The following is a 140,974-nucleotide window of genomic DNA, read 5'->3' as shown; positions in this document are numbered from 1 at the left end:
AGTTTTCAGCATAATGTGTGGATGGGCCTATGCTCACGTACAGTTCTGTATGAATTATTCACACATTATGTTCAATACATGCACAATAGTACACTTCCTACTGTGTCCTGCATTTGAGGGTGCCTGGACCCAAGTTAGGGATGTGCACAAAACCAGTTTTCCTGGTTCAGTTCTGAAGCGGATCCGAACCAGACCGGCTCGGTACCACACCCCCAGAACTGGGCACCCCAGCTCTGTTCAAATTCGGCTATGACGTAGCAGCAGCAATATCTGTCAGTGAGTGGAAGCAATTATACAGTGAGAAAGGAATCTGAATTTCCCCCAGCATTAATAAGGGGGATGGAAGCTTCATCAACTGAGTTTTGTCACCATAGAAACATACACTCACACAAAGTCTGAAAATAGCTTTGGAATGGCTACCAGAGCTTGGGACTAGGGTGTGTAATGGTTGCTACTGTTGCTAGAACAGAATGATCTGGAATTATTTCCAGCTCTGAAGTGATACAAGTCTGGGCCTGAACCATAGATGACAGACTCTCTGGGAGTCCTATGTCGGTGGCTTTAAACTCCATGGAGGAAAAGGCAGATTATAAACATAGCTCCCCTTCCTGGTTTTGTTTTAGTGGTATGCTCTAGAAAGAGACAGGGATTGGGCCAATATTTTCCCCACCATTTAATCCAAAGTTATGCATATTTTATTCTTCCACCTCAGGCCTGGTCCATTTGGGTGCCTATAGCAGGAAAACCAAATGACATATTTCTTTCTATAAAAATATATGTATTTTTCTGCCTTTTAATGGTGGTCAGAATCTGTCCCTGAGATGACTGCCTCGCTGTGCTTTATGGTAGGAACAAGCATTGCCTCTATACCAAGTTTTCATTTTCAGGGATAAGAGATCCAGACCTTTGAAGGAATCCATTAGGGACAGATCTGTTCCTCAAGCTCTCATTTAACAGCAATTGCAATGGGCATGCAGGGCAAACCCTTAGAGAATTCAGGCTTGTGCAGTCTCTGCTTGTTCCTCACTTGACATGCACTAATGATAAATGGCAGGCTGAGCACAAGACAGTAGCAAGAATCTGAGAAAAGGTGAGAGAGCAGAAACCGGAGGCAAATGGCTAGAGGCAGTTATACACCAAAAACAAGCCATGAAACTAAGATGCCTGCACCCACATTCTATAATCACTGGGCCAATTCAAACATAATGCCAAACTGTTGTTAACTAAGGTTAACCACTGAAGGTGAGAATCGTACCACAGATGATCCAGTAACTGCGGGTTTCATTACCCCCACCCACCCACAGGCTAGAGTAATCCCTCCCTCTTCCTGGTCCTCCCAAGCTCAATCCCAGGATTCACGGCCCTGCTTGAATTGCCAGACTATGGCCATGGCATCAGCGCATCACTCACCCAGCAACCATTGGCTACAATGCGAGTGGGGGCTTGTACATAGTGTTTATATTCACTCATATCTTCTCATCATCCAGGGGCCATCTCTGGCAGGGCAAAGACAAATTAACTCTTTCCTCCCACCATCACATGGCTCCACTCTAAGGCTGAAACTGTCTCCCGCTGTATAAAGCTGGAAACAGTGTTCAAAGCCTGCCCAAACCCCACCCCCCACCCCAATAGTGGTTAAAAAACAGAACCCAGATAAATATGAAGAATGCTTCATATGCCCTCGTTCCAGCAGGAAGGGGGGATCCAGTCTCCTACAGCACACCTGGGGTGGAGCCACCATTGAGCAGATGGGTTCAAAGAACCTGGGCCACTGCCTTTCAGGGGCCACGACTGGCACCCCAGACATGCCCCTTGCATCTGATGTCAGCACAGCCCCATTTGGGAATTAAACTGGCCAGCCCCATTTGGGAATTAAACTGGCCAGCCCTGGTGGCGCAGTGGTAAAACTGCCGCCCTGTAACCAGAAGGTTACAAGTTCAATCCTGACCAGGGGCTCAAGGTTGACTCAGCCTTCCATCCTTCCGAGGTCGGTAAAATGAGTACCCAGAATGTTGGGGGCAATATGCTAAAAATCATTGTAAACCGCTTAGAGAGCTCCGGCTATAGAGCGGTATATAAATGTAAGTGCTAAGTGCTATTCTGACGTCAGAGGTGAGGGGCATGGCTAAACACTCCCTGCACCTGATGTCAGATGCAGGGGGCGGAGCTAGGGGGCTGCAGTGGTGGACAAAACTGGGCCACCACTGGCCTCCCTCCACCCCTGACCACACCATTTCCAAACAGCCAGCCAGCCAGCCCTCCCTTAATCCCACAACCTCCCACTCCGCAGAACCTACCCAGGCTCTGCCCACCCACCCCCAATACATCCAATGTTTGTCCACACTCACCTAGGACCACCACCCCATCTTTAGGGAAAAGATTAAAGAATTGTTTAAAATTGCCTGCTTAGGAAAATAGGAAACTGCCATATACCGAGTCAGACCATTGGTCTATCTAGCTCAGTATTGTCTTCACAGACTGGCAGTGGCTTCTCCAAGGTTGCAGGCAGGAATCTCTCTCAGCTCTATCTTGGAGAAGCCAGGGAGGGAACTTGAAACCTTCTGCTCTTCCCAGAGCAGCTACATCCCCTGAGGGGAATATCTTGCAGTGCTCGCACATCAAGTCTCCCTTTCATATGCAACCAGGGCAGCCTGCTTAGCTATGGGGACAAGTCATGCTTGCTACCACATGACCAGCTCTCCTTTCCGCTTGCCCATTTCTTTTGTGGGTTGGTTGGGTGGTACGTCGCACACATGATGCCCTACCACACAACCCACTTTGGTGTCGCTAAGAGCTACCCATGGGGAACAATGGGGTATTTTGAGTTTCCCCATTGTTCCCTGTGGCCAGAACAAGCTGCACTCACAAAGTGCACACACAAGTTTTGCACTGCAATTGGCAGTGCAATTTGCAACCCTGCCTTGAAAATCACAGTAGAAGCATACAATAAAAGGGAATCTGTCCCTCCCAACACAGAACACACATTTCAAACGCAGCCCAAAAATGCCCCCAGAATCCACTGCCAGACACAGTGTCTGCACTGGAGTAACATCATTGGCACAAGTTGGTTTCTCATGCACAGTTATGACTCCTTATTTCCTAGCATTGCAAAAGCTGTCACAGCAGCACCCTTAGCAGCAAGTATAGCCAATAAGCTCAACTAGAGCAGCTTCCCCCTCCCTCCCCGCAGCCAATGGGGGCACAGTTGCCCATGACAACACTTGATTTGTATGATAACATGCCAACCAAGAAGCAAGGAGATTGCAAGCCATTCAGAAGCCAGTGCCAGAAAATCAATCAGCAAAGGAAAAACAGGCCTCTAAAATGGCACTTGAAACATTGAAATGTTTTAACTCAAAACAGAGTTGAAAACATTTCAATGTTTCAAGTGCCATTTTAGAGGCCTATTTTTCCTTTGCTGATTGATTTTCTGATTTTGATTTTGATTTTCTGATTTTTTGAGTTTCAACTCAAAACAGAGTTGAAAAGCTCGAAACAGGCCCTTTATTTAAAGGGTGTTTTGTTTCGAGCTCAAGACACTCGAAAAGGCCCATTTTGAGTAGAAACGTTTCAACATTGAAACATTTTGCACATCCCTACTAATAAGCAAGTTAGCCCTGTTTTCTGGCTTGGAAATTTATTTATGTTCACAATTATATCCTGCTCTTCCTCCAAGGAGCCCAGCATGGTTTTATCCTCATGACAACCCTGTGAGGTAGGTTAGGCTGAGAGATAAGTGACTGGCCAGAGCCACCCAGTGAGTTTCATGGCTGAAAGGGAATTTGAACTTGGGTCTCCTCAGTTCTAGTCCAACATTCACAACTACACTATGCTGGCGTTCCGGAAAAGCATCAGTATATTCAGTCAATGGAACCCAAAATATTGTCTATGATCAATTAAGATTCTGAATAATAGTTTAGAACAACAAATTTAGAATAACTAAATAGTGACTCATGACTGGTTCAGAAAACAGCTTCAATGAACCCTTTCCTTAAGGTCCACTATCCAAGAATGTTCCTAAGTTATTACATGTTTTATTGCAAAAATATTGCTTATGTAGAAATGAATTTATTAGCACTTTATGCCTACCATCCTGGGAGTAAGTGCCATTGTAATCAGCTGAACTTGCTTTCAGTAAACATGGATAGGCTCAGGTGCATTCTTCAAATTATTTGACAGTCTGTACTGTACGCACTCTCACTGAGACCACAGACAATCTGTATGCCTTCCAGATACAATAGGTGCCCAATTTTGAACAGAATTCATTTAGCATATTTGTAACATTGTTTGTGGATATGAATTTCAGCATAAATACCTTGACTAGACCTGCTCTACTGTCCTATCTTATAGGAACTCGATCCCTTTAAGGCAGTAAAAAAAGGTTCCATTAACATTCCAGGGTTTTGTGTGTGTTTACTCGGTCTTAAGGGAGTTGACCAATGAGGATATCATAAATTATCTGCCTTCAGCAAAATGAACAGCTGAAATGCATAGGATACCTGAGCATGCTTGTAAGGTTATTTATTCCTTGAAGCACATACGATACCAGCAATCACCTGCCATTCACTTCTATCAAGAAACTTCAGCTTTTAGCAAAAACAATGAGACATGACAAGGCACGCTATTGGGTAATGGCCATCTGGTGCTACCCCATCACACAAAGTGCCTTATTACACTGTTCAGTGATTTGTCACAAATAATATTTACAGAATTTTTGTTAGAAAGACCATCCTATTGCTGATGATAACAGAACCCAAAGAAGGCACATGTGCAAGAAATAACAGCATATGTAGCTGGATATATACTGGCAGTTTTCTTTGCAGCACACTAATATCTCTAATATCTCTAATTTCACACTAATATCCAGGAGCAGTCCCTGTAAATTCCATAGCCACTTATAAGAGTTGCTGGCACTCAGGACTCCAACACTAATACAACCACTTATGAGTCTTGCCCAGAAACCAATGAGCAGGAGCCTGCCCAAGTGAGTGTGTCCAAACAAGTGCAGTGGGTGTGGCCTCTGTGGCTTCATAAAGCTCCTCCGCCTGATATGAAGAGCAGTAGGTTGGAGTCTTTTGCAGGGAATGGTAGTGAGGAGATGATGCAGGCTCTGGCTAGCTTTCTCTGTAATATGAAGCCCCCTCAGCACTAGCCTCTCCGAAGCAATACTCCTAATTACAGGTGACCCCCTTAAATATTGGTCACATCTCTTCCATTTATGTAAGAGTTGAGGGGTCGGGGAAATAAACCCTCTCCTTTTTGCTTTCTGGTTTTATTGTTCAACAGAGCAGATTTTATTCTTATTTAGGATATGTATATACTGCTTTTCAACCAAAATAAATGATCAAAGTGGTATACATGGTAAGTGGAATGAGAAAACAGTCCCCTGTCTCAAAGGGGCTCGTAGTCTGAAAACAGCCGCAGCAGCTATGCTATGCTGGGTTGAAACAGGAACAGCTGCTGCTACTACTACTATGATGAATATTTATATACCACCTTTCAACCCAAGTTCTCAAACCAATTTACATAGAAAAATAAATAATACATAAATAAGATGCCTCCCACTGTCCTCAAAGGGCTCACAATCTAAAAAGAAACATAAGGTAGACACCAGCAACAGCCACTGGAGAAATGCTGTGCTGGGGTTGGATAGAGCCAGTTGCTCTCCCCCTGCTAAAGATAAGAGAATCAACAGCTGCTGCTCATCTTTTTACTGAAAGAGCCATCACTCTAAAAGGTGCCTCTTTAAAGAGGTCAGAATGAATCTCAGCCCAGCAAAGGCTAGCTTAAGGGATATGGGTGAAGTGTTGCTATGTCTCTGAGATTGCCAAACAAAAGGAGAATATAGGCAAACTCTCTTTCTACATTGCATTTTGAAAAATGCCACAGCAATCTTGTCAGTCCTCGGCCTTTCATGATGTGAGCTGGATAAGCCTTGCATACAGACATAGTGATTTAGCAAGGTGTTCTCATATCTAACAACAGGTTCACATGTATCATCTGCACATTACATTCGCATGTCTTTTTGAAGGATAGGAATAGCTCTTGAGAAATAGAACATGAGAAGCATCCCTTGGGAAGGTGACTCTCTGGTACTTAGCAGAGGGAGAGGGATAGTTCCTGTCCAGTCCCCACGTGGCATCCCTTTGGGGTCTGTCTGTTGCTGGGGTCTCCTTTGGCTTTTTGTGTTTTAGATAGTGAGCCCTTTTGAGACATGAAGCCCTTTTCTTCTATGTTCTGCTACATGAACTGCTTTTTAAAGAAAAGCTGATGTATGAGTATTTTAAATAAAATAATAATGACAGGGTGGCATTACACCAGGCCTGCTCAACATAGGCCCCCCAGCTGTTTTTGAACTACAACTCCCATAATCCCCAGCCACAGTGGCCAATAGCCAAGGATTATGAGAGTTGTAGGCCAACATCTGCAGGAGGGCCGAAGTTGAGCAGCCCTGCATTACACACATGAGTGCCGAAGACTGGAAGAAGAAGAGATCCCCTTCAATTCATAGCTTATCTAACATTCATTTGGGGAAGGACTGCAGCTCAGGGGAAGAGCATCTTCTTTGCATGTAGAAGGTCCCAAGTTCAATCCTGGGCATTTCCAGATATGACTGAGAAATACTCATCTGAAACTCATCTGAAACCCTAGAGCTGTTACTCAGTGGAGACAGTATTGAACTAGGTGGCCTGACTGATGTATTATCGAACAGGGGCGTAACTATAATAGGGCAAGGATGCCTCTCTGAGTACCAGTTGCAGGGGAGTAACGGCAGGAGAGAGGGCATGCCCTCAACTCCTTCCTGTGGCTTCCAGCGGCATCTGGTGGGCCACTGTGCGAAACAGGATGCTGGACTAGATGGGCCTTGGGCCTGATCCAGCAGGGCTGTTCTTATGTTCTTATGTTCCTAAGGGGACACAGTTGTCTGGGGGCCCACTGCCTTAGGGGCCCCCCAGAGGCAAGTCACATGACTGACTCACCTAGCCGAGCATCCGCCCGGGCTTCCTTCAGTTGTATTCATCCTCCGAAACTGATGTGAGTGTTAAGACCTGGAGCTACCAGAACAGCATGTGTTTCTCTAGTACCATTAAATTACTTGCTTCATCCACAATTCACAAAACCTTTTTAAAAATAATTTTGGATGATGTTCTATTGTGGCACAAATTTTACTATGCTTTTTGTTACCACTATTCAGCCTCATTTAAGATTTATTTACTTCATGAGCCGGGGGTGTGTGCGATTTTAAAATCTTGTCTCTGGGCCCTCTCCAACCTTACTACACCCCTGATATCGAAATATACACATAAAAAGAAATGGCAAGGGACATTCGAAGCCAATTGGGTGCAATCTTTGGTATCCTTAGCATCCCAGGCATGAAAATGTTTGCAGGGCTTAACAATGTCAGAACTCACTCTGCATAACTTAACTATGGGGTGGAGAGCTGGTCTTGTGGTAGCAAGCATGAATTGCTAAGCAGGGTCCAGCCTGGTTTGCATTTGAATGGGAGACTACATGTGTGAGCACCGTAAGATATTCCCCTCAGGGGATGGGACCACTCTGGGAAGAGCATCTACATGCTTGCATGGAGGAGGTTCCAAGTTCCCTCCCTGGTATCTACAAGATGGGGCTGAGATGCAATCTTAGAAAAGCCTGCAATCTTGGAAAAGCCACTGCCAGTCTGTGTAAACAACACTGAGCTAGGTGGACTAATGGTCTGACTCGGTAGAAGGCAGCTTCCTATGTTTCTAAGAAATCTGAAGAAATCTGTATTTTTCCAGTTCATGACAGGAGAAAGCCAAAGTGTGCATACCACCCTTCTTCTTTTTTTACCCCTTTACGTTTAGGAGAAGCTATCTTTCTAGAGGCAGCATGTTCTTGACTTGTGGGATCTGAATACTTCTTGGCTCCATTTTTGGTCCAAAGATCAGTTGGTTTTATAGTTTCACAGCCTCAGGAGTCAACAAAAAAGACACGTAGAAGAGGACAGTTTGCATTCTGTCTGCATACGCCTCTATTTCACAACATGTGTTCTGTGTTCATATTATGGTTCATCATTTTGAGAAATTATGACATGATGACAATGTGGCTCATTACTGAAGAACAGCTTGTCTATTTTGTCTATTGTGCTATGGTGAAAACTATTTAAATACAAACCTGATTAAGATGTGAAGCTGTAGGCTTGATATGCAGCAGGGGAAGCTGAACATTTACTTGCTGCATGCTGGTAAATTACCAATTTGTACCATTTTATTTTTAAAGGCACTGTGGTTTCATTGAGCCAGGGATGCTATGCTGTGTGCATCATTTCACTATAAAATCTGCACAAGATCACTTGCCAATAATTTGTTGTAATCTAACCTGAAATAAAACTGCATTAGGATATCATTCCTGAGTTTTAAATATATTAGGAAACTGAATACGTAAATGAATAGAGTTGCAACCAAGCTGCAAATCAAGGCTTTTGATGGCCAGGAATGCACATGATTTTTCAACTGAAATGGCTAATAATGAGAAATGTTCAAATGAGGCTTCACTTTGCTCCTAGAACTGGGATGTGAGAGTGAAATAAAAATACAGAGAAAGTTATTTAAAAGCCTTTACATTGTTACTTTTCAATGTTTTAATTAGGTAGGAAAGTGGTGACATTCCCTGCTCTGAATCAGTTCTCATAACAGTCCTTACGGCTGCTCAGGAGTACATGAGCTCTAGACTGAAGTTGGTGTGTTCTGTACAAAAAAAAACCCTGCACTATAATTTCAATATATAAAATAATTTTTATATTACACTGTTTTACATTTGTTGTGTTTTTAAACTTTATACACCACCTAGAGATGCATATAGCAGACGGTATAGAAATATAATAAATAAATAAATAAATGTATAAATATGAATGGCCCATAATACGATAGATTCCTTATATTTAACATATTTATTTTTAAATAAATATAATGGCTTTCAGTGGAACTTGTAAGCCATTACTACAATGTCTTGATGCACATGTCCTGAGTAATCAGGCTTAGTATTGTAACTTCGTATCTTATAGCACATGACTGATGGCAAAATATGCTCTTTCTTTGAATCAACACTTTCTATCAGAATCTTACAAAAGCTTACAGTATTGAAAAATTGACTGATAGTATTATATAAGTACAAATAAATTTTAATTGATTCTCCTTTTAAAAAAACAAAGATAGGTAAGAAGTTACTTTCTGTGTCATGAACAAGCAGGACATAATTTTTTTCTTGATATATGGTAATAATCAGAGTTATGGTATTTAATCAGTTGGTTTGGTAGATCACTCAACTAAAGCTTTAACTGATTAACTGGTGGACATCAATTTTAATTGGTGAGGGTAAATTTAAATTGGCCTGAGGCCTAATACAATGTGTTATTGTAATAGGGAATATAAAAAGCAAAATAGTAAAGATGACCTTTTAAAGTATTCTTTATCACATTTTAAGTTATCTTGTTTGTTCTTCAGTGTCTCAGATGCATACATATGATGACGTTAGGTAATATGAAAATGAATTGAAATGCAATGCATTAATTGCTGAATGGGCTGACAATCAATTTTGTAAATCAGTTGGCAGGCCTAAGAGACATGTTTCTTTTAAGAACTTAAATGCTACCTTACTCAATCTGATTCAAATTACAGTCCAGTTTGAGCAATTTCATTTCTGATCCTTTGACCAGGCAAATCCAAAACATATTCTTTTAGCAGCAGTACCAGTATCTTTATTATAGTCTCTGACCAGCATACATATTTTTATATTTCTTATATGTTTCATAGTATCTATAAAATTACTATGTTAAAGGACTTATTAAGAACAATACAGATACGAAATGAAAAGGAAGTGTTAGTTGTTAGATTATTGAACTTCTTTATATTAAAGAATTATACGATGTCAATGCAACCAACAAATGTGGAATAAGTAGACAATACTTATCTGTCATTCCTGTACTGATGCAATCAAGTGTATGACATCAGCAAACTATTTCAGTGCCTGTAAATTTCAGTGCAAACAGAAGTCAAGATGAATAGCAGGCAACCAGTTCAGGCAAGACAGAAAAATACCTAGAAACATTTCTGCTACTTTGATTTCATCCCAAGGCTCACAGAGACAAGATATGCACTTCTATAAGTTATCCTGCTAGGTGCATTCTCATTCTGAGAATGTTTCCAAAAAGCCCAAACTAACCCTTTCTTCACCAATATGGAGCAGACCAGAACTGATCGTGCTATGTGTTCTCATCAGTACACTGTTAACCATAAGTCAAAAGAGTGTTTGGGGTGGCAAAGAAAAACAGATGTATGTGAAGTTCCAATACATCAGGTTCAATTCTGGCATCTCCAGGTAGGGCTGAGAGCAACTGAGTGAGGGCTAAGAGTGAGTCCTGCCTAAAACCTTGGAGAGCTGTGGTCAGTCAATGTAGACAATAAGAAGCTAGATGGACCAATGGTCTGACTCTGTATAAGGCAGCTTCCCATGTTCCAAAATGTGATTTTAATCAATTCCTCAGTTTAAGGAAATTTTATGGGAGAAGAGCTGGTCTTGTGGTATGCGTTGTCCCCTTTGCTAAGCAGGGTCCTCCCTGGTTTGCATTTGACTGGGAGAGTACATGAGAGCACTGTAATATGTCCGCCTTAGGGAATGGGGCTGCTCTGGCAAAAGCATCTGAGGTTCAAGTTCCCTCTCTGTCATCTCCAAGATAGGGCTGAGAGAGACTCCAGCCCGCAACTTTGGAGAAGCCACTGCCAGTCTGTATAGACAATACTGAGCTTGATGGGCCAATTTGGTATAAAGCAGCTTCCTATGTCCCTATGTTTAAGAGCCATCTTGCCAGAAAGCTCCTTTGTCTTCTGTGCATGACTGACAGCACTGTGTGATGATGGTACAGAATATTGGTATCATTCCAGTAAATGCATGTACCCCAACAGGAACAGATTAGCAGACTCAGTTTCCAGCAGATTCCTCGCTTCATAGATATGGGGATGCCAGATAGGCTCCAAAATGGAAGAGTAACAGAAATATGGAGTTTCCAAAACCACTTAGTAGGAGCATACATATATTACACATATCCTTGTACTTGTCTGTCCATCTCTAGAGCAGATGCCTGGACAAACAGAAATAGCCCCAATACCTAGAGTTATTCTATTCCTTTCACATTTCCATTTTAGTTCCTTTGTTTACTTTCTTAATTTGGTGGAATTCTCTACTTCTAGACTGTCTATGGAAGATCTAGTGGGACATTGCAAGTCCCATATTATTTCCAGTGAAGATATGTGACCTAGTGATCTCTCCATTGCACCTGGAAATCTTTTCAATTCTTTTCTTTTCTTTTTTGCTGTGTGGTAAAAGATTTATTATTCCTAGAGGTTGGTAGATTTAGTAAATATGATGGTTATTAGTAAAAAGATACTTGACTTCAGACTATAATTAAATTCTGTGTTTCCAAGATCTCAGTATGATTGACAGATCTAATATTGTCTTATTAGGAAGCTAATGAATTTTAAAACAGAAGGCAACAGCTTTTTGTGTAAGCTTATTACACAGATGCATATTACTATGACAGAGCTGTAGACACACAGCTGACTTCTCTAGCTCATTGTTTGAGTGTGGTGTTTCTAAAAACAAGTTCAACTGCAATTTTAGCAGGGCTGTGGCACGTTCATTAATATAAGTGATAAATTCCTACATGGGTTCTGCGTTTTATGAGTACATGGCAGTAATGGCGTAATAAAGATTAATTACAGTAAGTTATGGTGCCTAAAATGTGTACCTTCAAGCTGTTAAATGTGTGAATGGAGATCCATTATGACAACAATGGGCATATTACTCTCAATAGGGATTATCAGTATTTGCCAGTTAGAAATGTGTGCCCATATAACTACGATAAAGGCACTAAAAGAAAATCTATTTTAAACCCTCGGTGAAATCAGATCTTGGATTAAAAAGGAACTCTGTGCCTTGATGTTACAGAAACTACCTTTGTGGGGCGTTAATATAGAATTCTTCTCATACTATATCATGGCACAGATCTTGCTTGAGTTTTTACATTTATGGAATAATGACTACAGCAGCTTCATGTAAAGAATGTTTTACCTCTGGAAATACTGAAGTGATAAACAAAAAAACATAAAGCAGAAAGTGTTCCCAATGACATGACTTTGACCCAATCACTTACAATATTTGAACCAAGAAAAAAACATTTATCAAATCCTTTTACAAATTATGCTGTTGCAATGTATCAAAACAATTTCCTGCAGCTTTATGATCAAACAGCATGGCAATCTATGAAAAGAATTATTTGAACCCTGATCTGTACGTCTAAAATACACACAATATAATGTAATCGGTCTAGTGTTTCGACATATCTGTTAATCGACCATAATAAAGGATCTATCTACCATATCAGCTAATAATCTGTTACTAGTGTTTAGGTTAGATTTACATGATCAGACTAGTATGCTGGATATGTGAGCTGTGTGAATCTAGATTGCACTCAGCATGTAGTGAAGTGATGACGGGATTGTTTAAGCTCAGGGATCAGTCTACATTTACAACACCACTGCAATGCTGTTGAAAGGGGGATGAACATAGGAACAAAGCTGCCTTCTACTGTCTGAGTCAGACCATTGGGCCATCTAGTTCAGCATTGTCTGTACTGACTGGCAGCAGCTTCTGCAGGTTTTCAGGGTCAGAGGCCTTTCTCAGCCCTGGAGATGTCAAGAAGATGTCACAGATTGAACCTGGGAAACTTCTGCATACAAAGCAGATGCTCTACCACTGAGGTAGTTTCTTGGAATGGAATTGGAGGCTAGGTAAAGAATGGTAAAGAAATTCCATGACTGGTTCCCCATACACTGACCCATTCAACCCATTTTCTCATGTGAATTGTCTATTACTGTGAATATTACTATTGCTATAAATAATTACATAGATCTGAAAGGGGATCCTGGAATGAAATCAGCACAAATAATTTGTAAATTGTGATAATCTTGTTATAGACTCTATATGATGCACTATTTACCGAAAATTAGTTGGGTTGTCAATTATTGGAGTGTTTTATTAGTCTGCCCTTTAATCTGCTCTGCAATTCTGCACTTCTCAACAATCTGCGATTCTCTTGTTCTTTGCTTTGGGATTTTACAATAATGTATCTTTATCTCAATGCAGTGATGATATGGACCACCAGTGGTGTGCAATATGCTTTCAGATCGTCTGTGAAACCACCACAGTGAAAGAGGTAGAGGTTCATTTAACATTTCTACCACCACTGAGTGCTCCACATGGATGTCTTAATGTCCTAGCAGTTGGATCACCTACAGTGCATTAAAGCTCTCCATGTGATGTGGGTGATCAATGTGGTGAGTGTAGAATCCAAGGGAAAGAGTTGTGCTATGCAAGGACAAGGCAGTGGAGTGGAATCAGGAATAGTAATAGTTTAAATGAAATAGATATTCTGTACAGAGAGGCAAGTGCAGACTGCTTTTCCAGGCTCTTGCTGCTGGCTGTTTGTTAGCCTCACCTCTACTCCAGGACTGTAAGACAAGTAACTAAAGCCCCATTCAAAAGCTGGCCTGGATCAAGGAATGGGTTAACCAAAAACACCACAGTGAGCTGCTCACACACATTCTGATCACTACATGGAGCAGATGCCACATCAAAGCCTGTCAGGTTACTTTAATGCTAAAATTGGCCTTGAATAGTGGTAGCTTGACTAACAAACATATTAGTTAGGGGGTGTGCATTTGTTTGAAGACAAATGCTAAAACGGGAGAGGCAGGACCCATTTTGTTCTTTGGAATTCAGCCAGAACTGAACACAACAGGCACAAATCAGTTCTGAGAGAGCAGCGATCCCTTTCCATATTCAGGTCGGCTTTATCCTGTCACTTGAGGTTCCTGCAGCCAGTCAGAGCACAGAGGAAGGGGAAAGAGAAAGAGAGCAGGGGAAAATTTTACAACGTAGACTCTTCAGTCTTGAACTCAAACATCGGCAAGGGGGAGGGATGTTCAGAAATGTAAAATGCAGAAGTGGCACCCACTCTGTTACTTCTGCCATCTGTTCACCGTGGTAAACGGGGAGAAGGATATGGCTGGAGATTTAAAATCCATGTATTTTCATTTTCATTTAGAATCATTTTAAGTCCTTCCAGCATTCGCTCTCTCTCCGAGTCTGGGGGTTTGCTCGACTACTTTCATTCCATTTTATTTTCATTCCCCAACTGACCCCACCCTGTTTTTCAGCACAATTGACCCCACCCTAATTGACCCTCTGCACTAGTGAGATTACAGTGCGGGAGGGCTTTTATATGGGCTTGCCTTGGCTTTAGCTGCAGCAATTTCTGTAGCTAATTTCTTAGAAATCAGAATTTCCCCTCTCTGCACCCAAGATTCTTCTATTTTGCCAGCATGTTGGCATTTCAAGTATCTCACCCAGGTTTCAAGCATCTCACCCAGATTGCTTAGCGCACCTGGATTTGCCCAGCTTTCAGCTTTCTTTTTTTTTAAAAAAAAGCTAAGCTCTAGCCCTTGTAGAAGCGGAGTTATGGAGCAAAACGTGCAGTCATTATTCTGCTCAACTGCTGGACTTGGATTAAAAGAGGGAAAGCACTGGATACTAGCTTGGAGGGTTTCACTTTTACTTGTACATTAATCCCCTGAGGAATGTTGCCTTGTTTGATATTAGCAGGGGATCTCTTTCGGGCAGTTGAGAGGATACCTTGCTTTTGATATGAATCACCACCTGCCTACCAGGCTGTGTATTGTAATGTTTAAGGACTTTCTTGGCTTTATGTTCAATGCATGCCTACTTAGAAGTAAGCACCATTGGTTTCAATCAGATCTTCTCTCAAATAAGTGTGTAACCTTAACTAAAAAGCTGTGCTTTTTGTTGTTGTTCTTGTTCTATTACTGCTGTTAATAGACCGGGTTCCCCCGCTCTCCTGGCTTGGACTCTATCGTGGACTCTGTCCAGATTCACATACGCGTGGAACCGAAGGAGGACTTGCATACATTGGCGATGCCTTGCAGCTCGCGACTAACTCAGATGGACACTTATTTTCTTATGGCTGTCTTGACCTGCATGTATGTATGTACGTATGTATGTAACCTCCCGCCTCGGGAACGTGATCTATAACATATCTGCATGCTAAACGAACCATGCCAGCACAGTGGCTGACCACGCCAGGAACTCCTGCTGACAAAACCCCTGGAGGACCCCCTGGACCTGGAGAAGACCCTCCGCCGTCAACGACCCACGCCCAGAGGCTGCAATTGGCAGAAGAAGACTGGCACGGCCCTGCCGGCCACACGCAAGGTGAGGCTGGGATTCGTCCCTCCCTTGGACCTTTTGGACATTCCTCTCACTGGACTCCTTTAACCGGACTCTACCCAAACCCGTAGGAACTTGCGTACAGTGCTATATTCTCTCTACCTTTGCAACCACACATTCGTTAGTACGCGGCCGTGTTTTATCGGGAAATTCTGTTCAGTATTGCTTTTGTAAACCATATGTTAAACATTATCTAATAAAAGTCAATCTGTCAAGGAAAATGGTCAGGCAAAGTTATCTTCCCCAACTATTGTTGGTATGTATCCAGAACAAATACAAATCAACTGGAAAGTGCAGCTGCTAATTTGCCTATGCAAAATTATTTTCAAGCCAATTTACATAATATGCAAATTAGGCACCCAGATTTGGAAAACCAGACTATGGCAACCCTACTGCCTTAGTGTGGCAGCCCAACAACCTATAGACCCGCAGCTTCCTGGTTACTACTTTACTGGTTTATTCCTGGTTGCCTGTACTGGATTTTAATTATATGTCTGTGTACCTTTTATGTCCTTATATTATGTGATATCCTTTTATTAGCTCTTATTATTTTAAGCGATGTCATGATTGTATATATTTACTTCTTTTAAAATCTTTTCTTACTTTATAAGCATGCAACGTGATCTAGGGTACTGCTACATGGTTTATTCCTATGCTTCTTATTGCAGCCGTAGTTAAATCATTTTATTCTAGTAGTAAAATGTAGCTCAGAGTCTATGTCTCTTATTACAGCCATAGCTAGATTTTTAGTGCTGTCTTATGCCTATATTTTCTATTTTAAATCATTTTATGCTAGTAATGTATTTTAGTGTCTTTTATATTTCTTATTGCATATTTTAAATTATCTTATTACAGTCAGTACTGTGTTTTATTGTGTAAAATCTGTTGCTACTTAGGTTTTTTAATGTACTTTATGCTGGTCTGTGACCGTAATAAAGATTGATTGCTTGACTGAATGTCCTCTAAAATGGGGGTCCTTGGTACTCTTGCTACTTGGGGAGGAGAGCGGATCTTGTGGGAGCGAGCATGGCATGTTCTCTTTGTTAGGGAATGGGGTCATAGCTCATTGGAGAAACATTTGCATGCTTGTATGCAGAAGGCGCAAGGTTCACTTCCTGGCATTTCTAGGTAGGGTTGGGAAAGGGCCCTCCCTGAAACCTCCCGTCATCCCCAGCCACAGTGGTCCATAGCCAGGGATTATGGGAGTTGTAGGTGAACAACTACAGGAGGGCTGAAGTTGAGCAACCCTGATGTAGACAATACTGATCTTGAAGAACCAATGCTCTGATGCAGTATAAAACAACTTCCTATGTTCTCATGTTCTTCTCTGTCTTAAGTTTGGCAGGCATGACTCCTTAGAATGATCCTTAGATGCCTGCAGACATCATATGAATTGGCTGGAAAACTGTGAAGTTATAGGTTGGAGAAGTAATTGATTTCCCTACTGAAATCAATGGGAATATTCAGCAAATGAAAGCAAGTGATTTTTGTGATGACACAAACACTATTTCCATTAATGTGATGACACAAAGGCAGACACAAACAGAGGCAGGATTCTTTTCATATATACATCTGGTTTCAGTGACACAGAGCCTCCATGAACAGCAACACCTACCCACCACTTACATGCATCCTTCTTTTGGTTGAAATGAACATGGCGCAACTGTACCGAAGCACAGAAAGAGCTCAGTTACAGTTTGGAAGCTTTTCAAAAGCCTCTTATGTAGCACACATGAAATAAGAACATATGATGTTCAACAAAGTCAAAATGAACCCAAACAACAGTCTTCAAAATAACAAACTTTAAGACTCGTTATTAGAACCATGTGCTGGGAATATGCTTTCCTAATACACAGGATACTGTATAATCATGGAACAATATATCTGAATGTCAGTGAAATAAGTCTCACAAGTGGAGTTCAATGCAGAAAATGTTCCATATAAAATAACTTTTAAAAGTCAACCCACTTTCATAAGATTATTTAGCCATACTAAAGTACTATTTTACATACCAGTTATGCACGCCCAAAAATTTAACATCTGAAGTCAAGCAATGTCCTTAACATTTCTCACAGGCCTGGATGACAAAGAAAAGGCCTATCTATGAAAAGCTGGACAGCAAAATATAACCCCCTTGCCACTTTAATGATGCCTTTGCTTCCACCAGGCTATATTTTAGATCAAATTATGAAGTATTTTTTTGAACTCATAAAACTCTCTTGAGCTCTATTTCCTGATAAAATCCATTAGCCTCTAAAGATATATCAGCTGGGGAGAAGCTTCTCTGGCAATGAGCTGTTGTTTCTGGCACATGAGTCAATATTTATAAGACAGAAAGCAGTTGCAGTATGCAAGTTAGCATCACAGATAAATCTTTGCAGCAGGTTATGGCAAGATTATGATACTACCCACAGGTTATATGATGGAAGGGTTGCCACCTCAGAGGTGTCCTAATGGCTCTCATTCATTGAACAGTGTGAGCCCAGTTAATGAGGTCACACTGATTCACATCTTGTCATTTTCCCTTTAGAGGCAATTTGACCAAAACAAAACCAGGAATATATAAAAAGAGATCCCAAACATAATATGTCTGGAAAGATGACGCTGTTGTGTAAAGCCAGTTTTAACAGTGGATTAATGAATGTCGATGCTTGGGTATCCACCATGAAGGGGTTATGATATTTAAAAGCATAATCATACCTAGGATGTGGGTAGTGCTTTCAAGCATTCAAAGCATTGCACATGTATTTCCTTGTTGTAAACCTTACAAGAACCTGTAAGGTAGGCATAGTCTTATTATTTGCCACATATTTCAACTGCAGGACTGAGGCTGTGGCTTGCCTAAGACCACCTTGTGAGTTCACAGTAGAGGCAAGATAGATTCAAACCAAAGAGTTGCTGATTCATAGCTCAGTTTGTATAGCTGGTGGAGCCTCAGTTTGTGATGGATAACAATGGGATAAAACAGAGAAAGTGATGGTCCCCATAGAGCAGGTCTGCTCAGTTTTAGCCCCCCAGCTGTTTTTGAACTTCAGCTCCCATAATCCCCAGCCACAATGGCCCTTAGCCAGGGATTATGGGAGTTGTAGGCCAACATCTGCAAGTGGGCCGAAGTTGAGAAGCCCTGCCATAGAGACTTATTTACACTTACTTGAGAGTAAGCCCCACTGAAATCAGTAGTATCTATCTATCTATCTATCTATCTATCTATCTATCTATCTATCTTTCTGTCATATTTTTATACCGCCTGATATGTACATCTCTAGGCAGTGTATCTACTTCTAAATAAATGCGCATTGGATTAGGTTGTATGGCTACAATCTATCCTAGAAATATTTACATATTAGCAACGCACACAGAATACTTCCAAGAGAATGTGCATAAAATCAAGCTGGCGGGTTGGGGACATTATAGATAAATAATATATAATTCCATTAAAAATAAAATCTTGACCCCCTGTTCAAACACATGAATAAAATGTCCCAAATACCTACATATTGACAAGATCCAAGTATCAATTCAAATCAGGTTTGTGGCTAATTCCAAGATGTCTCCAACCTATTATTCTACCTCCAAAGCCACAGTGCATCACAAAATATATATATATGCTGTTCTGGACAAAATTGCTAGGGATGTCAGCATGAATAGACAGATAACTAGTCGAATCCACATGGGAAGGGAAAAGCCAAAGGAAAGATGTATGTCCATTTTAATTTATCATCATGCATTAACTTGCTTATATACAAACTGAGACCAAGAGCATTTGTTTTAACCTAAGAGTAGAAACAAAAAGTTAACAAATGTGAATTTATTTACATTTGGGACAACCTACACTTGAGGGGGTTTTTTAAATAGAAAATGTTTTTAAAATTATGTACAGTTTGCTTGTCAAATAAGATGAGGTTCTGTCTTGTGGTGTTACTCAGCTGTGATCTTAGAATGTGTTCTCTGCCTCCTGTCAGACATATGATACTTTGTCCCATAATAGACCAAACTATCTCACAACCAGCTGAGCTCAGGGTCATTCCCAGGTCAGGCTGGTTAAAGATGGCTGTCAACTCGTTGCCAGAGTCACAAATGCACTTTAAATCACCTTTATCTCACTTAAAACCTTGATGCTTTCCAGTGATGACTATAGCCATAACCATAACATCGAGATGCAATTTAGGAGTGTGTTTTGTGGAACTACTGAAAACCTATCCTAGTGTATGTTTATGCAAAGTCCAGCACAGCTAATGTATACGTAAAACCATGATAATATAAGCCCCTCTATCATTAACAAAACACCAATAGTATTTGCAGTATTCCCCACCACCACCAAAAAAAACCACCCCTAATGGTTTCTAGCTATGTTACAAATGGTAAAGATGATTTTAAGAGGGAACAATGAGCAGAATCCATCTTTTTAAAGTGGAAAGCTAATTATTATTCAGACAAACATATGCAGTGAGAAGAGTAATGGCAACCAAAGACATTATAATGAGAGGACGGTGTCACCTAATGTTTTTATTGTGACAAATACTCTGTCTTTAGATCCATATGCCTAGCTTATCTAACTTCTCAATGTTTTTCACAAGTCTCAATGGTAGAAAGAAAGACAGAAAGACAGGCCTTACTTGAACATTTGCACAAGCTTTATTGCTCTGACCTGTCTTTCCTGTAAGCTACATTTGTTTTGACATGCACCTATCACATTTATATGGTCAAGGACCTTTAGACTAGTCACATTACAAAAAACAAAGCAAAGAAATGACTGCTTAGTAGGGATATGCACAAAAAGCTCTATGGAGGCCATGTGCGTGCCAGCGTTGCATGAGGGCACTGGGGGACAGCACCACTGGCACATGCTGATAGATGAGGGGAGCAACCCCACGCAGGGAGCACCATGATTACAGAAGTGGCAGTGTGTGGAGGAGGAGCAGGTATGGGCCTGCTCTCCTCCGTGTTAAAGGGGATGTGTAATCCCTTCATTTTAAAGCAATGTGCCACGATTTGGACTCCGAATCGCACTTTGTACACATCCCTACTGCTTAGCTCAGCCTTCTCCTCTCCACACACACATTGCACACACACTGCATTTTAGCTCTCATTTCCCCTTTATGGTTGCCAGGTCATAATGCTGGAGTTATATTAGAAGCCCCACAACTGGGGAAAATCCCATAGTCTAGAGTCTAAACCTAGCCCTATGCCCCCTTGGTCTCCAGACCTCCAGGCTTCCTTTGTTTATCTACTTTCTTCCTGCCACAATCTTCGTTTCCAGTTTTGCCCTAGTTCTACTTCTTCCTGACTCTTCCTCTTTTCCATGCCTCCACCACCCATTGGTTTCATCAAGTTCTTGATTTCCAGGCACTGCTTGCTTTTCTGGAGAGCTCCCCACCCCTTGGTTTTCCAGAAGAAGGAGGATTTATAACAAAAGTTCACAAACCAGTTTACATAGCAGAACTGAAAACTAAGGAAAATACTAAGAAAGTCATTCTTTGTTTCAAAGGGGCTCACAATCTAAAAACAAACACAATGAGGACACCTGCAATAGCTTCTGGAAAGACACAGAGGATTTAATGTTGGCACCACCACTAACTTTCACCACCCTGTAAATTGGGCCATCAGTCATTTACTGATGCATATCAAATAACCTCCTGCATCCTTGTGTATCATCACTTTACATTCTGATTTCGTACTGAGAGTCAGGGAACCATTTACAAATATAATGGAGAGCCATCACCCAGATAACATCCCTCCAATACTGCCATTCAGGCAAAACACAATAACTGACATATAAAACAAGGATGCACCAGTGCATTGAGAAAGCAGCCTAACGGAACTTCCCAGTTAACTGCACCAGTGCAGTGAGGAAATGGCAATTTTTGACACCCTTCTCTTTCCCTGGAAGCCCTCTGTGCTACCTGAAAATATGTCCCCATGGACTGTGCAATCCTCAGGGACATATTTTCAGGTGGCACAAGGGGGTTCCTGGGGAAGATGAGAATATCAAAAATTGCCATTTCCCCACTGTACCTGTGCAGTTAGTTGGGAAGTTCTGTTAGGAACTTGTGGGAAGTTCTGTTAGGAACATTGTGCTGCTCTCACAATGCACTGGTGCATCCTTGCTCTGCATGCCAGACAGTGTGAGATGTGACCATAACATGCATGCTGTGGTTCTTTAGAAGTTCTCCACTTGAAAATATTTCTGAAATATGTTTGCGATCCCAAAATCAATACCCAGGTGATCTGAAAAACTAGGGATTATGCAAGAATTTACCAGATTTCATAAAGGTTTGTGAGTTTCCCTGTCCCCTTCAGGAAAGCTTTCTGGCAGGCTAACCTGACACCCCAAAGTGTCACATGTTGTTGTCCTTCTCAGTTGTTAAATTAACATCACAAATCCAAGTTTGCATCTTAAACAAGAAGTTATTTACTAAGGAAAACAACAAGCAGTCAGAAGCACATTTGAAAATAAAGTACAAACACTACGGTTGAGTTCTGACATTATCAAATGTCTCTTCTGCAATAAGGAATCTCAGACACAAAAGAATAAGATTTGCTTTCGTGTTATCCCACTGGCTTCTGAGTCCATCCTCCTGATCCCTTTGCCTGTCAGCTCCTATTCCAGAATCACCATCTGTATGTCTGTGTCTTGACCTCTGCCAGCACAAGTGTGTCTCTAGGGTTTGTGCCCCAAACAGAAATCAAACCCTGTAATCTGTTAACATGCCTAGGAAGTGTTTCTTTTTTATACTGAACTCCCAAAAGATGCAGAGCATGTAGTCTCCTTGGAGACAAATCAAGGTGTCATGCCCTGAAGTGGGGGAAGGGTGGCAAAGAACTGTAGATCCATGTCCAGATCTATTAATTGCTTATTAGCTGGCCTTCCCTGAGGTACATGTATATTTACACAAAGAGACTTCCTAGTCACAGCTGGTTACAGCTAGTCACATAGCGATTCTGGTGTATGTAAACGTTCCAGACAACAATTCCTAATTTCTTCTTAGATTAGGTTGAAGGCTATAATGTCACCCAGTGCAATTCCAAGCTTTGAAGTAACCAGGAGCTTTGCCATTGACTACAGTGGGATGTGGACAGCATTTTTGAACCTTATGGAAAATAATGTATGGGTAGGATGCAATAATCCCATTTCTTATCAAAAGAGATGAGACATTGTTTAGCTTTTGTCAACAGCTGTGATGCTGGGCACATATACCTGAAAGTAAATTCCACTGACATCAAGTAAACATGCTTAGATTTGAGGGATCCGCTTTGTACATACATACTGATACAAAATGCATACACACTTATATACATACTTCCCAAATGTATATTTAGAAGCAGGGAGAGCTCAGGTCTCTACCACCCTCTCCATAACTCTGCAAATAACAATAATTACAGGCTTATCACTGGATACCCATTAGACAATCTTGCCAGAATATTATTTCTGTACACAAAAGCTCTGCAACTTACTGGCTGGAGGGCAAACCTTTGCCATTTCTCAGTGAAATATTAAAACGGCTGCACTTGGACATGAAGTTGATGGTCCTGAGATCACATCACAACCCCCTACCTGGCCCTGTCCTTTATCTCTGGCCATTCTGCCTGACAATTGTGATTCCTGTCTAAACCCCATCCTTCCAGACTTCTCACCAAGAATTTGTCATTGGGACTCAATAGGCTGCTGCTGCTCTTCATTGGCTTTGGTCCAGCTGTTGAGATCCATTTCCTGCTATCTACCTGACTCTTTCTTTGCCATGCGCCTTGCCTTTTGAGCATCAGAAGACTATGCACTTAGTTGCTCTCAGAAGGGAGGGTCTTGTCCATTGGCTATTGCAGAAAATGTGATTCTCCTAGAAAGCGACTGCCTAAGATCTTCTCATATTAAAGCCAACTCTGGTTAACAATCGGTATATATTGCTTGCTGATTGACATTGCATGCTTCAACTTGTGTAATAATGGATGTGTTTGTAGCTCACTCAAGCATGTACCCTTCCACAATATTAAATGTATGAGTTCCATCATTTCAAAACAATCTTTACTCATTCTTAAATAATTTTTGGAATCAAGGCAAATGTTGTTTAATGTTCCACAAGTAGCAAGAAGATACATGATACAGCAATCTTGCTAAAGCTAAGCAGGTTTGGTCTTGACCAGTGCTTTGGTGGGTAACCACCTGGAATACCTTTGTATGTGCAGGCCATCTTGAGTTCAGTGGAAGAAAGGTAGAATATAGATGTAATTAATAAGTGCACTAAGAAAATCTCAGTGGCTGACACCCAGAGCTGCATTCTGGGGGCTATTACTACTACTACTACTACTACTACTACTACTACTTATATACAACTTTTCAACAACAACAACAAGTTCTCAAAACCATTTTCATAGGAAAAAATACTAAAAAGCACAAGAAGAAGTTGTGTCCTGACAAGGAGAAGCTGTTCTTAACTCAGTCAGAATCTTTCTGAGCAACAGAGCATGAACACAGGGAAAGGAAGGGCAATTTTAGCTGATCTCCCCTGCCTATATAAGTGCTCTTTGTCTTTCAGAAATATGTCCCTGAGTTCTGCACAACTCTCAGAGACGTATTTCTGAAAGGCAAGGAGCACGTACAGAGACAGACAAGGTTGGCTAAACCCACTCTGCCTTAGAAAGACTCTGGCTGAGTTAAAAGCAGCCTGTCCTCCTTGTGAGGACAAAGCCTCTTGCCACATCCTTGGAACATGCTCTGCAAGTCAGCCACTGAATTTAGAAGCACATACATTGTGAAAATTCTCCTGTCTTATTTTTAATGTAAGTTTGTGATGCTTATTCTGTATAAATTACCTATACAAGCAACAAAATGTGTGATCACTAAGGCTATTTTCATTTCATTCATAGGCAGGTGATGCTGCATGTGGTTATTATTTTATAACTAGTATCGTTGCTCACATCCAAAGGTCTGTGTTCTATTAAGCCCTTTTAGTTTTTGCATCTTAAGTGTAGCACTATAAGCTAGGTTTGTGCAATTTAAGAATAAATACACATGAATTTTACATTGCTTCCAATGAAAAAGAGTCAAAAGTCATTTTAACTAGAGATTAGAGCAGTACTATATACATTTAAAAATATGGTGTCTTTTTAAAAAAAGACTACCCAGTTATGACTAATTCTCCCATTCAAGTACAATGTCCCCTTCCTGAACCCATAACTTAAGTAACAGACAGTGGGAGAGGGAGCAACGACAGTGTCAAATAATGGCTTAACAAGCTAGATTTCTTTCCTGTTTGATTTTATAGATTTGACCTTTTTCTCAAGAAATATTTTAAATGAACTTGCAGCATTTCTACACCTGGCTGGCAAGCAGCTGAAGAAGAACCTGGTCTCCTGTGTTTTCTCTGCTCTTAAATTCATGTCACCAGAGTTGGAAAACTGCTGAAGATGAGGGAAGATGAACTGTGTGAGGAGAGATGCATCTTCCTTTGGTCTTTGCTTGATGGGAGATGATGAAAAACATCTGGGGCTATGAAAATGTCCAGTCCAAGTCTCTGTTTACTGAACTCTGCAAATGCCAGCATCTGTCACCAAAGAACCAGAGAAGGGGGTTGCCCTCTCGAAAGACCCTGATGGCATGCCCAATACCTCTTCCCTAGAGTACACTGTTGGCTGAGGCAGTGGTGAAAGAAACAAAGAGAAGCTTATCCAGTTTGGGTAATGAGTTTATTAATCAAATAAGGAAATGGGATTGTGAGTGATCAAGCAAGATGCTTTGTGAAACTGCCAAGGTTGAAAAAGCCAAGCTTTGGGGGAAACTGAGATCTGTGCATGAATTATATGAGATGAGTTCCTACCTACCATTTCAAATGGCAATTGCTTACTCCAGCATTCATTTCACTACTAATGCCTTCCTTCTTTTCGGTTCAGGCTGACACTTTGGGGTGAACTGCTGACAGATTCCTCTCTTATAAGCCCATGACAAGAAAAGTAGTGGCCATTCTGGATTCTCTTGTGTTGAATATAGATGCATGATGCTATGGTGCAGGGAAACAATACCAATTATTTCAGCTCAATAGCTACACTTATTGTAACTATAGTAGTTACACTTTACTGGAACTGTCTGCATTGTTCAAAAATCAGCCCAGGGGTAAAGGTAAAGTGTGTCGTCAAGTCGATTTCAACTCCTGGTGCCACAGAGCCCTGTGGTTTTCTTTGGCAGAATACAGGAGGGGCTTACCATTGCCTCCTCCCATGCAGTATGAGACGATGCCTTTCAGCATCTTCCTATATTGCTGCTGCCCGATATGGTACCAGCAGGGATTCAAAATGAGAGCCAGCGTGGTGTAGTGGTTAGAGTGCTGGACTAGGACCGGGGAGACCCGAGTTCAAATCCCCATTCAGCTATAATACTAGCTGGGTGACTCTGGGCCAGTCACTTCTCTCTCAGCCTAGCCTACTTCACAGGGTTGTTGTGAAAGAGAAACTTAAGTATGGAGTACACCGCTCTGGGCCCCTTGGAGGAAGAGCAGGATATAAATGTAGTAATAATAATAATAATAATAAAATAATAATAATAATAATAATAATAATAATAATAATAATAATAATAATAAACCGGCAACCTTCTGCTTGTTAGTCAAGCATTTCCCCCTGCACCACTGAAGGTGAGGTCAGCCCAAGGGAACCAGTGATAATGCGACATGAGAACTTGCATGCAAACCATACAAAAGTGGATGCATTATCAAGCTGTAGGCCCAGGAGTGTATAACTGCCCTACAAATTCCCTTACTTTCTCCTCTCTATCCACCCCCCTTTACCTCCTTCTAAGTCTGTCTTTTTAAAATTGTCCTGCCTTTATTTGGCCAATGAAACTCCTGTTCATGTGTTCTGCCTCTGCACTCCAAGATCTCCATTTACTTTTCATAGGACCTCCTACATCTCTGATCTGAGACTTTGTAAAGAAATCGATTTAAACTGAGTGTCTCTGGTGTAACTGGTTTGCAAATGGCATCTGAAGTGCTTGCCCGCACTATGGAAATGGAAGAGAATAGGGAAATACTGGTTGGTATTTCCTCTCCATCTCTTCGTTCCTGATCATCTGAAGGACCAAGGAAAACCTAAGTGGCCAAGTGGAAACAGGTCTGTGGTTCGGCTTGAAACTTGGGTTTGAATTTCAACACTGCTGTGAACTCAATGTGTGGCCTTGAGCAAAGTGCCTTTCTTGGTTTCACATCTGTAAAATGGGAATAATGACAACATAGCTCATAAACTATTGTCATGGCCAACATTATACAGTTTTAAGACTACTACTGTAAGAAATGTTGCTTCTTCTTAAGAAAATGGTGTAGGGGCAGGGATGGGGAACCTTGGCACTCCTGCAGATGTTGGCCTACAATTCCCATAATCCCTAGCTATTGGCCTCTGTGGCTGGGGATTATGGAAGCTGTAGTCCAAAAACAGCTGGAGTGCCAAGGTTCCCCATCCCTGGGGGAAACAGCAAAATAAGATATAAGAAGACATACACCAGTATTAAAATCCAAGGGGGTTCTGCCATTGACTTCAATTGGGTGTCGATTGTAAACTGAAGTGGAGATATAAAATCAATTCCTTTGTTTTGGGGGATTGTAAAATGGATCCGTTTAAAAGATTTTCTCGGAGGGTGCTGGATTTGGGGGCGTTTCCTGTTTAATTCTAAGGCTGAATCAAAGCAACTGTTATGTTTGCAGAGATTAGGCTGCAGGGTACTTATCAACACAGATCAACATGCCGTCCTTTTTTATTCATTAGGATCAATAGACCGCACGGCTAGTCCAGCTGAGCGGCTTTAGCCGATGCTTTTGAGCGGGATTCAGTCTATGAGGCGATATTTTAGCTTTGACTTCAACAGAATGTAAGTTGCATCTTTGATGGCGTTGAAAGTAGCAGTAGTAAATTCATGCTGGTTTATCCACCGGTGCAGGTGAGACGAGAAAACACTGCACGCTGATGTAATGTGTGAACATCACGCACGTGTCTGTTTTACTGGATGTACTCATTGAACTGGGAATGGCAGCGGATTCCCAAAGAGTGCTCTGCACACCGGTTCCCAGTGAGCATAGTTTGAATCCCTGTGATTTCCTCTTAAACCTGCACTACTTGCATTGAACAATCTAACCATAAACTAGATTAAATGCTTGAATTCATGCTATTTAAAATAAGCAAGTAACACGCTACAGAACTTAGCTGGTGTGTGTGTGTGTGTGTGTGTGTGTGTGTGTGTGTGTGTGTGTGTGTGTTTTATTTGGGCAATATTTCGTTACCTCAGCCGCCTGTACTGTTTGTATTACTACCACCGCCAGAGGCGAGCCAACGCAAACACAATCTTTGAACATTTTATCTCCTCTTCTGCTGCATGGCATTTGAACGTCTTGTAGTGCTAAATACGAAAAGTGATCTGTGCCATGTTCTCAACATTCAGACAAGATCTGTGTGTGTATTCTTAAATCTTGTATGTCTCTGCAATAGCCCGAGAAACAAAAATCCAAATACTAATTCCTCCTCCGCTACACAACCACCGCCACCAACACGCTCTTTGTTTGTAAATGTCTTATTGGGGTGAGCAGTTAACATTTTTGTTAGAATGCCGGGGGAGGAAAGACAACGAGAGATTTCGTTATGTGCATAATCCTTGGAGGATTTATAATGAGGTCAGCAGACTGCCAATGCTGTTTGCAGTTGGGCTCATTCTGACAGAGTCACTCTTTTTAAAACCGGATCTCCATTTGTTTTGGTGCCTTCCTATCCTCACTTCGTGAACAGCCTGGACTTTACAGCGGCTCTAATTTTAGTTCAGAAGGTAGGTGGAAGAAGGACTCCACCTCCTCGAGTCAGCCTTGGGGGCTCTGCAGGCTGCTACAGAAACCCCCTTGCATTGGGGAATGACTGCGACCATTCTGCACCGAGGGTGTCTCCGGGTCCAACTTCTGACAAGCATCTAGCCGAATCTAGGAACTGCTGCCGGCTGGACCACACTGGGTCCGATCAATAAGGCGATTAAGGGGCGACATAAGAATTAAACCCGATTTCGTTCCAATGAATGAATTGCCACTGAAAACGAAGTGCGCTGCGAATCTCCGGATGCTTCTTGCAGAGGTCCCACAAGCAAAGCATTACAGCAGAGCACCGGCTCTCCTTCCTATCAGTTTTTCCCACCCCAGATGGAGCTGCTCTCTCCCCAGCCTCTAGCTTCCTTTTGAGTCCTGACTGCCCAGTTTTCTCCCTGTATATTGATCTAATATCTTCCAGACAGATAATTGCGATGCGTTTTGTTGGGCTGCCAATGCCTTTCAGGGCGGCTGTTTATTTCTAAGCATCTCCTAAAGATTCCTACAAGGATTGCCACCTTGAGCCTAAACACACTCCTTGGACTTCCCAGATCAAAAAGACGCAGATAAGGGATAGAGTCCGAGTATTTGCCTAGCGCTATGCCAGGGCAGTCTTGGTGTTTTTTTTCCAAAGGGAAAACACAAGTTGAAATCACCCCTAGATTCTCCTAAGCGCCAAAATAAGAGCAGAGATGCTCTAAATAAAAGGCAAATGCGAGTCTACACACACCCAAACACATTTCCCGCGGAGTCGCTAGTGCAAAGCTTACAACTTCTGGGATCAGTTAAAAACTAGCACTGGGCCACGCTGCCTTGGAGCACCGAAGCTTCAGACTTACGGGCATCCTAGCCTCCATCCTTTTTGGCAGAAGCTGTCCCATTGAATTCCTGAGCTTAAGACAGGGTTAGAGAGAACCTGGGAGAGTTTATGGTTCTCAGGTCATAAAACAAGGAATTTCGATCGTGAAAGGCAGCCAAGGAACATGCCTGGAGACCACTGGAATGCTGGAGGAGGGGTGGAAGTCAGGATGAGGGGAAGGTTACAGAGCCAGGGTTTGGGTATTTGGGGTTTTTTTAATCGGAAGGTAGGCTTTCATTCATCTACTGTTTAGTTATGGGTACCTACTTTATTTTTAATTTTAGGCAGATCGCTAGATTCCACCTCCTTTCAACTTCCTCCCCTGCAGCCTTTCCTCATATGCAGGCAGGATTTTAGCATTCCTGTTCTAGGTCTTCTCTAAGAGATTTGGCAAGAGAACCGGTTTATGGTTATTTTTGTAAGTGAAGAATATATATATATATATATATATATATATATATATATATATATATATATCTCCATCCTGTAGATTTCCCTGCAATAATCTTGAATGAGAGATGCAGGCTCTGAATTTATGACTGCGGTGAAATGTATTTACTCACATAGCAAGAGGGCTTAGAGGACATACTTAAGAATGTCATCTATCTGTCTGTCTGTCGATCTATCTCTCTCGCTCTCGCGCTCTCTGTTTTTCTGTCTGTCTATATCCCCGCGGACCCTGTAGTTCTGTCTGATTCCTTCACCGTTGGTGCATCTTTATTCAGAAAACCTTTATGTAAAACAAAAACAAAAATTAAGAAGGCTGATATCGCAAAAGAAAATGCAAACAAGCCGGGTTTATGGGTGGTAATTCCAGGTAACCAATATGCTAATAAACGATAGATTGTACCTCAAACATGATTTGCCCCTAGAAAAGGCTAATAAATTCCTATTAAGAATGCATTTATGCAGTGATTAGGTGAACTTTGACCTCTGGAGGTTTGTTGCAATTAGCCACAACGTGCTGCACCTTCAAATGTTCGGTTTTTGTGGGGTCTCGCAGTTCCTTTCCGCATAGTAGGTTTTTGTTTGTTTGTTTTTGGTGTGTGTGTTTTTTAGAATCGGGATCGTGTGCAAAACACACGCTGAGTAATTCACATACACATACAATTACGGAATTATGGGATTCTTTTCATGTATTCCCAGAGAAATGGTAAAGTGCTGATTGCATTGTTAGAACTTTATTGTCTAGACGCTCTTACTTAGAAGTAAGATGCATTGACGTGATAAGTGAGACTTCAAGGAACATCTGAACGGGGTCGGACACCAGTCTCTTTCAGCGCTTCTTTGCCTGAATGATGGTCTCAAGAGCCAATCCTCAACCCGGTTCATTGGAAGCCATAGAATCAAAGTTGCCTTGTTTCCATTTCAGTGCAAATGACGTGGCTTAAATCCAAGCCTTTCAGAACTAGGTTGTTGATCGGGCTTGATCCTAAAATACATTTACTTGAAAGGAAATGCCATTGTAACCAACAAGATTTCTTTTGCAGAAAACATATGAAGCGCCAGCGGCTTGTTCTTATTTAAATAAAAGGCTTTGTTGCAAATAATCTGTCTATCTTTTTTTCTTTTCTTTTCTTCAGCTCATGCACTGATTTTAACCATCCTTAAGGATGATGAATGACAGAACAAAGAAGTCTGGAGGAAGACATGGAGAAGAGGAAGCCATTTTTAAGGGTTACAAACAGTTTTAAGTAAAGGAACCAAACTTCATTAAAACAAAAGGCAAAAGGTTTAACTGGAAGAAGTGGTGTGTGTGTGCGTGTGTGTGTGTGTGTAAATAATTGTTGCCTCTAGGAGAGAGCTGAGATAAACCACTGGGACTCATTCTAAAGTGACCCATCACTGAATTCATTTCTGCTTGAACTTTCGGTGAACCTGAGATTAAACAGGGGTGAGCAGCTAAGCAGTTTGTTGTTAGCTGCCTTTTCAACAACCCTTTTCAGACTGAGTAAATATTGATCGCTTTCAATCTGATTGCCCCAGAGGAAAACACCGAGCATCTCAATGTAGCCTCCAAAAGTAAACTTTAAAGGTGAACATCAAAAATGGGTTTCAGGCTTGGAGGAAGAGGCTAAACTTCGCTTGACATTTGGCCGAGTTGAGAGTAATAAATACACCGTCGTAAAGAATCGGAATGGAAATCAGCCGTGCTAGCCACTTAAGGGTGGGTGGGTGATGCTGTGTTGTTGTTGTTGTTTTAATGACTATTATTCATATTCGTTTTCTCTCCTGGCTTCCCATTGGCACAATCCAGGGGAGGGGGCAATTTATCGCAAATGTGTTTGTCAATAAAGGGAGCATGATGCATTAATCGATTCATGAGTGTGATCAATCGATTGACTCATTCAACTGCAGAGATAAAAATGTAGATATTAGGAAGGAACCGGTCTCATTGAAACCGTAGTGTTCAAAATGCGATTGCAAATAGTTTTCGTACCTCTCTTCATCCAGGCAAGGTTGTTTTGTTGTTGTTTTTTGTTTGCTATAATCCTTATCTATCCTGGAAACAGAAGCAGTGGGTTGGTTTTCCCTAACAGTTATGCTAATCGATTAAAGCGTGAATCGACTAACAGCCGATTCTAGACCACTTTCCCGAAAGTAAACGGCATTGGAATGAAGACACTTCTCTTTAAAAATATGTTTCAGGTGGGGGTGCCCACAGCTTTCATTTAAGAACCAATTAATCAATAATCTCTAATTAAAAAATAAGAAAATAAGAAAAACCTAAGGAAGCAGATTCCATTTCCCTGAATAGGTAAGGTCCACCATTTCCTCCAATGCCTGCAGAGCTTAATTCGCTTCAGGGCTGTTCCACATAGGCCATAAATAAAGAGATGCATACACATTCCTGCTTTTCTATGGCCGGGAAAGAGGCTTCTACTGCCCCTCCCCTCCCACACGAACTGAGCAGTAAGCCCCTTTTGAACTCAGTGGGGCTTATTTCACAGTTAACATGCATCGTAGAATCAATCGGTGCCTTAGTTTGGAAGTACTGATGTAGGGAGTATTCCGGAACCCGTGCCTTCAGGAGTATAAGAAGTTAGGTATTTATCCCGGAATAACCTCTGCATAAATATTTTTACCCACCACGAGGTAGGCACTCTTGGATAATTCCTGCAAGGCTATGAAGCAAAGGTTGCCTCTGCTGGTGTTCCAGAGTCAGGTGGCAAAACAAAAATCTTTCTGAACGGGAAGAGGTCATATTAGGGCAGCCTCCTTTCCCCACATGCGGCCTCCTGTGACTGCTGGATGCAAGGCCTTTCCCCTTGGGTGATAGATTCCCCTTCCTGCTCCGGGACCGAGCCAAACCGGGGGCCGGAGGAGAAGCGAGCAGCGGTCAGATGACCCCGGGAGGTTTGGCTAGCGCAAGTTCTGCGAGAGATTCCAATCAGCCCCATTGGCATGCAGATGCCCCTGGGTTGACTTGAAAGTCTTGGCAGAAGGCCATCTGTTTGGCTTTGGGGCCTTACCCCAACCAACAAAAGGTAAAAGTCTCAGGCAGGCGGAGAGGAGCTGGCGGTGGGGGTGGAGAGGCTGAAATGAAAGCCAGGTCTCCTCCCGCTTTGAAGTCTCGGAGCAGCCAGGGGAACCCTTTGGAGACAGCCCTGCGCTATCGGAGAGGCCTCGCCTCCCCTCTTGATATGGCAGACGATGCGCCTGCAAAGCCAGGCTGGGCTGCTTTGACACCCTCCCTGGCGCAGGGAAGGCCGTGGACGCCGAGCCTCCAAGGAGCCTCCAGCACTTTATGAGCAGGCAGGCCCGATGTCGCGCAGAGAAGTCTGGTTGAAAAGAAGAAGAGTAATAATAATACGCAACTAGAGTGAAATGCCGAGGAAAACCTCACTGGTTTACATGTCTCAAGGCTAGAACATGTCTGTACACACTCGTGTGCGTTTGAGTGTGTGTGTATGTGTTGGAATAGATATATATAGTGAGTTAGTTCTCTTTGCTTCTGCAATTTTTTTTAAAGAGTTAACTTGTTTGCAAGGTTTTTCAGGAAGTACCTGAAATTCACCTGCCAGAACTTGTTTTCCAAACCAGGGGGAAACTGGCTGGGACTGTGAGAACACATTGGTTGCACACCTGGGATAGAAGACGTTCTCCAAACTGGGCGGGAATCAGAGTTGGGTAAACAAGGATTTCTCTCTCCCTCCCCCCCTCCCACACACAGAACTTTTACGGCGCCCCTGTGCCTTGAAGATGTCACTGGCGATTTAGAAGGGAGGGAGTGACGCTGGGTTTCTTGGACAGCTTTATACCCAGGGATAATGAAATGTGACTCTCTTAACTGGTGGCTTGTGATGTGAGGAAAGACCGACTGAAGACAGCTTCTGCTTTTGAAGAGGGCTCTCTTTACACATAGGTCAATATTCAGTTCGGGGTGAAAAGGTTAGCACTTGACCCAGGAAGTTCCCGCAAGGGTGCTTCAAAAATAGCTCTGGTTCTTCGCCCTCCTTCTCGAACAGCCGCGGATAAATAAGGATCTCCTTCCTCCTTCCACAGATTAATTGTCTTGCTTTCGGGGTTCTCAGCAGAGGTAGTTAAAGAGTGTAAAGGCTGTTAACAGAAAACCTGAGAGAAATATTTGAGTAGCCGATCAGAAATCCCTCCTTTGCAACTAAAGAGCCTTGAAATCGCAAATTCAGTCAGAGACTTCCCTTCCCCAAATATACCGACGCAGATAAGAACCTGAGATATGAATATATTTATTACAGAGATTTGTAGGACCCGTAAAATTCTGCTCTGGATTCCATCCTCTCTTGTACAGAATCGCAGAACCTTGAATGTATGATTGTACAGAAAAAATCAGAAAGCTACTGGATCACAAATGACAACTGATAGAACTCAGTGTTAAGTTAACTTAGTACAACAAAGCTTTGTGCATCATGCAAAGTTCCATACACGAATCACATAAAATATACATTCGTTTGGCCATTCAGCACATTCAGGAGTTTGGCTGAAAAGACATCAAGTCTAAGGGTAAATGTGAAAACAGGAAGAAGCTTGGTCTTTCCTTTTTTCCCTTTTTTTTCTTTTTAATGATATAATTGGGTGGGGAATAACCCAGCACAGGTTCGGAAGGGGAAGGGTTAAGAGGAGAGGTTAGACACTAAGCAAGGTTTAAAAAAAAAACCTAGTGCAATTTCGACTCTTTTTTTCCCTAGCTCGTTCAAAGAAATACTACTCCTAGTCTACGATCTTGAGGTATCTGATTGAGTTGAACAAGTGTTCCTTTGTGACATCCTCACTTTTTCGTTATAAAATCGAATCAAAGGTTTGAGAATGTATCCACCCTGTTGAAGCTCATAATCTATCTAAACATTTTCTAGAAAATCCGTAAAAAGATAAATCTCTTGGACCAAGTATTTACAACCAACAAACTCATACACTCAAGAAAACAGAGACATTAAATTAAAGGATGAACGCTTAAGAACTCGTGTAAACGCTTTCAGTAGTGCATCTCTTCGTGGATTTTTGTATGTTGCTTGCCTTTGCTTTGAGGTGGGGAAACCACCTACAGAAAAATCCTTAGCAGCTTTATTCTGCTCTATCAAAATCTTATGATTGTTACCACAAATAGTCTAGGGATTAGAGCAGGGAAATAAATTCTTGTCCTAAAACGAGGAAGAGGTTTGTTGAATGAAGGACGCTCCCAGTATGATAACAGAATCTATTAAGGCTGCGATCCTAAACCCTCTGGGCACAATCCAGTCAAAATCTGCCATAGCTAAATCCTATTTAAATCAACGGGGTTTACGTTAGTCGTGACTGCAATCCTATGCAAACTAACGTAAGCTCCATAGAAGACAGTAGGATCTACTTCCGAGTTTACGTGCATAAAATCGGGTTGAAAATCTCACTCCATTGCTTTCACTTGATTTAGGTGTGACGTTTGCCGGATTATGCCCACGGATCAGGAATTGGGACTGGCTTCAGGATCGAAGTTGGGTTTCTGTTCGCCATAGGCCGGTCAGCTGAGTGAGCGTGGGAAAATAAACTACCTGCATCCAAACTCTGTGTGTGTGGGGCGGGGGGGGCGGGGGGGATTCTGAGACCTTTTTTAAAATAAAAAAAATGCTGTTTAAGCACAATAAAATGACAGATTGTCCAGGTTGCGAAGAGGGGGCTGAAGAATGAGCAGCAGTATGCAGTTTAATTCGAGGTAGTCAGAGTTTCTGAGGTAGAGGAGGCTGGTGAAGGAGTACAGGGGGATGAACTGGACTTTTCTGAGGACTCCTCTCCTTTTTCTTCACTTCCTGTCGGGGTAGGAGGAGAAATGGGTAACAAACCCTCTTTCTCCCGCTTCTTCTGCTTCATCCTGCGGTTCTGGAACCAGATCTTGACTTGGGTCTCGTTCAGTTGCAGCGAAGCAGCGATCTCCACCCTGCGGGCCCTGGTGAGATATTTGTTGAAGTGGAATTCTTTCTCCAGCTCTGTCAGCTGTTTGGTGGTGAAGTTGGTTCGGACGGTGTTGGGCTGACCTACGTAACCATACTCTCCAGCTTTGCCTGCAACAGACACAAAACGCCCCCCAAACACATGAATCATTAACCCGAATGATTTAGAGGTGAGATGCATCAATGGGCAGGCACGCTCAGGTAACACCACAGAAGACAGACTCTGAATGTGAAAGGAACCTTATGGCCCAGCCCTAAGCATGTCTGTGCCGAAGGAAGACCGTTTTTCAATCCCTATGGACGTATTTCCAAGTGCTTACCATTAGTGTTGCGAGGTGCTAACCTGTCCTGAAAACAACAGCTAGTGTCAGTCAGAGGAACCTGTGGAGTAGTTGGTGAATGACCCCAGCAAAACACGAAGCGAGCATTAAGCAAGATTCTAGAACTACAACATGATTTTTCCAAGTTAAGATAACCGGTTGGCTTCTGGATCCAACGTACCTTTCTCCCTTGTACCTGGACAACCAATGGTGTCTGTAGGGTCCCCTACTTAATAGGAAGAAAGTTTCAGCTCTGAACTTTTCCAAGTGCATCGATGAGAGATCAGGCAGGTGACTCACCTGTTTTAGGAGGGTTTCTCTTCACTTTCATCCAGTCGAAAGTCTGGGCTGGAGGTGAGGTCTCCGAAGAAGGAGAGCTACAGGTTTCCGGGTGGCTTGAATGGAGAGGGGACAGGGGGTGGCTGTAATTGGGAAGATTTAAGTTCTGCTGCTCTTCTCCATAGGAGGGGTGGATATATTGAGCAGCGCTCACTGTGCCCCCTGAATAACTCTGGGGGTGCTGGACCATGGACGACGAGACGTTCCCAGAATAGAGAGCAGGAGCGCACTGGGGGTAGCCCCCATTAATCTCTGCCTCTTGGCTGAGTGGGTAGTGACTATAGCCCCCTGCGCTGAAGTTCTGCGCTCCATAGCCTGACCCACAGCTGGGGTGCGAGTAGGACATCCCCAGGTTGGGATGATGCTGGTAGGCACCAGTCTGGTGGTGGGGGTGGTGAGGGTGGGGGCTTATCTGGACCCCCCTGCCCACCAAGAAGCGATCGTCCCCGTTGCAGTTGTTGGCACTGACAGCGCAGGATTGGAAAGTGGTTGTAATCCCATGGTCGGGGTGGTGATGGTGGTGGTGATGGTGGTGGTGGTAGGCACGGGACGAGCAAGTGGCGGACTCGCCGTTGAGGATGGGCGGATAATCGAGGAAGGAATTCATCCTTGCCGTGTCCATCTATCACCGATTGACCGGCTCTTCGGAGTCCTGGGTGACCGTGCCAACTTTCTCACTTCCTCCATGGGGGCCAGAAGAAAAATGATATGAATGTACAGTGAGACGGCAGCCACGTGAGGGCGGCGACCAATGGCTGCTGCTCCTGCCAAAGTTGCCCTGTTCCTTCCTGGTGATGGATCACCCTTTCTGTGGCATTTAAATTCCGAGCGCTCCTCCATCAAGGTGACGCGCAGCCACCGCCACCTCCCTCCTTCCCCCCCCCCCTTCGCCTCCCCCTCCCCCGTCCCGTCAGTGCGTTGGGGTTTGAGAGCCGGGCCAGAGAGGCAGTGTGCGCCCAGGCGCTCAGCCTGAAGCAGCAGCAGGAGCAGCAGGCGCGGAGCAGCCGCCGGAGGGGGCTGCTCCTGCGTGGATGTACCCAGACGGGGACCTGGCTTAGCAGGTAAGCAACGGCCCGCGCCATCCCTAGCCGCTGGACGGCTCCTGCTGCTGTGACTTTCTTCAGGGCGATCGCCAGCCCAGAAAGGAAAAGGCGAGGCGATCGCTAGCCCAGCTGGAAGGCGATCGCCAGCCCAGAGGGAGTTGGAGAGCGCTTGCCTTTGCTGGGAGAACCAAAGGCGCTGCTATTGTATGCTTTGGCCTTCGGCTCTGCTCTCCGCTCTCCACCCACCCACCCCGGCCGCTGCCTGGTTCGGATTGGGAGTGGGGGTGCGGGTGGGGGTGTCAAGTTGCGAAGAGAGAAGGATTCGGTGCCTGGGGGTGGCAGGAGGGCAGCGGCTGAGCTCTGCCAGGCGCCGAAGCTCCACAGAGGCACTCGGCGTGCGTGCGACGCGGCAAGAGTTAAAGGCGTTTAGGCCAGCCTCCCGCGGCTATTTGCATGGAAATGAGGCGCTTTGCGAGGCAACGCCATTGTTGCTGCTGCTGCCGCTGCCGCTGCTGCAGGCAGGCAGGCAGGGTGGTTGTGGCTGACAATGCGCAGGGATGGCGAGCTAAACTCGCCAAGAGCCGGCGGAAGCTGCTGGAGCCAGCAGCGGCCTGGGCTGGACTAGAGATGGTTCTGCTTTCCGCAGCTTTGCGGGTGATCGGCTGCTGTTAGGTGCGCTTCGGAGAGGAAGCGTTTGCGGAGGCTGACAAGGAAGCTGTCTCGGGTGCTCTCTAGCGCCCTGCGCTGAGGCATCAGAGCGCCTGTGCGAGCTCTCGGGCTCTCCCGCCCCACCGCTCACTTTCTCGCCCCCGCTTCTCCGTCTCCCTCCCTGTGCTTCTCACGCTCAGCCTTTGCCCGGCTCTGCCCCCGCCCCACGCCCCGCAACGCATACACACAAACACACGGCTTGGAAACAGGAGATCGAGGGGGATGTTCTTCGGTTACACCAGAGGGGAGTGGGAGGAGACTAAGAAGAGGGGCGGGGGGGGCACAGCGCGCTTGCTTCCTTTCCTGGGTCACTAGGCTGCTGCGCAGCGCTCCTTGCAAGGGGACACAGGAGGGTGGGAAACCAATGGCCAGTGCTGGAAGCGGCCTTCTCTGGTCCTTGGGGAATTCGTTCTTCTCCCAATTCGTTCTTCTCTGGGGGTAAATCCCGATTCTGCTAAAGTCGAGGGGCGGGCGCCCACCTAATTTTCAGTAGGCTTCAAACTGGCCCAAAGGAAAATCAGGGTCTGCTTACAAACAAAACTCGGCGGAGGAGGCCGGGTCTTGGAGGCTTTGAAGAAAGGGGCTGAATCTCTTCAGAGTCTTGGCGAGCAGAGAGAATAAACTACACAGACATAGGCATAATTCGGGGGAAAGGCAAGAAAAGGGGATGTTAACTTTGCCTTCAGGAGGCCGGAAATAGTTTTCTTCTTTCTATTTTATCTTGCACAACTTTGTGGATACTTATGAGGCAGTTGCAATTAACCTATTTTTTGCCTTCTTTTTAAAATTATGAACATATATTCTAATTTTATTCACATACATGCTAATAAAAATAGAATATACATCCATGATAGGAAGATATCTCCTACCACTTGGTTCTCTATAAAACTATGACACAGATTTTTCACCATGCTACCTAGGATAAGGCTGTTTATTGATGTAGTTCATCTTTCTAGTTCCTCTGTTATTACCCAATATTCAAAGGCAGAATCTAGCCAAAGTTAAATCTGAAGATGTGCCATGCCATATAATTTAGGAAGAACGGCCCATGGAAATCTGTGAGCAGGGTCCCAGAGAGCTAATCCTGTGTTTAAAACCAATGGGACTTTCAAATACCTAACTCTGGCTGAGCCATGCCCCAAGAAACCTCTCCATTTTCTCTCCCCTTTAAAAAGTGAATTTTACATACTCTTCAGGTTAGTGAGAAAAGGAGAAAGCCATGTACTGCCATTCACCAAAGCCATTCACCAATGGTCAAATCCTCGTGGATTTTCATGATTCACATTTGCACCCACAGTCATGTGCAGACAGTCCTCTTCATATATACTCAGAAGCAAGCCCCTCTGTGCCCCTGGGCAGTGGGATTTACTGCCTAGTAAGTGTGATTAGGATTGTGCCCTCAGCACCCTCAGCACCAAAGCAGGATGACTTGGAAATAGACTTTACAACCAAGTTCCTCATGGATTAGGATGAGCAGTTGTTAAAGTGCTATTGTTTTTTGTGTTAAATCAAACAAAAATGTATATGGACTTACTATTTCTGTAGCACTATTTGAAATACATATGATGCTTGTGAATGACTGTGAAAACATACAAATCCTAGGAGTAGGCCTTGTTTCATGCAGAAACCTGAAAAGATGTAATTTAATTGGGCCCAAAGACTTGGCCGGTATCTATCTATCTATCTATCTATCTATTCATGCATTGTTTCCTTGAAAACCTTCTTTCTCCCATGTCTGCTGTTCCCTGCTCTCTCCAACATTTCTCTTTCCCCACCCCACCCCATTTCTCCGCATTGTTAGGAAGAAATCTTTCCCTTTTGTTAGACTGTCTCTGGCCCAATGCTTTGCATTCTGGGGCCAGCACGATTTCTCAGTTTACTAGAATGCGGTGGAGACAAATTGGGAGGGGGTGAGGGAAAGGGGAGAGGGCTTGCATGTCGGTGTGGAGAAGCTCCCAGAGTTTTGACCCAGCGCTGCTCTCTAAGCCCAGAAGAGCCCCACTGAAACCCAAAGCTCGAAAGGAGGCCTGTTCTTCCTTTTCCCATCCCCCACCTTTCAGCCCACATCCGCCTTTGTTGTATCTGTTCATCTTGGTTTTTTTCTGAAGGTGGTGAAGCCATTGTGTTGTTTTTCTCTCTCTGATGGGGCGATAAATTCGAGGGATTTCCCCCGATGCCTTTGAATTCCAAAAGTAATATTAGGATTTTTAAAAATTGATTTTGGGAATTGTGGTATATAATATGGGGGGGATCCACTTTCGGGGTGGGTGGGTTTGTTTGTAAGGCTCCTTTTGTCCTTTGAATTCGATGCTCCCCAAACCAGCACAGATGCTGCTGCCTCTCTGGTCTATAAAGGGAAACCTTCCCACATGCACGCCCTGAATGGAGTTGTGCAAAGAAAGAGCCAGCTTCCAGGCAGGCAAAGCAAAGGGGTGGCGGGGAGAAGGCCAGGGATTCCCTGCCGCACCTGAAGCTGAGCCAAGCTGTTGTTTTAGCAGAGCAATAAAAATGAATTATGACTAACCGCCTTCTCGCTTAATAGTTTTAGACGGGGATCCCCAGCCCGAGCAAATACGTAAGAGGGTTTTTATTTGTGCATGTGTGTTCCTGCAATTGATCTCTCTGATGACATTCTCATTCACAGAAAGCGCTTGATTTATGAGTTTAGGAAGAATTGCATCCAGTCCTTCCAGCCACGTAGCTCAGCGCCACCCCACTTATATGGGTTACAAAACAGGGAAGCAGACCCAAATAAACCCACTGAGAGGAAATCTATGCATGCAAACATCTTGGGGAACTCTGGAAGCGGGATTATCTTTATATCTCTATATATATGTATATATATCCAGACGCGTACACCTTATCTACTATCATCTGTTGGTCCATTGTATCACAAAAAACAATGCACGTTTTGCAACTGTGCAGAACAACACACAATTCAGATATTAATCTGAATCGAAATTGGATTACAAAACACACACATCCCCTATCAGCAGCACTTTTAGAAGAGCTTCTTGACTGTTGCTTTAACTGGGTCACTTGCCGCGGTCTACAGAAATGTACACTTCTTAACCCAGTTTCGGTTTATGCCGTTTTCGCAACATTTTTAAAAATTGTCTAAACCTAGGAGAAACCTCAGAATTTAAAACGGTATTTACTTGTATTGCACAGATAATAACCTTTCCCCCCCCCCCGATTTCCAATCTCTTCTAGGTTTTTATTCCCGGGACCTTCGGACAGCTGGGAAATCCATCAAAAGCCTACCTTTGTGGGCATTTAAGTGCTGGTTCCCCCTTCACCCCCCTCTTCAGAGATATGGTTCGCAAAAAGGAATCGCTAAAAGTCTTCAGTCACTGAAAAATACGCTTGCACAGTACATTTCCGGCTGTTTATGCCGCAGTCCTTTCTATAGGAGTCTCTATTTCCTCTTACAATACAGTATATTCAGCCTATAATAGAATATTCGTAAAAATGCAAAATGAAGTAAATATTCTCTATTATTTATATAATTTATAACCTTTGTGATTGCATAGACACCTCTTAACTTGTTTCCACATTTTTGGTCCTAATTTGTTCTGTGCATTAAAGGAAGGGGGATTTTTGTGTAAGGTATGGGAATATTTTATTATTATTATTATTATTGAATGTTGAGAACTTTGGAAATAAATTGATTGAAGCTGATTTCCCTCTAATAAATATACTTCTAACGAAAAAGGACAGAGATTGTGACCAAATTGTTTGGTTTTATTTCTGAATTTAGGCTAAGGGGGAAAGAAATAACTTCTGTTAAGCATCCAGAGAGAAAGAGCGAGAGGAGAGAAAAGAAAAGTGCTTGTAGCAAACAAGAATTTATTCTACCAAAAATACTTATGACAACGCATCCTAATGCAATACAAAAATAAAAAGAAAGTGAAGATACAATTCGATATGATCACTTTCTTACAGGCCTTATATATTGCTTTCATAGAAGGACCTAGAATGTGGCTGGGTTAAATTGAACACAACTAAAACGTCATAGGAAAACGGCAAAATGGCTCTCGAACATGTAAGAAGGAAATAATAAACAGAAATACTGACCAGGAAAAAGAGAGAAATTAAATCAAGTATTATTTTTTTCACCAAAGAAAGAAAGAAAGAAAGAAAACCCAAAAATGGGGGTGGGGTGGGGGGAAGAGGAAGAAAAGCATAACCCTTGGCGGAGGAAGATCTGTCATTTCTCAGTAATTCAGATGCTGCAAGTCAATTGTGGTGAGTGTATCTGTAAAAAAGTCAAAGCTGTCAGCTGAAATATCTACAGGACTGTCGAGGGATCCTGGCAAACTGGGGGAAACGGCATCGGAGAGCTGTAGGCAGGAATCAGCGGAGAAAACGCTGAAGTCCTGCAAAGAAGGGACCTCCAGGGCCTCAGGACTGTCATTGTTTAGGCCAGCTGCACAGTTCTGGGCCATTGTTGACAGGCAGTTGGGAACAGTGGGTGACTGATGCTGAAAATGTTTCAGATTTTTCTCATTGCTGGTTAAAGGCGAGACTGGGAAACTTTGGGACTCTCCATTGTGGATGTTCGGAGCCTGCTGCTGTGTTAGTGCATTCTGTTGAAAAGTGTAGCCTTCCCGTTCCAAAAGAGCGCCTGAGACATTGTTGAGGGCTTGCTCAAAGAGGGATTTCTCCTCCTCCTCTTCCTCCTCCTCTTCCTCCTCTTCTTCTTCTGCTTTCTCGGGGTCCTCTAAGCCTTTAAATTTCCCTTCACTGTTTTGATTCTCCTTACACTGGGTCTGTCTCTTGTGCTTCATCCTTCTGTTTTGAAACCAGACTTTGACTTGCCTCTCAGTCAGATCCAAGAGAGCAGCGATCTCCACCCTTCTTGGTCTACAGAGGTACTTGTTGAAATGAAATTCCTTTTCCAGCTCCAAAAGCTGCGTGTTGGTATAAGCAGTCCTCAGCCTTCTGGAGCCACCGTTCCCATTTTCGGGGATCTCAAGAGATTCTGCCCAAAGAAAACAACAACATCAAGCGTCATAAGAGATATCAAAGAGAGGGAATGCCTAGAAGCTTGAGATTTGGAACCTCCAAGCCTGATCGTGGGAAATGCCTTCTCTCTTTCTCTCTCTCTCTTGCTCTCTTCCTCTGTAAAGCATAAAAATCTCAACCGCAACAAAATGGCCGCCCTTGAATGCAGTAAATCCATTGTGTTGCACTTCTGGTGAGCTCGGGCTCTTGGACCCCTTTCCCCCTGAGCACTGGGAGCTGCTTCGCCTCCATCTCCCAAACCTGCCCATCCCCGAGAAAACTTTGATATTAGCCATACAACAATTTATAATTAATGCATCAGCTGCTTAGCTGAGCAAGAGCAATCTATCACTCTTCATTACTGTCAAATATCCCAACTCTAGGACAGCGAGACAAGGGGAGGTCACCTCCAACTCAAATAAATCATCCCACGCTAAGCAAGTTAGGGGGAAAGAAACTTTGCTTGAGGTGGGGTGGGGGGGAGAGAGAATGGGGGCCGGGGGCCGGTTTGTTTCTGATGGATCTGCCTGTGGATCCCACCAGGTTTTACTCCCTGGCTCTTCTTCGTCCAATAACCCAGAATTTAGTGCCTTAAGTTAGGACCGCAGGAGAGAGAGAAGTGTGTATGTGTGGGGGAAAGTGGGGCGAGGAGGGGGAGAGAGAGAAACAGGAGGAAAATACCCTAGAAGGCTGGCTGTGCAGCAAAGTCTTTCAACTGACCTTTGTGGCTCAGGCAAGCTGGTCCAGTGGCGGAGGCCGAAGCAGGCGGCAGGGCAGATTTCTTGGAGGCTTTTTTCTCTTTCATCCAGGGGTATTCCGGAGGCTGGAGGGCGCCGGCTGGCACGGGGCTGCCGCTGCTGCCATTGGGGCTGTGCTTGGGGCGGCTGCTGCTGCTGTGGCGAGGGTGGCTGCCTGGGTTCAGGCTGGGGATGGTCTGCTCAAAAGGAGGAGGAATCAGTGTCGAGTGTGAAAGCGTCGAGTTCTTGATTGATGAACTTTGAAATGTATCACCGACAGGGGGAAAAGATGTCAGGCACTCAGCGAGCGATGGCTGGCTATTGATAAAACCAATCTCTCGCTCAAATTCGAAATTCATGGCCTTCAACTCGCAGCCCCCTTGGAGAAAAAGTTCCCTCTTATTTAGCGCTTCTGGGAGGGGGGAGGGGGGGAGCAAGGCCCAGGGAGGGGAAAAAAAAGCGAGACAGAGAAAGAAAGAGGGAGAGAGAGAGAAAGGGGAAAAAAATATCATAGAAGATCGCTGGTGGGGTGTTTTTTTTCTAATTCACTGATTACAGCCGTATGGGGACCGTGCTACTATTAAACTATTGAATTCATGGAGACAAGGTTGAAATTGGACCGAATTGGCTGTCACATGATTGCCTCTGCCCAATGACAATTTGGGCTTTAATCAAAAGAAGCCACTGTCTGTTTGATTGATCCAAAAAAGTCGGGAAGGAACGCCTCATTGGGGGCCAGCAAGGCATTATTTACACTTTTTTAAAAGGGGAGAGAGGCTATCTCCTCCGCCGCGCTCTCTCCCCCTTTGCCTCCTCATCTGCGATGATATCTAGGGGTGAGTGTGTGTGTCTGGGGTTGCCCGGGCGCTTGTGTGCAGCTCCCGCCGCTCCTGCCGGCGCTGCTGCTTCCCTCGTCCTGTGGGCTCCTGCCCCGCTAGTCTCCTCCGCACACTCCTCTCGCATTGTTTGGGACTGTCAGGCAAGCGCTTTGCACCTCACAAATCATTTAAGCACCTCAATCTGACGCCTGGAGTCATTAACAAAGTAATCCATTCATCTTCAAAGTTTTGACACCAGGGGCCCCCACCACCTCAGCCACATCAGAAGTTGCACCCGGGCGGGGTGTCCTGCTTCTGCGATGTATTTATTTTTCATTTTATTCTATTACAACCCCCCCCCCCTTCAATTTTGCTCGCCTTCCACGAAAAACACACTTCCTGGTGTTTTTCCTCCTACTTGTAATCTGGCATCTTTCCGCAATCTCGCCCGCCCGCTCGCCCTTCAGTGGGTGTACAGTATGGAGAACAATTGGCCGCCGGTCCCTGCATCCCTCCATTGTGTAGAAGGAATTTCTCCAGCAGCTTTGCTCCTATGGGAAGAGTAACACAACGCTGGCTGGTGGGTCGCGACTTTCCCCTCTTGACAGAAGTGGACGGTCCAAGCAGAGATTGCCATTAGATCCCGGGGCTGTAAACAGGGGTTTCAAAAAGGGTGGGTGGGAGAGGAAATCACAAAATAAAATCCAGAGTATTTACTTTAAAACAACACTGTGTTTTTTGTTTCAATAGCCCCCCCCCCCCGTTAAAACTGAGTCGGGTGAGTATTTTCGATTCCAGTGAAATATGCCAAAAGTCAATGTCAATGTTTTGGTTTGGTCTTTTCTTAACGCGATGAACAAAACCAAATAACTGCAAATACTCTATCAGTGACCAACCGTACCTGCGATTTTTTTTTTGGTTGGTTAAAAAAACCCCGATTTTTCGTTTGTTTGTTTCGATTTATTCACTCAACAATGCCGACGATTTGGGCAGAATAGCTTTTCAGTCGTCCCCAATAAAAAAGGTAAGGGGACCAAAAACCAACCAGGAGCCGCGGAGGCGATCAGAAGACTCATAAGAATGCAATTGGAACAAGACAAAGATTTCCTCGACTCCAAAGCAAAAGCCAGACATGCGATTATTCTGGCAGGGAGGAATTTGAAAAAGGAAGTGGGGGAGGGAGGGAATTGAATAGCTCTATTTTTATATTTATATATTCCAATGAAGCCCCAAAGTGCATCCGCCACCTTGAGTCTATTTAGATTGCAGAAATGAATCATGCGACTGGCTTGCAAGTGGTTAAAATAATAAACTGGTCATTACATCTCCAGCTTGAGTGAAGCTGAGCAAAAAACCCCACCAAAAAACCCACTCTCTTTTTAGTTTTAAGCAAATAAACCCTCACAATATGGATGAAGAGTTGGAGAAGGCTGGGGGAGGGGCCCGGACAGTGTAATAATTTGTAGCATAAAAATGTAGCTCGGCGATTGTTATTTAATACTTCTTGAAGAGATTGGGGTTGCGAGGGGAGAGAAAGAGGACGCCTTACAAATATACATGCTGTTGGAGATGTAGGGGGTTTTAATTTTATTGCTTTTACTCCAAACAAAGCTCTGCTGAAGCCTCCGCGCGATCAATCTTCCCGGCCAAACGCTTTGACAGCTTCTGGCCCTTAAGAACACATTTAAAGCTTCTTGCTCGTTCCAAGATCAAATATGGCTGAGAAAAAGAAGAAAAAGAGCAAGAAACAGCAAGTAAACAAGGAAAAAGGAGGCTCCTTTGTCTTTCTAACCCCCCCAGCCCCCCAAGTCTGGATTTTATTAGGAATGAGACCTTTAGCTCTTTGGGTTGCCTTCAGGAAAGGTACCAACCTAGATTTTTATTGCCTTATATTTCTGCAGAATATTGGGGATGCAAGCAAAATGCGGTGGGGGGAGGGAGAAAGATCCCATTAGGTGGAAAGGGGAGCGGGGGAGGAGGCTGGGGCAGTTCGGTTCAGTAAAGCTTTGAGAGGCAAATGGGTGTGGGTGGGGTGGCCAGCATTTCTGTTGGGTAGCCTAATAGAAAAACCACCTGGAACAAAGCCTTTTCTATCTGGCTGGGGAAGAAAATCCATGGAAAAGCGAGGCGGGGGGAGGAATCCCATTCTGGGCTTCTCTAAAGGAGATCTAAACAGTATTCTATTTGGGGGATGCGGAGATAAATTCATAACACCCTTTTCACGTGTAAAAAAATACATGTGAATAAATATATTTCCTGCAGGGAGGGGAAGACATGCATCTGGGTCTTTGCAAGGAAACAGAGATGGGGGGACCGCTTTCTTCCCCTTCTCAGTTCTTTTCCAAGGAGGGTTTCTGCACCAAAACAAGCAGTTCTTGGCCATTGAGGTTACTGAGTGAGAGAAGGCATCCGCATTCTATTTCGTTATGAATAGAAAAATATCCGCTATAATCCACTCTCCCTTATACTTTTCTCCAAAAGCTACCTCCCGGAGTTTCAAATGGACTTTCCCCCCATCATAAGCTTACTTTAAATATTATTATATTTTTAAAGGTTCCGGGTAGCCTGAGTTTAGTCCGGAGATCGCAGCTGTGCAGCTGTATTACGGTACGTATAGAATGTAAAATAATGCAGAATAGGTGGATACTCATAGTTTTTGGAACTATGGAGAAAGATATTATTGGAAACTGAAATAAGGATGATGCTTGATCCGAGAAAAGGAGACGAGATTGATAATATTTCCAAAGGAGAAGCCAATATGGCGACATTTTTCTTGAGGCTAAAATAATAACAATATGGAGTATCTGCTTTAGATATATGAAGGCAGAATTGTATATACATACTTGGTGCAGACGTACTTAATTTTAAAACCAATCAAGATAACAGGTAAACTCCAAATCTTATAATTATGACTATTCTTTCGGTCTAGAAATAAACAAACGAGCCTGATTTTCAGTACAGGAATTCACCTTATTCGGCGACTTCGTTAGAGCAGCTCGCTGCCTGAGGTCCTTTGTCCCGGAATAATTTGCTAAGGATATACCAAATGCTATTTAGAAGTACGCACTATTTTCTAAAGGGGAAAAAATCACATTTTTCCTATTAAAAGCTTGGGTTCTCTTACCTCCCCTCCCCCACCTCGTCTAGAAGGAATGGGTGGGGGAGTGAGATCTGAAAGGAAATTAGATTAACAAAGGGTGCAAAATGATAAAATCTCTTCCATTTCTGAAACCGCAGATGAAAGGTAGACTGTGCATGGAAAAGACCGTAAGGAGCAACGATCACCCCGCTGGGCTGAGCAGATCTCTTTGCAAAAGCGCCTGATTTATGATGCCTGAATCTGTTTCTTCATTATTGCCATGATGAATTGAATTTTGCCTGTAAACAAATGCGTTTTGAATTCGTGCCATATCAAATATGAGTCTACATAAGCTTCATTTTATTCTTACTTCTCCTGGCCGTCATTTAACTTCGTCCTTCATAAACACAACGCGCACACACGCACACACACACACACATTTCCCATCACTCAGTATAAACAGTGACTGAATTGTCCGTTTTGTGCCGGAGAGGGAAAGTGTGGGAGTAGAAGCTCTCAATCGTTTCAAAGATCTCCAGTGCGGAGGCGAGAAGGACCTTCCCCATAGGAACGGCTGGCCTCTTCCCACAGAAGGGACCCCAACATGGCGAAAGGCAGAACAGCCTGCAAGCGAGATCCAGCTAAGCCTGCGGCCTCAAGAGAACATTCCCTTCGAAAAGCGACAGCACCTGAGCTTCATTTACAGACTCTGGCTCCAGCCATTAGCAACCCAGCATCTCCCTTCTCCACTTCCCCTTGGCTTAGCTACCGACATACACACGCACATATACACTCAAAAACCGACGTTGAACTACTGGCTGTGTTTATGGTGGGGGAGAATAAAACCTCCTGCAGATCTGAAATCTTCAGCTATGGACAAAAAGGTGGATCTTTTGTATCTTGGATATTTCCAATGTCCCAAGTCTCCCTCTGTTCGGGATGGACGGCTACTTAAACATTGGCAGGCAAGCCTAGTCAGAGAAACAGAGAAGATCTGAAGGTTGGATGTTGGAGATTTGTATATTTAAAGCTCAATGGGCTTGATCGTCAGAATTTATGTTTTTTCTCTCTCCCTCTCCCTTTTAAAATCAAATAATCGTGTCTTAAGAGTGAATTATTCAGAATAAAAACTTTATTTTTTTTTTCAGAATGTGAGCAGCAAGGAATGTATAACTTTCAAAACAAATCTAGTCTTTTGTTGTTGTTCAGGTTTCATCTTACATCTTACATTTTGTTTGATGTTTACAGACATCTATTTTTTGTTCCTATGGTGGCCTGTAAGTTCTTTTCCCGGATTATTGCATTTTCTTTTTAAATAAAGGAGTTCTAGTTCCCTTTTCAAATGATATTCCCTACGTATGCCATCTTAACATACAGCCAGGTAAATATCTCCTGAATATTTAAGGTACAGAAGTTTATTTTTTAATATCTTTATATATATATATAAATATGAACAGATGGGGATAAATAAAAAATTTTAAACACTTAGATTATTCAAAGTTTGCAAAAAAATATAAATAAATCTGAATGTTCACCAGCATACACACGTTGAAAGACATACACGTATTAATAATTTCGCCCAGGGACCCCTGATCAAGCGCCTTTGATTTCTTTCTCGCTAGTTAAAAGAAGTGCAATTAAAATAAAAATGCTTCCCCGGTGGGATCGATTCTGTACGAACAAATTCACATTTAAGAACTGCCTGTATAGAAAATTTGTTCATATACCCTGTTTTGATAAAAGAGACGAAGTTAGAGTAGAAAGCCTCTGTATACTCTCAAAGCGAGAACACAAGGCAAAGAGTTCAAGGAGATAAATATCCACTATTGAAACTAGAGAGCAATTCAAGCAACAAATATTGCTACGTCACATAAACTAGAAAACGCTTTTTACCCAAAGAAAACAAAACCAAAGCAAAATAGAGGAGTGGGGAGGGACGTAAAGTATTTTTCTTTTTTAAAAAAAGAAAAAAAAAAAGGCTGGGGGACTTATGATTCACGATATATTACAGATGGGTGAGTTTGGGCGCTTCCTGAATTCTTCCCTGAGAAGGATGGTGAGAAGTAAGATCTGTATATGTTGGGTGTGGATCACAAGGTCCATGGTGATGATTGTTGCCCATTGGCCCACTGTAGTCCATGTTGGTGGATGAAGGATGAGGGAGGTGAGTCAGACCAAAGATAGAAGGCCCAGAATTTGCCATGGTATCCACATAATTGCCCCCAACATAGACGGGGCTTCCCTGTATATGTGGATTGCCATAACCGTTGCCTTGAAGAGGATGAGGGTCATATTCAGGAGTCACTGCTGCAGTTCCGGTGTATCTCTTTTGAGGAGGGGGGCAGTTATTGAGAGGAGCCGGATATGACGTGGGGATGCCATAGGCATTCTGATGAGGTTTGCTGAAGGATGGAGGTGACTGGGGCTCATATGGAACGCTGTTTACTAAGGAGTGCATAGAGTTCAGATATCCTCCAGCAGCTGGAGGTACAGGACTTCTGCTGGGGGACTGTCCTCCTGAAGAGGTCATCATGCCTTTTCCCTTCTGATCCTTTTTGTATTTCATCCTGCGGTTCTGAAACCATATTTTGATCTGTCTTTCTGTGAGATTGAGCAAGTTAGCCATCTCTACCCTTCTTGGCCTGCAAAGGTATCTATTGAAGTGAAATTCCTTTTCCAGTTCTACCAGCTGGGCACTTGTATAAGCCGTGCGAGCTCTCTTAGAGGAAGCTTGCCCAGGGGGGCTTTTATCACCAGCACAACTCTCACCTATGCAAATCATACAAAGAAGAAAGTGAGTAAGGTGGCACAAGGACACACAACAGTCAGAAAGTGTCAATCATGCCTGCCATGCCATGCTATGAGCTCCAGTGCATTGCAAAGCCTAGTGGCAGAATGGCCTGTCCTACACATAAGGACTGTCTGCTGTTGCCCAAATATGCTCAAGCACTAACAATTCACTTACAACATGTTTGCAAGTTGTAGAGATCACTCTAGGACAAGAAATGCAGCCTTTCAAAACCCCTAGACAATCAGATGATGGGACAGAATACTACTACCAGAAAGCAATAGCAATAGCTATTACACAATAGCAAATATGGGTTACACATTGTCACTCCCCAGACCACCAAATCAAGAGTTGTTTGCTACATGAATTGGATGGCTCACAAGTAATTGAATGAAAGCCCAACTGAAGTCTGAATTATTTGTTACATATGAGTCTTGAGGGAGAAGAAAAGTTAAATCAACTGCAAAAGCCCCACTGACTTCAGCTGGGTCAGGCTGACTCACTTAGAACAGTCCAGAAGACTTCAAAAGGTATTTTCCACTAAGTACAAGTATCCATGTCAATGTACTGAAAATCAGGAACCCAGAGGCTCAGGCAAATATCAATTCTCTGTCCACATCTCTCCCCTACTTTGAGCTGCCAGCTCCACAAACCAGTCATTTAAACACTTTGGTCCCATTGAAGTGAATGGGACAAAATGTACTCACAGAGCCAGTCAATAGCTAGATAAAGCAGGCTGCTTGCCTCGAGTTGTCAGATTTTAGGGAAACATGAAAAAGCAGCAAATCCACCATTATTCAGCTTCTCCCACCCCCCCACCCCCACCCACCATGGAATGGGAGGAGCAGGAGTTGTATATTTTCCAAACTGTCTTAAGCCTTATTTGTGTGTACAGAGAAAGTCAAACACTGTTTTAGTCCCATTAAATGCAATAGGATTTAGGCCAAGATCCAAAGCTTATTGGATGGAAGGTTAATGGAAATCTATTAATTTGCTTCCAGCTTTAATATTAAGCTGTGTGTTTAAGCTCCATTGAGTTCTATGGGACTTAACCTTTTCTGACTGCACTCAATAATATAAAGCTGAAGTCCTAGGCATATTTATTAGTAAGTCACATTAAAAGGAGTAGGGTTTACTTCCAAGCAGACATGTTTAGGATTGGACTGCACAGGATTATGGATTGGAGCCAGGGTTCTAAATTATATAATATGAATGTAAATTAATAGGCAGTTTAGAGCACTGTATAATATGTTAAATAAGAAAGCATATCAGTGCTGATTTTCCACTGTTAACCTTAATAGAAATGCATTGAGGAAAACATTTTGCAAAATTTTAGAATCTATTTTCTCAGCACAAGATAAATGGAGAAAGTAAGTGATAAATAGAAGCCAAATGCCTGGGGAGACTGACGCTAATACTTTTCTCATCGATTTGGGTTTACTTATGTAATAGCACTGTTGATAAACACTATAATCCACCCATAATGTATTTATGGACCTGCCTGCAGAGTGCTAAAGAAATCTAAGCTTTGTTTACCACTCTTGTAAGGCTGCCAGTCTGTGAGCCAAAAATCAAAAGAGGTTATGAATATCAAACAAAGCATTGATCCTGGCTGCAGATAATGATGAGCTATTTTATTCTCGTTACACTTCAACAAGGGTAGGTCACTGTCTTATGCCTGTAATAGCACCGTGCAAAAAAAGAGGGGGGGGGTTGAAGTATACAGGTCTTGCCACTGGTTGAAGACAGGCTTAGACCTTTGCATCTTGACACGGTTTAATAGGAGGGGGGGAGGGGTGGGGAGGGAGGGGGGCTGGGTCAACGATGGAATGTTGAAGACTCAGAGATGTCTGTTACAGTCATCTCAGAGTCTGTAAAGAGAAGAGATTAGAAGCTAAGTAGCTTCACATTCTTTTATAAGAGTTTAACAGAAGTCACTTAAAGCAACCTGAACTACTCTCTGGAGATGGGCGTGTCTTGGTGTGGGTGTGTGTGTGTGTTTTTTAAGTGTATTTGAAATAAGATAATCCTTGTGATGTCAGGACACTTCGGGTTCAGTTTCCAAGTGAAATATCTGGGGGGAATTCAAAAATTTTCTTGCCACAATGAGACACCTAGGAGTCAAGGATCCAAAGATCTTCAGCTTAACTGGCTGGTGGATCAGGCTGCCCGTGTAAGTACATCCCTCATGACGTCGTGGCTAACCCTTTCCCCCCTTTCATACCTGAACTGGAGCCACTGTTTTTCTGCTTTGTGTTTTGTCGAGATTCTTTCATCCAAGGGAATATCTGTTTGGACATGGTGGGCGAGTTCATGATGGAGCTCTTGGTGGTGTTAGCTGGGGTGGGGTTGGCACTGGCATTTTGAGGTGGTGACACAGAGGGGGGCGGAGGGGGGGCCGGCGGCGGCGGAGGCGCCTGTTGAGCTGGAGGTTGTTGCTGCTGCGGTTGCTCTGCAAGGACCGGGGGCTGGAGGGACTGCCCGGTGATGGTCCTCATACAACTCTCGTTGATTTCATTGGCCTTGTGGTGGGACACAGTGTTGCTGCAGCCAGGGGACTGTAACGAGCAGGCAGGTCGATGGTACTCCGTTTCCACCAGCGCTGAAGAAGGAGGCGGAGGATATTGCTGCTGACTAGCATTGTAAGCGAAACCATTTGCTCCTTGGTAGGGATAGCCGCCATAGATCGCAGAGCTGTCGTAGTAGGTCGCCTTTTGCATTTCGTTGTTTCCCAATATTTATTTCACAAACTGACAGGGTCTTGACACCCTTAAAGAATAACATTGGCACCCCTCTGTCACGTGACGTTTCTCCTCCAATGGCCCCTCCTGGTAGACCTAGGGTGTAGGGAAAGCACAGGAGAGTGAAGAAATAGTACAAATCCATCTTACTTTCAATAGCTAAGTGACATGAAAGCCATAACAGAAAAAGTGGTCAGCAATATTTAGCAGCATGACTTGGCCCGGGGCGAAGAGAATTTCGATAGAAAAACTGCTCCGATTTACTGGCAGCCCAGAGTGGGTGGTTTACTGCTCCAGGAGAAGGGGTTTCTAGGATTTCCACACGCACGCACACCATCGCACTGAGAATGGTTTTATCATTCTCTACAAAAGGGATCTCAAAGGTTACTGGAACAGACGGCTATCAGAGAAGGGCAATGGAAAATGTCTATCTACGGTAGGAGGGAATCTTTTCCTCCGTACTTTTAACTACTGAGCAACTGGGAGATCTTTCCTCTTACACTTTAGACCAACAAAAAGAACGCGTCAACGCCCGATCAGAATTTGGAATACGATTTATTTTCAAGAAAATCAGTACATACCTAGATAACTTCCGCCATTACAGGCGACTCAAGAATTCTGGCACTCAATAGCCTCCTACTCATAAAAGATTTACTAGGCAAAGGGAATGTTTGATAAATGCCCCACATAAGGGCCCTCGTGTGATGAAGTTTCACAGCGACTAGGGAGATCCTCAGCTTTCGCTATTGAAGAACCAGCCAACTCCAGTACATAAATTAGCTTTAACTGCTGCGACTTTAGACAGAGACACAAATCTAGCTTCTGGGATCACACAGCCTGGACATGATGAAGCCAACTATCGCAATCTGGGGGATCTTCCAGCCAGTCTTCTTAGTTTGCTTTGCACCCTCGGGCCTAAGCCCTCTGCCCATTGTGCTCTGTGGGAACTGTAATACTTAATCGTGAGGGTATCAAATCCATGAGCACTTTCTAAATGTCCTTCTTCAAGATCCCTTCCCCCTGCGCTGTTTTCTCTCTCTCTCATGTAAGATACCCAAATTCTACCTGTTCAAACATGATGGATTGGGGGAAAGATACTCACCAGGAACCTGAAAAACCAGCGTTCATCTCCATGACCACGGCTTGAACTTTCCTACCAACTTAACGATAATAGGTTCTGTCTTTGAAACTGCTGTGTAATTTGATGTATGAGGGTCATTTGGCTGGAGAGAGGGGAATGGACACACAAAACCGCAGAATGCTCCAGCAACCCAGGCGAATCTTTCCTGTTCACTCAACAGTGTTTACCTGTCTGAACATAACCAGCTTGAGACGGGCTTCCATTCACAGAAATCTTATCTACAATCTAAGAACTTTTACAGGCCGGCCATACCCAGACATTAAACTCAGCCCTCCTCACCTCCAGTTAAATATCCCAGTCTTCTTCTTCTACAAAAATCCTTGTCTTACTCTTCTTAAAAAAAACGAGTTCTCTGTCAATATTTATTGCTTGAGGATTTTACAGGACATTACAGGACATCATAGGCACCTTCAAATTAATTGCATGTGTTTGCATTTCAATTCACACCAGTTTCTGAGGAAAGAAGGCAGATTATGGAAACAAATTAATTTAATTAGCCTCTTGCAGATGGCAGCTGCTTTTTGATTTTGATTTTTTTTAAAACAGTAATCAAGTCCTTTGGTAGTTTATTAGGACAACCAACTGGTCAGCATTCAAAAATGTCGGCTATCACTTTCTTCAGCTGCAGCGGTTAAGAAACTGCAAAGAGTCTAGTGGCACCCTAAAGACTAATATATTTATTGTAGTGTAGGTTTTAGTGGACCAAAATCCACATCAGGAGAAGCATTAAGTGTTATTTCCACACTTTACTTCCTCCACCTCCATACCAACAGTGTATAGGAACTGGATACTTGCTAACTGAGGATAACACTCATGCATTTGATGAAATGGACTGTAGTCCACAAAAACGTATACTCCAATAAATGCATTAGTCTTTAAGATGCCACAAGATTTCTCTTTGGATTTGCTGGAAAGGGCCAATAGGGTTCCCTCTCTAGAAGTTTAGGAAGTGTAACCTTCAAACTCGGACCCAGTTAGGTGGAAGCATTTGGACATAATGTAAACACTTCACTTTTAAAGCACTCCACTTTTAAAGTGAAGTGCTTGTATTCATTCTAAATGCTTCCACCTAACTGGGTCCAAGATTTAAAGCTACACTTTCTAGGTTTGAGTAGGTGGAGAATCCCATGTTTCTATCTGTTTTCCTCATCACTCTGCCTCATATCCGGGTCTTGAGAGGTTTCGCTTGTTGGTGTGTTTGGCCTGCTCATTCTCTTAAAACACAAATGACCAAAGTGACCAATATATAAAACTGAAAGGGTTTCTGTTAGTACCCTTCCTTTGGGGGCAGGTTCATACCTTTGCATGCGGTTCCAGGTTTTCTAGTGTGTTCTGGTGACTGTGGCCACCCCCCCCACCCCCCCAAAAAAACAACCCACTAACAAGAACTCAGGTAGAGAATAATCCTAAAAGGAGTTTCGCGAAGATAATTCCCTAGTAACATTGAAAAATTCCACACACCACTGTAAAGCCATTTTCAAACAATGAAATACAAAATGCAAAACAACTGCTGTGAAAGTCAGTGGCAACACTCCCACGGATGCACAAGACCTGGGAGCACACCCTACATTAAATTACACACCCAAAGGCAAAGGCTTCCTAAAGATAACTGGGTCATTGCAGACACAGCAGAGCTGGCAGGCGACAATAGGAGAAAGGAGGCACAGGAGAAGGAACAGGTATTGGCAAACTTAGGCCCTAAATAAGTTTGTCGAGGACTTGGCAGTCAAGCACAATCTTTCTTATGACGTTGGGTTGTTTTATCACAGAGTGGGATGTTGCCCAACCTATCTGAACCTGCGACTTACATTCAACTCAATGCAGTGTTTGTTTCCTTGCAAGTAAATCCCACAGTAGTCAATAGGACTTCCAGAGCAATCCTATGATTCTACTCAAGTCCTACTCTACTCAACACGGCTTACTCTTTACTATAGGGAGTCCATGTGCATAGGACTGAAGCCTTAGTCCGGAACAACGGTGCCTACATCAAAGTGCATAGCACAAGGGCTGAGGAAGGAGAACAGGTCGGGCCCGCCTTGCAAAGAATTGGTTTCTAATCCAGTTGTGTCTCTTGAGCAAAGGGAAGCTTGAGGGAAATTCTGCGACATTATGGAAAGCTCCCAATTTCTTCCCTCCCCCACCCTGTACAAAATTCCTCCCTCTGCTCCATCCGTAGGATCTTCAACTCAGGAAAAAGCAAAATATTTGGAGTGGAGCTGATTTAGTCGTTGTAGGAGCCAGTGGGGCCAAATGGGCCTCCAAATGTTCCAGATGGGTGGCTTGTGGGTCGCGCTGTAGGCTTGGCTGCAAACCCGGACTTCTTTCTTCTGGTGCCTTTGTTGTTTCCCCTTACCCCACCCTAAAGCCGTGATCCAGGCAGGCACCCCTCTCAGGCTCCCCACCCGCCCCCACCACTAGCCTCTGGCCCCAAGATCTGCTGCCAGAGAAAGGAAAGTTGAGGGGAGCGGGGCAATCGGCCTGAACTCGAAGTGTAAGGGTCTATCCGTCACTGCCTGGAAGGAAGCTCCAGCCTGTGAACTCTTCTTGAACCGAGATTTAAGTCTCTGGTCATAAATCACCAGGACATAAACTCCGCCATTCACTACTGATAGCAGCGTATTTGTGGCCTGCTTACCTTAACTTCTGACGACTGAGGCGGAAGCCAGCATCGCTCTTTGGACGCTCGGCGACAGTCGCTCGCTCCCAGCCCTGGGAGCAGGACTCTGCCCCTTCCACTGCCCCCCCCCGCCCGCCCCAGCCAAGTCCCCTCCGCTCCTCCGGGATGAGAACCAGCGCCGCTCAGCCCCTCCAGGACGGAGCCCCCGATCCAAGACGGGAGGAGCCCTGCCTCGATCAGGAGGAGGACACGCAAGGGGAGCTCTCTCCAGCTCGCCTCGGACAGACAGCCCCCCCTCCACCCCGACAGTCGCTCTTACCTCGCTCAAGCCCTTACCTCCACCTCCCCACCGCTCTGGCCAGCCGCGATGGGGGCCCCCGGCTACACGAGCGAGCTGTCCCCCAGCGAGGTTCCACGGGAGAAGGGGGGCTGGAAGCAAAGATGCTTCTTATGCAATCTTGCACGCCCAAGGGGGCGTCTGTTGGGGGAAAGGCAGCTGCCTCGGGAAGTCCGGGGCAGGCAGGCAGGCAGGCAGAGTGGGGGGTGGGGGCGATGAAATGGAGGGAAGGAGAAGAAAGAGGGAGTGAAAGAGTGAAGCGCCGGGGCGGCACTAAAGGCCAAGAAAATTATGCTAATGAAGGCAAAGGATGCTCACAAAGGGGTCACTCTCCCCAGACCCCGTTGTTGTCCATAATAATAATTATTATTATTACTATGATGGTCGCATTCGTATTGGTAAATGTGGACTAAACTGGACCTGGGACAGGGGTGAAATCTGGGAGTGCTGTACCATATAGAACTCCCCAAATAAAATAACTCCCCAAATAACCAGCCCTCCCCCCCAATAAAATAAACCAGGACCCATCTGCTCTTTCTGCCACCCAGACCAAGCTGGACAACACGTTCAAAGGACGGCTTCAAATAATGACATTTCGGGACGGTGAAGGGGTCCACGAAGGGACAGGCAACCATAGCCAAATGCCCATGTATGGACGCATCTACATACTGCCCTTCCCCTAGGCGTCCATTAACACGGACAGGCACATCTATACATAGTATACACACGTATCCATGTAGAAGACAAGCTACAAAGATTCGAATCGCAGGGGACCCTTGCCATTGAATTCAGTGGGATTTCGCTGCTAGAAAGAAGCACAAACTTCTGGAGTCCAGACCCACCTACGCCGAACTGCTTACAAATGGCACTAAGGCTGCTGCATCCCTAACCCTAAATGATCTAAACTGGAAGTAAATCCAATGGAAATCAAGGGGGAGGGCTGCTTGCGAGTCAAGTTGGTTAGGATCGAACTATGAGGATACAACCTCACTCAGACGTTAGCTGAAAGTTTCATTCAAAACAAACATTTTCCAACATTATCTAATAATAATTCTGAGGTGCATTTGGACTTTTTGGAAAATTGCTAGATTGTAGACCGGGTTGCCAGAGACCTACAAAGACACTCAAATTAACATGCACACTTTTTGTTTGTTTGTTTACACAGGTATACATCCATCACTAGGCATTATTAAATATACTCACGAAGATGTATGTAAAACGTGTGTGTGCATGCTGATGGGTGTGGATGTTTTGGCTGTGTGGATTTCAGTTCTCTCTCCTTTTCTCCCTCCTCCTCCTTTCTCCTTCTTTTCTTCCTTCTCCTGCCCATTTCTCTTCCTTCCTTCCCTCCCCACTCCTTTTTCACTCTCCCTCCATCCTCTGACCCCAACTGCGCCAGCTTCCAAGTAGCACTAGCGAGCGGAATGCTGCTCTGCTCCAAGAAAACTGGGCAACAGGGGCATGGCTTTAAAGCCACACAAAGGAGCCGCTTGGCGCGCAAGACATTCAAAAGAGTCTTAGAAGAATGCCTAGGTGTGAATTTGACAGGCCTTCGTTACCGAAGGTGTTAAAAATACAAAGCGCCCTCTTTAAACCGCAATGTCACCTCAACGCCAAAACAAAGCAAACGGGGGAAAGAGGGGATTTAAACGCAGACGCACACATACGGACGCACAAGTGCTCTAAGGCCAGGGTGGCCTCTTATGCATACCAATGGTTTTTGTCATTTATGGCTAGGCAAGATTTATGGCTTCATGCGCCCAAGCTGTAAACAGACCTCCACAACAGAAAACACTTGCTCCTCATAGCATATTGCGGTGGCTCAACATGAAAGGGGAAGCGGAGCGGCGTAGGAGGGGGATTGGGGGACCAAAATTCACTGGTAGGCATTTTACTACAAACGACCCTTGAAAGTTGCGATGGACGGAGAGGCCCCTTTTGTCAATAATCAACCCCACACTTTCTTCTGAAAACTGCTGATGTGACTTTCTCCCCACCACCTTTTTTTTTTTTTTTGCCACCAAAAATACAAAATCAAGATGCCGACTGAAAGACCCCGAAAAACAGCAATTTTTAAGAAAGAAAGAAAGAAAGAAAGAAAGAAAGAAAGAAAGAAAGAAAGAAAGAAAGAAAGAAAGCATTCTCCAGTGCAAACTTCGGACGAAGAATCCAGTTCAGCCGGCAAGTACTCCACAGCCACAATAACATGGGATCCCAGGCTGCGGCGATGAATTGCAGCTTTGGAAGGATTCTCAGATATTTTGTTATGAGTAATGTTCTGATACAGAAATATTTTCCCCTCCTAGACAAATAAGAGATGATTTTTAAAATTATTATTATTATTACTATTATTTTAAAGGGCATTGTTTAAATTAACTGGAATTAGGCCAGCGAGGTAATCTCTCCCCCTCCCCCCCCCAGCAGTTGATGTTACTGCTTCTGGAATATATATATATTCCAGATACACACACACACACACAGAGAGAGGAGTTTGTTTGTGTTCTTTGTTTGTGTTCTTTATTTGCCTGGGATTCCCTTTAAAAGAGGCTGAGTGTTGGATTTTTCATTTTCTGCCTCAGCATATAGGTGCGTTTGCGTGGCACTCTAGCCCTGCAAGAAGCCACAAGACTTGGATTTCAGCCACTGGATAGAAAGCGGCATAAATCCAAGAGTTCACTAGGTTAGATGTGGGAATTGCATATCCCGAGCAGAGTCGCCTCCCTCGGAAACCTCTTCCAGCCTGAGGAGGACTGGAAGGAAGGAAAGAAGAAACAAAACACACACACACACAAAACAAAAACAAGCTTCTGCGCCGTATTTTGAATCTGCAGTTGACCTTTGCAAACCCAAAATTTGGTTTCCGAGGGAGAGACCTTTAATAGGAGGTTCCCAGCTAATGATAAAAGGACTTCGGGAAGCATGGTGAAAGAAAACAAATCTATGATCGAAAACCTGGAAGATTCAGAACTCCGGGATGATTCGGGGCAGGTAGACAGTGGGAAGACCATCCAAATATTACATGGCAGATAAAGAAGGAGCGTGGCTGGTAAGAAGTCTTGATAGAAGACAAGCCCAAGACGTCTCACATTCTAAATCCCCACTTGGTTACTCGGAAGTAAGTACCACTTGCTTTTATGGCACTTACTTCCCTGTAAGTGTGCTTAGGGCTAGAGCCCTACAAGTCTACAGCCTTACAAAGAAACCTGCTTGGCCTCTATCACTTTTTATCTTATCAAACCCCATTTAATCGCCATTGACACTTCGTTTTGTATTTACTCAGCATATACTAAGGAATTACACGAATCTCTTTTCAGCTTGCAGCTCCTGTACACTGAAGTACTTTTGCTTTCAGGATCAGGGCTCTGTTATTTATGACTGTTTTAACTGGGTCAAAATGCCCCAGAACTGGGTCATAAATCATAAGAAACGATGACAAAGTAATTGAGGCGCAATTAAACCTTACGTTTTATTTATTCCCTCCCCCCCCCCAAGTCCATTTCGGCCTATTTGAAATGGGGAGGGCTCCTCTCAAAATCTGCTGTTTAAACTCTAAGGAGCCCTATTTAATAACAGATTTTTAAAATAAAATAATGAGTGTTTTGTTTTCCATTTACTTGGATTATATCGATTGGCAGATGCGGGGACTCAATTACTGCTGTTATTTTCATTTCTGCATTAGAATAATGTTTTAGAATTAGATAGAATTAGATATTTTAGGTAGGGAAAGTTTTGTTTCAAATAGTTTCGATCTTTTTCTTCCTAAGCCTGTCCCTTAACTGCATAATTGCAACTAGCCAGTAAATTTGGGAGAAGGGGGGGGGGATAGGCACAGCGGCAAGTAGGCGAGCCCGGCGGCCCCTCGCCCACTAGCGACATAAATCAAAAATCAGCACTCTGACCTTTCCCAATGCTGGGACTCAGTGGTGGATGTAATTTTATATAACATTTGTCCCCTTGTATAAAACAAGGACTGCTTTCTCTCCCCCCCCTTTTTCCCCTTTTCGTTATTTAGTGTGCAATTCCCTCCATAAAACTGAATGAATAGTAGGTTATAACTTGGTGAAAGGTTTAGGAAACCCTAGGAAAATTAAAACCTGGAGGGCGGGGGCGGGGAGAGATGATGCCCGCGCCCTTTCCTTTCCAGAGCCTTGCTCAGGCAAACAAACCCCCCAAGAATCTCATTGATTATTAGGGGGGCATGGATAAGATGCTTGTATTCCATTCTGAGACAGAATGTGGAAGTTTAGCAGGGTGAAGGCAGAGACGGTCTCGTTTCGGCACCGGAAATTGAGAAGATTCCAGGGGTGCAGGTAGCTGGCCCCCAGTAAACAAAGTACCACTAAGCATCATACATAAAATGGCAGCACAAGTGCATACTCATCGATTTGGAGGTCCAGAAAGAGAGAGAGAAAGAAAGAGAGAGAGAAAGAGAGAGAGAGAGAAAGAGAGAGAGAAAGAAAGAATCCAGCTCCGATTGCGTGACGTTTCTCGAAACACACTTGAATCAGCATCAGAGGTACATAATAAACACAAAAAGCCACAACAATGACCCTCCCCTCCTTGCCTCGGTTGGATTATAAAAAAGAACAGCGATCGGATAAGCACCAAGACGGAAAAGCTAGGCACCAGAACAGCACGCAGAAATCCAAAACCCTCCTAAGGAGAGGGGGGAAGAAGATATAGCTATTCTCTGATCTGTTGGATGCAAGACTCCCCCCACCTCCCAGCACAGGGAAACAAAGGGGGAAACGAGGCTTGACTGGTATCCATATACACCCTTAAGCCTTTTCTCCTGACCTTTGCCTCGCCCAGCAATGTCACACACATGAAATGAACAATCAACGGAAATACCTTAAAATAAAATCCATCCTTTTTAACGAAGCATTTCGTCCTAACAGCCCGGCAATAACCTTTCCATAAGGACCCAGCGCTGTAGCCCAACTGGAGGCTCTCCGAGCGAAGAGGGTGAGCGGGTGGGTTGGTTGCGAGAGAGGTGGGGGGGCTGAAGAATAGAAAGCAGTTCTTGCTCTGAACAGAAACTGGAAAAGCGTAATCACAGGCGAAGCCAGTCCGGGTCTCCACTCCAAATGCCACAATAATGCGCTGTATTATGTGCTCACGTGGTCATACGTCAACTTAAATCCTTTTATTTGAAACAGGGAATCACTGAAGGAACCAGGATTCGAAGCTAGAGCCTCTGGGTTTTTTGGGTGTTTTTTTCCCTCCCCCTTTTGTTAAAAAAAAGAAGAAGCTTTAATCAAATACTTCAAGAAGGCCAAAACCAAGCGATGGAGATTTTTTTTCCCCTTCTCCCACCCCTCGCATTAATATTTCTGTATACAACTTTCAGACGGAAGGTAAGAAGAATTACTTTCATATGATGCGATTACGCTGGCTAATCAACTGGCCTTTCGGAAGGAAAATTCTCCTGTGACCCTTTAAGGAAGAAGGGCACGCGGCGCTATCCGAGATGAACTTCTGCCTCCATTTCCATCACCCTTCCGAATTAGGAAGACCATCCACCATCCCACGGGCTCCTCTGTACTTCTATTGAACGGGCCTTGCTGAACACCCACATGTTACACCAGCGCAGTTGTAGGAACCCCAAAGACCTGTAATTACCTGACAAAGGCAAAAGGGGCCTCTGGTAGAGAGTGGTGGACTTCTGTCCTTGTTAACTCCCTAGAAGGAGGAGGAGGAGGAGGAAAGCGTCTGCCTGCTTTCTGGTGGATCTGAATTTTGCAAACTCTTTTGGGACCTTCTTGTTCAACCTGCGCTTACGCATTTCCTATGCAAGTACTTGAGTGATGTACAAAATTATAGGGTTCTGGAGCAATGAAATATTTAGGGGGAAAGAATGATCTAACTGTCCAGAGAGGGAGGATTTAAAAAAAGAAAGGTGAAGAAGAAAAGAGGGAAAAAAGCTCACACAAATCCCCTGAGTGAACCTAAGAAATAAATTAATCTCGAATCTGCATGCAGATCTAAAAGCTTCCCTTTCCTGGCTTTTCATTTCCACACCTACACCATGATTTAACAAAGTTCACTGGGGAGACAAGACAAACCCTTCATAGTCCTGTAGGCCCAGTTTGATTATTGTAGCCCAAATTTGCTTTCGCCTTCTACACCACACACTTCTCTCAGCTGTTTCCCCTCCCTCCCTACCAAGTTTTTAAGAATTTGCATGGTATTCTGCTTCTTTCATCACTTGCCTTAGACTTTTGGGGATCCATTTACAATGTGTGAGCAGATGAAACGTATCCTTCCTCCGCCTTATGGTCACATTAAGAGCCATCCTATTCTTTTGAGTGACTTTAAGAGGCTTTGACTTTAAGAGGCTGTTGGACTCTAACCGCAGCAGGAACAATCATTCGGATCCCAAACCTTGTTAAGTCGAAGTGCTTCCATAGTTGTCAGTAGGATTCACTTCTCTAATCCTAGAAACTTCAGCTACACTGCGACTACGCAGGGCCGGAGATAAAAACCAAAAATTACTGTCTTCAAAACATACCCTCACTTTTCCTTACATGCTTTGACACCCCCTCTCTTGCCTTTAACCGAAAGACTGCAGCCCAAATTCCACTAAAGTCAACGGCAAAAGGTCCCAAGCACATTTACTTGGAAGCAACTCTCTTGGATTTAAATCGCAAGTAAGCATGCATAGGATCCTAACTTCCATGGAGCCGAATTCTAACTCTATGATAGTAATTTGGAACATAAAGATCGCAACCTTCAAGCAACTTAGGCACAATGCCTGAAAAATAGCAAGTCTTGCTTAGAAAATAGCAGAATAGCCAGACACTGGTCCCTGACTGGTACCTATAAACAAATCCATTGACAGAAGTTAAACTGAAACAGGCAGCCTACTTCTACAAGAGGTGGATTCATGGGAATTTAAACCAACGTGTCTGCAGGCCAGTCAAAAGGGGCCCTCAGAAGTTTTTCACCAACAATGCAACTGAAATTAATGGATAATAGAGCAGATGTGGAAAGAAGCCCAGCAAATCTTCCCAGGTCTCACGTAAAACGTTATCGACTGCTTGGAGTCAAAAGCAGAAAGATGGCTTTAGCAAACAGAAACTACAAAAGCCATAAATCATAATCATAAGTCTGGTGTGCAATTTCAACTTACACGCCTTAACACTGTGAGTGTTAGCCCTTTTTTTAATATAAAGAAAGCCAGTTTTTCTATGAAGATCCTTATTAATATTAACGATCATAAGAATGTGGAAATTGCTGTTCTACCTAACTTCTGGTAGCTTGTGAGGGGTATGAATCAGGGTTTAAGAAAAGCAACTTCTTGATCGATTTATAGTGGACGGTTTCTTCAGGTTGTGGTTTAGAAGACTGGGGGATGAGTCCAGCTTGCCTAACTGGTCCTTTCAAAAAACAAAACAAAACAGTCCAACACAGCGGGTCTTATCTGGAACTCATTTGCATTGGTGAAGCATCAGGGGTTATGATTTCTGAAATGAAGCCCGCGTGAACGCGCGTGAAAGCAGCACCCTTTGATTCGCCTCGCCACCCATTTTGACTGCTTGGTGAAGATTCGTCATTACTTCGCTCTGTGTCTTCAAGGACCGGGAGATGGGAAAAGATTTGGAGCTGTGTGAGGGAGCCAAAAATGTTACATCCCAGGTAGAGCTTAGGGTTAGGTGCCCCCCACGCGCTCCCCGGGCTTTGTCGAAAGAGTCATGCTCCTCGGACTCCATGCTGAAGAAACATGGAACAGAGGAGAGACTGAGCTGCCAGGAAGGAAGGGACATGAAATAAGACAGCGCTGTTTTCTCCAAAACAAACAACAAAAAACGCTTTTAGGATCCGGGGGAAACAGAGTTGTGATGTGTGAGGAAACTGAGGCTGCAAAGCTTGAAGCCCGGTCTAACCCTTTTCAATGGGACTTTCTTTCAAGTAAGTATCCTGACGACAGCAGTCCACGAAGTAAGCTGGGCTTGCCTCCCAGTAAAAATGCTTGGGACATCAGTTACAAGTTAGATTGAAATCAAAGTTTGAAATCAAGTTAGAGTGAAATCAAAGAAATCAAACCTTTAAACAAGTTTGCGGTGCAACGCCTATTTACCAGACGCCTATTTAAAATGATCCTAAAGGAAACCTTAAAATATCACATGCATATTCTAGATATGCAAGGAAATGACCTTCTCTCCATACCTTACTGATGCCCGAAGTGTGAGAGAAGATCACCTGAGCTAGGAGTTGTGTCCTGAGGAAACATTTTGTGTTATATCTGAGTTTTTGTGGGGTCTCCCCAGTCCCCGTTCCAGGAGAAGGTTTAGTTTTCTTTAGTCTGTTGTTGGTGTATCCCACCCCCCGCCGAATTGTATCCTTTCAGGTTCAATAGGGAAGACTGCACTGCATTAGGAGTGTTCATCTAGACACCTATTATCCATAGCGTTTGTTCACATTTGATACATTCCTTCCAGAGAAATGGGAAGGAGGGTGGGTATTATGCAAAAAAAGGGGGGAGTAACATAGGATGGTTAAGTATGGTTAAGTGTTCAGTTAGGAAATTCTAAGGTGTTTTCTGGGATTATATTGCGCCTATATTTTAGACACTCTGGGAATATAAATCATTATTCCCCCCTCCAATGCTGATAATTTAAAATCAACGTTTTGTCTCGAAACGACCAAGCAAGGGCTTTTGAAGCGCTCTTTCAGAGGAAGGATTTCAGCAAGCTACTAAATCAACACAACAAGCTATTGTAGCCTTGTAATTTATCCCCGCTTTTAAAAGGTAGTAAACGAAACTAATTGTACTTCAGCCTCATAAAAGCAGGTAATTCTAGCAGGAAATTCAAATGACTCTACGTATCCTTTGGTCTTCTAACTTTAAAAAAACCCTCCATATGGTAAAGTTTCAAAGGCTTTATTTGATTATAAAGACTGAAATTAAAGGATGCAAGGCACAACCATTAAGCCCAAGCGTAGATGCCTTCATTGGAGTGAAGGGTCTACCTAAAGCTATGTTAAAACGCAGTGCATTGGAAGTATGCAAATATACCATTCCTGACATTTTCCAGCAACCATCGAGAACGCTCAAGCCAAGATTCTAAATTCTAAAGATGCTTGTATTTGCCAGATTCGAAAGGTAAACACGTAAACAAGAGGACCTTGGAGAGCAACTGAGAACAATACACCATCCAAAGCAGGAAGGGAAAACTTCTAACCACCAACCTGGCCTCTGTTTTATAGAAAACAAGTTCTCCTAAAAACTTGCCTAGCTTCTTTTGCTCTTTGTAACCCATCCCTATTTCAAACGGCTCTCAAAGAACTGCCCTTACTTCGGTTCTGTGTATTTCTTTGTCTGCCGAGACATGCATTCACCGACTAAGAAAGATGAATAGACGCAGTGCAGAAAATTCCAACCGGTTTAGCTATTTATCAAACCCAAATCTCACAGTAACCTCTATAACAAGCACAGTAAACCGAATCCTCATATCTGCAACATGAAACTATTTGAAACTATTCGACAACAGATTTCTTTTCTTTCTTCCTTTCTTTTTCTTTTTTAAACCCACAAGCTCTTACCTCCTCGAGTTTCCAACCACCGGGCAGAATTGTTTCCAGACTGTATGCTCCTTTAAACCGTATTTTCCGGTACACTGGAGTGCTGTAAACAAACAACAGGCAATAGCTAAGTAAGAAAGAGAAAGGGGAATCGGTATTAATTTAGAGACAAAACGAGGTCAGCTGATTACTTATTTTAACAAATCTTAGGTGGGCATATGATCATTAAAAGGGAGATGTTGATTCCTATAATAAAAATGGAACAATATTGCCTTTTTCAATCGTGTATGAAATTGAAATATAAGACCTCTTTCTAGGTAGAGGGCTCTGCTTCCTTCGCTTGGAATATATTATAATACTTCCTATATGAAATGTATGCTTTATATTCCTCTGGGAAACCTTTGTTTAGCATCATTTAATCAAGTAAAGGCATTAAATACAACTGGCGGTGTTCATCTCTGTTTAATGGCATAAGAATAGATCTCTAGTTTAAATGCAAGACACAGAACGGTCGAATCTGAATATGGGCCTGATCTGCCCCTCGCTGAACATTGGATGATCATGGTCTCCAACTGACTCAGAATCCGGCCAGCAACAACACTAACCAAAAACGTGGGAAAACAAGGAACCGGGCACATAACGGTTTTTTGTTAGTTTAGCATAAAGGGAATCTGAGGATAATGTTACCGACCTTCACAAAGCAATAATATTTTTATTCAAACATACTTATCATTTATACTAATAATGTACAGTCTACCCTCTCTCCCCCACCCTCTCTTTGTATTAACGTTTTTGTTGTCTTTTAAATAAAAACCCCATTCTGTTCTTCTCAATGTGGCTTAACTGCTAATAATTGCGAAGTGCTATTTCTTGGAATAATGTCGTCAGAAGCTTTAAAGGTCTACATTCCATCTTGGGAGAACTTTCCATGATGGAATCTGGTTTTGATAATTGGATCGTTCGGTAATTACTATCATAATTTTAAATTTGGTGCTAAACAGCCATCTAGCCAAAAAAAAAAAAAAAAAAGATATAATAATAGCTTACTAGGGTGTTTATTGCTGTCTCGCGTTAACAAGAGCTCTGACTTCAGAGGGCAAGAGCACTGAAGGTGCGGTGGGTTTTGCCAGAAAGCTACTGCTAAAGTAAGGAGTACTGAAGGCTATAATTTTTTTCCTTTTTCTTTTGTCCCTTATTTCTGCCACTTCACAGTTCCAGGGAACTCCTTCGGTGCTTAACGCTCAAGCGCCTCACTGTCCTCCATAAACAACCAAAGCAGTTTCCCAACTGCAATACAATCGCCCGTAATTGTCTTGATTGTGTTGACTCCCCGTTCATTTATTTATTGTTAAATCAGCATCGCACCATTCAATAACTTTTGCCGGTGTGTTGGGGAGCGATTAAGCCACACGCCAGGATATTTTATACTGCCAGAGTTCTTGGGGAGGGGGAAGAGACTCCTTGCCATGGTAAGAGTTGCTAGCTAGTCACAGAGCATTTAACAAAGCGTCATGACATTTTTTGTTTAAATGTTATCCCAAAGTCGAATATAAATTGCCTTGGTTTAACTTGGTCCTAAATCGCTCCACTTAATGATGACTAGAGCGAAATTTTCTTCCTTCTCCCCCTCCTTGCTCACAATGCAAGCGGCTGGCTCTCCGGTTTCTTTTTTGGCCCTGGTCGAAGAGTCGGTGATTTATAGACGCCTGGCAAACTGGGGAAGGGGGGGGAGAAAGGGGGGGGAACCAACGGGGCTCCCGCACTGTGTGGTAGGCAACCTTCCACAGTGTGAATTAGGATTCGGCCGTTATCAAATAGCTTCGCCTCGGTTTTGGCTTAATCACCAAAAGGGCTTAATGTGACCGCAAGGCAGCTTGCAACAAAGACTGAACCTTTCGTAAATCTTCCACTGGCTCAGGCAAACGCTCCCAACAAAGCAAGCGCAAACAAGGCAAGGCAATCAAGGCACACGACTGGTCTGTGTATACTTACCAACCTCATCTCTCCCTATTGCTTGCTTAAGACGTTTAAGGACTCTTGCAAAGATAAATCAGGTAGGTTGCCTTTTTGGGGTTTGGGGAAAGTCAAAGAGGAAGTTCCCTTTCACTTCGGAAAGAATCACTCCTACTAGTGAGAACTGACGGCCCCCGATCCATTCCTGAAGATCCACATTAATTATTTAATGAGTCACGTGACACGAGCACCCCCACCCCACCCCCCGATTAAAATTTCAATATCTACCCGAGAACAGACGCAACACCTTTATCTACTCTGGCAGTGCTCTTCTATTGCTTATTTAGGCCTCATAATCTCGGCGGTTTTTGACAGCTTTTCAGTTTCTGGGGAGATCGTTTGGACATTAATAACCAGGGCTTGTCAGTCCTTAGCAGAACGAAGCAGTCAAGCCGCCGAATCAGTCACTTGAATTCGAATTTTTATTGTCAGTGGCAGCAGGTTGGGCTGGCGTGCGTAATTGGAACTCATGCCTTTCATCACAACCAACACACCTGATAGCAGCCGTGGTAATAGGAATATCATATAGGCTTGCGCTTCAGTAGTGGCCAAGAAGTGTTCCATAATCCCACTTTATCAGTATGTCTCTGAACCCTTCTTGATTCTACCTAAATCAGCGGGCTCATTGCTATCCATCTCACACTCTTCCCCAAATTCAGGAAGTGTGGCAAGTCCCACCGAATAAGACTGAAGTGTTTAGGAGAACACCCATTGGTTTCCATTGGATTTCAACACGCATAACCTTGACTTGCTCTTAAATTGACACGTGGGATTAAAGAAAAAAATTATATCGGATACAGGCAACTGTGCCAAGGTGATCAGAGTGCAGAGATGTTCTTGTATGGAGTAGTAGTATAGAGTTCAGAAACCCTGGTGACCTAATCCCTTCTCACTTCTCGATGGGATTAGAGATGGTCGTCTACAGCAGATCTTCAAAATTACATTGTGGTCAGGGAAGGGTGAGAACCGGAACTTTACAAGGAATCCTGTGTTCACACCTACTCCTACATCCAAATATAGCCATATCTCAACCATCTAGGAACTTTATCCGCTGAAGGGCTAAAATTTCCATATCAGATGTCATCGCTTTTTATTCTAAGGGAAACGTAGGGGAAAGGGCATTCTTAAGGCAAACCCCGAACTTGCCAGTTCGAACTTGGCGAGGCAGGGGAGTAAGGAGGTGTGCTTCTTCTCCGCACAGGATAAATGGCATAGATAACCTCACAATTCTTGTTTATTGGTCTTCTTCAGGTAGGTTCAGGCTAAGGTTGCTGGCTCACCGATCTCTTTTGTATATTTATGTACCGAACAAACTAAGCAAATTAGGCTACTTTCCCTTTAAAGGGGGGTATTAACCCAAGCCAGAGGTCCATAGCCTCGAAAGGCATTGAAGGAGCGGACAGGATTGCAGGAGTCAGTAGAAATTTTGCCGGAGATGGCAAAGATATGGCCGAGGTTTGAAAATATGGGCCCCAAAGAGAGCCCAGGGCTGGAAGGGGGGGGGAGCGGGATTCAGATGCAAAACCTGACAACCAGGTCCCATTTCTGTGGGTTTCCACAGAAATGACCTCCATTTCTGTTTACAGAGCAGGATAAATGATGCCTGCCCTCAGCAAAAGACACCCAATATGAAATATTGGGGAAACCTGTCCAGCTGCAGAGTCCTTGCTACAGAGCCAGATGGCCAGCAATCCACGCTTCTGGAACCCACGTGGTAATCAAATTGCCAAGAGCTGGAGTCTTGTGAGGTGGATTCCACAGACAGCAACGCCCCCGCCTTTAAAAAAAGCCTCTACATGCATGCCACAAACTGGAGTGGAAAGAAAACCGCAGAGATTTCCACCACAGGTTCTCCCACGACCCATGCTTGCTTGTGGTGGGACCACTAGGGCTTATGCAGGGCAGTTTCAAGGATGAGGATGCGGGTTTCAGAAAAGATTTTGGAAACTTCCATCTTCAAAATGCAGGCCTAGTTTCCTTTGTTATAGAAAGGGGGGTATGAGGGAAGAAGGAAGTGTGGGGTGAGAGGGGGGTGAGAGCCACCTCTAAGCTTTTGAGGAGTTCCTTCTTCATTTTACAGAACCCCTCCCCCTGCCAAGCCTAACAGCGTATATTTCGGCCTCAAAAGTGTTTTTCCTCTACCCACCCCCGCAAAAAACAAAAAGAACAATGTTAAGTGAGGATTTGCTCCTCAAACCCTGAGGTGGGAGTGTGTGTGCGTGTGTGGGGGGGCATTTTTAGGTCCGCGGGCCAGATTAGAAAGAATACTGTCTTTAAAGGTCAAGGGTTTGATGGGTCAGTCTGCTTCTCTTAGAAAAACAATTAATGGGATAGAAAATTTGTCCTTTCGGTGAACTCTTCTGGATGCCCTACACAGGCAGCACAATAGTAGGGTTTAAACTCTACCGTGTAGTTTTCGAGCCTAGGGATTGTACCGACCAAGCCAGAAACACACAAACGCTAACACATCACAGCTAACCATACTGTAGCATTCTAAGAGAAAAGGGGGGGAAATTAAATTAAATTAAAATTACCTTGAAAGATGACAAGTTGCCATGTGTATTTTTCAATCCGTGCTCGATTCTCCACCCAGAAAGTATACATTTTCATGGCACAGCCAAGAGACTGTGTCTTTATACATGAACACATTTTCCCCAGGAATATCCTTCGAGTCTTCTCAGACCTTTTCCAAGGGAATGCCTTTCAGAATCGCTGTTGAATTACAAAGAAGTATTTATTGTAGGAGGTGATTAATGATTCCTAGTAAAATTGCTATTTTCAGCGTGATTTCATTTCATTGTGGGGGTGTTTTTTGGGGTTTTGTTTTTTTTTACAATGGGAAGAGGGGAAGAACATGGAGGTTATGCGGAAAACTGTGGAAGGTCCTTAATGTTATGCTTAAATAGTTGATTTAACATCTCGACTACTCCTGTTAATTTTGGAGTTTCAGGAAATTAGCAGGAGAAGAATCTTCACGCCAAACCAAACAAAGGGTTTAGACAAAGAGATCTAGTTAGAAGGGAGGGGGATGAGGCTATTTCGTTGTCCAACCTATTCTCTTCTTTTTTAAAAAGAATATTTTTTTATTTATTTAATGATCCAGGCAGGATATTAATACAAGGATTTTAATAAATAAAAGCACATGAAAGGAAAACCCCCAGTATTGTTCAGCCTGGTACTCTCTTCCAGAGATATAGTTAGATCTCATTTTTACTGCAAGTGTTGCAATGGTAATGGTGCATCTTTTTCCCAATCCAATGGAAATTGTGCTAGTTTTGAAACCTTTGGGCAGTTGATTACAGGCCTGCCTACAAGGCACTATGCTGAATTAAATAATGTATTTCAAATCCCCAGGATAAGCAGACATCAGACAATTTTTTTCAGAGATTCAGAGTTAGCCCACCCCAACTAACTCCAAATAAAAAAATAAGATCTAAGGATAACTACCCTTTAACTTTGGGGAATTGATCTGTCCTGTTGCATGGTTTGGATAAGCAATTCAGAGGACCCAAGACAAGGCCATCTTCCAGATCCACAGAATTTCTAATATGGCTTTAAACCATGTTTCCTTTCTCACCTGGAAAGGAAACATCCCATTGCAGTTGGGCTTTGAAAAGTTGCCGCCACTATCAAATGAACAAAGAAATCAAGACAGGCCACTGAAGCTGCAATATGATTATCAACAACCACAACAGCCACAAGGACCACTCCAATCTATTGGACTCATTGGATGATCTCTATTCCTGTTTGCACAGAATGGTAAATAGCTATGTGTGCAGGTAGTGTAGACAGAGGGCAAACCACACCACCAAGGATTCCAAAACCACCTTCTGGTTATGCACAAAGGGCCATATCCTGCTGAAGCAGCAATTAAGGATCAGCATCTCCTCAAGAAAATGTAGAAATATGGTCAGGCAGATCCAACACATTTAAACCTAACTACTTGATAACAGCCAGCTTTGCCCATTAATATGGCTCACACCTAATTTAATTTATTGGGACTATCTCCTACCAGTTGGGATTAGGGCATTAGGCTACAGTCCAGTGGCCCGCACTATTGGCATCTGTGAATTCCTTGCACCTGATGTGGTTAGGGTTGGGAAAGTAATACATAATGAGACTAATTCAGTTGTAATCCTAGTCCCAGAGCTTTACTGGAGTATGGACTGGACTGTGTGTGTACACACTTGAGATTACACCCAAGGGAATCTGCATTCTGCACCTCTCCACAACTTAAAGACAGCAATATGATATCAACAAAGCCAAACTTTAGGCAACTGTACGCTTTTGATGGTGTGTCTGTGCCTTTAATTTTATTTTTGTACAGAGTATTCTTTATTACCAGCACTGGACATTATATACATCACACATTCACAAATGTGTACACATAGAATTCACAAATTCTACAGGACTTTGACTGTGGTATAAGATATGAAGACAGAAACAGTCTTTATAGCAATACTGGTGCACTTTTCTTTCTTTCCTTTTTAAATAAATGCAGGGGGGCACATAGTGGGGAGATTTAACATTTCACAAATACAGGGGGGACTACACTTTTTAAAAGTTGAATTTCTCTTGGTACGTAGAAGACACCTTCTCTCAGTCCGTAAGGGCATGGGGCATGTGGTCAGTGAGTTGTTTTGCCCCTTGCCCCATAAGTTTCAAAAGACTTCCATGGAATTAGCTTGCTTCACTTCTCTGTACTTTAGAGTCCACGAACATCCCACGAAACAACACAGTCCTATGGCTTGACACACGTCTCACAAGGTCACTTATCAACATGTTTGACTTCTGAAAGCATATTTACAAAAGGTCCTTCTGAGGTACAGGAGCCATCCACAACTTTTTAATGTTGGAAGCCGAGGGTATTTCCATAAATAAGGGGGAAAAACAAACACGCAAACATGATGGACACGAAAACATATTTACAAAAGGTAAATACTTGGTCCAGTTTTGGTTTTAAAAACAGGTACCTTGTGGCTGGGCACTACCTCCTGTTTTGTGTTTGCCCCTTAATAAAGTTGCTTGGTCCCCATGGCAAAGAAAAAGAGGCAAGAGTAGGTGTGATGGGGGGCGGGTCACACCCTTCGTAGGTCGGGCCATCATAGTGCTGTCGAGTTTGGGGTCGCCCTACCCCGTTGCTGCTGCTGCGCAGGGTGATGTTGTGGGGGTGCTTTGGCTTGCTGAGTAAGACTGGAGGGGTTAGAGGAGCGCATCTTAGTATTGGGCAGTTTATGATCTTTCTTCCATTTCATCCGCCTGTTCTGAAACCAGATCTTGACCTGGCGCTCGGAGAGGCAGAGCGTGTGCGCGATCTCTATGCGTCGCCTCCTGGTCAGGTAGCGATTAAAATGAAACTCCTTCTCCAGCTCGAGGACTTGCTGTCTAGTGTAGGCTGTTCGAGACCTTTTGGGCTCCCCTCCATTGTAATTGGGGTTGACTGATTACACACACACAGGCACATGCACGCACAAAAGGAGAAGGAGAAGGAGAAGAAGGCAATGGAACATCATCATTATTATATAATAACTTGACACTTGGCTTAGATAAGATACAGAACTGGAAGAAAATGGTTCACAGGCTCTTGACAATAGGAGACAATTGGGGACCAATAAAAAATGGTGATGGGCATTTGGGTTAAGAAAAGCTTCAAAGACACATGGCCCAGAGACACTGCCAGGGCAATTAAATTTATGGGGGCTATAATTACTGCCCTAACAGTTTGGCTTCTCGTAAATCTCCTGATAAAGGGCCCCACATACAAAAGATTTCCCACGTTTTGTGGATTCCCCTCCCCCCCTTTTTAAATTAGGAAATGCACCATCACACACACACACACACACACACACACACACACACACACACACTACCGGAGTCCACCCTAGCCCAGTTTACCCCCCTCGCCATGCACACTCCATCCCTGCTTACTTTACAGAAGGTCAACTCACCAGTGTTCACGTGGATCTTCTTCATCCAGGGGTAGACCACCGGCTCCTTTCCTTTGAGACCAGACAGGCTCTTGTCCTGCAAGAGGCGACACCCTGGGCTCCCCCCAGTTCCTGCCACTGGAGCTGCTTCGCAATGGCGCTGCGGAGGCTGGTGGTGCTGTGGGACGTGGCCTTGGAGTAGGGGTTGGGGCTGGACATGGTGGCCTTTCCGTGCAGGAGCAGAAGGAGGCTGAGGAGGAGGAGGAGGAGGTGGTGGTGGTGGTGGTGGTGGCAGAGGTGGAGGAGGAGGTGGCGGCGGCGAGGCTCCTGGAGGTGGCTTTTCCTGGCCCGGAGTAGCGCTGATGCTGCTATAGCTATAAGGCGACTCGGGGTAGTGGGGTGGCTGCGCGGGGTACAGCGCCTCAGGCGGAGGAGGTGGCGGTGGAGGAGGCGGCGGCGGCGGCTGGTATCCCGGTTCTCTGCTCGGCCGCGGGTAGTAATCGGGGAGAGGCTGGCCCGGGTGAGCCTGGTGCTGCTGCTGGCGCAGGTGCTGCTGCTGTTGCTGCTGCTGCTGCTGGGGGTGGTGGGGGTGGGGGTGGTGCTGGGGGTGATGATGGTGGTGGTGGTGGTAGTTGTTCACGCCGCTGCCGCCGCCGCCGCCGTGCTGCGAATATTCCTCGCAAGGAGGGAATTTGGGCTCGATGTAGTTGGAGTTTATCAAAAACGAACTCATGGTCATTAATTTGTGAAGTGCAAAAATACTAATTTTTCTCGCGTTGTCGTTTTTCTGGGCTCGACGAGGCCCCTCCCCTCCTCCCCCTCCCTCCTTCCTTCCTTCCCTCCCTCCTCCCTCCCCCTCCTCTTGCTGCTGTTGTCAAGCGCCTGCTGCCAAAGTTTGGGCCTCCCCTCCCCCCCTCCACAATTCCACCCCAGAGCGCGAAACACGCGCGCGCAAACACACACACACACACACACCCCGATGCCACCCCCACCACCTGACCGGCAGGGCCAATTGCTACGCGGTTGGCAGAGCCCGGATCAGGAAATGAAAAGCTGGTGGATGCTGGAAGAGGAGCCCAGGACAGTCTCTGCCTGCCTCTCCCCTTGTAGGGAGTGAGAGGTCTCGGCCGAGCAGAGGCAAGGATTGTTCAGGCGGAGGAGATGCCAGGTTCCTCCCAGTGCATTCCAGTGGCCGTCAAAACCAAACAAAACCAAAGTTACAGCAAAGAGCGACCCAACCTAAGCAAGGGGAGAGGTGGTGGAAGACGCTCCTCAGAGCAGGGGTGTGATTTCCCCTGCACTGCCCTGCTACTCCTTTGACCTTGTTCCCGCCACCACCCTTGATCACTGAGATCACACTACTTAGTTACCTTTTAAACACCGGACCGGTCCCTGCTCGAAGCAGTATGAAGGCTGCTGGCTCCAACCCAACAATGATAGGTGGGGTATAAATCTTAGCCCTGATAGTGATATTTAGAAGGGAATGTGGTTGTTTTTTGGGATTAATGAATCCTGAATCACAGGGCTGTGATTTCTACACGCACGGCCCGAATGTGTGTGTGTGTGCGTGCGCGCGCGCGCGTGCGCAGCCTTTGACTAACTCAAATCACTTTCTCAGGAGCTGGCTTCTAGGAAGTACAGAGTGTAAACAAGGCGAAAGAGGACTGGGATGTATGCATCTGAAATAGAGCAATCATGTAAGGCTGGTTCCGTAGTTTCCTTTCTCCTCCGACTTTATTTATTTATTTTTTGGGCGGGGGTGGGGGACCAGTGTGTATTTCTGAACAGTGGCGGAGAATGCGGGATATATCATCTGAATTTCGGAGTATTAATGAATGATAGGGCGGTGGCAGTTCAATCAATGAGATCATTCGATCCTATGAAACACGAACTACCTAATTGCAACCGGCTATTTGTTTCTCGCTGATAAGTCCTTGGGGCTTTTGAATGCAGCTCTTTTACGATAATTTAATTATTTTAAAACCCACCATCCCGTGGCCAGTTCGGAAGGGAGGTGTCATGTCATTAGATGGGACTGCCGATGTAAAAATGAAGTAAAACAGGCATGGATTTTTAATAAATAAATGAACAAACAAATAAACCCTTGCAGTAGATTAGAGAGGGAGCTAAGAGTAATACCAAGAATGAGGTCATCTGCATTCCTGAGCAAATCAAGAAATAAACAATCCGTCTAGATTCCCAAGAACAATATTTTCCTTCGAGGGAAGATGATTTTACATACTTTGGATTTTAGCTTTCTTTCTTTCTTTAAGAGGAAAAGAATACATGGCTTTCTTTCAAGTACCGTAAATACCGCAGTGGGGTGACGTGAATAATCTCTTCGATTTGCGTTGGAAATTGATCTGTAAGCAGGACAGGAAGGGGGGAAAGGCGAGTGTCTGACCTAGAGTAATTGAGATCCGAAGGGTGTTTTAACCTCCGGATCTCAAACCCTGCCCTCCCCACACACACACCCAAATTATTAATTCAAAGATCTGGAGCTTCTACTGAACTTCCGCCTTCTATTTTAATGTTTCAGCCTTCTCCAGTCTTATCCATTAGAAGCGGGGGAAGCGAAAAGAAAAAGAACTAGGAATGCAAACCCAGAACCCTCAAAATCGATAAAATGGTCTCCTTTCTCCCTCCTCCAACATACCAATATATATTTTAAATGTATATATGGTAAGAACGCTCATCTCCAACATGCTTATTTCACCTCACATGTGGAGCCTTGTTTGGTATGGGTGGGTGGCAATGTATATCTGCATAACAATTGCATCCCTATTAAAGATCATGTAACCAATGGCCCTTTTGTGTTCCTGTGTTCCTCACATTTCATATTTTTATGCCCACTTCCCTTGTTGCATTTCCGTTGTTTCACACTGTGCGTTTTCCTAAAACTGCTTACAGTCCTGCATAATCCAAACAAGTGTTACCCTGTTAGTAAGAATCGGACATTTTTCCGTACTCAGAATAGGAAGAGCCCATTTTTCTTACACGTCTCCCCTGAACTGTCTGTTAAAAGCTTCCTCCGATCCACCATATTTGTGGAAGCAAAGATTATGACACTTGCGACTACAGGCAGGCCATAAAACACTAGGAGGCAACAGGGGAGGGAACCAACAGGAGCCAACAAGAAGCTTTTTAAGCCGATTGTATGTGATTTTTTTCTGCGGGACTAAAAACCGGCTTCAGTCTTACTTTACGGGTTAAATGGGTGGCGGATGAGAACGCAAGTTGCGCTCTCTCTCTCCCTCGCACCGACCTCCTCCCCGCCTCCCCCAGTATTTTTTGCCATTGCAAACAGCAGCATTCACAGATGTTGAGTTTAAAAGGTGAAAATAAAGGCATAGGTCTTCGCACAGATATGCTCGCCCTGACATGGACAGCGCATTTACCCAGTAAGATGTGCCTACGGTATAAACTGTATCCATTTCCCTGGAGATAAAGGATGCGCTTGGCTCTGATGACGGTAGTAAATATAAGAAAATGATGCTCTTTCAGAACCCCAGGTTTAAAAAACAAAACCAAAATACAAGGAAAGCAGGTACCTTCTTTTTGTCTGCTGAGTATTACCTTCGGAGAACGTCCCAGGGGCCGTTTAATATGGACTATATCCTGATTACAACCCAAACAGAGCCATGCCTGCTTCCCTGGACTGCTTTCCACTGGGTGTCTCCTTTGCTCAGTTCAACAAAAATGATTACGATTCTGGTCTACGGCTGTAAATCTCCAAGGTGACCTAAGTTGCTCAGCTGCAGCAGCAGCCGGTTTTTCTTGGGATTCTCTCGGCTGCAGAGATGGGCCTGTTCCTTGTCTTTGCGGTTTACATCTCATATCTCATAAACAAGAAGAGCCCAGCCAAGACCACCAAGTGTTATCTCGCATGCTGCCCTTTCCACGTCCCCGCTCTCCTCCTCCTCCGGAGATTTATGGCTCCGCTGTGCAAACCCGGACGAAACCTACACTGAACCCTGAAACCTGGCCTCGCCAACCTTCAGGGTCTCTCTCTCTCTCGCACACGTCACTCTCTCTCTTTTCGGGGGTGGGGTGGGGGGAATTTCAGGAATCACACACCATCACCAATGAGCAAAAGGTTAGTAACTCGACCTTGTCAGAGAAGGGACTGAGGAATTCACCAAAATGGAAATGGAAAGAAAGATAGGTTGATTTCATAAGGTCCAGTCTCAGAAAGAGTTAAACTGCAAGATTATATCTCTCTTTACTGCTAACTTCTCTGTGAAAAAACTAAATACATTTGCAACTAAATGAGTAAGTTGGGGAAACTACAGATATAGATATAGATATAGATATAGATATAGATATAGATATAGATATAGATATAGATATAGATATAGATATAGATGTGTGTGTGTGTGAGAGAGAGAGAGAGAGAGAGAGAGAGAGAGAGAGAGAGAGAGAGAGAGAGAGAGAGTAAGTATTTATGTGGTGTGTGTGTGCCTGGGACTATATAATCTGTATATTACGTTGTAAATTTATATCTACTAAATATAATTAAACTTTTCAACTTGCCCACGCGCCTGGGAGACAGAGAGGGAGAGAGAAGCCGGTGGGGTGGGGAGAGGAGATGGGAGGGAAGAGAGACACCCGGCAGTCTGGCTTGAATTTGGTTGGAAGCATTTTGAATATATTTAACCCCGCTTTCCCTCTTGAATGCAACCCTGCCCCAAGTTTCAAAGTGACCGAAAAGTGACACCGGGTGCATTTTGTTTCTTATTAATCTTACACATTGACAGTCTTTGTTAAATAACAAGGCGTGCCCTTCACCAAGCGACATTTTCATATTTGTTAGACGCGCTGACCTGAAGTTCACCTCGGCCTTGGACTTAGGCTTTCCTCGAGGTCTTTAGCAGTGTCTTTTTAAAGATAGCGGGGGTGTGGGAGGCGGAGGGGGGGTGGTCTTTACTCAGGTCACTTTCTGGTAAAGTGGAGAAGAAATCTTACCGGGTTGTGGGAGAAAATGTCAACGTTATTAAAATGTAGTGACCATATTTTTCTTTGGCTTTCTTGATATCAGAAAATGCCCCGGGAGCACGAGTTCCTATGGAGCCCAGCCTTACACCGTTGGTTGACATAGGGGATGGTCACTGTCCCCTTCTCCTAGTTGTTGACTTTTTCATAAGGTTCTGACTGCCTAGGTACTGCATCTATTCTGGCAACCGATCCTGGTTGCCAGAGACAGTTGCCGAAGAAGAAATTGGAGTTAGAGGAGTGAAAGGGATGATGCGTTGGTTGGCTATGTTATGTTACACCAAGCACCACCAGTGCCTGTGTTAGGTTAGGAACTAGGTTATATCATATGCGAAGGCAGGGTAACAAAAGCTCAGTGTGCTGTTTTTATATTTGAAAAATGAAAGCAGGAGAAGGCAATACTTGAAACTCCTCTGGACATAAGCAGTTCCTTGAAAACCATTTTCCCCAGCAACCCCCCCCCCCAAATTCCACCTTGAATGAATGAAAATGAATTAGCACAAGCAGTCATTGGTTAATAGGCAGAGGCCAGATCACTACCTTCTACAGAAATCTAATTCTAAACATCCAAGTTTTCCAGTCAGAGAGAGTGAAAGAAGTATTGTCTTTTGTAGTCCCCTTATATTTCTATGTGTATAGCATGTGTCCTTAGTTAAACATTCCGCCTTGAAATTTTACTCTTCATATAATAAATTTTCCAAATAGGCAATGTAATATTTCAAGTGGGGAAACATTAATTTTTGACCAATAGAGGCAAGACACATTTTCCACAGAATAAGACGGTTGAAAATATGCATTGCCTCTTTTGAGTGGTGTCTCCTACTCCTCTCGCCACTGTGTGGATATATTTACATTCCGTTTCCAATGAGGATGTTGAAAGGAGACCTGGATATTCTAAAAGGGCGTTCCATTGATGGGAAAACAAAACAGATTGCAAATGTTTTTTCCAGCAGTCCAGAATACCTGACAACGTCTGCCCAATAAACATCATTTCCATTCAAACAGGAAAAGGTTTTCTATGTATTTGTCAATGCAATTATTGAGACAGCTTTTTAAAAGGAGTTTTCTTTCCTTCCCTCACATTTTATTATCTGTGTATTTTGACTCAAGCAACCCATTTGCTTACATCACACCATTCACTGGATCTCTCTGTGAAAGAGTCTAATTTTTTTTTAGAAGTAAAACACATAACTGTGGTTCTCTGTCTACTTCACGACTATAGCACAATTATAAAGAGAATCCCTTTCAGGAACTTGGAAATTAACCTGGTAAAATTAGAGTGCATTGAAACAAATACATTCCTATCTCCTAGAGAGCCATAGTTGCCCAAATGTGAGAACACTCGTTGTTTTGCTTTCTTTTAAAAAAAGAAATAATGCTCCACTGAGAATAAAAATACAGCTGCAAAGAAGTCACATTCTGAAACTTAGCTCTCCTCTTCCTTATCGCATGTAATCTTCAATTATTGCCTGCAGTATGACTTGCCCTGAATCTTGGCTGAGCGGTCATTTCTGAGGTTCCACTCGAAACACACCACTGGACTCCAGCTGTCTGTTTTCGCTTATATCTTCTATACCTGCGATATTCAAAAGTGGCACGGGCATAGCGGGTCTATCCATTTACACAGATTTTTTTTACAAACGAGTGGGCAGCCTTCTGCTCCCCAATGGGGGGAGTTAAGAATGCAACTCACGGAGGGCGAGATTCAGCTCTATTAAAATCAATAGATTTCTCCCCCCCCCCCATTGACCCTGGTAAGAAGCGCATTGCAAATTTAAAACATGTCGGTGTTGTGTACGCGTGTTTATAAGGGGAGAGGCTTGCTGACAACACCCGTGTTCACCTGATGCATCTGCCAGCCAACAATATTCAGAGGGGGAAATGTGGTTGATAATTCAAGATGAAATACAACGTGTATTACTCTTTGAAAAGAGGAATTTTCTATCCTTCCCTCGGTAATTGAGGTCATTCAACCGCTAGGGTTCACCTGGAGTCCATACTGTGATACACGCCTAACTCAAAGCTATTTTATCTTTTGTGTTGATAGTCAAGATCTTGGCTATAACATTGACATCAAACTCTGTCTGGGCGCATGACGAAGAGTGGTGCAAAACGTAAACTTTTGACCCTCAACTTTTTGACCCGGAGTTGTTACGCCCTAACCACAAAGATATACAAAAGCGACGCAGTTTCTTTCTCCTTCAAGAAGGCTCGCTCTCTTGTTTGTTTCCATGGCCTTGGTGTTTCCCGTTTAGCTTCTCTAAGTTTTTTTTTTTTAAGGCATAGATTTTAAAAAGAAAAGAAAAGCTAACCTCACTTTGCAAAACTCAGCCATCCGCGTTGGAGAAACTAGATTGAATTTAAAGGAGTCATGTGGTTTCCGTAGCAGGTGGGTAAGTTCTGGATGTGAAAGTGGGGACAGCAGTTTGGGAATGTCGAGAGTTTAGTCCTTTCTCCGTGATTTTGTTTAAATATAAAAAATAAAGCAACAGATCGAATAGGTTTGCGAAGCCTTGCCTAGGGAGAAGCGAGTTGACTGTGAACTTGGTCTAAAGCGAGCTCTGCTGGTGAGTTGTAGAGTGTGCAGATTTATCTTAGTTTCTGCATTTACTTAACCTGGCAATGAACTGCAAGGGCTGTCATTTATTATCCAGAGACAGACTTCACCTCGAGCAAGGACTCTTTCACAAAATGGCAATAATTACCCAATAACCTTCATAACAAATATTATTATTATTGAAAAGCCAGTTCGGAAGGCGGAGGGAGGGAACAGAATCCTGATGCTACCCCAAAAGGGACCCGTTTGCAAAAATGCTGTGCCTTTTCTCTGTAATCATATTACACTGTTTGCATCCATGTAAGCAACAAAGACATCTCTGTGATGCTAGAGAAAGTTTGCTTTGTTTTCTAAAGGAAGGGACAGAGATCCCAGTAAGGCGATCAGAATGTTAGAGAACCGGAAAACAAAGAGAAGAGTCTCCAAAAACAAGCATAGTGTGACCAGAGTTAATAAAAACCCAAAGGTTTTTTAGAAAAGCAGCTTTATAAGTGAAACCGAGAGAGACGATCTAGGAGTAGGGAGGTGTTTATTTCCTAGATATAAACTATAAAAATATGATGCAGTCTTATGGAAGGCTAAACTTCCATAGGTAAGGTAGAGCGCACTTGCAATTTCACCCTTTTAGAGAGAAGGGACTTAACTCTTCTACATAATGGAACTAATAATTTTCCCGTGATGCTTTGTAAGGATGGGCACACACAAACCTACCTATCATGTGACTTTCAAAAGCCATCTTACACTTTAAACAAAGTGAAGCGCTCCAACTTCCTTGCTATATACACAAACGCTTTACTGAGCCTAGCATAGGTTTGGTGCCTACATCTGGGCCACTGAAGTATTTCTAAAATTCAGAAGATCACTGGCAATGATTTAAGTAAAATAAACCATACACATGTCAGATAAAGAAAGATAAGAACAGTCTCTCTCACCAGAGGAACAGATATGCTTACTCTCTCCAACTGCTTTTAAAATGCAGGTCTTTACAGTCCGGCGCAATCTGCCTTGTTGTTTTTCAGGTGTATTATTTAATATCTTGTTTCTATATGAAGTTAACTTTTATACTAAATTAGACATAGGTGTGTATTTTTTTTTAATTACAGTTTTACAATTTCATTTGTCTGTCTCTTTCAAATATATATCAGCGTTTGGCTGGGACTTGCTTTAGTATGTAGGAGAGTACTCCTAGATGTAGCTATTTACCTGGGCTTATTAGTGACATTGTCACAAAGCTATATATGTTTATGCATCTGTTTGTGTTTAAGCATCTATCTAACCATTCAGTCATCTAGGAATAGGTGGGTGGATGGCTGGCTGGGTGGATGATAAGACTAGGAATTTAGGCTGAGAAATTATGTTTCCCAATCGCAAAATCAGCAAAAGCCAGGATGCCCACATCTGATCTTTAAGAGCATGTATTTGGAAGTAAACCCAATTGATTTCAGTAGAGCTTCCTTCCACATAGGTGTGGCAGTAGGGGTCTTTAAATCTGTTGCTTCCAAAACAATCAAACTGCATCAATTTAATCTAACTGCAAGTGGGTTTAGTTTGTTTTTCATGAGGAAATGGACGTTAAGATTAAATCTATCTCCCTGGAAATATGTAGATTTACATCTTGATCTTAATGGTATTTTACTTGGATCTTATCCCACTGGATTTTAGGACACTTCCAACTATGTTGTTTAGGAGCCCAGCTATAATCTCAAAGAATTATACAAGTATTAAACCAGGTATTTCCCTTTAATTGAGTTGTGGAGTAGTATGTCAGATTTAAACAGTTGTTTTGCTTTAATATTACATACCTTCTGTTAAAATCTTTTTTCTTAAGAAAAGTACTGTGCAGTCCTGGTCAAATTGCTTGTAGATGCTTCCTACTCTGACTTTCAGAAACATATATTTCTACTCACTCTTTTCAAACATGTATACACCTATAGTTAATTGATGGAACTGTGAGAAAGTAGGTACCATTAAAAAGACAGATTTTTTTTAAAGAAGATTTTAATTCTTTAGAATAAGTTTCTACCACATAGGTTGCACCTAATGTCTAGTTAACTTTAAAATGCATTTCCAGTCCTGTTTATTATACGGCCTTTCCTTCAGTATTCAGAAATGATCTAAAAACCCATAAAATTTGTAAATCAGTAAGTTCACATATTAAGAAATGCCATTGAAACGCTACAAGTTTCTGAATCTTCAAAAGTATTTTTAAAAAGCTCCCTATGCATGCATAAAAGGGGTGTCTTTATCAGAGTATCTCCTTCCAAACAGAAAATTTAAGCCTCCATTATATTGTCAGACATTAAATTATGTTATGGAAATGTGAGGGGGGTTGATACAAATCCAGTTAAAAGAATCAAAACTCTGTAATCAGAAATAGCACTGTATAAAGTAGGAAGCGGTTTAGTAGAAACAATACGTGGACAAACAACCAAATTCGAAGGAAGAGTTTGGGGCAACGCCATAAAAATAATCCAGTATTTAATGGGTCACTAGTAATATTACAAATCAGATAGATAGATAGATAGATAGATAGATAGATAGATAGATAGATAGATAGATAGATAGATATTTCTTTTTCAAAAGCACTGAATCGGATCTTGCCAGTCCTTATTCACCTGCATAGATTTACGTTACTATAGACTCCAAATACATTATTCGCCTGAGGAAAGCTGGTGTGAGTATGGATTTCCCGGATCTGATTCTGGTGAAAAAGAAAGAAAGAAAGAAAGAAAGAAAGAAAGAGGGAGGAAGCCCAGTGGAAAACATGGGATGCTCTTTCACGCTCTCTTTCAACCCTGGAAATTCAAAGACTTAAAGTTAAATCCGGCCATAAAGTTTATTGCTGAGTAATCACACTCTAGTGAGAAGAGTCTACTTAAATAAAAAGAATGTGGAGATAAACAGGCAGCTGGGGCCTACCCGGCAATTGCTAGCCAGTAAAAAAATAAAAGATATCTATATAAATGAGGTTATTTACAATCGCCTATAAAACTAGACTGTCTTTCATAATTTCAAGCACTCTGATGGCGTGGAGAAGCTCCTTTTAAAGAGTTACAACCAATTTGTTCCCTCAAAGGGGAAAAAAAAGAAAACAGCGGAAATACAGACAGAGGTGATGGGGAATCTGCTGCAATTGTGTATGCTCTATAGGTGATTAAAGACTCTGTAGGTACACGCAGGTAGGAAAACAGAGAAGTCCACAAGAATCGTAAACAGAGAAGTCCACAAGAATCGTTAACATTTAAAGTCATACTAGGGGTAACCTCTTTGTTCTTACAGGCAAAAAGTTTACTCATTTGGAAGATCATTACTAGATAAATTGCCCCCAGTAAAATCAGGATACACAGTAGCCTGAACTAGGCTTCTTTTTGAAAATCGCCTGCGTACCCTGTTCCTTAGTAAACAAAATCATTGGAAACTGGAAAATCCGTGGAGCAAAGGAAGTCATTAGAATTTGCCGTAGTCAAAGTAATTAAACTTAGGCCTCAAAATCCATCTCTGCCAAAGTCGCTTATTGTGGCTTACTTGTATTTGACTGATAAAATAGCAAGTTAACTGATGAACGTTTAGAATTAAAGAGTAGTTGGTGGGGGGGAGTATTTCCCCCCTCCCTCTAAACTTGCGTCTTCAAGAGATTTCTCTACCCTTTAGAATCTACTGTGATAAGTCCAGAAAAGGGCTTAGGCAACGACAGTCAAGTTCTTCACTGTATAAATAAGCTTAAGCAACGTGTGCACAAAACTTACCTTAGCTTGCAAGGAGCCATTTTTTCATAAGAGTATTTGAGAACTTGGGGAATGGATACTTCTGTACCTAAACCTGACAATTTGAATGACCGGGAGGCACACGTAGCCTGCAAAAGAGTCAAATGAAGTCCAGCGTCAGTGTGATTATATGTTATGTGGTATATAATGTTGGATGACAACTCCCCAAAACCATAAAACTTACTTTAATGGCACCACGTGACTTTTTATAGCCAGTGAGCCGATCTGTCTGTGCTATGGATGATTTTACGATCTAATTCATAGACAAAACCCTATTCATTTGGCACCCAAATGTCATATAGCCGGAACTGGGGCTTATAAAGTTTACTGTTTTATAACTTTTAAGGGAAGACATCAGTGTAACCCGTCAGTAAATGTGCAAATCTTTAGTTGCTCTTAGAAGCTCAGAAGAGTTAACCATTCAAGCCCTGGTGCGGTAAGTAACGTTACATTTCTAGCAAAACTAACTGTAACAAACAAATAACATAAAATAATCCCGTAATAATAATAACCCTCTCCCAAATCTTTTAAGGGGGAAAGATGGGAAAGATGGATCTATTATTTAAGTTTCCGTTGGATGCTGTTTATAGACTCAAGAGTCTTTACAGTAATTGTCCCGCATGCTTATATTTCTTTAGTTACAAGGACAAATCTATAGAGAGAGAAGCAGGTTCTAGCCATTACAGTCACCAACAGAGCTGACGTTTGGGTTTGGGTCCACTTCCCCAAGAAAGAGAACTGGTTCTTGGTCTGTAATGTAACTTTCCATCTAAAGAGGAATTTAGTCATTTGGATTAATGTTGGACATTTGCACTTGTATGGTTTACATTAGGAATACTTTCTTCTCCAACTTTGTTGTGGTCAGAGAGATAAAGCTAAGAAAGCGATATAGTTCTTTTAGGTCACAAACCAGATCTCCCGCCAAAAAAAAAAAATGTGGGGAAAGAAAGGGAAAAAACTTACAATAGAAAGTTTATTTTTCCAGTCAGGTATTTTTTAAAAAAACATTTTTTTAAAAAGCCGGTCACATTTTTTTTTTTTTTTTTGATCAAACAGCCAGACTTCGACTCTATTTGTAACTTTGTTCACCAAAAAAAGAAAAAAGAAAGAAAGGAAAAAATACTATACGTTACTGAAGCTGCGCTTAGTAAAAGCCACTTCTAAGAGTTCGTGCAAAGAGTCATATACAAAGGCACAGCAAGGACATACTGTCTGGAATCACAGTTTTCGTCACAGATTCACTATTCACTACACGTTAGGACACGTTCAGTTGTATTTCATCATTTCACCTCTACAACAGCCATTAATGACACAGGAATTAGGTAGTATTGGATTGGAAATCTTGGCCACAGCTTGGAGCTATACAGACATTGACACGTTTGAACATACATGCACAGTTAAGCACAGCGAGTGCAACACACAGAAAACATTGGGACGACAATAGGATCGTGGGGGAGAGAGAGGGAGGGAGGAAAGGAAGCAAGCAAGGAGATCTCTCTCCTTTACTTTTGTGTGTAGGCTTTTTCTTCTTCTCCTTTTTACAGTTACTTCAAGTAACACGACTGGCTCCATATAAATAAGTTAAAACATCTACATTTCCCCACCCCCACCCCCCCAAGACAAAGCCATTCAAGACAAAGAAATGCACGGGAAGCAGATCTACTGGTAACACGCGAGAGAGAGGCTCAATTAAACAGGCTCATGATTAAAAGATGATGGGAGGCTTCTTCAGCTGAAGCCTCCCAGAGAAGTTGGAGGAAGTCAACGCAAAAGAGAGAGACAGAGAGAGAGAGAGACTACTGACATTCCACGCAGGGTCAGCTCATATAATACTGCTCAGTACTTGGTTTGTTTTGTTGTGTTTTCGGGGAGGAGGAGGAGGAAGAGGAGGAAGAGGAAGCAGTAGCAGCAAAACGGGGGTCTCTCCTAAGGGCGGAAGGCTCCTCCTGCGGCTGCCATGCTCATGCTCTTCAGCTTGTTATCCTTTTTCCATTTCATGCGCCTATTTTGGAACCAGATCTTGATTTGTCTCTCTGAGAGGCAAAGAGCATGTGCTATTTCAATCCTCCTCCTGCGGGTCAGGTATCTGTTGAAGTGAAACTCTTTCTCCAGCTCCAGGGTCTGGTAGCGCGTGTAAGCAGTCCGAGCCCTTTTCCCTTCGGGCCCCCCTATGTTGTCTGGAACAGAAAAGGGAAGCGGTTTAGACTTGGGCAGCAGAGATCTGTCCCCTTGCTGGTCTCCAGCCTCAGGAGCACTTCCTTGCCCACTCCCTCCTCTCCCACTTCCTTGTCTGGCTTGCCTTGTTTGTTTGTGTGCATTGTTGGGGAGACGCGCTCAACAAGTGCCTCCTCTTCTTCCTCCATCCACCCATCCCCCTTCCCTCTTCTTACAGAATATCCTCCAGCAAAGCCTCCCCTTGGACATTCTGCTGCAGCTACTCGCAGGGAAGCTCAAGCCACAGGGCATTTGCCGATCTCCTGCACCCCGATCCTGCCTAGATCCTGACTTGCCCAGTGAGTCTCCCCACTGGCTCACAGGGTGTGCTTCACAACAGGGCGCTTAGAAACGTGGTCTTAAGTCTGGACTCGGACTAGAGTAGGTTGCAAAGGGAAACGAACCTCGAAGGTCTGTTCTGAGTTAAAAGCACACTTGATTCGTGAACCAGCCCCCCCCCCCGTGATTGCAGTGGGAATGAATTCCAAGTCAATGCACCGAGAACTGCAGGACCCCATTGTCCCCCCCTCCCGCCCCCAACAGTCTCTTAAGTTTTCCCTCGACTTCCTTCCCTCTCAGTGAAATCTTGTCCTCAACCCGCCCCCCCCCCGCCCCTAGTCCCAACACGCACACACTCTATTTGCTCAACTTCTTTTTTGATATAATTAGTAACGGTGTTTTTCACTGGACGGTCCTCGTCATAAATTACAGAGGCTGACACATGCACTATTCAAGATCTGTCGCTCTCTCCCCACCATTTCAATTCCACCTCACAGTTCTGGAGACTTGGAGGAGTTTCGCAGAAGAGGCTGCCCTCACCCTATCCCGCTCTCCAGGGGTATTTCCCCCTTGCCTTCTACAGCAAAGCCCTTTCCAGGAGAGACTACATGAACACACACACACACACACCCAAGGAAAAGTCACATTTCTGATTACCCCCCATTTTCTGTCTTGCACCCAATCTCTAGGACTCGAGTTTTCTCTCCCTTCTCTCTCTCTCTCTAGAGCTAGTTCTGACTCTGATCCGCGGGCATGCTTTTTACCATGGCTTATGTGCAGTTTTCTCATCCAGGGGTAGATCTGGGGCTGGGGAGGCTGCTGGGCTGGGCTTTGGTCGTTCTGCTGGGAGTTCGCCTGCTCGCTGCTGGCTGGAGTGTCATCTTCCGCGCCAGGCGATGTGCTTAGCCCTTCTCTGCCTAGGTGGGGGTTGTTGCCAGTGCTGGTGCTGGCGCTGCTGGCGCTGCTGCTGCTGCTGGAAGTGGACGAGGAGCTGGTCGAGTTGGCGGTGGAGTTTTTCACGCCGCCGCCGTGATGAGCGTCGCCGCTGACAGCAGCAGGCGAGGTGGCCACGGCGGCGCAGGGCAGAGGGTCAGGCGGCGGAGAGCAAGCCGACGCCGTGGCGGCCGCAGCCCGGCTGGCGTACCTGGCCTCGGGGGCGGCGGAGGTGCTGTTGGAGGGGTAGCTGCCGGCGCGAGCCCGCTCGGGGGCCCCCCCTGCCGCAAAGTGGCTGGAAGTCGAGCGGCCAACGCTGAGGTCCATGCCATTGTAGCCGTAGCCGCCGTACCTGCCGGAATGCATGCTCGCGGATTCCCTGAATTGCTCGCTCACGGCACTAGGATCTCCATAATTATGTAACGGGTAGTCCGGGCCATTTGGATAGCGACCGCAAAATGAGTTTACAAAATAAGAGCTCATTTGTTTTTTGATCGGGGGGCTTGATTTGTGGCTCTTTGCTTCGTTTTTTGGTGCGTCTATAGCACCCTTGCACAATTTATGATGAATTATGGAAATGACTGGGACATGTACTTGGTTCCCTCCTACGTAGGCACCCAAATATGGGGTACGACTTCATATCACGTGCTTTTGTTGTCCAGTCGTAAATCCTGCCTGATGACCTCTAGAGGTAAACTCGTGCACTAAATGGGGGAGTTGGGTGGATGCTGGAGGGCTGGGGCGCGTGCCCGGCGCGCGAGCCCGTTGCCAGCTCCCGACTGTCAGTCGGCCTCGTGCGCCACCCTCTGGAGACAAGCTAGATCTTCACCCTGCTCAGCCAGGGGCTGCAGCAGGGCTGGGGTCGAATCGAGGTTACAGCCCATTATAGCAAAATTATGGCATCTCTCTCACAGTTCCATTAGTATGTACCAATTGCTTAAGGGCTATCGGCTTCAGATCACAAAACCAGCAAGAATGCAAAAGCAGAGAGAAAATATATTCACCCCTTATTTCCAATAATATTTCTCTTTAATCTTTCATCCTTCCCTCCACCCTAATCTCTATTCAGGTAGACATTCTAAAATCAAAGCAAAAATGATTTTAGGTTCCTTTTGGGGGGAAAGGTTAATGATTATTTAAACCAATGGGGAGGGGTTCCCAAAGAATAAATCCCAACATTTTATTTTAGCAACAATTACTGTCGCGTACTTTCGAGTGTATGGAGCAGAAGGGAAGAAATTGGAAAGAGGACATCGATCGGTGCCGATCTCAAACAGCAAATTTCCTTTCAATTGAAATGTCGTGTAGCACCTCTTTTAAATTGGGTGGAAAAAATACAATGCAATTTTATGAACGGCAGAATTGCATCTTCCCCCTCCACACCCTTGTTTTTTTTGCATAAATATGATGTGGTGATCTTTTTGGCACGAAGCTTTGCACCACTTCGCTTTTTAAAATATTCAGAGCCCTCGGCCAAGTGGTGCACCTTTCACAGTATTTTTTTTTTTTTAAAAGACTGATATTTCCACATACACATATGGATAGTGGATACAAAGCACCCCTGACTGTATATGCGAAGATACATTTTCACTGTGCTATAGTGGAAGCATGCTTTCTTCTTCCCTCTCCACCCCACAATCTATATAAAATCATAGCTTTTAAAAGCATTCTTCTTGCTAGTGTTGTTTAGGAACTTAATACAATACAGAAAGGGAAGCAGGACACCCCTGACTCAGTATTCTAAAGCCCTTCGTAGTCCTCTTTTTAACTCAGTCGAGAGCACTCAGAAGTCAAAGCCTCCCTCGATCGCCCAGAAACAACGTGTTTTGAAAGTTCTAACAGGAACCCTAGAAAAATCTGCCTGCCTGGAGATAGCCTCTTCTCCAATTTTCATAGTTGTCTATACAGTATTTTGACCTTTTCGAAGTGCAGGGGTTTTTATCCTTCAAAACAACAACAACAAAAAACTCCTCTTCGAAAACTACCTTGCCAATCATCGACATTTTAAGGTTTTTAACTTTTGTCTGTCCGGTTTTGTATTTGTTTTTGTTTCAACCCTATTACGCTTCACTACTGAAGTCTCTTCGCCCCCCCCCCGTACCCCACCCCACCCCCCAAATCCCTTCTTTGTCCTAATTATAAATGCGAGTCATACGTAGAAGGAGACACGTTTTGCTTGATCCATAACATTTTCCTGCCCTAAAGTTACCATGACGGGGAACATTGAAACAAGCCCCGTTGAAATCAACGGGTCTTCGTTCCAAATAGATGTGTTCAAGTCTGAGGTGAAAGGGAGTAGAACAATGAGGAACCATCTCTCCCGGGTTTAGCAGCAAAGACATAAATAAGCCTGTACATCTCTGACCATTCTAGAATATGGAGGTTTCCGTTTGAACAAGCGACTGGCTTTTGCTTCCTCCTGGAAAACATGCCATTAAAATTACAGCCAGAGAAACTACACTTCCATTTAAAATAAGAAAAAGGTCCTGGTGATATCTGAAGCCATTTAAACCTCCTAATCTATCCTTTGGAGACCTGACCAGGTATACACTACACACCTCTACATTCAATAATTCTATCGATAAAGAAATTCACAGTTAATTGCAAATATATATATGTATATATATATAAATATGTATATATTTTAATCAAGCCTTTGAGAATCGTCAGCATTTTTTAAAAAATGAGAGGATTTTTATGGAAGCGGGAGACATATACTGGGGCTGTGGGGCGGGGGAGAGATTTTAGAGCGATTAAGGAAAGGACTGGTAACTTTCTCTAGCATGATTTTACTCCCCTGGCTTTTCCTCTGTGTCTTCGCTGGGCTGTGTAGAATTGATCAGTTTGCTTTCCTTTTTCCACTTCATCCGCCTGTTTTGAAACCAAATCTTAATCTGTCGTTCAGTAAGGCAGAGGGCATTTGCAATCTCAATCCGTCGCCTTCTGGTTAGGTATCTGTTATAATGGAATTCCTTCTCTAACTCTAAGGTCTGGTATCTGGTGTAGGTTTGCCTGCCCCTTCTCCCATGCGCTCCATATACTGTACCTGTGGAAGTAAAGAGAAGATGATCTCAGAGGAGCAGGCCCTGAGGAGGAGTTCAGTGAAGCAAGGCTCAAGAAACAGTCTGGAGCTTTGCTCGCTATTTCCACCCCACTACCCGCTTTATATGGAATGCAATAGAAGAAACGCTCATTCGCATCTCATGTTTCCGGGATTTAATATTCCTAAATTATTTTCAACGTAGGATTTGATAAGAGATCCTTGCCAACCCAATGCATGCAAGAACGGGAAGCTAAATTCCATCTAGGGTTCAACACATGAAACCCCTCATAGCCCAGAAATAGGCATACACATACAACTCATGGTGTGTGAGGAGTGGACATGAGTGCTGCATGTTATACATATTTCTTTCTATGGCATCCACAAAACATAGTGTGGATCCAGCCGCAGTTAACAACTTTGAAGTCCTATTGTTTTCAAACTGATAAATAGGCATGCTCATCTGCTTAAGTAACTCCCATTACAATCAATGAGATTTAAAAGCTCAACTTTAGCTAGATCCTGCAGTTGTCACAATTCCTCTAACTATAGCAAAGAGACACCCAGATCGCAAACACATTTGTTTTCAAGACTCATTGATTTAAGTAAAATCTGCTTCCAAATAAGAATTTTTAGAGTTGTAGGCTTGAAATGAAGAACTATTCTGGGGCTGGTGGGGAAATCCTAGCATGTGTCCTGAAAATAAGATGTTTTGTCTTTAAATGTTATGATGGATACTGTGTAATGCAAAGAAAGAAAGAGAGACTACTTTGGGGGGTGGGGGGCTGACAGAAACACTGTCTCTGGTGTTTGTTTTGAAGTTATTCTGTCTCCTTCAGCCTCAACATTAAACTTTCTCTTTAAAGAGGACAATGAAATTCTTATCCATTGAAGTGGGTGAGAGTTTGACCAGTGATCAAGTTTATCTTCCTCCCCACCCGATGATTTGTGCGAGAGGACATATTTCTGGAAAACGTGCATTAAATAGCTAATACACACACACACACTAATGAATGGGTGAGGGGAGGGGGAAGAGAGCATCTGTCTTACAAATATATGGGGTAGTCAGTACAGAGGGCATATTCCTTTGCATCAGTCTTGGACCCTCAGTGAAGGTGGAGATTCTTTATGTATTATTATTATTATTATTATTAGTAGTAGTAGTAATAGTATTGCTAATACTACTAATACTACTACCATCAGTTTAATAACACCCTGCACTGGGAAACAAAAAAAATTCCTTTCAGTTGAACTTGCTTCCAGGTGAGTTGGTTGGGACTGCACTGCAGCCTACATCTGCTGGCCCATACTGGAAGCGATTTTTAGAAATGCATTCTTCTTCAAGGTAGCCCAGATGTCAGGCTGAAGAGGAATCTAGGAAGTGTCTCAGGTTACCCACTGGCTTGCAGGTGCCTCTCCACAGACAGCCTGAATCAGATCCGTTCCAAAAGAGGTCTTCCTCCCAGAGGAGTCCCGCTCCCCCCACCCTCAACTTCACCCACATCCCCCATACCACCCCCCCACCCCTCGTGTCTTGGTGGCATCCCAAAGACTTACCAGCACACGAGTTCATCCTTTGCATCCAGGGATAAACAGGGCTGGTGTACTTCCGGTCGCTGCCTTCCTCATTCAGGATTTTGGCTGACCCGCTCTCGGGTTTGTACTGCTGGTCAGAAGCAAAGCAGGGTACATAGTCCCCAGGGTGGCCGGCCCTCTGCTTGCCACTGCCGGAGGGCGAGGAGGCGCCGCCCAGGTCCTTGTCTGAGTAGAAGCAGGAGGCGCCATAGTCATAAGATGCCCGGTTGCAGGCGATGACCGTGTTGGTGGACTGTTGGTAGAAGCAAGGTGAGGAGTAGGTCTTCTCCTGCAGGCTGCCGGCCCCATACGAGGCTGGGAAATGCCTCAGAGCCTCGTAGCCAGCCGGGTAGAGGGGGATCTGCCCGAGGAAAGACTCTTGCCCATTAGGCAAGCTCCCCGGGAAGGTGGGATTCACAAAATAGGAACTCATTGACGCTCCCCAGATCCTGGACCGTGATTTGTTGTGTATTAGTACATCTGGCTATAACTATTAGTAGTCATCCAAGTGGTTTGTTTCTGGATGGCCGAGCGCCAAAAGCGACAGCAGCAAATAGCACCAGCTGACGCCTGGGCGACCAATGAGAGAGCGGCGGAGGGCCTGCTCCCCTGGGACCCACCGCCACCGAGCCAGGAAAGTTACAAACAACACTCCCCTCCCACCCCCGCCGCCACCGCCGGAGCCCAGCAGACGGATGGCAAATCGCAAGCAGCCGCCTTCCACTGTACCAAAAGGGAGGGGGCGGCGGTCGGAACAGGGGATCTGCTGGGGAGGAATTAGAAGTGTGTGTGTGTGTGTAAGAGCGAGAGAAGGGAGGGGTGTTACTGTATAAATGAATAAATCGAGAGGGTGACCCCGGGGTCTGAGGACACCCAGGGCACGACGCACCTGGCAGCTGGAGGCAAGGAGGCACCTCGCCAAAATTAGGGCGTACAGACTGAAGGCATGTCAGTGAGCTCCCAGGAAACTCCCTCCTTCATCTTCCTGTCCCTCCTCCCGCAATGGAAGCAAAGCAGCCGGTTGATTGATGTGTTAACTACGCAGTTTTAAGGGGGTGGGATTGGAAATTTTTAAACCGAAAACAGGAGGTGTGTTGATTTTCGGATTCATTTTTTTAAAAGAGCACAATTAATTTCAGCCCACCTCGGGTGTTTTTCAAAGGGAATAAACTATTACTTAAGAGGTTCTCCAAAAATTCCCCTTCAGAATCTAATAAGCGACTATATTTACCCTAGTTTATTTTGCATAGCAATTAAAACAGCGACACTTTTCTGCAGACCCCCTCGGTGGCTAAGGAAAGGGATCTTGTTCTTGTCTGTTAAGGGGGCAGATAATTTAAAAGGGGGCAGATAATTTAAAAGGAGATCAGGAACCGGACAGGAAATGGTGGTTTCCAGATTGTTGTTACTGTTCGTTTGTTGGCAATGGCTATTTTCAAAGGGATCCTCTCCAAAGCAGCTGAGGGAGCTCTCAGCTGCTTTGAAGCCACTAAGGTATTCTACCAAAAGCAAACATATTTCTGTTGGGGGCTTCCGCCCCTCTCTCAAACCCGGCAAATAATAAAATTGTTGCTTCTGTTTGTTGTTTGAATCTGGCAGGGCAAAAAATGTGGAATCTTCAAAAATCCTATGAAGGCCTGTAGAGATTGCTTACTTTGGCCACAGTTTCTTCTAATTATTTTATTAAATCTGGTTGTTTTTAAACTTTAGACTGGCAAACATCTTATGGTTGCATTTTTCCTATGTGGTGATTATTTCAGACTAATGGAAATCAGATTCTTAATCTAGGACTGGAATTACAGAAGTGTTAATGATACAGCCAGTTAATCCTGCTGTCTTTCAATCTTACTTCTAAAAGAAGAACCCGGAATTTGTTCTTCGGTGCCAATTGTTTACATAGTTTAGGGAAGTGTGAAAACTCTAGTTTTATGTGTTCGACTTTTAAAATGGATTCTGTAATAACTGGTCCTCAATTGACTTGAAACCCGTGAGGTTTGTTGCTCTTGTAAATTGATTTGTTTCATTTCCGGAGTCCGATTAGGGTATCTATAAAACAGCAGTAAGTTAAAACGTTTTCCCCACCCTGCAATTGTGTGCATTGTTTGTGTCCTTAACTGGAGTTCCACAGGGTACTCTCGATTACCTCCAATAATGTCCCCCCGCAAAGGATTTCCCAGTCTTTCCCCGCTGAAAAGTAACCTATAAATGCAATAGACAGCATAGAAAACAAATGCATAGACGTTTTTAAAAAACACAAAAAATCCCCACACAGAACCGTGACTGGAAACAAAAAATAATAATTGCCTTTGACGATATTACAGTGCAATAAATAAATAAATACATACATAAATCTGTTTTATATAAACATCAGCATAAGTAGAATCGAAAAAGGGAAGGGAAGTCCCTAAGTTGAAATACCGGTAACATTTCTTCATCGTATACACTTTTAGAAAAAGTTGCTAGAGTCCAATAGTTTTCATGAGTAAAACGTCACCCTGAGGTCATCCCATGTAAATAGGAGAATTTCTTAAACAAGTACATAAGAGAAAAGTGACAGCAGATTCAGCACTGTCAGCAAGGAGTCCCGTTGGATTCTGTTATTAATGGATCGTGTTAATCAGTGGCAAAATACATCAGAATAATCAATGAAAACATCTCAGTAAGAAAGAAAAGTATCTTTGTGCTCACCAGGTCTGCGACCACGTTATCCAGCAAAATGCAATACAAAATATCTTGGCTGCAATCCAGTGAATGAGTAACATGAAGGTGAACTCTTACAGGAAAGCTTTTGTCAACTAGAGGTTCCGAAACCCACATCTGCTCAACAGAAGCTTTGCCAAGCCATGTATCTTCTCAAATGAAGCCAGACAAACTCTCTGACACACATTCCTGACTGAAGCAAGGTAAACAGCCCGCGTGGTTCCCTTCTAAAACAAAACACCCGAAGCTCGGAAGCTCTTGAAGCAGCAACTTCCATGTACTGGGGGGAAAGAGTGACTACCACTTTAACAATACGAGGGTCGCCCCCCACCTCCGCCGCTCTCATTCAATCGAAGCCATAAGTCAAACAAAGTTAGACTACAGGTGCGGGGGGCAGTTACACACTCTTAATCTTAAAAGCTCCCTTCTCCTGATGTATAAATCCACTTACAAATCCTTCTCATATTCAGAGATGTAACCGAAAACAACTTTGAGCTAATAGCCACTAATCCAAACAGATCTCGCCATCTCAGCCATTGTTTAGATTGAACGTGTATTACTAGCCCCCACTGGCAGCCTCCGCGCGTCCCCCGTTCACCGTGCCAGAAACACATTTAATAACCTATTGCAAGGGAGTCTGCCTTCCCTGCCCCGACACCATTCTTTGCATTTCTGGCGAAGGTCTAGCTTGAATGGGAGAAGGCCACTAAAGGCCGATTTTTTTAATCGCAGGAATTTTTTTAAATATTGTTGCCAATCGTAAGCAGCCCGCTGTTTCTTTTACAGGCGGTTGGCTCCGGCCCTCTCACCGCCTTGTACTTCCTTTGGCCACAATGTGGCAGCACTGAGCACACTCCTCTGGGCGATAAATAATCCGACATTCACTGCAGCTGCAGTCAAGCAGATACTGCAATGCAATACACACGTAATTCTTTATCAGTTCGGAGTAGCGGAGAAAAACCTCTTCTTTTGGAGCATTCAAGACAATCGCTGCTCATCTTTAACAACTGCATTGCATTTTTGGAGACAGGAATATTTCAAGATAGTACAAGCAAATAGGTTTCTCTTAGAAAACGGATTACAAAATGCGACACAAAATGGGTGAACAGCACGTTATGGCTCCTACGAAAATCTTTCCCCACCTATTATAACGTTTAAGATCATGCTCTCATGTCATTCACGTTCTAATTTTTTTAAGCTACGTTTTGAGAATCTGGAATATGCTTTTTGCCTGTAAACCTCGAATCACTAATGAATAAACAAACAGCATACCTAGACTTTTTCCATAATATTATCCAGGCTCCAAATTGTATACGTGAAATAATCTTATACAAAATAAAAATAAACAGTGCATAATATATCCTTGGATATTAGTTGAATTAATTTCCAGTAAAAATCTAAAATATTTATTTAAATCGATAGTATTATAGACCCATTTTTTAAAAGTAACAACAAACACAAATAGAACGCAGAAGATAGAAGGGGTGCGCGCGGTTATATACACCTTATAAGCATTCCCATTAGCTGATTCTAAGAACGCAGCATTTCATTAGAAGGTTTCTAAAATCCATCATGTCTTTAAAAGACAGCCTGTTATTATACAAGTGGAGTATAGTACTGCTAAAACGACATGGGTATCGCCCTTGCCTTTTTACATGCCCTCAGAAAAGTCCACTTAGCTAAGGATTCCATTATTACGAACTGCTCCTTTGGCTGAGATAGATATGTATGTAGTGTGTGTGTATGTGTGTGTGTATGTGTGTGTATATATAAATATACAGACACACACACACACACACACACACACACACACACTTATCTGTATGTATATATGTGTGTATACCCACACATACAGATAAGTTAATTTTCCAGGCTGTATAGTAAAAGGAGGTTTGCTTGTTCGTGCTCCTGTTCTCTGCATTTCTCACCTTCAGGTTCTGGCTCGCAGAAGCCCCTGCTACTTTGACAGCTGTCGCTTTGGCTGCACCGCAGACGAATCGCCCTCCTTTTGGTGCCAGAAGAAGCAGGAAATTAGCCAGGTTGCGAGTTGAAAATCTGCCACTCCAGCGCTTTGAATCCAATATGCCACACCTTCCGGCGGAGGAACTGGAAATTGCCATCCAAGACCGGTGTTCTAGGCGGCTGCCTATGCCGAACCTCCATCCACTCGGCTCCCTATTGACTTACAAAGGACAAATGAAAACCGGGGGGTGCGGGGGAACTGAAAAGCCAGAGAGATCCGAAGCAGGACAGAGCTGAGCAAAAGAATGCAGCTCTATTCTCGCCAGGGAAATTATAAAAAAGTTCATGTTCACGGTTACCATCCACATGACCGTCAGCGACCAATGGAGAAACCGAGCCACTCATAAAGTTGTATTGCAAAGTTGTAAATTTTCATAAACAACAACGGATTTATGGCCTTTTCCTCATCACTAAGAAAGAGGCAGGACTTAGAGAGGCGCCATTTTACCGGAGAGGCAGCCCTAGATTTTTAAAGGACCCACAGATTGGATTATTTTTATTGTATTAAAATTGTGCGAAATGCATTCGGCAGCCCAACACAGACTCCGTAGGTACTGCACACGTTAAGACCTTTATTCAACTTGCACTTTAAAGCATCACTGTCTATAGTTTCATTCTCAAATCATTCAATTTCGCTTCCCCTCCCCTTTAATAATGAGTGGTAGGGAACATATTGAGATATATTCTGTGTTTGGGAGGATTATGCATGCAATTATGCACCTTTTTGTTAATTCACCATTCTGAGGGAGACTACCCCACACCCCACACTTAAGCCTGCCCGAACTCCAACATCAGATTCTAGAAATTTCATATTAGCGCTTGCCCGCTCCTCGAAATGCGGATTTCCGCCCATGCCGGGGAAGCACCTTTTAAAAACACTTAAATGTTGCTTGCGTTTTGAAGGGCGAGTTAAACCCACAATCTTATCCACGTTGACACTGGAGTAAATCTCACTGAACAAACGGGGACTATTTTGGATTCAGTTTCCATGGGATCTGCCGCAAGTATGATTTCTAATAAATCAGGTAGAGCAAAATATAATGTCTTTATCACTTTCATCTTGCGTGGGAGAATCTCCCCTTGGAATCAATGGGATTTAGACCTATGCACACCGTTGGAGACTGCTAGGTGTCTATCAGCCCATCATTTACGCTCAGATCCTTGCCGCATTACTCCAAAGGAGATCGTACTGATCGCTCTAGATCTTTACTTCTAAGTCGTAGCACCTGCATATTGCAGAGGAATGTTATGTATTGACACCAAAGCTTTGTATTTGTGTGTGTGTGCGTGTGTGCCCCCACATACCCTAATAAAGAAAGATGATTCATTGTCAACAAGCATTTTTATTTCTGTGTAACATAAAACACATTGAATGTGGGCGATACATAAAAGCACTTCCGAAGATAATTCACACACACTTCCCACCTCCATTCCCAGATTTTTTTTAACACGGAATACCTCAATGTTCACAATGAACACACTGAAAAACACATTGTAACATACAATTTATGAATAAAGTTTAGTCCAAACTCTCAAGGCTAATTTTTTTATATAGATTTTTTAAACATTGCATCATGCTACAAAGTTACCCAATTAAGTACAGACTTCCCAGCTTATGATATAGCATCTTATAAATGAGTTCCAAAACAATAGAAACGGCCAAAGTTGTGTTCCAATATACAAGATTTGTTCTCTGTTCACGCGGTTTGGTATCTAACACATTTACGTATCAGGACTATGGGAAGAAAGGTGTTTGAGAAGTAGATACATGACCGAGACTTAAATTCACTTCTTAAAGGTTTTTTGAAATTATTTTTCAGTTGCATCAAGAGGAATGAATTACATAGAAATTACAACGAAACATCTACTCGGCCATCGAGAGCGCAGTACAAAAAAGAAGAGATGAAACCGCTTTGTACAATCCTGGCGAGGAGTTAACCTCTTTAAATTCGAACTAGCGAAGACTTAAGAAGAAAGCTTATATTGCAGCATATGGTTTTCACGTAATAATGGCCTGGGAATAAATATATTATTATTATTATTATTTCAAAAAAACCAAACCCTTTAAATTATACTCGACAATATATCGGCACCAAATTCTATAGCAGAGCGATGAAGGCATGTTGTTGTTTTTTAAGCCTTCTTTTCTACGCGACAGGTCCTATAGCAAAGTCACACTGGCATGGTTATCCTTCCTGTTTAGTTAATAAAATACAGTATAGTTTTGAAGATAGGTAGGCGGAGCTAGATCATAGGTAGTTTTGAAAATAGGTAGTACAAATCACTGCTCTTGAGTGTAGTGGTTTCCATCCCCCCCTCAGGATTTCTCCCCCCCCCAAGGTAATTAAAACAAAAAACCCAACAATTGGAAGTACATAGATTTTCAGTATAAATTAGGTAGTTTGAATGAGAACCTAATGCACGTATGCCTTAGGAGGGACTGATTGGGACCAATACAGTCAGGTAGTTTGGAAGTTAACTTATCTGGGGCTTCTTCTACCCCCACATGTGCAGGCAACGATTTTCCCCCCCTTTCAGTCACAAACAACAGTGAAAATTAAAACAACAATAATAAGGTAACAAACACAAGAAGAGGCTTGGGCGACCCAAACCAAGCTGGTCCGGGTGGTCTATAGTGACAAGTCACTCCTAGTTTTCACAGAGCGTGACCTGGGATGTTCTGGGGATGCAGGTGGAGAACTCAAGAGATCACTGCCCCCCACCCCAGCCCACGAGTGAAAATGGTCATTAGGAGGGCCTTGTATTTATGATGAGGATGGTTTCAGGAGCGCGTTTACAACTGTCACGTGCATACACACTAGGCGAGCTGGCTGGGGCAAGGGAGCGCGGCCGGGCTCACTCCGCGGCTTCCTCCTCCTCCTCTTCCTCCTCCTCCTCCTCTTCCACTTTCTCCACAGAGGCTGCTGCTGAGGTGCTGTCGTTGGCGGCCGCGTTGGTGCCGGCGGCGGGGCTTTCTTCTTTATGCTCTTTCTTCCATTTCATGCGTCGGTTCTGAAACCAGATCTTGATCTGCCTCTCGGTCAGGCACAGGGCGTGGGCGATCTCTATCCTCCGCCGGCGGGTCAGATAGCGGTTGAAGTGGAACTCTTTCTCCAGTTCCAGGGTCTGGTAGCGGGTGTAGGTCTGGCGCCCTCGCTTCCGATCGGGACCTGAATGGGGGCGGGAGAGAGGGAGAGGAGCCGCCAAAGTTAGAGGGCCAGGAATAAGAGGCGCTCCCGGGCGCTCTGTTTGCAGACGGCCAGCGAAGGGCGGGGGGGGGGGGGTCGAGTCTGTCGCTGCCCCCGAATGCCTAACAAAGGGCATTCCTGCCAGACAGAACACACAGCTCAGAGGGGCACTTCACAGCCCCGTCTAAAACACGTCTCCTCCTCAGAAGTCAGTCGCATTGACTGCCGTGCCAGGCTCGTTTCCTGCTCCTTAGGTTTAAAACTGCAGCCTGAATTTGTGTCAAACTCCCTCAAGCAAAGGCATTGGAGGTTGGAACGCGGGGTGGGGGGGGAATCTTTGCTCTCAACCCACTATTTTTTATTTGTGGCAGAGGGAGCGGAAAGGTGCCTGAGGAGGAACTGGGGAAGCTGCAGCCCCACACATTCCAGACTCCCTGGGAACCCAGGGCTCGGTTTAAAAAAGCCCGCCTTCTCCTCTTGTCCCAGACAATAAATGGGATATGCAGGTTCCCATCGCTCATTTTCTGCCTCTGCATAACTGACCCAAGCTTTCTGGGGGGAAACAAGCACATACGCACACAAATAAAGGGAAATCGCACGTTTTCACCCCGTCGAAGTTTGATAAAAAGCTGCTGGGTATGGGTCTCTCCCCCTCCACACACACACTTTCCAGAACCGCTCTGCACATTTCCTCTCTTCCCCCGCCGGCCAAACACCTCTTCCCCTTCCCACCCAGGATCACTTTCCTGCCACTACGCGAGAGGAGGAGTGAGTGAGGACCCCCTTCCCCATGTGGCCCTGTCCGGGCACCTCCGCCTCCCTCCCCCATGTCGACCCGACCAAAAATCCACCCAGCGCTCCAATCCCATAGCGAAGTGGAGTTAAATAAATTTACGAGGCTAGCACCCATTAATTGGGCAATAAAAAGTTTTATGAGACTCATTTACATACAATGCCACGGGCTTTCTGCGCAATGGCGCCTCTGCTCTAATTAAAAGCAGAGAGGCAAGCGCACTCTTTGGGTGCAAGTTTGCACATGGCTCCTCTTGCTCGCCTGCCTGCGATCGCTGGAAGTTCGCCGCCCCCCCCCCCCCGCCCTGGGCTTCCCCCCTTCCCCATACCTGAAGACCTCATCCAGGGGTATATCCGGAAATTACTCTCAGCCTGGCTGTGCAGGTTGTTTTCCTCCGCTTTCTCACAGCTGGCTTTGGTTAAGTCACTGCAGAGGACGGGAATGTTCTGATCAAAAGAGGAACAATGCAGGTTGTAGGCATCTGAGCCCAGGCTGTATCCGGAAGAGAACGGGCTTTGATATATGGTACTGTTCACATTGTACAAGCCAGGCATGGAGGAGGTGAACGCGCTAGCGCCCGGTCCATAGCCGCTTCTCGGGGAGTTGGTAGCAAAGGAGCAAGACGTAGGCTCTGCATTTTGGAAAAGAGAAGCAGCCCCCGTCGTATATTTGCTAAAAAGAGCGTTCACATAATACGAAGAACTCATAATTTTGACCTGTGATTTGTTGTCCGGTAGGCTTCGGTGTCGGTTTTACGAGGTAGCGTGATATATGATAACATTACACCCCCAGATTTACACCAAACCCCATTTTCTTTTGGACTGAGCTGTCTCCACCACGTGACCAGTCATATGACCCCGTCCGCCAATCTCCTCCTGCATCACAGGTGGTATAGATCAGGGAGGCTCACAAGCGCCTATAATGGAAGGGGAAGAGGATCAAATCTATGGCTAGCACATTCAAAGGCAAGGGAGGCTTCTTTGCTGGGAAGGGCTGTCCCGCGGCCGAGGGTTTGGGAGACCGTCCGCCTAAAGCGCCGCCAGCCACCCAAACCGAGAGGGAGGATTTCAATATTAGGAAACTTCAGCTCATTGCCTTGAAAGATAAAGCGCTCTCTCTTTCCTTTCCTTTCCTTTCCTTTCCTTCTTCTCTCTCTCTCCCTCCCTCCTTCCCTCCCTCCCTCCCTCTCTTTTTTCTGCTCTCTCTCTCTTTTTTAAAAGAAGGGGGGAAATCGCTTCTGTTCTGCTCCTCTCTTTTCTTCTCCCATCCAGTTGTGTTTTCTGTCCGTTTCAGAACAAACCACCATCCCAATTCTGTGTCTCCTCCAACGTCTGAGCCTATTTTGCGCGGCTTGCTGGTTGTCCCGTTTCTTCCCTCAGCCTTTCGGCTCTTCCATATTCTGAAACAAGGGGGTGAGGGGCGGGGGGCGGGATGAAGGGTGGAAGAGAAATTGCCATAACACACACACACAATGGCAAAAAAACAAAATCACTCATACATATACTCCTCCAGCAAACCAAAACCATGGGATGTCTCTGTGTATGTGTGTGTGTGTGTGTTTCGGCAGGAAAGGAAACAGTGAAATATTTATATGAGACGTTTCTTAATTTGTTAACAGATTTATTGAGATATTGACGTAATGTACTCAGCTAATCGCTTTGGGCGAGATGAATGAAGATTTAGCAAAGAAATGCCTTTTCACTCCCCGCCCTCTTTTGCAAACTGTTTTGCCTCCAAAGTGGGGTGGGGGGCTGAGGATGACTAACATTCTCCAAGCAGACCTAGAGGTCTCTTTCAACTCTTCTCATATAGCAGCTCAAAAGCCTGTGTCTGATTTTGCCTCTTTGCCCAATCCAGATCAAGGCATTCTTTAAATTGTTATTAGCAGAAAGGTAAAGCCTCTAGTCGCGGATCTGTCCTGTCCAATGGCACGATAGTTTCGTCCTATCACCATGACGACCCTCAATATTTTTTAACATAGGCGTAAGGGGGAAGTAATCATAAACTGACTTTCAGCACCTTTCAATATCGGTAGATCCTGGACTGAGGGATGAGCGCCCGGATCCATTTTGGATCATTGCTTCGCCAGCCCGCCTCCCACTAAGACATACCTCCATGTTCGATGCTGATGGCGTTGGCATATTCCCCCCAGCCTGGATCGCGGATAAGTCTCCGTGAATTCTAAACGCGCTGCCTCCACCCAGCAATAAGACTGCTTGCTCCCCATTGAGGATGTTGCGCCGGACCCCTTCCTTTAAACGGATCGTAAAACGCGTTTCCTTCCCTCAGACAGGGAGTTTTGGTAAAGACAGCTTTTACTGCCCTGCTATATTGCACATCATAAACTGGAAGGGAGGACAATGGGATTGCCCCGGAAATTCTCCCTTTAAATTATAGAGTTTGCTATCCTGTGTGTACAAAGAAGTTCCCACCAGTTAAAATTGGGCCTGACAGATATTTCGCACGGATCCTTGAGAGGGTGCATGTTGGGTCAGTGGGCTCCCTGCGGCCCCACTGCAAAGCCTCTGGAGCCTGGCCCCCTTGGGAATAAATAAATCTGATAAGCGGATGGAAGTCGGTTCCTTGACTCGGGCCGGGCAGCGCCTCGGGCCAGCCACACCGTCGTGCTTTCCCCCGGTACTAGTCGGGAACAAACAACCTGGTTATGTCGACAGACGCTTCCTGGCTCGACTCTCCGCAAGACTGGTCCGCTCGCAAAGATGGCTGTCAAAAGCCAAGGAAGAAGGGAAAGAAGTGTGTGGGGGGAGGTCTAATCCCTCCCCCGCAACATCCCAAACAACCCTTAAAATTTTTTTTTAAAAAAATCTCCGGGGAGAAATAAGATGGCCTGAGAAGTGGAAGGAAGGCCAAGCAAACCTGCAAGAGGACGGAGATCAAAGAGCCTGGATTAGACAGCATTAGACCAATAAATTGGCCCTCTGGTGACAACATAGCCAGCGACAAGAAAAAGCAGCAGCAACCAGAACCAGCAGTCTAGACTTGGGTATTGATAAGACAAGACAGAATTTTACAGATGAGTCTTTAAGGGCACCCGGAGAAGTGAGACCGGCTTTTAGGCCGAGGTCTCCCTCTCTGGTTCCTTCCTGCAAGATCCAGCAGCACGTCGGTTATAGAACCTATTTGTTTACCAGTTCTGATGGGAAGCCATAGAGGAGTTTTCTTTTTAGGATCATGTTTTCCTAAAGTCACCTCTTGGGGCCCTTAGGAAGATTTCACAAGAAGGTCCCATTGCCTGCACCAAAGAGAACTCGGGCATTGTATAAGAAGACGCCCGTCTAATCTTCCATAAACGAATTTCCCTCCGCACTGAGCTCGGAAAGACGTCAAGCTTTCCGGTTCCATAATCAAATAGACCCTTTCCATTTTCTGCCTTTTTGACAAAGGTACATGGATGCGGAAATTTTCAGCTGTTGGCTGTGTAGAGACGCTTTATTCGCTTCTTTCTATCAAAATAACCATAATTTGGAACTGAAATCCATTTTTAAAACTCTAACCTGGGACTGGGAGATGAACGTTCCTTTTCTACTTTCTAAGTAAATCTTGACTTGTAAAGAGGGGGGGAAACAAATAAATCGTACGAACAATTTCTAAGCAATGGAGTGATTCTGCTCACGGTGTGTTGAGCTATCCAGCAAGATTATTCTGTAATTGGAACTCGGTTCTTACTATGGTGTTTTAGGGTTTTTCCTTCTGCTTAGTTTGCCTTCGACTATTCAATTCAATACTCTACACATTACTTACCTTGAAGGTATTTGCACTTCAATGTGGGCGAATTGACTGGGGCTCACATATCAACCCTTATTAAAAGCATACACTCGATAGCAAGAATTACATTAAAATTCTATTATGAGAGGTAATCTGATCACATAAATTCCATTTTCCACTAGGGATATATGTAACATTTATATACATCCCCATCCGTTTAAGAAAAATGTTATTGGATGGAGGTCCCCTTCCTCCTGGATTTTTTATTATAGAATTAAAGTTTAATACCTTTAACCATTACATATTAGCTTCGATAGGTCGAACATCCATTTGATTACTAAAAATTCTGTTTGGTGAAAAGATGTAATTCTTAAAAGTATTATTTTTCTCGACTCCTTAATTTTCACACATTTGCAGCCTTTTGAAGACTTGTTTCTGACCAATATTAGTTCAGTGCATCCTCCTTCGGGGTGTGTGTTATGTTGATTGTGTCACATTGCAATGAACGGAGCTAACAAAGCCAAAAGGAAGCGGTCCTAATTTTTGATCAGAGAAATCGTAAATAAAGGACAGGAAGAGTTACAGAATGAATTTGTACAGACGTCTTAATCCTGTGGTGTATCAGACTGTTAGCATCTGCATAATCTAATTAAAACGGGTCCCACAGAGTCGAAATTACTTAGAAAGCAAGCGGAGCCTTTAACTGCAGCAAAGACATCTGCTGAAGGATTTCAGAGGCCGGTAAATAATCTTCAAATTAAAGTTTCCAGCCTTTCCACTCCATCGTAGAGAGCCTCAGGTATGGCACTGTACAAAGAGAGATTCCTGCACAATAATGTGGCTAAAAACTGAAGAAGATCGCATGTAGGGATTCATAGATTCAAAAAGAGGATACCTTTCTCAGGGCCAACCAATGTACAGAATCCTCCCATCTGGGAAGCTCAACTACACTGCTTAGTCATAATAAAGTGATCGTGAATTTTTAAATAAATTGTAAACACGACTACCTGTTTGTGATTCTTACAGAGACGATTTCTTAACAATTCTGCAACCCTTAAATAATCGTTCCAAGCATTCTCCTAGGACGCATAGATGGCACGCTATGAAACTGCTCATGTGACCTCAGTAAGAGGAAGAAAGGCTTTTCTTTTTCTTACTTAGCTGCAAATGGGTTAATATAAATGTTTATTTTGTAAGTGAATGTGCTTATATGATATTTACATATATATGCATTCAGGTATGCATATCAGTTAGTCAATGGAATGAAAAATATGTGACTTAAACCAAATCTATTTGTATTTCATTATAGCTTGAAATGCTAGAGAAAAATCTCAGTAGTTTTGCTTGTATTAGCAAGCAATTGTTTTTAAATGTATGACACACACCTATGATCTTTTATATTGACCCATTCCTGACTAAGAAAATTAGTGCTGCTATTATTGAGGTCAAATTTAATATAATATATTAAGTATCTTCACATATTATATGCAGATATATACATATTTATATTGACACATTGTATGGGCACACACACACACAGAGAAACTTGAAGTTGCCAATAAATAATACATCACTTTTTGCTAAGTAATGACAGAAACAAAGAAAGATACAAACTGTGAGCTTTATTGTTCCAGTTGTTAAATTTAAGGTTAACTGTATGGCTTATTTGAGCATTAAGGTATTCACTTCAATGATGGGGCGCTCATATATCAGTGCTCTTGTTCTTTGTTAAAATCAGATCAGTAGTTTCGAATCAGCATATGCTCCTAGAAAGTCGACATTTTAGGAGCTTTCCATTGGCTTTATGGCCGATTCGTTCTCCTTTGCATGGAACAACACTGCCATCTGCTGATCAATCCTGGTAATTGCAACCCATAAAATAGGAACAGGAAACTCTCAAGATATCAAGCCACTGCAAATGCTTCTATAATCTGCCTCGCCATGGAGTAGCAATTATAGAAAAGGTTCCAGAAGCAAATTCATTAAAGATAAATGTTCTCCTTCCAGGCAACATTTCAGAGGAAAGGGGCTAATAAAAACGAGCTATTTCCGCACACCCGCTTTATCTAAAACAGCCAGACAAAACAAATGAAAGGGCTTTTGTAGAAAATCTTAATTGTGGCTGGACAGTTGTAAACTCATTAAGGAGCGAATTCCAGACAGTTTGCAGACCTGCCATTTATTACGCACTTCTAATGCTGATTCTTTGAAGTTCCCACTGTCTGCAGCAACAGAGGGCGTCCCAACATCCCAAACCGCTGGAACAGGCATCAATTAGAGCCTTTTTTTTTTCCCTTTTCCTGGGACACGAACTGCTCTGCTCTTTGCTAATTAAACACATTTTACCAAATATTCCTTTCCTTTAAAAAAAAAAAAATTAAGAAGGGGCACCAAAAAGAACAAAGAAAAAAAGAAGTCTCATTCCATTCCTCCCTGGACATTCGAACTTTTTTTTTACCAAGTTTTAAATAGTGAACGTTCCTGTCTTTCACCCTGCAGCATTTTACACCCCATAAACGGTTACAGCCCTCATTTTCTTTTATTGCACTGTATGGCTCTGAGTTTTTCTAACAGAATCTTCAGCCGACTTGTTCGCTGGAAGTGTGCGGGGCTTGTTTTTTGCTTTTAAAGTCAGCCAAGGCATTAAGTCTACACCGCTGCAAAAGAGCTCTGTTTTGACTTCTGAAGAATTCTGCTCGGCTTGGTCTTGTTTTGGCCTGAACAGGAAGAAGTCTGCCAGAAGCAGGACTCACTGCCAGCTCAGTCGAATTCTTTGCATCAGCTTAAAATTAAATCAAACCTTCCACCCCAAACAAATGGTTAATAATAGAAATATTCCTCAAACTCCCTATTTCTTTTAAGAAAGGTTAGTTGTTACCCATTTTCTAAGTTTAGTCTAATTATGTATACCGTACTAAAATAAGAATAGAAATAATGTGAACAGTATGATGCCCAAGGCTGTTTGATAGCATCCATCTTTAGTTGTATTAAGGTAGTTTATAAAGGTTTATGTTGCTGGCAAGAAGACACTGGAATCAAAGAAAGCAACTGGAAGGCTTTTACAGTGGGGATGCTTTCTATATGAAGGATTACATTTCATACCGATGGGTTTTCTCTATGTATTTTTCTCCTCTGGAAGCCTATTTGGTTTCATAGGAGAGGTGAACATTAAACGAGCTAGCTAAATTTCTTGTTGTAAACCACCCAGAGAAGTGAGTTTGGGGCCGTATAGGAAAATGTTAAATAAATAAATAAATAAATAAATGGCTTTCTTTTTACAAGATCTTCAATATTTGGGCCTGGCGGTTTAAAAACCTTTGCTTGGGGCGGGGGTCCATGTGAGCATTTTAAATAACTTTGAGGACACAGAATATATAACCCTCTATAGTTTGTTTGGAATATTGACAACTGTATCATTATTGGTCTGTAACATCCTTTATGTTAGGCGAAGGAAGCCAGCCCTACTATCTGGTATAAGAGTCCACTCATATATCCCTCATGACATTGCTTGGAAGTAATCCTCATTAAAATAAATGGGGCTTTTGAGTAGCTATCTGAATCTGGGTTAGGATCATGAATGCTCTCCATGGTGAATGCCATATCTGGGCAGGGTTTGGTGGAACTGAGCCCTCTTAATAATCTTAAAACAGCACAAAATATTAAAGAATCAATATATATTTTATTTAGCAAAAAGTTAAATATCATTTTGGACACAACTATTTGGTCAGTAGGCCATGAGGTAACTCTTGCAAAATATACAGTGTAGCGTCTGCATAAACATAACTTCCAGGACGTTTTATTTTTTAATAATCGATACAAATCTACAAAACCAAAGGTAGATTTTTTTAGAGAGTATAATTTATTATCAATAAAATTAAACTTCATTACAATAAGAATCAAATTATTTGATTAAAATTAAAACGTAAACCATAGGTAGTTACCTTTTTCACATATAGGTATAGCTCCGATATCTGAAAACTGCTCACGGGTGCAAAAACAATATTCAAGCTAGCCTGATTATTAAGGTTTTCTTCTTCTTCTTTAATATATAGATTATATATATATATATACAACTGACGAAGACTGTACTATATATATAGATAGATAGATCAAGTGTGCATACTAAAATTACTTGCTTCAAAGGAATTGGGGGGTCCATGAGTCGTTTCCTAACCCAGAACATTTTTTAAAAAAATTATTTTTAAAAGTTGGGAAAGAGAGAGAAAGAGAAAGAGTGTGTGAGAGAGTGGGAGGAGAGAAAGAGAGAGAGAGAGAGAGATTTCTCCCGGTACAGTCCAAGGTTCACTGTCTAAAGATACAGAAAAAAGACTCCTCACACTACAGAGCTATACTCTATGCAATTTTTTATAATAAACAACCTGAGTTCAAATTGAATCCTAGCTTACACAATCACATCTGGTACAGCACCCAAGCACAAAAATCGAGTCACAAATATAATTACCACAATAAAACACAGTGTTCAAGTATTAGAGCAGACCTCTCTCTGCCGCGCAAAGACGAGCAAATAAAATTAACTACTTCGACTAACCTATACAGTCCGTAAAGAGTTGTGCATTAAAAAGGTAGTTTCTTTCTTTCTTTCTTTCTTTCTTTCTTTCTTTCTTTTTCTTTCAGGACAGGTAGATTTAGGCAAGCCAACACATCAACTTTGCACGCTAATGCCCCTCCTTGTCTTCCCTATGATTAGAAAATCGAAAACCAGGGTACCTCCTGACTAGCACCGGCGCAGAGCCATCTCCCTGCACGCTGGCGAGGTACATTCAAGAGCTGACTTGGCAAGGACAAACCAAATGCACAAGGCCTGGACAGAGTCTCGCGGTGTGATGGGGGACTGGGTTGCATGGCGTTTGGGGGGGGGTTGAAAACATGGGGGACCTGGGCCCGAGCATCATTCGTCCTTCGCTCGGTCCTTGTTGATTTTCTTCATTTTCATCCTCCGGTTCTGAAACCAGATTTTCACTTGTCTCTCTGTTAAATTCAGGAGCCTGGCCACTTCATACCGTCGGTCCCTGGTGAGATACATGTTGAACAAAAACTCCTTCTCCAGTTCCAGTGTTTGGTGCTTGGTGTAAGGGCATCGCTTTTTCCGAGTGGATCTGGCGTGTAACCAGTTCGCAGCAGGGTTATCTGCAGGGAAACAGAGCCAGAGCTTTAGGGAGAAGGCAAGGGATCCCATAGCAAGAATGTTAAAAGGTCCTACACTACTATGGCCTCATTTTGGCGTGCTTCCCCCCCTCACTTCCTTTTGAAGCAGATAGGTACCCTGATATTGGTGGTTTACGATGTTCTTTTCATTGGGACAGACACACAGGATGGGGCAGACACAATGGCCTCCCAACCATCACAGGGAGCGCTCACGTAGAATTACTCGCAGTAAAACCCCACCGGCCACGTCCTCTCCCCCTTCATATTGCCGGTACAGAATGCAATTTCCCAGACAGCCTCTCCCACCTCTCAGCCCAACCCCGGTTTCTCTCTCTCCCTCCAGGCCGCGGGGGGGGGGGGAATGCGGCTGGACGACCCCTGAGAATACAGTGTCATTGGAAATGTTTCCGCTTTTGATTCTGACCTTCGTTTCTGTCACCACTGGAAGCTACCAAGGAGAGAAGGAAACACACCCACGCCCTCTCCCACAGGCACACGTTCATTAGGAGCCTGGCTTGCTTCTGACCCCGATTTGCAAGAATGTGTGCCTGCATATTGATCCGGCCCTTCAAGGAAACACAAGCAACGGTGCACACCACAAAAGAATATACCAAGATCGAAGAGTCCTGAAGTTGGGAAGAAACCCAACCCCCTCGCGTTGTCCTTCTGGGCTCTCCCTAGCAAAACTCTTCGTCACAAAGGGATCAGATTTACATCCCAGCGTTGTGGTTTTTCTCCCCGCTCCAAAGCAACTTGTACTATTCAGGATTCTCGCCCCCTCCCCCCTCCCCTCCCTCCCTCCCTCCCCCGCCCTGTTCTTCCCTATGTAGCTTTATAGCTCCAGCATGTACATAGGAAAACAGTGGAGTAACACACACACACCCCAGCATAGTGTGTCAGAGAAAAGTGTTGGGGGTGGGGGTCGGGTGGTCCTTCTGGACTGCTTGCGTGCTAACGCTGAGAAACACACCCACCCAGGCTGCTGCCGGCTAGGAAGGCTTAGGCAAACACCCCCTCTGCCCCTGATCCCCACCATTCCGGGCGGTTGGCTTGGAGAGGCAAGCCTTCGTGTCCCACGGCCATGGGAGAAGCCCCCGGCCAGTGCCGCATAGCTCCAGATGGCCCGTGCTTGGCAAGCCATCCGGGCAAGCGGGTCCCCCTCCCGGCTCCGCCAAGGACAGCAACCTGCCAGGAGAGACGGGCACACTTACTTGGGTCCAGCTGGGGCTTGTCTCCGTTTGCCTCGCTTTCCCCATTGTTTTCCGGGAAGGCGCCCTCGTTGGCTTGCTTATCCCTATCAGCTGGAGGAGAACCACAAGCATAGTCAGTCAGAGAGAGTGCGTGCGTGTCAAAGGTGGTACAGTCCCCGCGCCTGGCCGGGAGCGGTTCAGGTTTAATGCCGTAATGCCGGCTGGCGGGCAAGCCGGGAAAGGACAAGGAGCCCGGCATAGGCTCCAGCCACGAGCGCATGTACCTGCCGTCGGGCGCTGCCATTGGTGCCTGGTGGTGCACGTAGGGGTGGTACACGGCGGCGGGCACATTGTTAGCGCTCGGCGGGTGCACGGCGTTCCAGGAGGCGCTGAAGACGGAGGTTTTCGACTGGAAGCTGCAGGGGCTGAAGTCGGGGTGCTCGCTGAGGGCTGCCTGCCTGGCCGGCTGGCCCAGGGAAGCGGAGGCATAGCGGGACTGCACCAGCTCCTCGCTCTCGTGGAGGAGGAAGGAGTCCACGTAGTAATTGCTGAGGGTCCCCGACGAAGACATCGCCATGCAAGCCCAGCCCAGCCCAGCCAAGGAGAGGCAAGACCTGGTGAAATTATGAAACTGCAGATTTCATGTAACAACTTGGTCCTTACCAAGAAGTACAGTCACCTAATAAGTTGGAAGCTTCCTGCGCGCCCATTGGCTGCTGCCTGTCACGTGGCCGGGCAGCAGAACAATAAAGTATAAATCAGTCCGCAGGCTATTAATGGGTCAGTGTTTTCCAGTCATCATTTTTATAGCAAAGCCATATGTTTTTATGCAAAGGGATAGGCGAGTTATAGGACAAAGTTTGTTTTAATTGTAGCCAAATGAGATTAAAAGATCAGATTTTGGGGTAGGGCCACCCTTTTAAAGCGGACTATTTTATATCATAATTAATCATCCCATCAATGGTTCCTCTCTCTTACACACACACACGAAGTAGCACAACAAAAATGCAGGCTACCCTTCTTGTGATCGGAGACCTTCACATAAAATGATAAAATAACTGAAGCAATTTTTTTTTAAAGCAAAATAAAATTGGCGGCATACTCTGTATTTAAATATATATTTATTATATTTCATAAGGAGTTATTGTTTCGGAAGCCACGGGGTTGTTATTAAGCCAGGAACTACGAGCCTATTCATTTGCATCGCTGTGTTTCACAGCAGTAAAAAATTTACGAGTGCCTGGAAAGGTTAAATTATACCTATTGCGTTTAGTTTGGGATCTCACTGTAAATAATACTGTGCTCTTGAGTTCAGAGCTAACTGGAGCTGGCAGGGGAAAGTCAGATCCGACACAAAGCTCCCTCCTAAGAGGAATCTCATCTGCCTTCCCTTTTGGCACACCAGAGGAGAGGAACCGAGGGAGATTTCGAATCGATATGGAAATTTGCATCTTTATAGGCACCTCGATCCCGGAGTGGTCAGAACCACACAGACCAGGAGGACTTACTCAGGACTGACCCCACCACGCTCACGCCGCCAGACGGATTAGGAATCTCTCTCCACGCCAGCCACCCTCTCCCACGCCAAGAAATAACCTTAGCAACTCCAGGATTCACTGACGCCTTTAAATCGTACCCCGAATACCCGCCAGACTGCAGGTGTGGGAGGTCACGACCTGATCCGAAAGGTGTCGTCGTTTTTAATGTAGATATACATATATATCATCATGCAACTCTAACATTGGGATATTTTCAGGGAAATCTTCTGGGGTGTAGGGGCGGGTGCCTCCTGCACATGGACAAGCGCTTAAAAGAGAGAGAGAGAGAGAGAGAGACCAGCCAGAGAGAAGGGATAGAGTATGGTCTTTTGCCGAATAAATAAAGCGAACAACCCCCTCGATCAAGTTGACTGCAAGAAGAGCCCATGCCCACTGATTCCTTCGGACTGCATTTAGCCTTAGTTCTCCCTGAAGTGTAACTACACTTTCTGTCTAGCATGCATAAAGCCCAGCCATGGCGGAGTGGGGTGTGTGTGTGTGGTGGTGTGGGTATGTGGTGAGTATTTTTTCCAGGGGATTAATTCCTTAGTATGCATGGAAGCAATAGGAGAAAGAGGCTGCTTCCTCCCTGCTTCCCGGCTAACTCCTGCACAGGATTCTACTGCCGGATCGCTTTTCTGAGCAATCCGATTGTATGTGTAAAATAGTTATTTACTTTCGGACACCTTCCAAGATTTTTGTGAACAGCACTGGAGCACTGGAACGAAGCGGAGGGTTACAGACTTCTGGAAAAACAAAAAGGTGATGCGGCCCTCAGATCAAGTCCAGTGTTGTGAATTAAAGTAATGACTAAACGAGGAATATATATGACATTTGAGTTAATTATCTGCTGCGGAGCATACCTCTGCTTCTTATTCTTTTGTTTTCTGAAAAGAACTGCAGCCCCAAAGTAGGGGAAGAGGCGAATACAATTTCTGCAAGCCGCTCAATTTATTTTATTTTATTTTATTGGGTTTTTTTAAATCCCTCCCCCACTCCTATTTTTAAGACGTTCAGTCTGGAGACTTCCAAATAGTAGGGAACCGCTTGGTAATTAAATTCATGTGTGAATATTCTGCACGCAACAAATATGTTTCTCATTAGTTTTACATCGCGTCAGCGTTCTTTTCTTCTTTCATATCTCTCCCATAGCTAAATCTCGAGAAAATTTTAAATGAGTGAGCAGTTCTTTTCTGACATGAGGTCTTGAGATTACGAGAAACAATTACTATTTCACAACTCTAAACAGGAAAGATTTCGAGGGATTTTTCCTTCCAAATAAAAATCACTTTAAAATGCAGGGAAAAGGTCTTCTTACAGAATAATAGCTAAACTTTAGCTGTAGTGACACATCCGCAACAGGAGAAATAACAATTATAAATAAATAATAATACTCTGTTTCTTTCCTGGAAAGACGGAAGTCTTACGTCATTTTTGTTTAAAATCGAGAGTCAGCTGTTGTGAAATATGTGGGCAGAACTTCCTTCCTCCTGAAAGGAGAAAAATAATCTTAACAGCAGGATTCCTAAATGTTTTTATTACATTTCAAGTTTCGGAAACTGTAGTGTCCTTTCATTTCTGATTAGCCGCCCGAAAGGTGAATTAGAAAAATGGGGCTCCATTTACTCTAAAATAAAAATAAAAATAAACACCCAATGGATGCCTAAAATTTCTGAGAATAAACAACTGCAAACAAATAATATGGGGTGCATTTTATGCAAAATAATTGCAACTGGCCAATGTACCGCCCTTAATAGGATATCCTAAACCTTTTTCTTTCTTTTACGCAGAGATTTATTTTCACTAATAAACTTTTTTGAATACACACACACACAATTTCCATATAATAAGTATCACAATATTAAACTACAAGAAGCGCTATCTGAAGACTGAAGCTGAGGTTCTAAACATGCATTCTTGAAAGTAAATCCCACTGAAATTATTTTTTTTTTCAGAGAAATATACTTGGGGTCCCAGCGTTAAATAATGCGGCTTCCTAGACTTCAGTCCTTATCCTGAACATATTATCCTGTGTATTTGGGTCCTACTTCCAAGTGAGTGTGTAAGGACTTCTGCCTTTAAACAGAAACAGCTGGTATACAGTGACTCATATATAGCATGTTCCTGCAAGTGGATTCATATAAATAAAATTTCGTCCTGCTTAAATGTGGCCAAAGCCGCAACTGCACAGTTTTTAAAACACATTTAGATTAAGTATTTGGATCTACCCAGCAGAAGAATCAAAGAGAAGTAAAATTCTCATTCTGTGTTTGTTTGGTTTTACACAGATCCTGACCTAACCAGTAAGCTCATTCCTAAAAGGAATAAAATCCCATTTGCCTAGTAGAACATATATCCCAATAAATACGCGTATAATGTAATCTTAAGAGACCATGCTCTTAGGCACACTGACATGGGCAAACCTTACTTCAAACGTGTCAAAAGGATTCGGATAGATATTCCTCAGAAGGTCATACTTTGTATCGATCTAGAAGATAGATAGATAGATAGATAGATAGATAGATAGATAGATAGATAGATAGATGTGTGTGTGCAGCGACCTTGAAGTGTGTGTGTGTGTGTGTGTGTGTGTGTGTGTGTGTGTTTTAAAAGAGTTAATAAAATGAATAATTCCAGGGCAGCATGGACGGTGTATGCACAAATACGACCGTTCTGAGTGGGTCTAGTATGTGCCAATGTTTCCTTTGTGTATTCGCACGACATTCACATTTTCCGCCTCCAGATCTCTCTCTGTGTGTGTGTGTGTGTGCGCGCGCGCGCACACACACACACACACAGATCGAATACATAAGTTCTGGGCAAACAACACTCGCTTGTGGCCTCCCCATTTAGATTGTGCAGCCACAGCTGAGGCAGCCTCTTTCCAGCAAGGACAGAGTCGGACCCACGAAGCCCATCCGGGTCCCACTTTTTAATCCCTTGACTTCTCCTCTGGGAGGGATGCGCAACACTCCGAGCCCCACTAGCCGGGCAGGATATTCCGACGCCCGGCCGTGCCCCACCCCCGCCGCGCCAGAAGAGAGGTCTTGTTCATTTACACTCGCGGGAAACACAGTGTGTGCATCTGAAGCGAGCAGGGCGCCGCCGCTGCAGCTCCTTCGCCTCTCTCCCCGGGGCTGCTGTACATAAAAGGCAAAGCGGTGGCACAAAGCAGCCTGCAGCCCAAGCGAGGTCGCTGTTGCTTATTCCGCCTCACTGGAATGCTGGCGCCCGGACACACTCCAATAATGATCGTAACCGAGGCCTTGTGCGCCCTCGGAGAAAACGTGGGGTTTTCGCCCATTTTATATCTATGTCTCGCCACCCCCGCCCGCCACACTTTCGCCTCTCTTTGCAAAGGCTCATTTGTGCCTACACAGCACTGGAAGGGCCCTGGCAGTTTTGGGGGAGAGCAAAGAGGGGGATTCTGAATGCCATCACTGTACGAAAAGGGGGAGGAGGGAGAGCTTCGGGTGTGGGGGTGCGCGGCTGCGTGAGCGCGCCCGCGCGTGCAATAAGGCAAGACAACTCAAAATAAGGAGGAGAGAGGACGAGGTTCGAGGAAGTTGTGCGGGGGGAGGGCGGGGGGGCGCCGCTACCGATTCTCTTGCCTCGGTGAAAGAGGACTCCGCTTTGCAGTGCAATAGAAAAAGCCTTAGACTCTTTCCCGGCCGCCGCCGTTGACAAACAACAAGCCCTCCCAAACCACTCCTCGGTCCCTGTTAAGCAAGACAGTGAGGAGACTCTCATAAGGGAAAGCAGCCCTGACCTTGAAGGAAATCTGCGCGAAGAATCCCCCCGGGTTGGTGAACCGACCCTCTGGAGGTAACCAGGAAGGTCTCTTCCCTTCCCCTTCCTATTTGCCCCCTCCACCTGGGTCATAACGTTTGCTGGAGGAAGGGTGGAAGGCGTGGAGGGCCGAGGCGGCTCCCTTAAGGACCCAAGGGCTTTGGGACTGGACGGGAGGGCGCCCGCTGTCCAGATCTCGTGCTCGGTGCTTAAAGACACTTTTGTGTTGGGTGTTTTTTTTTTTTAAACTCTCGCGTTTATTAGACCCGGTTGATGAGTACAAACTGAAGTAATTAAGGCAGTTTCGTGCTGTAGAGAGAGAGAGAGCTCCAGCCCCAACAACATGAAACTACCTAAACCACCGACCAGTTCTCAGCCTCCTAATTAAGCCGGCTCCCCATAGCCGCTTTCCTTAGGCCAAAGGATCTTGCTAAACAAAAACAAAACAAAACATAGCAAAGCCAAAAAAAGCAAACAAAAATCAAATAAAAAATAAAAAGCACCAACGTGACTTCAGCAGTCCCCTTTCCCTCCTCTTTCCCCCCTCACAACGATAGCCATCCCTGCAAAACTCTCCCAATTCTTTGCTTGAAATATTATTACTATTATGATCATCATCATCATCATCATCATCATTATAATATTTATTTTAAAAAGAAATTCATTGAAACATTTCTGATTAGAATATTTCATGAAATATTCTTCATGCATCCCTTAAAAAAAGAAAAGAAAGAAAGGGGTGTGTGGGGAGGCAGGCGATAGCAGTCGAGCGATTATTGTCCCTCGTAAATAGCCACAGACTATCAGGATGCCGGGTTCAAAGTCTATCTCTGTCCTGAAAGAAAGAATTGGCTATGGCCCATTCAGGCTTCCGTCATCCCCCGCCCCAATCTCTCCCCTCCTCTTGCCTTTGTGCTGGATTCTTGAGTTAATAAACATGCCGTGATATAGAACCTAAAGACAATGTTTTCCCCTAAACACATCCACATGCAGCCAGGTAGGAAAGGAAAGGGAGAAACATGGCGGAAAGGCTGGTCGATCCGGAGAAGGAGAGGCGACTTAAGACCCTAATTTTCTTGTGCTCACCTTTTCGATTGCTTTTGAGCCATCTGGATTTCCCTTTGGAGTTGAAAAACCGCTCAGTGCGTATACCGGGATAGTGTGTAATGATCCTGGCGAATTAAAAATAAAATAAAATTCCAGCCATCCTCAACACTCAAAGAAATAGCCCTTGGCTTCCTCTGTCTATGCAGCTCCTCACTCAACTGAAAGCACTCGTCCAAGACAGCAACAATCCAGATATACTAGCAAGTCATAAAACTGAACAAAAGCCGACAAACCTTACAGCACCATTGCTATATGGCCCAGACAAATTACGACCGTCTAGGTAATATTTAAATAGATTCCTAAAGTAATTGCAGGGGGCTCGGGCAAACTATTCCTGTTGTAAAAGTTCTTGGAGATCTAAAAGTAGGAACCTGAGAATAAACAGTCAGAAAACGAGATATATATGTTTGGTTTTTTTTAAAAAACGGATTCATTCCATGTTTTTTATTCTTTTCAGAGAACATAAATAGCTTGTCCGTTTTTGCTGCTTTGTTTTCGTTCCAGCACAGCAGCATTACAATATTAATTTATTCCGATTTAAGGTAAGAACGAGATCGAACTAGAACTAACATTTAGAATAACGATATAGAATGCTTTGCTTTCAACAGGATCGGCATTTTAATAATATTAATAACATTAATAGACATTTATACATATTTGTATTATCTGTATTTATAGATTATTTTCTTCTTCTCTTTGTCCGCACTACACGCTTGACCTTTGCAATGCATGTAACTTCACAGTATCAAGGAAATAGGAGTACATCTTCTTTCTCACCGTCTCACAGTCAGAACACCCTTCTGGTGGACAACGTACATAAAATAACACACTTCTCCATGGACACAATGGGCAGAATGTTTGCTGTTTTACAAGAAAGGGAGATTTCTCTCTCTCTTTCTCCTTTGCGTCTGCTTGTCAAGCATAATTAGCGGTCACCCAACATCCCCAAAGCAAAAACTACCTTAAGTCATTACCTAGGGCCACAGAGTAATAATTTAACCAAGAAGCAGTATAAAAATTGTCCTATCTTTCAAGGCAGGGAGAGAGGGAAGAGGTCCCTCGATTTCATGGGTACTTTTAAAACTCTAATATGAAACATTTGGAGACTCAAACAAGCTTGCCCTCTTCGCTTCTTTGCTTAATTTTGTTTCTACAACGGTTTGGTGTGTGTGTGTCCTACTATAAGCTGCAGACTCATGAAACATTTTCCCTATTAAGCAGCGATGCAGCCAGATTTACATGACTGAAAATGGTATTCGATCTAGTTCCCAGAAGCCATCTATATAATTGGATTGGGGGAATGCTATTTGCCTTCAGTTAGGTTTTTCAAAATGTTTTGGGGAGGGGAACCGAAAGAATCGGTATGTAGTACTCTGGACATATTATTTCGCAGCTTCAGACGTTCAAAATCCGAGCATGAATAAGAGTAATACGAGATATGGCGGCGTGTGCATCATTATGGCTTTATCCCAACAAGATCAATTACAAAGAGGAGATGGAGAGGCCGAGAAGGTAATCGAAAGGTTCGAATCCGTACAGGTGCAAGTAGCTAAAGCCTAAAGGGGGAAAATTCGTACTGGCTCGTTAAACCTTAAAGATCCGTGTATAGGTTCATCAGGAGAAATTAAAGTCGGCTGTGAGCTCCCGAATTCTATTCTCTCGGTTCATTTTCTTCAGTTTCATTCTGCGGTTCTGAAACCAGATTTTAACTTGTCTGTCTGTTAGGTGGACTGTGCGACTGATCTCTAGGCGACGCTCACGAGTCAGGTACATATTGAACAGAAACTCCTTTTCCAGCTCGAGGGTTTGGTGCTTGGTATAGGGGCACCGTTTCTTTCTGCCACTTTTTGCGGTTAGCCAGTTGGCTGCATTCTCTCCTTTGGAATTGCCTAGTTTTAAGAAAGCAAGAGAGGGACATTACCAGGTGAGGCCAGGAAACGTGGGGGGGGGGGGGGAGAGACAGCTTCAGTGCTTATTACTGAGTTTAAAGGTAAGGATCACGTCCATGGAAAGTTCCTTTCTGGGCCTCTCTCCTATTCCAGCCTACTATATGCTAGCCTGCGAGAATATTAAACGCTGATGACTTTGCTTCCTATCGCTCGTCTGAACAAGCTGCTCCATTTTGCAGTTGACGCCGATGTGCTTTTGACAGTGGCACCCTGTCCTTTCCTTAGGATTTAATTTATTATTTTGTTTCCAAAAGTCTTGCAAGAAGCCAGAGGACTTGGAAGTATATTTGAAAAAGAATAATAAATGAGCTGCTAAATCCAAAATGGCTCCGAACAGGCTTTTTTTGTCGAAACCTTCTGCCCAAATCTAATAGCCAATTAAAACGACAATATTTTGGCACTGACTGCAGACGAAACTCAGTGCAGAGCAGTGTGACTTGCATCCCAGTTAAACATGCATAGGATTACGCTGCATGGCTGCAACCCCATATGCACTTACTTGGGAGTCAGACTCCTTAAATCCAAAGGGATATAGTTCGTGTAGCATGCATAGAGCCCAGGATGTATGTTATATATTAATTTATTTTACATGGTGAGATGGCTCCCCACACACCAATAGTGGCGGGATAGATAACTCCCTAACATTTAAAAGCATACACAGAATGGCTCTCTATACATGTATGCAAATAGCTGAAGACACAGAGCATTTCCTATCACTCTTTCTGTCCCCACTAACCCCCACCAACCCAAGCTTCATTCATTTTAGTCTCAGAATTGTGAGTGGCCAGAAACTAAAAAGTCCTGTTCTGCGGAACTATACATTTATTTATTTTATTTCGAAAGGACACAGAACGCCAGAGCCTTCTCCTGCGAAGCCCCGATTGAAATGAATGGGTGCCGAGTAGGGGCACCTGCGGTGCTCTGCACAGCTCCCGTTCATTTCGATGGCCCTGAGCACATTCATCCTAGCAGCCTTGTTATGTGTTGAAGGACATTAGCTGGGCAATCTGCAGCCAAATTTGATAGTGCTTTATCATAGGAGAATTTCAACCCAGCTGCTGGCTTCCCTTCTTTTTTTAAAAAGGCATTCAGCAGGATCGTAAACTAGAACTTAGCCTGTTAATGGGTGTATTTATTGGCGCTGGCCTCTTGCTTACTTTGGATGGTTTACAAACATCTCTGTTATCTCTTCAAACACCTCTGCTTCACTTTGAGCGAGGAAGGGCAGAATAGTGCCTCACGGTTCTGCCCACGGTCAATGCATAAAGGCTTATCAACTGGAAGGGGTAAGCATCAATGCATTTTGGGTTGTTGTTTTTTACTGCATCCCAGTGCCCAAATAGGAATGTAAGTTCAGCAGGTCAATCTAAGCGGCGTTCTCTTTGCCGCTGCCGGTGGAGTGATCACTTTGGCGGGCTCGGGGTTTATGGTTCTGGGCTAATCTCTACTGGCTTGGGGGCGCATTTGTGCTTACCTAAGGTGTCCTTCTCTGGGGAGGGCTTGATGCTCTCTGAAGGGGCCGGGGAGAGGTCTTCTGCGGCCGAAGAAGAAGCCTGACCTTCTTCCTCCCCCCTTTGAGAATCACAAGCCAAGGTGCTGGGTGAGGAAGATTCTTCGCCCTCTTTTCTCCCTGGATCTGGGGGTGGGACCGCCGGAGGCAAAGTTGGAGGAGTCTCGAAGCGCACTTGAGGTTGGGGGGAGAACTGGGAAGCCACCACCACCATTTGCCCCGGTGGGTGGTGGGGGTGATGAGGGTGATGGTTGCTGTGGTAGCTCCCGCCGCCGCTGCTGTTACTGCTGCTGCTGCTCTTGGCGGTGCCATAAGCTTGAGACAGGCGGAAGTAGCCTGGGACAGGCACCCCCGCGGTCACGTTGTTCATGGAGCAGACCTCTGAGGTTAGTCTTGGGAAAGTCGTCAAGTCGGTGGCCGTCGCCTCTTTGGGGCCTTTGTCGGAGTCATAGAGGCAGTAGGAGTTCTCTTCTTTAATGCTGGGAGCAAAGGAGCACGAGGTCGCCTGCGGGCTTTCGGGGTCTTCCAGGCGGCAGGACCTCGGGGGATCTAGCCAGACTTCCATCCCTGACATGTAGGTGTGAGACGCGGGGGCCGCGCTTTGAGGCGGACCTTCATTGCGTTTGCTCAGGACGGGGAATAGTCCGTAGCTTTGCAATCCATAGGACAGATCGGACGTCTGCGGCAGGTAGACACCGCTGTTGTTGGGATAGTAGCCACCGCTGCCGCCTCCTCCTCCTCCAACTCCGCCACCGTTGCCTCCTCCTCCTCCTCCTCCACCACCACCACCACCACCTCCTCCTCCTTCCCCTCTGCCTGAGGCTGAGCTGATCAAGGAGTCCACCAAAAAAGAGTTTGCAGCCGGGCTCTCGGAGCATGCCATTGTTGTGGAATAATTTGGCGAAGAGAGCAGATAGCCCTTTCTGGCTGACATTTCTTGTGCAAAACATGCCGAATATGATTAGAGATACCCCCGCGCCACGGCAAGTGCGTGCAGCCAATGGAAACCCAGCCTTCACTAGCAACCCCTCCCAGTTTGGTTTCGTAGGCACTGAGCTGCTCTCAGGTCCACTTCTGAATTTCCTACGGTATATAGATAGATGGACAGATAGATAGATGTATATTATACACATGCATATCTCTGGGTAATCCATGTTTCCACATAGTTGCCTTTGCGTGTCTTCAAGGAGGGGAGGGGGACGTAAGTGTGCAGTGTCACACCGAGGAGTGGGGGGGGGGCATAGAAAACAATAGAAAACAATTTGCCTGATTTTAATGTGACCCATAATTTAGCACACTTCTGTTAGCATATGCGCTAATATAAAACTGCCGCGGAGCAGAAATGGTTATTAAGTGTTTAGATCATAAAGCGATCTGTAAGTGAACCTTTCAACATCCCTGTTCTCCACCCCCTCTCCAACGTGTGTGTGTGTTCTTTAAATATCTGCTGCTCCTCCATCTCATTGTCCAACTCCTGGCTGAGATAAGATTAATAATGCCACCAAGCCCCAGTATATATGGAGAGGCCCTGGGCCATGCAGTTGGTTACCTACTGCAGGGTTGCCATGATGGGAATGGGGATTATGTGTTTCAAGGGCCACTGGAAGTTCTAAACCAGTCTGACCTCCTCACTAGCGTTGAAGGTTTGCGGATATCATAAAGTCACCAAACGGCTCGTCAAGATGTCAGTTACTATAGTGAAGAGAATGCTCCTGTCTGAGACTCAGTATCCCAGTCCTAGGTACGTTTTACTCGGAAGTAAGCCTCATTGTGGGTAATGGGTTTTTCGTCCAGGTAAGTCATGTATTGGATTGCAGCCTTAGGGGTGAACCAAAATGTCGAGCAACGCAATAGTGAAATAATCCTCTGTCTTGCTGCAGAAACAGCATTAGTAGTGCGATCCAGTCTCTACTGTTTTAACAGGCAAGTATTCCATTTCATCCCTGCTCTCTGTATCTGGGCCAAAGCTTTTTCTTTTTTTCTTTTTAAAGACGAATCTAAAGCAGAAATATTTGATTTTTAAAAACTGGATCTAGTCTATCATTCATCTCAAGCTATTGATTTACAACCAACACGTTATTTCTAAATATCTCTGTTTGGGTAATTCGATTTGATCTGTTCTCATAAGCAATCTTTCCCCATCCCTAAAGGGATAAAAAGAACTGCTAGAAGTGTATAGTCAATATGTGGCTCAGACAGGAGACAGCTTGCAGACAGAGAGTGAGACCGGCAAGCAAGGGAGAGAGATTTTACAAGGAAGAAGGAGAAGAGAGGGACTCCTGCTCTCGTGTTTTTGGCTGAAGTTGTTGGGAAATCAGACACATGGATCTGGAGCCTTAACAGCTCTTTCTGTTCAGGGCACATTTTGGAATTGTTCGTGTTTGCTTATTTATTTATGTTTACATGTTTAAAAGGGTTGCAAATTCGTGCCTAGCATCTCCTGTTCCCAACCGCCCCAGTTGGTAGGACGTAAATGATCGCCTGTCTCTTCTCCCTAGCGAGGAAGAATATTCTTTTGAACAATTCAATATTGTGCAGTAAATCTCCCGCTCGGTTCCGTTTTGGCACCCACTTCTTCGTCCATAAAGCCCTCAAAAACGCGAAGAATGCCAAGGAACTCGGCGAGGCCAGGCATCAGCTTCCCTTCTGCCCAGGCGCGTAACCGCCTGCAGAGGATGCCTTTCAGACATGCTCCTCTCCTGCAGCGCTTAGCCTTGGCTTTCATACAATGGAGCGAGCTGGGGAGGATTGCGAGAAGATGGTCAAATGCCACTCTTCTGCGCAGCCCGCCCCACCACCGGCAGCCAAAGTACTGATCCCTCAAGCCTGGAGTGGCTTCCTGTTTGTTGCCCACGTCTGATGAAATGTCCTTCCTCCTTTTTGATATTTTCCCGGTCTTAGAGGGCTCCTTTTGAAGCCTACAAGCTTCGGCGGAACATAATTGGGAGTTTCCCCCAGGCAGATAAAATGGAGGGCCCTCCTGAGGTTCTACTCCTCAATCCTGAACGCACTGCAACTCCTTGTTGCCACTTTGCCGGACCCATAAAATCTTTATGGGAAAGCTGGGCATTCCCCCTCCACACACACCCTTCATCCCCCCTCCTCTCCCATCGATTATTAGTAAAGAATTGTACTTCTTCCTTTAGCTTCTGGTGGCTTCCAGCAGGATTTAATCATGGAAGCCAACCAGAAGGAGCTATTCAGCAGCCTATAGAAATACTTCTTTCTCTCCCTTTCTTTCACGCTCCACCCTATAGTAATATTGTTTGTATTTCCCCAGTTCGACTTACCTTACAATGTGTTAATGTGTGGTGAACAAGCCCTTATCAGATTCCTGGGAGGGCCATATCACCGCTAACAATATTAATACCACAGAAGGAATCATTTTATTGCCTGCTATATAGACGACCTATTATCAATGCCCTAAGCGTTATAAATACATATATTGATATAATGAAGCGGGACCCCGCCCACAGACGTTCTCAAAGGCTTTTCTGGACTATACAGAAACAAAAATTCTTGCAGGGGGAAAATCTCCTCCTTTGTGTGGTCTGTTTATTGGCCAAATCAAACAAAAATGAGATGCAAGGTTTAAAATGTTAGGGACATCCTTCCCTCTCTCTCTCTCAAGCAATGTTCTCCCTTGGTTTGGAGGCCGTTGTTCGACTGAAGGGAGGGGGAGGTGAAGAAAAAGACCATTAAAAAGTCTGTAAAATCCTTCCCAGTCTAAATAAAATGATTGCGACTTTATAGATCCCGCTGGAAAGGCCCTTTAAAAAACATAATAATATCAGCAGCCGGGAAGAAGATCGACTCGATGGATGAGTGTATCAATGGCCAACCACCACGAGGTACCACCACGAGGTACAGAAATGCATCCCCTATGCTCACCTCCTAAGGACAGGAATAAGGGAACTGTCTCCGTTCTGTCCTCTCTCTCTCTTTGTGAGTTGTTCAGAAGCATCTGCCTAGCCATGGTGGTCCAAAGGGTTGGGCTAGCTGGACCAAAGGTTCGATCCAGCAAGGCTACTCTTCTGTTCTTAAGATGCAGAGGACGGATCAAGGGGGAAAGTGCATATCCATTGACTGAGCAGAGTTTTAAAAACAGGTTTTAAGCCTTGTAGGCTTGTGCAGCTGAAGATATATACCTCCGCCGTCAGGGGACTGCTTTTATGTGTGCCGTTGGTTCCTCTAACCCAAAGAAAAGGGCAACCAGCAACTGGCAACTCACATCCAGGCCCTGCTTTTATTGTTGCATTTATAGGAGCAAAGCGCCTGGCTGTGATGGTCAAGGCACTTAGGGCCTGATCCGGAGCCCAGGGAGGTTAATAATACCGAGACTGGCGGCTTGGACTGGAGGAGAGCAGCAGCTTTGGATCGGGCTCGGAGCTCATGAGTTCCACTCGGCGCTTTTCTTTAATCGCTAACAAGGCCAAGGCAAGCAAACAGCAACGCTCATCATCAAAGCCAGTGAAGTAAAACTAATAATGTGCACTTGATTCTTAACTATAAAAGATAATGGTCAATTCTGCAGCAACTAAACTACTTTGGCGTGCATTGTGTGTAGCGGCCACATTTTAAACACTTAACAATGTGTCTCGGACATTAACCAGGGCTTTATAGCGTTTCTTATTATGCAGGGCACAGGATGAGGAATCGCTGCTTTTTCATTCTGCCCCTGCCAACAAACTCGAGGAAAGGAATAGGAGGGTGGGGGTTGAAGCCTCAACAGGCAGCCAGTCAGATCCACAAGGAACTTACGCCGAAGCTCGCATTGGCCTGGGGGGATTCGAATTTGGTTGCGAGATGGACTGAAGGGGGGGTCAGAAGTGACCAGAGACGTGGTTTGGTGGGGAATCTCTATTCCCCGCCGCTATTAAAATAAAACTGTATTGATCCCAGAGAAATATAATGGATGTATTAATAGAGTCGTTAAGCTGTTTTATGAGTTTGGACTAAAAATTAAAAACTAGGAGGAATAAATAAGCCATGAGAGCTCAGCCCAAGCTGGGCTGAATAGGGGTGTGTGTGTGTGTGTATTTTTCCTCCTCTTTAAATCCTTCTAGCTGAAGAGTGATTTATCCACTTATTATTTCCAGGAGGAACCAAAAGGTACAACATTGTTAATCAAGAGGTGCTGTTTTGTATGCTAATTAAAATAGGCTTTATATTTCTGACATGGGCAAATTGAGGTTTGCGGGGAAGAGGTGGGGGTGGGGGAGAAAAAGTATAAAAGCTTTCATGGGAATCTGAAGGCTGCCTGCTTTTAAATATATGGCCGTAGAATGCATTTTGTAAATCTTAACCAGAATTAATACAATCAGTGCGTACTTATTTAATGTTAAAAGTGGCATTTGTCAAGAATGTGACCGTGTGCCAAGCCAGTTTTCCTCCTGGATAAATTCCCATACAGGCGGCTTTCCATCAGGCATTTTAAGAACTGCATCTCTGTGCCAAGAAAGGTGACAAATTGCTACCCAAGTAATTTTTCTCTTTCCTTTGAAATTCTTTCATGCTAAAAGGGAAGAGGATGGCAGGAGGGAGAGGAAAAGTGAGCTAAGATCGAGTTTGGGAGATTAATTCCCTTCAAAATGTAGACTGCGTTTGCATCTAAACCCCAGTCCTTTTGGCAGCTTGCATTCTGGTCTGGCTGCAATCCTGCTCACAGTTTATTTCTAGCAAGTAGCTGCCCAGTGATATGGATGTATGTGTGAGGACGAATGCAAGATCACACTGGCAACCCCCTATGTCGATAGGGAAGGAAGTCCCGCTGATTTCAATAGAACGCACTTCCATCTCAGAGGCCAGAGCATTACATGTATGGACATTTACTTGGGCGTAAATCCACTTGAAGTCAAGGGCATCTCTCCTAAGAAAATGGGTTCATGAATGGGAGTGCAAAACTCTTTAGTGGCGCTCATATTCAAAGTGCGGCCTTTCCAAGGTTTATAGTGGAAGCTCCAAAGCATCCGAGAGTTGCTTAAGGCTGCAATCCTGCAGACACTTACACCGGAGTAAATGCCATTTGAGCCTGTGAGATATGCTTCTGAGTAAGCATGCACAGGTTCAGGCAATTAGGCACATATTTGGCAGTTTCTCTCTAGTTGTTATGGCAGTAGAAGCTCCTTAATACTGGAGGTACGGATGAAATTTGGAGGTCATATTTATCTGTATATGACTTCACGAAAGTAGGTCTTATCTTGCTTTCGTTTTTCTAGTCAAAATGAGTTTTGCAGCTAATGTGAAGCACCTACTTGTAGCTATTTCTTTTTAAATGAGACTTGGAGAGGTGGTGCTTCATTTCAGATGTGGAAGCAACAACTTTCAGGAAGGAACGTTTTGTTTGTTTGTTTATTTGTTTGTGCTACAATTCTAAATCCCCTTCCTGGAAGAAAAAGTTATGACACCCCAAGTTTACTTGCAGTGAACGGCAATTCCATTGAGCGGATTGCTGGGGAAAATACAGCACAAGAGATTACTAGAAGGGGAGGGGACTCTTTCTTTTATGCACCCTTCTGCGTGAGTGTGTATAACATATATAAACCCAAACAGCTTCCAGTTAGCAGGGAACGTAATTTTAAATTCTTCCCTCCAAATATACTCTCCGAACTGGCGATACATTTGAGAGATTATGGCCACTCATTCTATTCCAACCCGCTCCGCAAGCTTTCCAACTTGGGTCTATCTAGAGAAAACATTTTATAACCAGAGGGTGATTAAATTATTGGGATGCGTATAGTTGAATACTGAATGGAAAAGTTCAGACCTCGAAAAATATATCTGTTTTATTAAACACGTTTGAAGCTGTGTTCACAAGGCTACGCGTTGGTGTTTTTTTGTGTTTTTTTTAAATGAAGAGAACTCTCCCCTTTGGGGGATGTTAATCAGCTAGTTATTGTGGATTCTTCTCAAGTGGGGATTTCTTCTTTGGAGAAGAAGGCAGCGTTCTAATTTTCTAGGAGCAGGAGATAATTGATTAAAATCAGCGCCTCAGAACAGTCACGGAATGGGGCCATTAAAGCAACACACTAAGCTGTTGTCCGCTAAACATTTCATTCCAGAGCAGATATGAATCACTACTCTAGTTTCCATGAAAAATACTGACGCCAAATCTTGTCCTCCATTTTCCCTCCGCAATAACCGAGTATTAGTTTAACACTGGACTTCAGAAACCGCATGTCAATGGACTGTTAGCAAGACTTCTTAACATAACATATGACTTAGACAAAAATATGCACGTCAGTCAAGTTAATACCACAAGCAGACTTTTCAAAGACGGCTGAGCCTTGTGGGAAAGCAGCACCAGCCTTCTCTGTGCTCTCCGCCTGTTTATACAGCGAGGCCATATCACAAGGTCAGCCCGTTGCCTGCCTTAAGAAATCAGGAATGCTTCTTCTAATCGATGGGAGATGCTCCATTCGCTACAATGTGGTAGATCCTCGGGTTTGCACTACAGTCCTAGGGACATAGGATCGTGGATGTAGTCTGAAGAAGACAATAATACTGTCTTCTATACACGGGGCACAATGGAGAGATAGGCGGACAACTTCACATCCAAATAAATGGGAGTGAACCATAATCCCAAACTTTTCTTCGCATGAGTTCAGTGGGACTCAACTATACAGGACTGCACAGAACTGCAGCTCCAAGACTGCAAACCGAGGCACTTTTACCCGACTGCAAGTTTTCTTCTACACATATATACACACACAATTGCGCTATAAATATTTAGTGTAGCATATGCCTCCTAGTAACATGGATCGCTCCCAGTATGGTTAAGATGGGGTGCCAAAAGCCAGGCTGTTAACTTCCCGTGGTTTCACATTCTAAATATCTCCACAAGTATTGCAGATCAATACACATAGATCGAGAGAGCTGTTCTAAATTCACCCAAGTATTCCCTCAGCATGCAACAGAACCTTTATTTATTTATTTATTTATTTTAATAACCTAAAGAGACTTACACTCCAAATCCAGGGATATCGATTTTTAGTTTCTGCTTGGGGTGGGAGTGGGAGCGGGAGCTGACATTGTTGGCCTCAGAAGCAAAAAAGCTTTTAACAAATATTACTGTTAACCAACCGCACCGCTGATGAACTCGGCCAAACTGGCACGAGTAACCTGCAGCTCAAATCCAATAAGGCCATCAAAATTATCTGCCACTTTTAGTCCAGACCGCTATTCATCTCCTTGATGGAAGACACCTAGTCCTCTCCACATAAACGTCAAGATTCATAATATTTCCAGAGATGCCGTTTTTATACGAAAGTTGCCGTTCTGGCTTACGCTGATCTTACCACCGCGGACTGCTTGCCAGAGTTATACCTGAAACCTTTTCTCTAGTTTTGTTTTGTTTTGTTTTAAAGAGTCCGTCTTCAAACTAAGGAAGCTTTAAAAAAAAACAACAACCGCAAAAATAACTTTCCAGAGCTAATCTTCTAATCACCGGTTTCCCGAAAATACACCCTAACCATTTTGTCCGCCCCAACCCCCGCTACAAAAGTCGAAAGTCTTAATGGAGACCAAGTGGACCTAAGGTCACTAGCTAGCTGTACCTTGCTAAGTGCGCCTTCCTCTTTAAATTCCAAAGTTAGACTCAAAGGAAATACTCACCCTTTGTCGTGTTCAAAACCCGAAGAAGCCAGCCCTGGTTGCAACATCTGGCCCAGTGCTTTACTCTCCTTGAAGGAGAGAGCAGTAAGTTCTTCAGCTTACCTTTGCAAATCTGACCATGGAAAGTGAAATAATATAATGTGCAGCTCCTAGAATGTAAAGGGAACAAAGGCCAAGATTCGCCCCCCCCCATCCCTCTCTCTCCCCCTTTTCTCCCACTGCGGCTTTGACATTGATCTGAATCACGCCATCTTGTGGCAAGCGAGTTCCAAAGCAGGCCTGACCTGCCAGGCAATCCCAGAATGTTTAAGAAACGGATACCAGTCCAGACAATTGCCCTGCACAGATCTACCCGCTGCAGCTAAGGAATTGCTGCGAATCCTCAGCCTCGTTTATAGCCGTGCTGTCTCCATATGCAAATGGGCACGTCGTGGGCGCTTTTATGACTGCATTGTCCCAATAACACACGGGATGTGCTTTTTACTGGGCCAGGAAATCACCACCACCCCGTCCACAAACTAGGAAAAAACTCCATGAGTCAAGCTCTCCCTGAATAACCAGTTAATGTTTAACTAGCAAAGGAAGTTGCTGGCTGCACATTTATGGCCGCCAGTCTATTCCTCTGCTTCTCTGTCTGCTTCTCTCCATCTATCTCTCTATCTCTCGCTTTTAAGAGTCGCATTCCTTTGTAGCATGCTAGCCAAATAAACAAACAAGCAAGCTCCTCTTCCCCCTCCTCATCTTTGTACATTTCCTTTGACCAGACGCTGTCTGGCAAGGTGGGGGTTGTCAGCAAAAGCCCAGAGCCAGTTAGCCCTTCACCTCAAGGTTATGGGTGATGTCCAAAGCAATACAGAAGTTCAAAGCCAATAAACAATAGAGGGGGAGTATGTACTTTCTTTCCTGATTATGAATAAGGGAGGTGAAATCTACCTAATGTCACATCCTCACAAAGGCCTTTCGTGTTGCATTTTCAAATAGTGTTTTGGAGATCAAGGACAATTCCCCAGGACTCATCTCGCCTCACCCAAATGTGGCCTTGCTCTTCAGAACATTGCTGTGTTCCTAGGAGTCACTCACAGGCACAAGTATATTCCAGCCCATGTGCCCCAGTGTGACTACAGAGGCCATTTTGCAGACTGAAGGGGCTCAGCCACAAGTATTCCTTCTCCTTCTTACAGTGTGTTTAGACATATGGTCTCTGAAATAAACAGGAGTACATAATGACTCCAGAACACACCTGGCCTTCTTTCATGTGCTTTACATATGTGAACATGAGCATCAGATCTATAATCTGCAATTACTGTAAAGGCTGATCTTTCTCTGTCATCCCGTTCAATCTGGCCTTTGACTAGTTGCAGTCTGCCTATGCATTCATAAATACCCTACGCATTCATAAATACCAGACATGTTGCTCCAACTTATCATGACTGACTAAAAGCAAGAGGTGAGCGAAACGTCCACCAAAGCATCTCTTTCAGAGATCAGGATTCCAGACATACCCATGAATGTAACACAAGGATAAAAATATAAATTTCCCACGTTTATTTTTGTTGTGCGCCGTTCCACTGTATACATGCAACGAAAGACGTTCACATATTAAAAAAGAAAACGATATATACATATATGACATACATATTTCAAACAGTGATGGAATATAAAGGTATTGCATGTTTGTGAAACTGTATAAAGAAAATGCATCCATTTGGGAAGCTGGTGATTTTTTCAAACATTCTTGTCACCATAGTTTGCACATGTTAAAACATTAAAAAACCAAACCTGACACTTTCCAAGGAAAACAACCCTTTTAAAAAAGTAGACTAACAAAAACATCATTTTAAAATGTACAAGTCTTGTAAAACACCATTCTTGTATGAAATATACATTCAGATATTCTCAACAGCAAGTGACCGTTACAATAAAACACATATCCTTTGTAAACCGATATAGAATTTTAAATAGTTCTTTTATTTCTTTAAAAAATCGTGTTTCTCTCTTTCTCACTTTGGTTCCTGCAGGGAAATATATTTCTTTATATATATTTAAAATAACTCAAAGGAACTTTCCATTCTTTGATTTTTGCCGACTGAGCGACTAAGTAGGACTCACAACACTGAAAGTGGACAACAAGGTATGAAAACAAATTCACCATATTTACATTGTTTGCCTTCTGCTTGGCCTTCTAAGGAAACACTAGGTATTTTAGTGATCTGGTCTCAGTGCATTGCACACATCCAAGGTCCAATTAAGTGTTGTGTGGTATTTGCCAAACTGTCCTTCTCCACAGGTATTTCCTGAAGAAAGTTTGTGAGACAGAAGCCAGAAGTGGCCTTTTCCTATTTTCCCCTTTCGCAACTATTAAATTAGTCTTTCTTCTTCTCTCCCCCAACTCTTTATTTTTAGCATTTAAATACGAGCATCATGATTTGTCTCCAAAGGGATGGCCACTTTTCGACAGTTGTTATTCATTAAAGCCAGAGCAAATTCACATGGCTAAGTGTTTGTCTCTTTCAGTGATTGTTCCTTTACCATATATGGCAAATTGATACCTGAAATCGTTTCAAAAGTAAATAGTCAAGTTTTTTTCACCTCATAGCTCCCTAGAACAACACAATAGATTCAACACTACACCCTTACTACGAACATTTATGATTGGCCTTGCAAAGAAATAAATCCCCCCCCCCCAAAACTATTTTGATTTAAAATGCAATTGGTAACAGGGAAACCACCCTTGCGGAAGAAGATTCGTCATTCGGGAAGAAAGAGCAATAGGACAGCGTTTGTGCGTCTGTAGGTAGGGGCATTTTGAAGGTTTCTTTTGTAGTGATCCTCCAGATTCTACGCTGCCATTTGTAGCCTTCCAATCAATGTTCCACAGTAAAAACCAAGGTAATATAATTTTAAAACATTATTAAGCCAACAATCCACTCCCTCTTTTCACGTGTGAACCCCTAACAGAATGAGTTGCAGGTCTGAAGGTCAGAGGTATCCAAATTGCCCTCAGAAGCAAAGATGGCATGCATGGGAAAGTGGGTCCAGGGTATAAACCGATTGTAATTGAGTTGTAAAATCAAGAACTTTCAAAAAACAAAACAATATTAAAAAATGGTTGGTTTACGTGTATGGGGCGAAAATATCTTAGTTATTCCGCATCCTCCGTCACTTTATACACCTCCTTCTTATAGGTAACCCTGTGGCTTGACCTTGTCAAGGGCGAGATCTGAATTTAATCTCATCTTGAAAAACGCTAGCAGTTTTAAAGTAGTGGATTAGCTGAGTAATATTGTAATCGGTCCCTGTTAATTTTTTTCTCTTTCATTCTTCTGTTTTGAAACCATATTTTTACTTGACGGTCGGTCAAGTTGAGCATTCGGGAGAGCTGGAGGCGTTTCTCTTTGTTTATATAGACACTGAAGAAGAATTCCCTTTCTAATTCTCTAATCTGATATTTCGTGTATGGGCATCTCTTTTTACGGGTACGTTGTCCACCTGTGGAATGAAAAATAAAGGCAGAAGCCATTAAGTCTGGAGTCAGATATGGCTGGGGGAGGACTGCGGTTCATATTTAATCAAGGGGTGTGTGTGTGTGGTGGGGGGCGCAGCCTTGTCTTCCTATCTGGTTACATACTGGGACTATCTCCTATTCAGCATTTGTATATATTAAATTAACCTTATCTAGGAGAAAATAGTGTGCATAGAAAGTGTCAGAGAGCAAGATCCAATCCGATCCGCACACGAAGCATCCTTTCAAACAAGAGATCTACGCCCAGATTCTATGCAGGTTTACTCAGAAGTAAGACTCAGTGGGTTCAAAGGAATTGCAGGTGAAATTCCATCAAGTTCAATAGGACTTATTCCCAAGCAAAGTATGCACAGGACTGCAGCCCAGATGTACAGTTCATGGGCAAAGGCCAATATGTAGATGGCAAATGGCACCAAATGGGAAAGGCACTCCTCCAGCATACCCATGACAGGCTTCTGCAGGAAGGTTGGAGAGGCTAAAGGAAGCTCTTAGGAACCAAGTAGGACACCTTCAACCACGTTCTCCAGCCTAGCCTTAATCAAACACATGGAAATCGCTGGTTTACTCGAACAGTCATCATGCCACTACAAAAATCCGGATGAACTGCACCTTCCTGTCTATGGACCACGAAACTTCTCCGATGGTGCATTAGAATGCCCGCTCTCTCTCTACCAACAACCACAACAGTGCTCCACTCTAAGACAACCATTAGTTCACTGCTTATTATTAATGAAATCCGCTATGCTGTTTTCAAAACTCTCCTTACTCTAACAAAGAGTTTATCAGCCACACTAGCTAGACTGTTTTTAAGCAGAGCGGCAAGGGGGTTTCTTCCCCTTCTCCTCTTAAGTTTCAAAAGCTTTTTTATGTTAGGCATTGGGGCTATTTTTTTTTTAAATAAACGTTCCTATGCCTGTTACAGCTCGTTGTAAGAGAACTTTTCTGCTTTAGGCTTCTTAAGGGCTGACTGGGGAGAGAAAAAGCCACGCTTTAAAAAAAAAAAGGCTGTGACAGATTGAATAACAATTGTAAGTAAACTGTTGGACAGAAGGCAACACGTAATTGCCACCGTGCCTTAGGAAAACGGCTTCCTTTAGAGAAAAAGGCCAGCTTTGGGTTAATTTGTTGCTTTTAATATATTGCTACAGTGCAGGCGGCTACTTTATCTGTTAAACACTGTTCTCGTGCAATCGTTAAAAACAGGGATGACTTTGAATCCAAGCCTCTAACTAGACTTCTGGGGCAACACATGGCTTTTATAAAAAAAAAAAAAAAAATTCACAGGATTACATGGATATCAAAGGAGTCTGCAATCCCCTTTTGGGCGAATTTACAGGCACAAAACGTGCGTTATTATATTTTCGAGAGTTTGACCACAGAACCTCCACCCCCTCTTTATTCTTTTCTCTTTTTTATGGTTTAAGAGAGAGAAAAACTTTTATTCTTATTTTTAAAAAAATAAAAATATATATAAAGGCATCCATTGGCCGGTGGGTATTTCACGGCCAATTTCAGTCCTCGCCACGTGATCTCGCCTTTTATAACAAAGTTTTGTTGGGGGAAATCTAAAGGCCCTTCATAAACCTTATATGCTTATAAAACAGCATATAAAAATTTAACAGCGGCGGTGCGCTAAGATTTCCAAGTCCCGTTCATAAACGCGCTAGGGCGCTGCCTTTATACGTACTGGAGCTGCTGGATTTCTCCTCATTGTTGCCGGAAGACGAGCCAGGGCTGCTGCTACTCTCCGTCCTCCTCTGCCTCTCCTTCTCTTCTGCCGCTGCAGCCACCGCCGCGCTGGCTGCCGCCGCCGCCGCCGCCTCCCTGCCGCAGCTGCCTTCCGAACTTGAAGTTGCCGTGGCGGCGGCGGCGGCGGCGCTCCCCGGAGCAGCCGCGGAGGGCATTTTCTCGCCGTTCTTGGTGTCTCCGGCATAGTCCGAGTGGTTCTCCGCCGTGCCATAAGCGGTCTCGAAGAACTGGTCGAAAGCCTGCGGCAGCACCCCGTTCCTGCCCACAGTGCTATAGAAATTGGAGGAGACGTTGGAGGTGGTGGGGTGGTGGTAGACGTTGGCCGGGCTTTTCCCGAACATCTCGCCCATGCTGGCGGCGGCGGCGGCGGCGGCGGTGTTGGTGGCCGGCAGGCAGTCTCGGTGCATGATCTCCTCTGCCGAGTAGCAGTGGGGGAGATTGTTCCGGGGGTGCCACTTACTGGCCGGATCAATGGCATACTCCCTGAAGGTGACTTCTCGCACAGGTTGGACCTGGGGTAGGTTGGAGGAGTAGGAGTATGTCATGGGGCGAGAAGACGGGGTCTGGGGCAGGAAGGAAGGGAGGCTGGAGAAATCAGGACCCGACACGTAGTAAGTACAACTTGGCAAATACATGTTAGAGGAACAAGGAACACGCTCATCAAAATCCATCATTAGGCTACCTCGGGCTCTCCGCATTAGCCGAGCTTAACATGATTCTCTAATGCAGCTGCCTCTTTGAAGCAGATCCGTGAAGTAAGAAATTTGGAGACGTAAGCTGACGTGGAAATCTATCCCCATCCTTAGCAGGGAGGCGCTGGTCATGTGACCAAATGTTGAAATTGACAAGCTGCGAGTATGGGCGCTCGCTCTCTCTTGCTCGCGCTCTCTCTCTCGCTCGCGCTCTCTCTCCCCTCCACCCCCTTCCCTCCTTTGTAGCCATCTCGAGGGAAGCAACAGATCGTCACTTTGGTCTTCTGGTTAAATCCACGAAAATCTAAAATGTAACTCGGACGGTTGGGAGGACAAGACGCTTGCCCCCACCTTCTTCCTCCCTCAGTATTAAACTCTCTTCAGCTCATTAGCCATAGGATGGAATTAGGGACAGCCACATCTCTCTCTCTCTCCTCGTCCTCTTTAAAAGCATGTGGTGAGATGCCGTGTAATCTTATAGTTTGCCCAGATCTGACTTCTGGGAAGGGTTGCTCCAGAAGCCATGTGGTCCCTGTGGTTTCTTTCCTCCGGAAGATATTCTCTCAGCCTTCCAGGCTTCTGCTGAAGACACAGCCGGGAAGAATGTGCCAGGGTCAAGTCTGTACTGATTTTCATGGTGAATGGATGACACGATCGCATTCAGGTTCACTTCCGAAGGCGCTTAGTGCCTTCCTTCCCTTTCGAGCACATTAACCTCAGATAGCCCAGGCGGCTTCAGCCCAGCTCTGCTCTAGGTATTTAGCGATATTTTATGCTTCCTCACTCAGGATTTTCCTCTTTTATTTTTAAGCTCCCCACCCCCAAACCCCAACCCACCCGCGTGAAACCTAGTTGCTTGATTCTCTTGCTACTTGCAGTGCCAGGAACTCTTTGAAATTGCAACCCAGCCGCGTAAAGGAGGATGAGTCGACCACACAGGGCAGCTGGAGAAATAAGTGGGAGGATGAATGATCCGCACACTCTTCCAACCCAGATCCTGCCATGCCTTACTTGGAAGTAAGTGCCATTGATTTCAATGGACCCGTCTGTATCAGTGGGATTGCCACGATTAGAATCCGAGTGCAAATGTTTTAACTGACTAGTGTGCAAAATTATTTGCGATATCATTAACCCCTGGTAGCAAACCTGTAGAAGGACTTTTTTGGTTTTTTTAAGTCCCAGGAAAGGGGACCTATGAAAAGGATAATTGTTCAAAGAGGCTGAATTTATTTGTGAGTAAGATCCTTGGATCCCAGTGGGTCTTACTTCCAGGAAATAATGTCTAGGATAATGCTGCACAATAGTATTTATCTGTCAGTTTTAAAGAGGAGAAAGAACACCCTCACCCAAGACAGAGCCAAAGAAAGCAGAACAAATGCAGCTAAACACCAGGGCACTTACAGGAAGTAAACCCCATACGTCTGTATGAGTGTGCCGTTTTAATATTTTATGTAAGGAGAAGAAAGGTTTTGCACTGGATCTAATTATAACAGAAACACTCACACAGATTCCCCGCAAGGCCACAGACAACTTGTTCTGAAATTGGTGGTAAGGTCTCTTTGACTCGCATTGAAAGAAAGGTTGGCGTTATTAAAGGGAGGGGGAACCCTCTTTTAAAATTGTAATTTACCTTGAGATGTGAACCTGTTTTTATATCTCGAAGGGCAAAAGTTCTACTGTACATTCTGGAGATCCTCGGGATTTAAATGTCAGCCTCTGTGTGTTTATTTATTGCTGAGCTTATCGTAACTGACTCAATAACAAATCTAATCATGTTGGGTCCTGGGGAAAAAAATCTCATTATGTATTTTCCCTACGTTCGATTTAACTATACCAAGCTGTAAATATCAATATTATCTAGTAATTACTTTGTACTGGAGTAAACTAATTTATTAGCATTAATGTTTATATGCCTTTTATCTCCCCCTCCCTTTCTTTCCTTTCCTTTCTTTTCTCCCCCCCCTTTTTTTACAAGGGTTACCAATCACAAATCAAACGCTTTGGACATATCCCTTTAATGAACTCTTTATTTTGGATCACTGCAAGAACTTTTATGGGCCTTCAAGGTTTGTGAGCTGAACTTGAAATTATTAATTAATCTCCTTGCTTGTCGCATTTGCCAAGAGTGTGGATGAAAATAAGAGATAAGCGTGTCATCAAAGGACCAGTTACAGATTGTTTGGGTCTGTGTGGGACTATAAAATGGTTTTATTTCTTTTCTTGTGGGGGGGGGGCGAGTGCAGAAATATGCAACACTGATGTTTGCCAATTGGCTTTAACGAGCACCTTTTACTTTTATTTTCCCTCTGATCTGACTTTTTTTTTTTAAAGGTACCTGAGGATTGTTTCATTTTCAGGCTTTCCCTTCTTCCAGCTCCTGATATATAAAGATGGTTTGACTCACTTTCCCTCCCTTTCTCTTCACACCAGGGTGAATCTCTGCAGGATTTTTTTTTTTTCCCCCGCAGTGATAACAAAGGCGCCACCATTGCAAAGACTCGCTCCGCCTCTTTTGCTCTGGCGGACAACTTTCTTGCACTTGTATGAGGGCTTTGCAAGCTCTAATTGAACCTGGCGAGTCTAAGAGAACCGAAAACAGTTCTAGACTGACCGGGGGTTTTATGGCACTTTTGGCAGTCAACTTCAGCTTGTCTCAGAAGCAGACACTGACAGAGCCTGGCCAGCGATGAAGCGGGGAGACGCCACCTACATGCAATCCCTTGTTGCATTCAAGAAACCGGCTGCAACCTTGAGCGTAGAGTAAGGGGGCAGGTCTGAAAGCAAAAGGTTGGTAGCGAGGGGGCTGCCGCCTCCTTGCAGCAGCTCAGGGGCTCGTCTGGTCAATCCTTTCAAACAAAGGAGAAATTAAGATGGGCTGCGGGGGAGGGGAGAGGCGTATGGGACGGCGAAAGGAAGTCCAGTCGGTCTGCACCTTTAGCCTCCTCCTGTCTAGTGGGGATTATTGCTGATGGGTTTTCGGAGGCGGCTGAGAGACATACCTCTGAATGCAAAGGGAGGGGAGAGGAGGGTTTACAGTGCGTCCTGCCAAACGCCTTGCAGTTGTGGAACCATTAAAGACTATTATTGAGAGGACTTCTGGGTGCCGCTTGTCTAGGAACTAGCAAGCACCCAAGGTACAATTCGCGGCTTTATTTGCTGCTAAGTGAAAGGCAGCGAATACATGATGCCTCTCCTCCAAATGGGTCGCTAATTACGGCGAGCCTGCTGTTAGGTTGCTATTTTTGACCGCCACAAACATGTTGATTGCTCTCGCTTGGAAATGCTCCGTTTGAATGCAATATTTGAGACTTCCTTGCCTGAAATGGGTGGTGGGGTGGGGAAGGAGCCCGAGGACCATCCCTTTGCCCGCATCCTTAGCTACATATATTGAAGTAGATATCTAATTTTGGGAGAAAACGCAAACAATGTAATCCGAAAAGGATAATGGGAGAATAACAGAGATCTTGCAACAGTGGTTATATGGATCACTTTTCAGAGCATATAACTTGGGGAGTATATCAAATCAAGAACAGTTGTCTATAGATGCCTATCCTACATGGGGAATAATGATTTTTGTTCCGGATGAATATATACTTTCTCTTCAAGCTGTTAAAGGAAGAAGTGAATCGTTTAACATGTTTCCTTTGTTCTCCAAAGTTCCCACTCCATAATATATAGCTGTCAATGCTTTATCATATCTATAACATGGTTAGTTCACTTCTGCAGAATGTCTGGCACTCAAGAATATACTGCACATTTCAGAGAATATCAGGTTTTTTAAATAGATATGTATTCAGCAACATGC

General features: G+C 43.9%; 10 protein-coding genes and 2 long non-coding RNA genes across 18 annotated transcripts; 2 read left to right on the top strand and 10 right to left on the bottom strand.

Annotated features, from left to right (window-relative positions):
• Positions 1-35,175: 35,175 nt before the first annotated feature.
• HOXA1 (homeobox A1) lies at positions 35,176-36,701 on the bottom strand. Its single transcript, XM_053263046.1, has 2 exons — positions 36,041-36,701; positions 35,176-35,531 (listed from the first exon to the last, which is right to left on the bottom strand). Exons 1-2 carry the CDS (start codon positions 36,699-36,701, stop codon positions 35,176-35,178), a joined length of 1,017 nt encoding a protein of 338 aa, XP_053119021.1.
• Positions 36,702-36,989: 288 nt separating this feature from the next.
• On the top strand, positions 36,990-41,553 carry LOC128328725 (uncharacterized). Its single transcript, XR_008309369.1, has 2 exons — positions 36,990-37,140; positions 41,044-41,553. It is a non-coding gene; the product is annotated as an uncharacterized LOC128328725 (long non-coding RNA).
• On the bottom strand, positions 41,554-43,933 carry HOXA2 (homeobox A2). Its single transcript, XM_053258751.1, has 2 exons — positions 43,558-43,933; positions 41,554-42,814 (listed from the first exon to the last, which is right to left on the bottom strand). Exons 1-2 carry the CDS (start codon positions 43,931-43,933, stop codon positions 42,048-42,050), a joined length of 1,143 nt encoding a protein of 380 aa, XP_053114726.1. The 3' UTR covers positions 41,554-42,047.
• A 1,893-nt stretch (positions 43,934-45,826) lies between these two features.
• LOC128329094 (uncharacterized) lies at positions 45,827-48,615 on the top strand. The gene is made up of 3 exons (XR_008309511.1): positions 45,827-46,255; positions 46,946-46,999; positions 47,630-48,615. It is a non-coding gene; the product is annotated as an uncharacterized LOC128329094 (long non-coding RNA).
• On the bottom strand, positions 48,586-75,962 carry HOXA3 (homeobox A3). 4 transcript variants are annotated; one of them, XM_053259575.1, is made up of 6 exons: positions 75,931-75,962; positions 71,168-71,345; positions 66,642-66,723; positions 54,421-54,594; positions 52,484-53,096; positions 48,586-50,240 (listed from the first exon to the last, which is right to left on the bottom strand). In XM_053259575.1, exons 5-6 carry the CDS (start codon positions 52,977-52,979, stop codon positions 49,477-49,479), a joined length of 1,260 nt encoding a protein of 419 aa, XP_053115550.1. In that variant the 5' UTR covers positions 52,980-53,096; positions 54,421-54,594; positions 66,642-66,723; positions 71,168-71,345; positions 75,931-75,962; the 3' UTR covers positions 48,586-49,476. The 4 variants fall into 4 exon arrangements, with proteins under 4 accessions (XP_053115550.1, XP_053115547.1, XP_053115551.1 ...); XM_053259572.1 differs by lacking the exon at positions 54,421-54,594; XM_053259576.1 differs by lacking the exons at positions 54,421-54,594; positions 66,642-66,723; positions 71,168-71,345; positions 75,931-75,962 and adding an exon at positions 61,947-62,071.
• Positions 72,932-75,360, bottom strand: HOXA4 (homeobox A4). Its single transcript, XM_053259577.1, has 2 exons — positions 74,582-75,360; positions 72,932-74,073 (listed from the first exon to the last, which is right to left on the bottom strand). The coding sequence occupies exons 1-2, from the start codon at positions 75,297-75,299 to the stop codon at positions 73,736-73,738; spliced, it is 1,056 nt and encodes a 351-aa protein (XP_053115552.1). The 5' UTR covers positions 75,300-75,360; the 3' UTR covers positions 72,932-73,735.
• An 11,541-nt stretch (positions 75,963-87,503) lies between the features above and the next one.
• HOXA5 (homeobox A5) lies at positions 87,504-89,894 on the bottom strand. Its single transcript, XM_053259578.1, has 2 exons — positions 89,131-89,894; positions 87,504-88,050 (listed from the first exon to the last, which is right to left on the bottom strand). The coding sequence occupies exons 1-2, from the start codon at positions 89,780-89,782 to the stop codon at positions 87,800-87,802; spliced, it is 903 nt and encodes a 300-aa protein (XP_053115553.1). The 5' UTR covers positions 89,783-89,894; the 3' UTR covers positions 87,504-87,799.
• A 1,548-nt stretch (positions 89,895-91,442) lies between these two features.
• On the bottom strand, positions 91,443-98,814 carry HOXA6 (homeobox A6). 2 transcript variants are annotated; one of them, XM_053259581.1, is made up of 3 exons: positions 98,543-98,814; positions 93,897-94,167; positions 91,443-92,345 (listed from the first exon to the last, which is right to left on the bottom strand). In XM_053259581.1, the coding sequence occupies exons 1-3, from the start codon at positions 98,732-98,734 to the stop codon at positions 92,089-92,091; spliced, it is 720 nt and encodes a 239-aa protein (XP_053115556.1). In that variant the 5' UTR covers positions 98,735-98,814; the 3' UTR covers positions 91,443-92,088. The 2 variants fall into 2 exon arrangements, with proteins under 2 accessions (XP_053115556.1, XP_053115557.1); XM_053259582.1 differs by lacking the exon at positions 98,543-98,814 and having other exon boundaries at positions 93,897-94,895.
• A 1,145-nt stretch (positions 98,815-99,959) lies between these two features.
• On the bottom strand, positions 99,960-103,413 carry HOXA7 (homeobox A7). Its single transcript, XM_053259583.1, is given in 3 exon segments — positions 99,960-101,806; positions 102,946-103,332; positions 103,335-103,413. Coding segments are annotated over 3 exon segments (765 nt in total). The 5' UTR covers positions 103,399-103,413; the 3' UTR covers positions 99,960-101,492.
• Positions 103,414-110,002: 6,589 nt separating this feature from the next.
• HOXA9 (homeobox A9) lies at positions 110,003-114,280 on the bottom strand. 2 transcript variants are annotated; one of them, XM_053259580.1, is made up of 3 exons: positions 114,208-114,280; positions 112,721-113,313; positions 110,003-111,491 (listed from the first exon to the last, which is right to left on the bottom strand). In XM_053259580.1, the coding sequence occupies exons 2-3, from the start codon at positions 113,274-113,276 to the stop codon at positions 111,253-111,255; spliced, it is 795 nt and encodes a 264-aa protein (XP_053115555.1). In that variant the 5' UTR covers positions 113,277-113,313; positions 114,208-114,280; the 3' UTR covers positions 110,003-111,252. The 2 variants fall into 2 exon arrangements, with proteins under 2 accessions (XP_053115555.1, XP_053115554.1); XM_053259579.1 differs by lacking the exon at positions 114,208-114,280 and having other exon boundaries at positions 112,721-113,421.
• A 5,453-nt stretch (positions 114,281-119,733) lies between these two features.
• HOXA10 (homeobox A10) lies at positions 119,734-123,526 on the bottom strand. 2 transcript variants are annotated; one of them, XM_053258894.1, is made up of 3 exons: positions 123,376-123,526; positions 122,557-123,330; positions 119,734-121,022 (listed from the first exon to the last, which is right to left on the bottom strand). In XM_053258894.1, the coding sequence occupies exons 1-3, from the start codon at positions 123,524-123,526 to the stop codon at positions 120,748-120,750; spliced, it is 1,200 nt and encodes a 399-aa protein (XP_053114869.1). In that variant the 3' UTR covers positions 119,734-120,747. The 2 variants fall into 2 exon arrangements, with proteins under 2 accessions (XP_053114869.1, XP_053114867.1); XM_053258892.1 differs by having other exon boundaries at positions 122,557-123,526.
• A 9,201-nt stretch (positions 123,527-132,727) lies between these two features.
• On the bottom strand, positions 132,728-137,151 carry HOXA11 (homeobox A11). The gene is made up of 2 exons (XM_053263031.1): positions 136,416-137,151; positions 132,728-134,694 (listed from the first exon to the last, which is right to left on the bottom strand). The coding sequence occupies exons 1-2, from the start codon at positions 137,149-137,151 to the stop codon at positions 134,462-134,464; spliced, it is 969 nt and encodes a 322-aa protein (XP_053119006.1). The 3' UTR covers positions 132,728-134,461.
• Between the last annotated feature and the right edge of the window lie 3,823 nt (positions 137,152-140,974).

This window comes from Hemicordylus capensis, chromosome 6 (genome assembly GCF_027244095.1).
Source record: "Hemicordylus capensis ecotype Gifberg chromosome 6, rHemCap1.1.pri, whole genome shotgun sequence".
Lineage (NCBI taxonomy): Eukaryota > Metazoa > Chordata > Lepidosauria > Squamata > Cordylidae > Hemicordylus > Hemicordylus capensis.
This window is presented reverse-complemented; position numbering and strand designations above follow the sequence as displayed.

What these genes read in the sequence shown, in the direction of transcription:
- HOXA1 (XM_053263046.1), bottom strand. Translation starts at nt 36,701, where the DNA reads ATGGACACGGCAAGGATGAATTCCTTCCTCGATTATCCGCCCATCCTC. An exon ending in GAGAAACCCTCCTAAAACAG is followed by an intron (nt 35,532 to 36,040) that starts GTGAGTCACCTG and finishes TGTCTGTTGCAG; the next exon opens with GCAAAGCTGGAGAGTATGGT.
- HOXA2 (XM_053258751.1), bottom strand. Translation starts at nt 43,933, where the DNA reads ATGAATTTCGAATTTGAGCGAGAGATTGGTTTTATCAATAGCCAGCCA. An exon ending in AGCTTGCCTGAGCCACAAAG is followed by an intron (nt 42,815 to 43,557) that starts GTCAGTTGAAAG and finishes TTCTTTGGGCAG; the next exon opens with AATCTCTTGAGATCCCCGAA.
- HOXA3 (XM_053259575.1), bottom strand. Translation starts at nt 52,979, where the DNA reads ATGCAAAAGGCGACCTACTACGACAGCTCTGCGATCTATGGCGGCTAT. An exon ending in AAACAGTGGCTCCAGTTCAG is followed by an intron (nt 50,241 to 52,483) that starts GTATGAAAGGGG and finishes TGATTTGCATAG; the next exon opens with GTGAGAGTTGTGCTGGTGAT.
- HOXA4 (XM_053259577.1), bottom strand. Translation starts at nt 75,299, where the DNA reads ATGACCATGAGTTCGTTTTTGATAAACTCCAACTACATCGAGCCCAAA. An exon ending in GAAGATCCACGTGAACACTG is followed by an intron (nt 74,074 to 74,581) that starts GTGAGTTGACCT and finishes GTGTGTAATCAG; the next exon opens with TCAACCCCAATTACAATGGA.
- HOXA5 (XM_053259578.1), bottom strand. Translation starts at nt 89,782, where the DNA reads ATGAGCTCTTATTTTGTAAACTCATTTTGCGGTCGCTATCCAAATGGC. An exon ending in AAAACTGCACATAAGCCATG is followed by an intron (nt 88,051 to 89,130) that starts GTAAAAAGCATG and finishes TTTCTGTTCCAG; the next exon opens with ACAACATAGGGGGGCCCGAA.
- HOXA6 (XM_053259581.1), bottom strand. Translation starts at nt 98,734, where the DNA reads ATGGCAATTTCCAGTTCCTCCGCCGGAAGGTGTGGCATATTGGATTCA. An exon ending in CTGCGAGCCAGAACCTGAAG is followed by an intron (nt 94,168 to 98,542) that starts GTGAGAAATGCA and finishes TTCTACCAACAG; the next exon opens with TCCACCAACACGGTCATCGC. An exon ending in AAGGATGAACTCGTGTGCTG is followed by an intron (nt 92,346 to 93,896) that starts GTAAGTCTTTGG and finishes TTACTTCCACAG; the next exon opens with GTACAGTATATGGAGCGCAT.
- HOXA9 (XM_053259580.1), bottom strand. Translation starts at nt 113,276, where the DNA reads ATGGCGATGTCTTCGTCGGGGACCCTCAGCAATTACTACGTGGACTCC. An exon ending in CAAGCCCCAGCTGGACCCAA is followed by an intron (nt 111,492 to 112,720) that starts GTAAGTGTGCCC and finishes GTTTCCCTGCAG; the next exon opens with ATAACCCTGCTGCGAACTGG.
- HOXA10 (XM_053258892.1), bottom strand. Translation starts at nt 123,526, where the DNA reads ATGTCAGCCAGAAAGGGCTATCTGCTCTCTTCGCCAAATTATTCCACA. An exon ending in CCCAGAGAAGGACACCTTAG is followed by an intron (nt 121,023 to 122,556) that starts GTAAGCACAAAT and finishes TCTTAAAACTAG; the next exon opens with GCAATTCCAAAGGAGAGAAT.
- HOXA11 (XM_053263031.1), bottom strand. Translation starts at nt 137,151, where the DNA reads ATGATGGATTTTGATGAGCGTGTTCCTTGTTCCTCTAACATGTATTTG. An exon ending in GGAGAAATCCAGCAGCTCCA is followed by an intron (nt 134,695 to 136,415) that starts GTACGTATAAAG and finishes TTCATTCCACAG; the next exon opens with GTGGACAACGTACCCGTAAA.